At 51.8% G+C, this 141242-nt stretch overlaps 4 protein-coding genes and 2 long non-coding RNA genes across 25 annotated transcripts in view; 2 read left to right on the forward strand and 4 right to left on the reverse strand.

The window, feature by feature from the left end:
- The first annotated feature begins 7169 nt into the window (after positions 1-7169).
- Mdfi (MyoD family inhibitor) lies at positions 7170-25328 on the forward strand. Of its 3 annotated transcripts, none has more exon segments than NM_001109301.2 (5): positions 7170-7385; positions 8695-8781; positions 16629-16811; positions 19893-20120; positions 24502-25328. In NM_001109301.2, coding segments are annotated over 4 exon segments (744 nt in total). In that variant the 5' UTR covers positions 7170-7385; positions 8695-8705; the 3' UTR covers positions 24759-25328.
- Positions 25329-27170: 1842 nt separating this feature from the next.
- On the reverse strand, positions 27171-28688 carry LOC148003618 (uncharacterized). The gene is made up of 2 exons (XR_015629936.1): positions 28398-28688; positions 27171-27817 (listed from the first exon to the last, which is right to left on the reverse strand). It is a non-coding gene; the product is annotated as an uncharacterized LOC148003618 (long non-coding RNA).
- Positions 28689-48994: 20306 nt separating this feature from the next.
- Tfeb (transcription factor EB) lies at positions 48995-103673 on the reverse strand. 8 transcript variants are annotated; one of them, XM_087565790.1, is made up of 10 exons: positions 103414-103673; positions 92041-92203; positions 55267-55501; positions 54931-55185; positions 54390-54470; positions 53040-53160; positions 52887-52943; positions 52226-52301; positions 51622-51769; positions 48998-50063 (listed from the first exon to the last, which is right to left on the reverse strand). In XM_087565790.1, the coding sequence occupies exons 3-10, from the start codon at positions 55477-55479 to the stop codon at positions 49584-49586; spliced, it is 1431 nt and encodes a 476-aa protein (XP_087421916.1). In that variant the 5' UTR covers positions 55480-55501; positions 92041-92203; positions 103414-103673; the 3' UTR covers positions 48998-49583. The 8 variants fall into 8 exon arrangements, with proteins under 8 accessions (NP_001419132.1, NP_001020878.2, XP_087421916.1 ...); XM_087565791.1 differs by lacking the exon at positions 103414-103673 and adding an exon at positions 100766-101071; NM_001432203.1 differs by lacking the exon at positions 92041-92203 and having other exon boundaries at positions 48995-50063.
- Positions 103674-106277: 2604 nt separating this feature from the next.
- On the reverse strand, positions 106278-114126 carry Pgc (progastricsin). Of its 11 annotated transcripts, none has more exons than XR_015628466.1 (9): positions 113859-114126; positions 111934-112093; positions 111470-111587; positions 110472-110590; positions 109862-110061; positions 108231-108350; positions 107558-107755; positions 106859-107031; positions 106278-106562 (listed from the first exon to the last, which is right to left on the reverse strand). XR_015628466.1 is itself a non-coding variant. In XM_087564752.1 (9 exons), exons 1-9 carry the CDS (start codon positions 113915-113917, stop codon positions 106520-106522), a joined length of 1155 nt encoding a protein of 384 aa, XP_087420878.1. In that variant the 5' UTR covers positions 113918-114126; the 3' UTR covers positions 106278-106519.
- Positions 108506-112096, forward strand: LOC102554309 (uncharacterized). Its single transcript, XR_015629396.1, has 2 exons — positions 108506-110341; positions 110914-112096. It is a non-coding gene; the product is annotated as an uncharacterized LOC102554309 (long non-coding RNA).
- A 22715-nt stretch (positions 114127-136841) lies between the features above and the next one.
- The window catches only part of Frs3 (fibroblast growth factor receptor substrate 3), an 8736-nt gene continuing 4335 nt past the window's right edge, over positions 136842-141242 (reverse strand). The window contains 3 exon segments of the mRNA NM_001017382.2: positions 136842-138188; positions 138408-138562; positions 139375-139536. Of these exon segments, the coding sequence (NP_001017382.2) occupies positions 137277-138188; positions 138408-138562; positions 139375-139536 (1229 nt within the window). The 3' untranslated portion in view covers positions 136842-137276.

Genomic DNA, 141242 nt, shown 5'->3' on the forward strand with positions numbered 1-141242 from the left:
GAGTTCATCTTGGTGGATTTTTCCTTTGATGAATATGAAGTGTCCTTACTTATCTTTTTTGATGACTTTTGGTTGAAAATCCATTTTATTCGAATTAGAATGGCTACTCCAGCTTGTTTCTTCAGACCATTTGCTTGGAAAATTGTTTTCCAGCCTTTTACTCTGAGGCAGTGTCTGTCTTTGTCTTTGAGGTATGTTTCCTGTAGGCAGCAGAATGCTGGATCCTCGTTGCGTATCCAGTTTGTTAATGTGTGTCTTTTTATTGGAAAATTGAGTCCATTGATGTTGAGAGATATTAAGGAATAGTGATTGTTGCCTCCTGTTTTCTTCGTATTTGGAGGTGAGATTATGTTTGTATGCTTGTCTTCTCTTTGTTTTGTTGCAAAATGATTAGTTTCTTGCTTTTTCTAGGGTGTACTTTGTCTCCTGGTGTTGGGCGTTACCATTTATTATCCTTTGTAGGGCTGGATTTGTAGAAAGATATTGTGTAAATTTGGTTTTGTCAATTTGGTTTTATCATGGAATATCTTGGTTTCTCCCTCTATGTTAATTGAGAATTTTGCTGGATGCAGTAACCTGGGCTGGCATTTGTGTTCTCTAAGGGTCTGAATGACATCTGTCCAGGATCTTCTGGCTTTCATAATCTCTGGTGAGAAGTCTGGTGTAATTCTGATAGGTCTGCCTTTATATGTTACTTGACCTTTTTCCCTTACTGCTTTTAATATTCTTTGTTTTGTGCCTTTGGTGTTTTGACTATTATGTGACGGGAGGAGTTTCTTTTCTGGTCCAATCTATTTGGAGTTCTGTAGGCTTCTTGTATGTTTATGGGCATCTCTTTCTTTAGGTTAGGCAAGTTTTCTTCTATTATTTTGTTGAAGATATTTACTGGTTCTTTGAGTTGGGAGTCTTCACTCTCTTCTACACCTATTATCCTTAGGTTTGATCTTCCATTGTGTCCTGGATTTCCTGTATGTTTTGGGCCAGTATTTTTTTCTGTTTTATATTATCTTTGACAGTTGTGTCAATGATTTCTATGGAATCTTCTGCTCCTGAGATTCTCTCTTCTATCTCTTGTATTCTGTTGATGATGTTTGTATCTACGGCTCCTTGTCTCTTCCTTTGGTTTTCCATATCCAGGGTTGTCTCCCTTTGTGCTTTCTTTATTGTTTCTATTTCCATTTTTAATTCCTTCACCTGTTTGATTGTGTTTTCCTATAATTCTTTCAGGGATTTTTGTGTTTCTTCTCTAAGGGCTTCTACTTGTTTACTTGTTTTCCTGCATTTCTCTAAGGGAGTTCTTTATGTCTTTCTTAAAGGGCTCCATTATTATGATCAAATGTGATTTTAAATCTAGATTTTGCTTTTCTGGTGTGTTTGGATATTCAGTGTTTGCTTTGGTGGGAGAATTGGGCTCTAATGATGCCATGCAGTCTTGGTTTCTGTTGCTTGGGTTCCTGTGCTTGCCTCTCGCCATCAAGTTGTCTCTGGTGTTACCTTGTTCTGCTATTTCTGACAGTGGCTTGACCGTCCTATAGGCCTGTGTGTCAGGAGTGCTGTAGACCTACTTTTCTGTTCTCTTTCAGTCAGTTATGGGAACAGAGTGTTCTGCTTTCAGGTGTGTAGTTGTTCCTGTCCACTGGCTTTCAGCTGTTCCTGTGGGCATGTGTCCTGAGTCCACCAGGCAGGTCACTTGGAGCAGAAAAGTTGGTCTTACCTCTGGTCTCCGGCCTGAAGTCATTCCTTGGGGCTAGGTTTCAGCTCTCTGTGAGGGCAGCAACCAGAAGGGCCTGTCCCGCCTTCACTCGGGACCCTGTGTGCAGGGGACCCTGATGGTGGTAGGTATTTTCCTCTAGAGTCAGAAATGTGGGCAGAGAGTAGTCTCCTCTGGCTTCCCAGGCATGTCTGCCCCTCTGAAGGTCTAGCTCTCCCTCCAACAGGGTTTGGATACAGGGAGCTGTTTGACCAGGTCTATTCAGATCCAGGTCAGTCTGGACCACAGGGGTCCTGCATCTTGATTGCTGCAATCTTCCCATGCCCAGAGGCCCTATACAGTTTCCTCTTGGGCCAAGGATGTGGGCAAAGGTGGGCAGAAGTGGCGGTCTCTCCAGCCCTGCAGTCTCAGGATTGCCCACAGGTCTGGGTGATGAGCTCTCTCTCCCTTGGGGTTTGGGAGCAGGGAGCTGTGAGCTGGGATCAGCAAGGTTGGGGCCCAGACCAGTATTTTCACTCCCTTCTCCCCTCCCCCTCTCCCTTCCCCCTTCTTCCCTACCCCTCTTCATCCCCCTTCCCCTTCCCCCTCTCCCACCATATCCACATCTCCTTCTTTCTCTTCAGAATAGGTTAGGCCTTCCTCAGGTATCAACCAGGCATGGCATATCAAGTTGCAGCAAGACTAGGCACCTCTTCTCCTATTAATGCTAGGAGGAAAGGGTCCCAAAGGCAGGCAACAGAGTCAGAGACAGGCCCTGCTCCCGCTGTGAGGAGTCCCACAGAAGAGCAAGCTGCACAACTGTAACATTATGTGCAGAGGACCTAGGTCAGTCCCATGCAGGTTCCCTATAAAAAGGTTACTTGACATCAAGTGTTAGCAGAAAAATACAAACCAGGGCTGGAATTATAGCTGTGCACCCTCACAAACAGCTTATGTATGTGCCGGGGACTCCCAGTTCAGGGCTCTGTGCGTGCCAAATTAGCCCTTTACCAAATGGCTCACACATCTCATGCTGACTCCTTGTAAGACAGATGTAGATAGCATCAAGGGAGGGTTGGGAGGAAACTAGGTTGGAGGGGGTGTGTTCTCTTGGTGGCATTCATTTTATTTATTTATTTAATATGTGTATGCGCCTGTACACAAAAGTGTGAACGCACTGGGGAGGTACATATGCCACGGTGCACATGGGAGGTCAGAGGACCACTTGATGGAGCGGATTCCCTCCTTCCACCTTGACACTGATGAACTCAGACTGCCAGGCTGGCCTGAAAATTACTATGTAGCTTAGGCTGGCCTTGAACTCCTAACCCCAATGTACTTCTTCCTCCCAATGCAGAAATTACAGACACTCAAGACCATGCTCCGTTTGCTTTTTTTTTTTTTTTTTTTTTTAAACATATAGTCTCTCTATGTACTCCAGGCTGGTCCGGAAGTTGCTGTGTAGCCCAGGCTAACCTGGATCTCACCATCCTCCTGCCTTGGTATCTGAATGCTGGAATTACAAGCAGACACCTGTAGTGTGCCTAGTTAGAGCCAAAAAGTGATACTTGATTCCTCTAGAGCAGGCTCCCCTTACTACACACAATATCTCCTCTCCTGCCGGATGTTGTGGCACAGGCCTCTAGTCCCAGCTAAGCAGGGGCCGAGACAGGAGCGATCAGCTGAGGTGAGAATTTGGAGGTCAGTCTAGGCAACAGGCTGAGACCTCAACTCAAACAAAAGACACACTACCCTTTACACGACCCTCACCCGGGAGAGTGTTACCTCACAGAGACCAGAGACCACGTCCTATCTTTGGTTTCTAGTAGGGCCCCGAGACTACAGCTGTGGTCCAGCTGCAGCATCCAGCCCAGCTGACTGGCCTCTGTCCAAGACAGGAAGTGGGGAAGACTGGCACATGGGGCGGGACTCAGGGTTTGTGGGTGTGCACCACTGCAGCAGTCAGGCTTCGTGAGCACACTGAGAGAGATTTAGAGGGGGAAAGGCTTGCTCAACTCTGGAAGGTCTTGGGGCTACAGGGCCTGTGTGGTGGCTTATTGTCACCGTGGTTATTAGAGGGCTCCAGATAGCAAAACACTGGACTGAGAGGCTCTGCTCCGTACCCTTGTGACTTGTATGAAGCCCCTTCCCTTCTTGGTGTCTCGTCCCCACCTATATGATTGGTTTTTGCAGTGTTCCCAGTACAGACACTCTGCCAGGGAACACACGAGTAGGCAGGCAAAGTCCTCTGAAACTGTAAGCCAGCCTCAACTAAATGTTTTCCTTTATAAGAGTTGCCTTGGTCATGGTGTCTCTTCACAGCAATGGGATTCAAACTAAGATACTCTCCAAGAACATGCACTTGTGTGTGTGTGTGTGTGTGTGTGTGTGTGTATACATGTGTGAGCAGACAAATACACATACATGTAACTAAAAATAACAAAAAGGGGCTGAAGAGATGGCTCAGTGGTTAAGAGCACTGACTGCTCTTCCGGAGGTCCTGAGTTCAATTCCCAGCAACCACATGGTGGCTGACAACCATCTGTAATGGGATCTGATGCCCTCTTCTGGTGTGTCTGAAGACAGCAACATATACTCATATACAAAATAAATAAATAAATCTTTAAAAAATAACAAAAAAGATATCTTTTTTAAGAGGAAATATAGAAAGAATTATAGGCTGGGGAGATGGGAGGAGTTAATGCGTGAGGACTGGAGTTTGGCTCCCCAGAGTCCACGTAAATGCTGGTTGGGGCCCAGAAGCCTACCTTGGGCTTCGGCCACTGAAGGCAGAGTCCAGGGATCCCTGACACCAGCTGGCTAGCAAGACTCGCCACATCTGCGGGCTCTGGGTGTGATGGAGAAGAGACCTTTCCTCAGTGAACAAAATGGAAAAGGAAAGCCCAGGTCAAACTTGGGTCTCAGCACACATGGGATGCACAACAATGCATGCTTGTGCACCCCAACACACGTATGCATACTGTATACAAGCATGAAAAGCGGGGAAAAATAATAAATAAAAAGAGAAACCAGGCAGGTGCCACAAGCCTTTAATCCCAGCACTTGCGAGGCAGAGGCAGATGGATATCAGTGAGTTGAGGGTCAGCCTGGTCTACATAGGAAGAGGAAGTTGCCCAGCTGTTGGGGAACGTGTGCAGGCAGACAGTGTTGCCAGTTCCTGAAGCTGAACTTTCCTCTGTTCGTAACAGTTGGTTTCGAGAAAGCTGGGTGGTGGTGACACACACCTTTAATCCCAGCACTGGGATGGCAGAGGCAGGTGGATATCAATGAGTTCTAGGCTAGCCTGGTCTACATAGTGAATTCCAGGACAACCAGAAAACAAAACAAAACAAAATTAAAAGAAGGAAGGAAGGAAGGAAGGAAGGAAGGAAGGAAGGAAGGAGTTGGAGAGGTGGCTCAGTGGTTAAGAGCACTGACTGCTTTCCCTGAGGTCCCAAGTTCAATTCCCAAAAACCGCATGGTGGCTCACAATCATCTGTAATGGGATCTGACGCCCTCTTCTGGTGTGTCTGAAGACAGTGACAGTGTACTCACATACATACAATAAATAAAATCTTTAAAAAAAAAGAAAGAAAGAAAGAAAGAAAGGAGAGAGAGAGAGAGAGAGAGAGAGAGAGAGAGCGCTGTACCTGGGTGCAAAGTCATTCGGAGTGCAACTTAGGCAGGCTAGCCAAGTCCCTCGGGAAGGGACAGTGCCAGGGAAAGACTAGGAGGAACGTTTGGCTCAGATGCAGACTTAGAAAGGGCATCCAGCCTTGTTCATCTCACTCCAGTAGGAAGAGCTGTCATCAAGGGGGGTGGGGGAAGCTACTAATGCAGGCTAGGTGCCTGTATCTGCTGTCAGTGGGAGTGCACACCTGTACCAGATGGAAATCCATACGGAGGTTCCTCGAAAACAAGCTTCTGCTAGCATATAACCCAGCTATACCGCTCCTGGTACACCCCCGAAGGACTTTAAGTCAGCATAGCACGGAGACATTTGCTCACCCATGTTACTGCTGTGCCGTTCATAGCAGGAAACAACCAGCACTGATGCTTGTCAACAGATAAATGGACTTCGAAAACGCGGTGGTTCACATACACGATGGAATTCTATGCAGCCCCAGAGAAACATGGAACCATGACATTTGCGGGGGGAAATGGCCGAAACTGGAAACTATGTTAAGCAAAACAAGTCAGGCTCCAATGAACAAAGACTGCATGACTTCTCTTAGCTGTGGAGCCTTGATTCAAGATTATGCATGTGGGTATGACCAGGTACGTGTATGTGTCCTTAGGTATGTGTGTGCATGGGATAAAACTGTAGGAACGGGGCTCAAGAGAGGATAGAGAGAGATCTGAAGGGAGTTAGAGAAAAGGGAGAGTCACAGAATAAATATAATAGAGAGACGACCAGCTAAAAGGGCAAAGGAGATGGCACTGGGCGAAGGGAACAAGTCGGAAGTATGACACACGATGAAACTCATTATTTCATATGATAATCTAAAAATTAACGGTACTAGTCATAGTGGGGCCTGGTGATACGCACCTTTAATTCCAGCCCTTGGGGGGCAAAGCAAGTGTTTGAGGGTAGCCTGATCTACATAGTCTGTGTTCAGAGCCAGCCATGGCAACATAGTGAGACCCTGTCTGTCGGAGCTCAGCTGTAATCCCAGCATTTCTGTGACGACCCTGTTGCCAGAGGATCGGGAGTTTCAGGCCAGCTTGTTGACACAATGCCATTCTGTCTCACCTAGATCCCTCCTCACCAAAATGCTTTTTATTCAAGTACTAGGTGGCATAGGGAAAAGCTCACCATGGGGGTGTAGCTGAGCTGGAAAAGTGCTTGCCCATCGTACAAGGAACTCATCTCTACAGCCCCTCGAACCGGATGTGGTGCCCAGCAGTCAGAGCGCTTGGGAAGCAGGAGCAGAAGGTCATCATCACACAGGAGTTTGTGGCCACACTGGACACACTGAACAAGAAGTTCCCGCACCCCAAGTACCCTCGTGGTGATACTTGGTATAGTATCACAATACTAATTAGTAGTGGCCCTCAAATCCCGTTGTCCCGAAGATCAGAGCAATCTAGCTCTTGATTGCTGAGTCCTCAAAGAGAGCACATCTGTAACCAGCGTACATAAGGTAAAGTTATTCCTGCAGCCACACAGACGTAAACATGGGCTTCTGGCGGGTGGGGGTGGGGCGCTTTGACATCTCTGGGGCGACCTGGAAACAGTGAGGCTCAAGGATTACGTTAGCTGCCCGGGCCCCTGATCTGAGACAGAAAAAACTTGAAAGGTGGGGCGCTGAAGCTAAGGAGAGACTGAGGAGCAGCTTTTGAAGGCAGGTGAGGCCCGGCCTACCGGCTCAGGTAAGCCAGGAAGAATGCAGCAGCAGCCAAACCCTCCCGCGGGCGCGTCGCAGTGACTCAGCCGCTACCAGGAAGGAGGAGTGCTCCCAAACTCTGCGACGCCCCCAGACAGCAGCCAGATCTCCGAGGCTCTGGGGCGCCAAGTCCCCCGCAGCAAGCATCCAGACATCCAGGGCGGGACCCCCTCCCGTCCCGCTTTCCTCCCAGCCCAGCCACCCCTGCCCATCCCGGGGACGTGGCTGAGGGCGGTGAGAGCGCTGCGGGCGCCGTGGGGGCCACGCGGGTCCTGGCCCCGACGGCGCCCAGAAGACCTACAAGAGCTGTAAGTAGTGACTTCGAGGACTGGGAGGCACTGTGGGGAAGCTCCATCCTTGGCGTCCCAGCTTTCCTCTCGGTTGTAACGCGGACTGAGAGGAGGTGACCTGGCGCCGCCGCCTCCCTAATTAGCCCTGGTGGTGTGGACTCAGACGCCGGGTTTAGTGGCGGCTCAGTCCAGTGTTGGTCCCAGAGGGGCTTGCTACCTGAGGATCACCTCCATGAGGCTGTCTAGCTTCAACTGGCTGCCTACAAGCTCTCAGAATCGGCTCCTGGGGTCACTCTGAGGGTCCCCGAACCCACCCACCCCTACTCTTGGTGACAGTTCTGTTCAAGCATAGCCAGAGCTTACAATTCCAGCAGGACCAACAGACTGCCTCTCCTCAATCCCTTCTACACTCGCCCTCGTGTGAGAAAGTTGGGGTGGCAGCCTAGTGCCCAAAGAGGGGATGGACAGTCCTTCTAAAACGAATTCCCAAGTCCAGCTGCCACTGGGCGGGAGTGGCAGGCCTTGGGGATGTTTTTGGCAGCTATGGAACCGGGGAGGCTGATGAGACACCAGCCCAGCTTCCCGGAGGGCCAGTTTCTGATGGGCTGAGCCCCAAACTCCAGGCAGCCAGCTCCGAAGTGGAAGTCAAAGGCGTGAGCAAAGGGCGCCAGAAGAACTAGATTGCTCTGATCTTTGGGGCAACGCGATTTGAGGGCTACTACCATTCAGACCATTGTCCCAGGGTGATTGTGTCTTCTTTCTTTTGATATTCTGGAAACTTTTACAAAGTTTAAGACCGAAGGAAAACACGCGGCCCCTTGTGCAACCCGCGAGGTTCTCCCGGCCCTGGGTAGGCGGAGATCTGGGGAGACTGGAGATCCTGGCTCTGAGCAAGGGGGAGGAAACCAGACGAGCTGGCTTCCTGTGGGGGCTCAGGCCTCGGACGCCCCGCGGACAGACGTGTCCTGCCCTGGCAGCAGCGAGTCCCGCACGGGGGAGGGGACGCCCGAGGGGGGCTGAGACAGCGAGGAGGGGGCGGAGACAGGGTGGGCCAGGGAAGAGGGGAGGAGCGAGGGGGCTGGAGCGAGAGAAGGAAGAAGGAAGGGGCGATCGGTGGGTTCGAGCTGGCGCTGGAATGGGAGCCAAGAGCGAGTGAGCGGGGAGGGGGCGCCGGCGACACCCAGGTGTCGCATGGCAGGGTCCACGAGGTGACCTGCCTGGGCCAGCAGCGCGCAGCTTGCACGAGTATGCGCTAGGGCACCCACTCCAGTTCCCCACGCACACCCGAGGGAGGCCTGCCCCGCCTGCTGAGCGCTGTTTTCTCCAGGTCCCAGGCCGATGTCCCAGGTGAGCGGTCAGTGCCCTTCTCGCTGCGACGCGCCTCATGGAGTCCCCAGCGCTGCCCTGGATCCAGGTAGGAGCAGGAATGAAAATCGAAGATAGACAGACCAGAGTGGTGTGGAAAGCTGAGAGAAGTTTGGGAGTGGGGTTGTTGGTTCTCTTGGAGACCTACAGGCAGATGGCCCCCAGGAGCTTGGGTGGGGGAGGGGCTGGAAAGTCTCAGTATTGGGGACCAGGTCTTAGGGGAGAAGAGGTAGTAGAGGGCTAGGGTGAGGAGACAGGGCTCGGAGCAGGCGGCCATGGCTGTGCGGAGTTGGCTCCAACTCCCCCTAGACACACACACACACACACACACACACACACACACTCCGTGATGCCTGCCCATAATATTGGGATTTGTGGCCGAACCATTTCTGCCCAGTGTGTAAATATTTATGAGGGCCTTCGGCGGGGAGTGGGGGGGGGGGCGGTGTCTGAGTCTCTCTTCTTCCCTTCCCCCAAACTAAGCAGAATGTAGCTGGAGCGCTCTTTGAAAACTTTTGTCTCAGCAGCTAGTGGTTAGGAACCTGGCCCCTTCCCTCCTTCTTGCTAGCTGAAGTTCCCTCGGGCCAGTCCCCACCCTGTGTGGCACACACACACACACACACACACACACACACACACACACACACAATCTACAACGAGGTAAAATGCCCCTTCCCCCTCCTCAGAGGATAAACTACCCTGATGGCCCCAGGAGCCTACAGACTAAGGAAAGGTATGTGGCTCCCTGCGGGGAACCTGACAATTTAGCTTTCCAGCCCCTGGCCCTAACGGTCTAGAGTTTTCTCTGAGGATCATAAGAACATCCAGAGTCAGGGTGGGCAGGGTGCAGAAGTGTAGGCCCAGATTTCCTGACTTAAACCCCTATTTTGGCTCAGTCTGAGGCCCTGCCTTCCTCCCACCCAAACCAACCTCTCCTTTCCCCAACACTGCATCAGTAATGAAAACCCAAGTCCATCCTGGACCTCAAACTCTCATCCTGGCCTTGGACAAGTCCTTTTCCCTTCTCTGGTCTGGGTTTCCACCTCCACCCCTCACCCCTACCCCCTATCTGGGCCACCCAAGCTTTTTTGTCTGTTTGCAGGATGGTCTCAGCGACTTGTCTACCTGGCCTGGCCTCTCCCAACTGTAGAGTGGAGGGTCTCCCAAAACTGAGTGATGTCTGGCCAGTAGAGGCTAATGTGCCTGCGGGCTGACTCCACCAGCCCTAAGTCCCTACTCTGGTGGAACCCTTAATTCAAGACTTAGAATTCTAGGGATACCCTCCTCCCAGGACCAGGGTCCTTGGAAGGTCTGTGGGGAGCAGGGAGTTGGGAGGCCTTTGTGTCTGGGACATTTCTCTCTCTCTCTCTCTCTCTCTCTCTCTCTCTCTCTCTCTCTCTCTTTCTCTCCCTCTCCCCCTCCCCCCCTCCCCAACGTTTTCATGCTTGCTTGCTTCCCATATTCCCCTTTTCTCTGCTCTCTCCTGTGATATCTCTTTCCAAGATCCCCTCCCATGTCTGACCGGCTCTCCACCCAGTGGCAAAGGAAGGGAGCAAAGTGTGCTCAAGACAGGCTGCAGAGTCCAGGGGGAGCTACTGGGAAGGCTAAGTCCTGGGCTGTAATTTGAGTCCCCCAGTGTTCCAGCAAGCCCCCTCCCCAGCCAGAACTGGGCCAGACAATGCAGCTTTTATAACACTTGTCCTGTTCTGTTCTGCCTGCTACCCAGGAAGCCCAAACCGCAGGAGACTCGGCCAAAACCCCACAGACTTTGAGACCAGAAACCCCCCATGCTCCCTGTGTGCCCACAGAACAGGGAGGCCATTACGCTGCCATCCCCTAAAGTAGAAGCTGCTGGCTGAAGAGCCAGAGAGTGACATGGCCTCCTTTCTCAGGCATCCAAGATGCAGGCAGGGCACCAGAGGACTTGGGGCAGTTCTGGTTAGGGCAGGTAGCCAAGCACTCAGATGCTGACTCCCCTACTGGCCTCCACCTCACCCATTCCCGAGAGCCCCAAAAGCCTGGCTCCCTAACCCACAAGATTTCTGCTCAGCACTGGAAAGACACATTTCTATCCTTGGGTCTAAATTCAATTTCCTGGGAATTAAAGCCTTTGGACCTAAAATAAAGCAACCGGATTGGGTCTAAATGGTAGCTCGGACCCTCTCCGGTCTTCCACTCAGTGGCCTGGGTCTGTGACTAGTGAATTCACACTTGTGATATGGACATCAGAAGAGTCCACCTTCTCTGGTCTCCTTAGGGTTCAAAGCCAGACGCCACCCCTAATACTCCATGTGACCCCTTTTTCTCCTTCCCCTGACCTGGGCGTTCTGAGTGCCAGCACTCAGCCAGAGAGGTGCAGGGGTAAATACTGACCACCAAAAGGGAAGGAGACGGACAAGGGCCTGGTCTGCAGAAGCGGGTGCTTCATTGCCAGGATGTTGGTATAGCATGGCTGTGTGGAGAAAGAACTGATGTCACGGGGGTCAGAGAAGGCTTTCTGGAGAAGGAGATGATATTGTAGCTAGACCAGGAAGGATGGTGGCCGTGTGGTCAGGAGAAACTACGGACAAACAGGTAGTTTGGCCAGAAGCTGCTGTGATAGCCCAAGGGTGTGGACAAGCTAGTCTGCCTGGAACACAAGACCTTTGTACATTCACTGAAGATGTGTGACCAGAGGCTTTGAATGTCTGGTCAGACTGAGAGTGAAATGTGGGGTCCCAGACATCACGCCCTGGCCTGAAGTCCTGGTCTTCTCTCTCTAGACACATTCACAGCCCAAAGGGCAGGGAGCTCATTCACTGTCTGCAAAGACGATGACGGGGCCTGAACTTGGAGTCCCAGAACAGGAATTGGCCGGGCTTAAAGTGAACCCATCCCACCTGGGAGAGGTTCTCCTCTTTCTTCCTGGCCAGGAACCACCCCAACCTGATGGATAACAAACAGTCCGGGGGAACCACTGGTCCCTGCTGCTGCCGCGAGTCTCCCTGACTTTCCTATGCAGCGTGTAGATCTGAGTATGTAACTTCCTGTCCTTTCTAGAGCTCTGACCTGCAGACCAGAACCTTAGGCCATGGTAGGACTGAGCATGCGTCAGAGTGAATCCTGCCTGGATTTCACCAGGGGTACAGGACACTAGCATGTTTGAGGTCACTGTGTACATTAAAGAATGATGTCGTTCTGGTCAGATGTGAGGGAGATGTACCACCAGACCAGATGGCGCCTGTTAGGACTCAAGCTGTAGACATCAGTCCCTCGCTATCCTGTGGGTCCTTTGCACATGCCCACAGCATTCCCACTTGGCCTTTCCCAACCATACCTTCCCTCCACCCTCTTTTACCCTCACACTCCAGGAGATTCCCTTAGACATGGTCAGACAGCAGAGTCTCTTGGTCACAGAAGGGAAACTGGGCTCTTGATCTGCAAGTCCCCCACCCACCTGTGGGCCTTCTGTCCCACCTATCTCAGAAGTTCTTTTCCCAGCCCAAGTCTTGGGGTCCAGATGCCATGGGGTAGCATCTGTGGAGCAGATGGGTCTTCCTGACTCTGCCCTTTCCTTCCAGCACTGCGGACCTGACTGGGCACAGGCTTCGTTCCCCCTCTTCTGCCTGCAACTCTGACCTTCCTGGCTTCAGGTCTGCCCCTCTGTGTCCAGACTGAACCGCTGGACTTGGTCCTAGAAAGTCAAATTTCATACATTGTCAGCTTCCTTGGGCAATGGTCTGGTCTCTCTAGAACTTTTCGGTTCCTTCCAGGTTCAAGGTCACCAGTCTTATAGGTGACTATTATTAGGAGAGACACGAGTGAATGGGACAGAGATGGGGACTCCCATCTCATTAAACCCTCCTCCTCCTCTCCCTCCCCCTTCTCCTCCCCCACAAGCTCTAGGACCCAAAAGAGCAGGAATCTTGACTCCATCAGGACTGTACACTCTGGTGACCTCAGATAAAAGCCTGGGAAGCCAAGGGCTTTTGCTGACCCGCTGCCGTTACAGACTCCCATCCTCGGGAGCACCAAGTGGCATGTGGTGGCCCATCAAACTGGTGGCTCTGGGGTCTTGGCTCCTCTTCTCAATCCCCAGACCCCAACAATTGTCTGAAACTCATTTGTAGCTAGCTGGTCTTTGCTACTCTGTGGGTTCTTCTTTTTCCCACCCTTTATTTCCACCCCTCCCCCTGCCCCGTTTTACCCTGACACAAGATAGGAGAGAAGGGAGAGGGGAGAGGGGAGAGGGGAGTTAGGAAAACCCCTGAGCCTGATTTCTTTGCTCTCGTTTCTACTTTGATCGTGGCTACAAACAAACCGCAGGCAACCTCCCTAAATGACCAACAACCACTGACAATTGCCTCTTGGGGTCCTTGCATATATGTACCCTCTGAAAAATCCCACAGTTCCACATGTCACATAATCACAGAAATTTTCTGCAGCTGGCAAAGCCATGCTTCTGCTAAAGCATGAGGTAAGTCATGGTCCTGCTGTGGGCAGTGCCTAGCAGCCCCACATCCCTACCTGGGATTAAAATACAGCACTTCCTGTAAGATTTCTGTGTTGTTCTAAAAACAAACAAACAAAAACGAGTTCCGGGGGTTGGGGATTTGGCTCAGTGGTAGAGTGCTTGCCTAGCATGCGCAAGGCCCTGGGTTCGGTCCCCAGCTCCGAAAAAAAGAAAAAAAAAAAAAAAAAAAAAAACGAGTTCCGGAGCTGGGGACCGAACCCAGGGCCTTGCGCTTGCTAGGCAAGCGCTCTACCACTGAGCTAAATCCCCAACCCTGAGTTCCAGAGTTCTTATGCTCAGTAGATTTTGTCTTCTCCAGGCATGTAAATGGGTACATACCCCTACACATGTATACATACCCCTACACACACACACACATACACCTACACACACACACATACACATGCCTACCCACAAATAAACATACACAGAAATCTACATGCACACGCACATCCCTACATACACATACACAAATGCCCGTATGCACACCTACATACACACACAACTGCCTATACACAAATTTATGTGTACACACACCTACACACTTGGGTGGGACTTTTTCAAAAAATTTTTTTAAAGACTTGATCTTATGAGGCCCAGACTGGCCTTGAACTTGCTTGTAGCCAAGGCTGGTATTTAACTCTTGTTCCTCCTGCCTCTACCTCCCAAGTGCTGGGTTTATAGGTAAGTGACCACACTCCACTGGGATCCTTAAAAGCTAACATTATCACAAATTCTCTGGTTGCTGAACTACACGCCCAGCCTTCTTCCTCGTCAACCCTTGTCAATATCCCTGCTGGGATTTTATTTTATTTTGAGGTGGCTCGTGCTACGTAGCTCAGTCTAGACCTCCAACTCTCATAGCCCCCTAGGTGCTAGGCCTCCAGATCTGCCCCATCGCATCCAGCAGCCTACAGAAACTCACTTGTCGTTTGTTTTGCTTTTGAGAGAGTCTCGTTCTGTAGCCCAGGCTGATCTGGAATTCATGGGCAAAGCTTCTTCCTGAGCCTCTCAAGAGCTGCGATTACAGATGCGGGCCGCCATGCCTGGCTAGCTCGCTGTAATTCTTTTTTTTTTTTTTAATTTATTTATTTAATGTATATGAGTACACTGTAGACACACCAGAAGAGGGCATCAGATCTCATTACAGATGGTTGTGAGCCACCATGTGGTTGCTGGGATTTGAACTCAGGACCTCTGGAAGAGCTGTCAGTGCTCTTAACCGCTGAGCCATCTCTCCAGCCCAGCTCGCTGTAATTCTTGCCTCTCAGTGACAGCCACTTGCACCGTGACAGACAGCTAGCTCCTTTAGTGTCAGGCCACCTTTCCTCATTCTGTTACACTGGTGCTTGGTTAGGTTAGGCATCTTGTAGATGCTAATAAGTGCTGGAGGGGAGAAGGGAAGAAGGAGAAGGCAAGGTTAGATGGGTAATGGGTGACGCTGGCGAATGACCCCTCTGCTGTGCGTCTTGCTCTGAGAGCTGGGTATCCATGCCTCCTTCCTACCCAAGGTAACTCAAAGTCTGTAACAAGCCAGGAGCGGTGGTGGTTCTGCTTGTAATCCCAGCACTCAGGAGGCCGGGGATTGCCCATTATGTTCCAAGACCAGCCTGGGCTACAGAGTGAGACCTTAGCTACCAAAGGCATTCTGGGAGGTAGGGTGTGGAGATGAGAGATGGAACTAACTCAGCAGTTAGGATGCTTTTTCAGTTCCCAGCATCCACATCAGGTAGCCTACACCCTGCTGGTACACCAACTCCAGGGGAGCCGATGCCCTCGTCTGGTCTCCGTGGATACTGTTCATATGCATAAACCCACATGCATGTGAGCGCGCACACACATACATACAGAGAGTTAAAAATAAGGTCAAGCTTTTTTTCCCTAAGTTTTATTTATTTATTTTATGTCTATGAGAGCCCTGTCTTTGGACACACCAGAAGAGGGCATCCGATCCCATTACAGAGGGTTGTGAGCCACCATGTGGGTGCTGGGAATTGAACCCAGGGCCTGGGACCATGGAGAGGTGTTTCTGGGCATTGGGGCTGGTGTCTGGAACTAGCAGGCCTTTCTTCCTAGAATTTGAACCCAAGTGCCTACTCGCATTCCTTCGTGCCAACTCAGTGCCCGCCTTCCAATCACGTCAGGGATTCCACCTAGCAGTCGTTGGGACATCTCTTTGGCCGTCATCTCTGCCTTGTCCGTTGTCCCTTATTTCAGCCTTGTGACTTGCCAAGAGACATTTGATTTTTGCATCCTGAATCCAGGTTGTGGGGGCCTCTTACCTTTGAGTCTCACTGTTGGTTTTTTTCCACCTTCCCACCCACATCTCTGTAACCTGCCTTCCCACAGCCCTGCCCTCTGGTGTCCACTTCTGTTTCTTCTTTCTTCCAGCATAGAAGTATGAGGAGAGGCACAGGTACAGGGGCCATGCCCTCAAACCACCGCCATCCACTGCACAGCACAGCCTGGGGTCTGCTAAGAAAGCAACTGCACCCCTGAATTATCATAGCTTGGGCCTTATGACCCCTGGCTTTACCCTCAGATCTCCCCAAGCCCAGACACCAAGGCTGTAGGCTCTCAGACACCTTCCATCCCCTGTGCTTTCCTGGGAGCCCAAGGGGCCCAATCCTGCTGCTGCCTGGGGAGCTGTGGTTTGTAGGTGGCTTCGTTCCCTCATCCCGCCCACTCTGCCCAGAGCCACTCTAATTACATGGGCCTGTGGTTCACCTCTTCCCAGCCCTTCTGGCTGTCTCCCGGCCTCTCTTCCTGCCCGGGGCCCCTCCCTGCTCCTCACCCCCAGGTTGCTCTCTTGTTTCTCTCCGATGCCAGCACCCCTTCTCTGACCCAGTTTCTCCACATCTGCCTTCTTCCTGTCTCATAGCAGCTCCCTGCTTGGGTCAGCCCAGGCTCTTGTCTAGTCTTTGTCTTTCTTCTCCGTGGCTGACTTTCTTGTTCATCCCAGACTGCCTGTCACCAGATCTCAGCGGCTCAGCCCTCCCCACCCAGTTTCCCAAATTCTCTCCTCCCAGAATCTACCGTCCAGTGCCTGTCAGTCCCCATAGCTAATTCTTTGGCTGCAGCGTTGAGCCTCTTGTCGGTTTTTCTCCTACACTGTATGCCTCTCCTCTCCCGACATCTCTTTATACCACAGGCCCGTTCTCCTGATGTCACATGTATGTATTCATCCATGGACAAATGCATGCCCCCATGCCCTTGCACACGTATGAGTTATGACTCGGGAACTATCAGTTTGGAAGTCAGATACCACAGCCAGATAGGTGATAGCTGGGTTAATCATGAAAGGACCAGAAGTGAGGGCTCATTGGGTGCTCTGGGCTGTAGGTCAGACCTGGGCACACAGGAGGACACCAGGAAACAATCTTTGATCATCTGTTTTTTCCTAGCCCAGACCATGTCCCTCCTCCCTGGGCTGGAGGTAGTAGCAAGATCCACTCACCCTGCAGAGGCATCGTCAGAAGAGGGCTCCCAGGAGGAGGCAGTACCCTCCATGCCCCAAGACGGTGGTCTTGGGGTTCACCAGGCTCTAAACAGCACTGACCTCGATGTCCCCACAGAAGCTGTGACGCGTGAGTCCCAGGGGCCTGGGGTTTGGGGTGGCAACATGCAGGGAAATTTTATATGCTATCAGCAGCACAGGTATGCTGTCTTTGCCCTGGGTGCTGATGTAGACAGGGGAGTGTTGGGGAGGCCGTCCTGTGGGTTCTGTGAGGTCAGCAGCTCTCTACCTCTCTGCCCTGTAAGAAGCCAGGCTCAGGGGATCCAGTTAAGGTTGTTGGGCAAGAGGCACCTTTGCCTCTCAGAGAGAGAATTGGTTTGCTGGGCAGGGCCAGAGGCTGGAACACAGTTCAGTGCACTCTTCAGGGCAGGACCAGGGTGCAAAAGAAAGAGGGAAACTCCCAGTTGCTCTGGAGAGAAAGGAGCAAAAATTCACCTTCTTTACCAAGCCTGGTTGGAGGTCTCCTGGCCCTGGATCCAGGCAAGGAGCTGCCAGGATCATTTTGTAATAAGCAAGTGCCACCTTCTGTGAGAGTACCTCAGGGCAAATTTTCTGTCCGTGAATAAGCTTGAGTGCTTTCCTGGAGAGGCACTGCCATAGCCATTATCAAGTCCATTCTACAGATGAGGAAACTGAGGCACAGACCTAGGACAGAGCCAGACACAAGTCTGGCACTCAAGTCTGCTGGTCTCACTCCACCATGCCCACCTGCCTTGTTGGCATAAACATTGTGCCTCCTAGACTTCTAGCCAGGGAATTGGGGTCAAGTATGGAAGTAGGGTTCCTGACCCCTGGGAGAGCAGTGTCCTCAGCCTTACACACACACACACACACACACACACACACACACACAAGGCCATAGCCACAGGGAGGGTGAGTGGGACAGACACCCCTGTGTCTATGGCCTTAAGTGTTTGCACTGTGACTCAACACCACCCCCACCCCTTGGCTACCCCATAGCCAAGGCCACAGGCAAGCTTTGTGTCTGCAGCACCTCCCAGGGCCCTGGGCTCACCACACATTCCCTCCCTCTGGCCACTGTACCCATGTTTAGGCAGCAGGGCAAGGGACAGTGAAGCTGGCCAAAGGCTAAACCCAGTCATCTGTGTGGAGCCAGGATGATTCAGGCCTGGCCACTCTCGAGGCTCCTGTTTACCAGGTGCAGGCCCCAGCCATGCCTGCCCGATGCTCCCAGTGTGCACCTCTGCTCCCCACCTTGTCAGTCGCTGGTGTTACCTTACCAGACTCCAGGCCTCTCCCTCCCTCCACTTCCTAGCTGTGGAATCTTTCAGATTATACCGGCTGGTCCTCAAGGTTCTTCATCAGAGAAGTGGGCCAATAATAGGTCACTTGTGATCTTTAAAGACGATACTGTGTGTAAGTATCTTAGTTCACCACCTTGCCCCTAATATCTACTCAAAACATGTTAACTAGCTACCGCTTTTAAGAAGGGATTATGTAGGGGCTGGGGAGATGGCTCAGCGTTAAGAGCACTGACTGCTCTTCCAGGGATCTGGGTTTAAATCCCAGAACTCACAGTGAAGCTCACACTTGTCTATAACTCCAAAACCTGACACCCTCACACAGGCATAATACATGCAGACAAAACACTCATGTATATAAAATAAAAATAAATAAAAATGTTTTACAGTGATTATGTGGATGTAAAAGACTATTTCTCAGCCCCTCGGTATCCAGCTTTTGCCTCCTCTCTGTCCTGCTCAAAATCTCAAACAGGTTCCACTTCTGAGATTCGCTAGTTGTTGTGGCCTTGGGAAAGTTACTGTCCCTCTCTGGAACTTTTTTCCTTATTAGTGATAACAAAGGATAGTGACTCAGGCATGGTGGTCTACACTGGTGATCCCAGGACCTGGGAAGTGGAGGCAGGAGGATGACAGACTTGAATAGCATCATTGTCAGCTGCAGAGCCTGCCTGAGTCTAGCTTCCCCTACAAAAGATCCAATGGGGGAGAAAGAAAGTTTTATGAAGAGAATTCCGTGAGAAGACAGTTGGCAAGTGCTGGGGACAGTGACCAGCCACACACAGCCAGTGGCCAGCCCCCTTTGTCTCTCCTGAGCACCCGAGGGCTCCTGGAAAATTTAAATCCACAAGTAGCCTAGAGAAGTCAAGGCACAAAGGCTCAGCTGAGGGCTGGAAATACCCTGTTTGCTGGAGAGACTCAGCAGCGGTGGGTTCCGGACTTCCTGTGACTGCTTCCCCCACTTCCCCGGAGCTGGGTACTGAACCCAGGGCCTTGCGCTTGCTAGGCAAGCGCTCTACCACTGAGCTAAATCCCCAACCCCCTGTGACCGCTTCTTATCCCCATGCCAGCATAACACACATATACCCTCACCTCCCAAGACAAGTGCCAAACGGCTCCATTGAGCATCCTTTGAATAAGATCTACCAAGGAGCCAAGGATTTGAGGGACCCGGCAGGCCCAGCTTCCTAAAACTGGTTGCTTAGGCTGGGAAGGTAACTGCCTTGCCGGAGGTCTCTCACCTACCAGCCCCCATCCCTCTGCCATCACCTAGACCCAGGAGCCCCTCCCTCCGCACTCTCTCAGCCCCACAGCAGCAGGGCTGGGTGGGACACTCTGCAGGGCTGAAGGCAAGAAGCAGAAAAAAAGGGGCTGCTGTGAGGGGCCCTTGAGTCCAGGGCCAAGAATACATCCCAAACAGATGTTCCCAATAAGTCACCCGCAGCACCAAGGGCGAAAACAGCTGGGGGTTTGGCAGAAGCCAAGGTGAAGGTTAACCAATTCGCTGCCGTCTTAAGCAACCCCCGCCAACCGTGTCTCCCCTACCCCACCACTCTAGACCAAATCCCAGAGCCTAAAATAAAAGAACAGACTTCATATCGGTAAGAAAGTGGGGTTCCCCGCCCCCGGCTTTGTACCTCCAGTTTTGGGTTTGGTTTTTCTGGAATGAGCACTGCCATAGGAGTTGGGAGCTGAGCCCCAGTCTGCCACTGTTCCACACTTTGCCACTGTGAGCTAGTCATTTTTGCTTTCTGGGCCTCAGTTTCTCCGTGTAATGAAGACAAATCTGCCTGCGCTGCGCTGGGGTGCAACTAGGAATGAAGTAGGCAGGATTCCAACTGATCACTAGAGGATGGCCCTCTTTCCTCATCGTCTCTTCATCTCTCCAGGTCAGCCTCAAGGGAACCCCCAAGGCTGCACCCCACTACTGCCAAATGGCTCCGGCCACGACCACCTCTCAGAACCAGGCGGTGCCGGGCATGCGGGGAACGGTGCTCTGGGCGGGACCAAGGCCCACCGGAAGTTGCAGACGCATCCATCTCTCGGCAGCCAGGCCGGAAGGAAGAGCAAAGGCAGCACCCGGTCAGCCTCACAGGTTCCCCTCCAGGCTCAGGAAGGTAAGGCCCCTGCCGTCCGCTTCCACAGAAAGGCAGCATCACCAACTTGCTGCTTAAGAAATGCACAACTCAGTGGGACAGCAATTAGGAGCCTGAGGCTGGAGGATCAAGGCCATCTTGAGCTACAGAACAAGACCCTGTCTCAAGCAATAATAAACTGGGTGTGATGGCACACGCCACTATGATTCCAGCACTCGGAAGGCCCAAGTGGGATTACTGTGACCCGAGTCTGCTCCCTGGGACCTACGGGGTGGGAAAAGAGTACTAACTCCAGCAAGTGTTATCTGATCTCCACATATGTGTGCGGCTGCAACAAAAACACCGTGACTAAAAAGCAAGTTGGGGAGGGAAGGGGTTTTTTTGGCTTTACACTTCCAAATCACAATCCATTATCAAAGGAAGTCTGGACAGGAACCCAAGCAGGGCAGGAACCTGGAGGCAGGAGCTGATGCAGAGGTCACAGAGGGGTGCTGCCTACTGGCATGGTCTCCATGGCTTGCTCAGTCTGCTTTCTTATACCATCCAGGACCACCAGCCCAGGGATGGCACCTCCCACAATGGGCGGGACCCTTCCCCGTTGATCACTAATTAAGAAAATGCCTTACAGCTGGATCTCATGAAGGCCTTTCCCCAACTGAGGCTCCTTCCTCTCCTATGACTCTGGCTTGTATCAAATTGACACACTGGTTAGCCAGTACATATGTATAGAAAGGTAGGCCTCCAGCCTTCAGCCTCCAGTGACTCATCCATGGGACCACGGGAAGAAAACCGCTAGAGGCTAAGCAGAAGCTAAGGTGAAAGGTAACAGAGGGGATTCGGCGCGCGCCTGGACCCTTCAGACTTTGCTGTCCTGTTAACTTAGTAAAACCTTGCAAAGTACATCTGGGCTGATCCAGCGTTAGCTACCTTATTCCAGAAAATTCCACAAGGCGGTGGTGGGGCGTGTGCTTAGCATGTGAAGGTTTTCTATCTCCAGCACCAAAGAAAATGAAAAAAAAAATCGTTTTGGAGTGAACCGCCTGTTCAGTCAAACTGATAGGAAAGAATAGAACGGTGCGGGGGTGGGGGGGGTGGGGGGGTGGGGGTGGGTGGCAGGAGTGTGTGGTGGGTGGCAGCAGGGGTGTGTGGTGGGGGGGAGTGGGGACAAAGTCCAGCAGGGGAGGCTCAAAGTTCTCAGATCTGACACCCAACTGATGTTTGAACAACACAGAGCCTCCTCCGGCTGCTCAGGTCAGCCATCAGCTGATTTTGCCCAGGTATTGGCACAGCCAGGAGCCATCAGATCTTAGCCCTGTTCGTGTTGGGGAACCCTGGCCTAGCCACCTGAAGGCAGGGTACAGTGTGACACTTGTTAAGATTTATTTATTAGGGGGGTTGGGGATTTAGCTCAGTGGTAGAGCACTTGCCTAGGAAGCGCAAGGCCCTGGGTTCAGTCCCCAGCTCCAAAAAAAAAAAAAAAAAAGATTTATTTATTTCGTTTATGTGTGAGAGTTTTGCCTGCACATACGTATGTGCACCATATGTGTGCCTGACGCCCTCAGAGGCCAGAAGACTGTATGTATCAGATCCCCTGGAACTGGAGTCACAAATGGTTGCAAACCACCATGTGGGAGCTGGGAATTGAACTGAATAGAATCAAACCCTGGTTCTCTGCAAGGAAAAGGAATTCTAACCACCCAGCCATCTCCATAGCGCCCCTGCCCTGACCCCTTTCCCCCACACACACATGCAGGTGGATGTGTGTGTTATTCTGAAACCTTCTCACCCCTGGAGGCAGATTCTACCAGAAGTATTTTATGACAGACAGTCATTCACTTAACTTGCCCTAGGGGTGAGGAAGTGGCTAGGTTAGGTGGTAGACCCATGTCTAGCATATTCAAGGCCCTGGGTTCAAGTCCCAGTGGTGCAGGAAAATAAATAATAACTCGCGTGCGTTCTGGGCATCTGCTGTATGCTAGGGACCTAGCTAGCCCTTGCCCTCCTTCAGCTCTCGTGAAGAAGGCACACATGACCACCGTCCACATAACAAGGGCAGGCACAGAGGTTGCATCAGCACAGAATGCATTAGCTGCACTACACCAGCCCAGAAGGCCCAAGAGGGGATATAGAGTCTAGGGCAAGGTAGTGGGCATGAAAATGGATGTATCAGGTAATGGGTATAATGGCATTTCGTAGGTAGACTGAGGCTCTAGGCACATAGGGAATCTAAAAAAGCCTAATTAACTATGCCAACTATGTTGTAGGGTACAAAGATGCCCCCCAACCCGCATCCCCCTCCCCGCACACATGAATGGTTGCAATGGACTGAGGATTTTAAATATAGCAGTGATTTTCCATATCTGCATTTGAAAAGAACTACTGTGTCCATGCTGGGCATAGATCAAAGCCCAGACATCCACAGAGGATACTGGATAGCATTAATCGGCAAAGGGTAGTTCTGGTGGAGAGGGACGGGTGCTCTGTCCCCTGGCCTGGCCCTCAGGTGGGGCTGACTGCCCAGGATGAATAGTGCGTGAGAAGCTATAGCTCACACATTGAACTGAGCACCCACTGTGTTCACTTGGTGTAGCCCGAGCTGGCCTCAGATTCCCTGTGTAGCCAGCGATGGCTTTGAACTCCTGACCATCTTGCCTCCGCCTACCGTGAGCTGGGATTACAGACATGCAGAACCACAGCATATACGGTGCTGGGGTAGGACTCGGGACTTTGTGCATGCACTGACTGAGCCACATCCTGTTCTGGGGACTTGTGACACATCTGTGAACATAACAGGTCAAGGGTCTGGTGAAGTATGGAATGGCCATGAGCTAAAAGCCCGTGGTGTGGCGGGAGGTGACAGAGCCAGGAAGACAGAAGCATGCCAGGAGAGCAGGGGGTGCCAGGGCGAAGAGAGGTTCTGCTTTCTCCTGGGCAGGAGTAGTGGAGCCTGCTCTCATCCGGGAGAGACGACACTTGGAGAAATAAGGAGTAAAGGGAGTGAGAACATTCCAGGCAGGGAGGGGCTCCTGTTTGGCCTAGGTTCAGCCAGAAGACCAGTGTGGACAGGGCAAAGAACAGGCTGCCCAGGACTTACTTGTCAGGAACAAGTCTTACTTGTCTGGGCCTGGGGACCACCAGGAACCTGAGCTTTTACCCCTTGGGGTTTGGGTCAGTGACAGCTCTGAGCAAAGCAGGACCTGATGTATAGCCTTTCTTTTTACTTTTAATCTTTCAGCCTCTGTTTTTTTTCCTTTTTTTTTTTTTCTTTTTTTCGGAGCTGGGGACCGAACCCAGGGCCTTGTGCTTGCTAGGCAGGTGCTCTACCACTGAGCTAAATCCCCAACCCCTCAGCCTCTGTTTTTAAAGGCTCCTTCCGGCCTATAGGATAGACAACAGATTGGCGAGCTGTAGCCAGAGACCAAGTGTAGGGGGTTCAATGAGGGATGAGCAGAATTCTGGGAGATATATATATATATATACATATATGTATATATATACACACACACATATATACACATATACATATATACACACATATATACACACACATATATACATGTACACACATATATATACATATATACACATATGAGATTTATTTGTTTATTTTATGTATATGAGTAAACTGTCACTGTCTTCAGACACACCAGAAAGAAGGAGCATCAGATCCCATTACAGATGGTTGTGAGCCACCATGTGGGTGCTGGGAATTGAACTCAGGGCCTCTGGAAGAGCAGTCAGTGCTCTTAACCACTGAGCCATCTCTCCAGCCCCCAGATTATATATTTTTGTTTGTCTTGTTTTTTTGAGACAGGCTTCATATACCCCAGTTTGACCTCAAACTAAGTAGCTGAGGATGGCCCTGAACTGCTGATCCTCTTGCTTCTGCCTCCCAAATGCTGGGATTACAGGTGGTGCCACCTTACCCAGTTTATACGGCACTGAAGATCCAACGCAGGGCTTCCTGCGAGTGAGGCAGTCACTATATTAACTGAGCCACAAACCAGCCCTTTGGATATGTCTTTAAGTAGCTAATCTCTGTGCCTCAGTTTCCTCCCCTGTAGAATGGGACTGATTTAACAGCCCACGTCATAGAGCTGTTACCAGAGTCTCAGATGAGTTTACTTACAGCAGTGCTTGGACCATCTCTACCCCCACATGCCTGTTAAATATGTAAGCAGAGGGCAGCTAAGGGGGCTCCCGGTGTAGACTTCTTGGGCTTCCTCCAGGCCCACTTGGCTGCTGTGCCTATAAAGAAATCGGGCATCCCCAGGAGATTCATCTGCTTCTCAGGTCAGTGAGAACTAAGGGCGCCAAGAGAAATGGCAGGGCTCAGCAGGGCTATTCCTGTTACCAGGGCTCCCTTGCTCCAGCCTCTCCCTCTCCTGTCCCCCGCCCACAGATTGCTGTGTCCACTGCATACTGTCCTGTCTCTTCTGTGAGTTCCTGACCCTCTGCAACATCGTCCTGGACTGCGCCACCTGCGGCTCCTGCAGCTCCGAGGACTCCTGTCTCTGCTGCTGCTGCTGTGGGTCCGGCGAGTGTGCGGACTGCGACCTGCCCTGCGACCTGGACTGCGGCATCCTGGATGCCTGCTGCGAGTCGGCAGACTGCTTGGAGATATGCATGGAGTGTTGCGGACTCTGCTTCTCCTCCTGATGCCACAGGGTGGTCCCAGAGCTGCCGCACGGAGCCTGATGGCTCCCCTGACCCCGGGCGGGCCCCCTTAGAATCCCAAGCCAGATGTGAGAAGGCGGGACGCTGAGAGGAGCCCGCCTCAGCCGCGAACAGGTCTGCCTTCAGACGCATAACCTGGCCCCCTCGGTGCGTGACCAGGAACACGGCGTATAGAGCCTGGTGGGGCAGAGCCAGTTAGAGCTGCCAAGACTCCAGAACACTGTGAACGGTAGGGGAGGGTGGGGCAGGAATGGGAGGCCCATGTCCTTCTCTACCTCTGCTCCAGGTGCCTGCCTCCCTCAGCCTCCCCCAGCTTTGAGGACAGAAAATGTGAAAAGGCACCTGTCCCACCCATTGTCGGCCCCCGCTCTTCCCCCCCTCCCCCAGCTCATTCACTGGGTCTTGTCCGGGCCTAACCCATATGGTGACCAAGAGGACGGGGGTTTGGGACGGGTGTGGGTGGGTGGGGACAATATGGAAAAGACTGGAAGGAGGTAGAGGGAGGGTCTGTTCTTTTCATTGCTGTAAATAAAGATATCCGTTCAATCTCCACTCCCTTCGGGACTCTTTACAAAGCCTTTAGACATAAGCGCTGGAAAGCAAGCCCTTCCCCCTGCACCTCCCAGCACCTGTATGGGGCTGAGGTGGGCTAGAAGGTAAAACACTTGCCCCCCAAGTATGAGGCCTGGCTTTGATGGGATCCATTCATCTTTTAGCTGAATATGGGAGCCTGTGTCTTTCATTCCAGTGCTGTACAGCAAGATGGGGCAAATAGGACACTCTCTGGAAGCTTGAAGGCCAGCGGTCACACAATAAACTGTTTTATCCAACATGAGAGGGCTGGCCCTGAGGTTGTTCTGTGACCTGGGCATGCACCCTACACACACACACACACACACACACACACACACACACACACACACACACACACACAGACGTGTGCCCACTCATGTGTGCACACTCTGTGGGTCTCTTCATCTGTTTTCTTCATCTTAAGAAGACCCACTGCCGGGCTGGAGAGATGGCTCAGTGGTTAAGAGCACTGACTGTTCTGCCAGAGGGTCTGAGTTCAAATCCCAGCAACCACATGGTGGCTCACAACCATCTGTAATGGGATCCGATGCCCTCTTCTGATATTTCTGAAGACAGCTACAGTATACTAATAAATAAATAAATCTTAAAAAAAAAAAAAAAAAAGAAGACCCACTGCTCTTCTCTTCCTGCAGTGATGGGAAAAGGAAAGACCCACTCCACCATTCTTCCTGCTGCCTACCAGCTGACAGCCGAGCCCAGCAAGGGAAGAGTTAACCTTGGCACAGTGTAATTAACCACAGCTGTGTTCAGGCTTTGATTAATTAATCTCCTGCCGACTACAGCTTCTTTGAGATTCCCTATGGAGTTGCTCCAAAGCACCAGCTGACCCCGTGTCCACTGCAGAGGGATGCTTGCGAAGGGGTTGCTCCAGGCCTGCACACCCTGACTTGTACCTGAGATTCTGGAGATTGGGGGCCGATGTGGCCTGAACAAGGGTCATATTCCATGGCTCAAATCCTTTTCCCCGTTTGTCAGAGGCTGGGAAAGAAGGAAGCCTTGCCAGGACCACGGGAACCTCAGAGGTCATGTCTAGTGATCCATTCAGGCAAAACGTAGGACGTGGCCAGCACTGGGTAGCACTGAACAGCACTGGGGTGCACAGGCCCACAGGGACCTGGGTCAGCATGGGGCGGGGAAGGGTCCAAGGGAGAGAATTGACTGAGGAGGGCACCCAAAGATATGTGTGGATGCTGCTTCCAGACTCGGTGGCTGGAGTAGCTCCCAGAGATTCTGAAGGGAAGGGCATTCAGTAAAAATGGCCACTGGTAATCCAAGCTTTCTTTAGGAGTGTTACAGAACAGAGGGCTTCCTTACAGTAGCTGAAGGTTGTGATGGCACTTCTGCCTCACGTGGTCCATGCCACGAGCCTTACTCTGCCCACTTCTTGAATCTCTAAGGTCACCCTGGCAGGATCTATCTGGAGTCACACGATCACACCTAGGAAGCGCAAGGCCCTGGGTTCGGTCCCCAGCTCCGAAAAAAAGAGCAAAGCACAGGACCCTCGTGTCCATTAATTTGCCTGTATTAGTTTACACTTTTTTAGTTATTTTGATGTCTAAGGTTCAAGAGTCCAACTACATTTTGTCTGGTCTTGTTTGTTTGTTTGGAGACAGGTTTTCTCTAGGTAGCCCTGGCTGTCCTAGAACTCACTCTGTAGACCAGGCTGGCCTTGAACTCACAGAGATCTACCTGCATCTGCCTCCCCAGTGCTAGGATTAAAGTCGTGAGCCACTACATGCAGCTTCTTTTTGTCGTCTGTTTCTTGTTGTTTTTGTTTTTTTTTAACAAAAAAATGTGAGGTAATTGGCAGACTGTTGTATTTTGGTCTCAGTGATGGCAGGACTGAGGCAGCGCCACCGGTTCCATGGCTGGCTGGCTCCCAGATAGGTGACTTGACAGAACATATCCATTACGTGAATGCGCTATCTCTGAAGAATGTTCCAGAAGTCCAAAGGCTGTAATGGCGCATGCTGTAATCCCAGGTTCTGGAGGCTCAGCCACAGAGTAAGAACACGTCTCAGGTAAACACTGAAAGTGGCTTCCGGGTGTCTGTGAGTGTTCACGACACTGGCAGGACCCCCAGTGGGCTTCTGGGATGTCCACCAGCCTCCATGCACATGGCCTCAGGCTGTCCCTCTCTCCCACTGCCCTCAGCTCCTCTCATCCGAAACGTGTGCTGGGCTTTCCGCTCAGCTCCTGGCAGCCCCAGATCTCCCTCAGTCTGGGGACGAGGGCTGAGAGGAGTGCGCAGCCAGGGTAAGGGAAGGGGTGCAGGGCTCTGACCAATTCGGCATCTGGCCCAGGTGGGCAGGAAGCCCCTCCTGGCCCCGCTCTCTGCTCACACATTGCTGGCAGAGGCAGGAAGAGGCTGCTCAGCAGTCCAAACACTGATTTCCTGTCAGAGGCTCCAGGCTGTTTTCTTTAGGATAGTGGCTGAATCCCCAGAGCTGAGCAGGATGGGGGCAGGACACAGGAAGGATTTAGTCAGATCCTCAGCACACACACACACACACCCCTTCATATGCAAACTCATTCTTCACACACACACCCTCCTCTGTGTGTACACCCCTTGCTTCACACACATGTACATGCACACGCAGGAACACACACACCTCTATAGGAATTCCCATTCATATTCACGCTCATTCTCACACACCCCTCCACCCCTTCCTCCCTCTCTCTCTCTCTCTTTCTCTCTCTCTCTCTCTCTCTCTCTCTCTCTCTCTCTCTCTCTCTCTCTCACACACACACACACACACATCTCACACATACACGCGTTCTACGTCGTCACGTGGCATCCCCCGTTCTACATTCCAGAGCCCAGGCTCTGCTACAGAGGTCAGGGTTCAGCCTGCATTCCCATGCCTGCTCTGTCTCCCACCCTTCATCTTCCCCAGGTGCCTCATCCCCTCCAAAAAGCTGGTGGTACAGCCTAGAGCCACCTTCTCCTCAATTGTACTAGAAACCACCCAGAAAAGCCCTGGCTGGGCACCCTTCTCTCTGCCACAATCCTCTGGTGGCACCTACCTTTGCTTAGAGCTGGACAGAGCTGGGTGACACCCTCAGCTGACTCTGCTGTGGGTCACAGAACAAGGCCCTTCCCCTCTCTAGGCCTTGGGCATCCTTTGAGCAAGCGGAAGCTTGGAGGGGGAGGGTACTCTGGAGGTCCAATGGCTGAAGTCAGGGAGCTCCTGCCTCTGCTTTTCTGCGATCTTTGGAGCAGTCCCATGGCCACCCTTGTGAGGTCCCCTCACTCCTGAGCTGTCCATAGCAAGGACACTCGCACTGGCCGGAACCAATGGACCTCGTGTCTAAGAGTTGCTGCGCTGGAGGCAGAGGCTGCTTGTGAGGGTGGATGCTCACACGCCCCTCAGCCCGCCTCTTATTAACCGGCACTTCCGGTTCTTGACCAAAAGTCGAGCACGTGGAGCTTCAGAAGGCCACCACTGGCTCCAGAGCTACTGAAGGGGACAGCTTGAACACCCATACCTATTTGTTGCCATGTCCTGGGCCAATGGACTTGGGGTGGTCTCTGAGGCCATCGGAGCTGCTGCAAACCTATATTGCTGTGCATGGGAGGGGGCGGGAGACGGAGTAGGGCTCCATTGTAACTAGGGAAACTGCATGGCCACAGCAGGAGCTTTGGGGGCAGAGATAGGAGGACTGAGCGATTTTCTGAACACTGGCTTTCCTGGGAAGAGGAGGGTCACAGTCTGGAATGACACCCACGCTACAATACATCAGTGGCTTTACCACCCTGTCCCAACCACCTCTTCCCACAATCCCTACCACCTCTAAACCTGCGTTGGGGGGATAACATCGTCCTTACTGCAGAGGGGTAGGAACTAGGTGTGTGCTGGGGGGGGGGGGGGGTAATTTTCACACATCAGCGGCCCAGTCTCTGTAACCTGAGGACTCCTATAACAAAGAACAGAGCAATTCACTCAGCTGAAGCTCCAGGCCTAGCGCTTGTGCTGATCGTGAAAGACTGTGATTGGCTAGGTCGAAGCCACGTGACATTTGTGGGCGGGTAGGCTTCAAAGGAAGAAAATAATGGGCGCCACAGTCAGGTTGGACCACCATGGCTGGTGCAGGGGATGCGAGCACCAACCCAGTTAGGTGGAGTTGCTGGATTTGAAAGCTCCAACGTAAAACACAGCTCAGAAAGGATGTATATACCTCCAATAATTCAGGGCTCGCGGAGGTGGAAGCTCTCTTCTTTCTCAGGCTCCATAGGATGGAGGTTAGAATAAGGGGCAGACCGATAGGAGAGGCCCCCAGCTCTAGGAGAGAGAGAATGAACAGCATCCACCGAACTAAGACCCCAAAGGTGGCTTCTCCATTCCCAGAGTCCTCTGGGGCATGGTTTGCCGTGGGTCCTTGCTCTGGTGTTGACCAGATGACGGGGGAGACAGATAGTGGAGGGTTATCCCTAGCGGCACCCATAATACCTTCTGAGACCCTCCGTGGCTCAACCACAGGAACAACAACCATCTGACAAGAAAGAAATGCATAGAGCAGGCGCAAGCGCGGGGCGAGATAAAGGGAAGAGACGTTCACACGCAAAGATACAGACACAAGACAAACAGAAAAGAGACAGGGCAGTGGTTGAGAAGGTAAAGTAAGAGTCTGGACACCAGGAGAGGAGTGTGCTGGGGAGACCTGGCCCTCAGCTCCTCCCAAGGTCACTCATCATGAGCTGTGGGGGCAGAGATGCCCCTCAGCCTGGGACCCTCCCAGACTTGGAGCTTCACAGGAACTGGGCAGCTTAGCGTTAATTAGAGGCCCTGGCTAATGGCTCGGAAGATTGGCCAGTTCCAGAGACGCTGATGAATAGAGACCTCGGCGAGATTTATTTCTAATTATCTCATTTGTCTCCCCCCATTACTCTTTATGGCCTGGATTTATGGGACCATTAGGGCCTCCCCTCCCCCGGCCAGGCCAGGCTGAGCATCAGCCTCGGGACACTTCATAATAACAATAAAAATGTGTTCTGTGGTCAGATTGATGGGGGACTCGCATTCTTGTCCTCTTCATCCTTGTCCTTGGGACCCCAGACACCAGCTGCTCTCTTGTCCCTTTCCCTCCGAGGACCAGCGGTACACAGCTCCAGGTCCTCAGCCAACCTGTGGAGTTCAAGCCTGTGGCCTCCTCTGCCTCCCCCTCACTCCAAGCCTCCCTCAGCCCCTCTATAAGACCACATCCCGGAAGCTAAGGACAGTGGTGGGAAAATTGGAGTCCGAAGGCAAAGGGCTCAAAGTTTTCACCAGGAAGTGATATTTAGCAAACAGAAACCCTAACGTGTGTGGGGTTTGTCGTCATCGTTTTGGATTTTGGTTCTTCTTTTCTTTTTATTTACTTATTTTATTTATGAGTACTGTAGCTCAGACACACCAGAAGAGGGTACCAGATTCCTTTACACATGGTTGTGAGCCACCCTGTGGTTGCTGGGAATTGAACTCAGGACCTCTGGAAGAGCAGTCTGTGCTCTTAACTGCTGAGCCATCTCTCCAGCCCTGGTTTTTGGTTTTTCAAGACAGGATTTCTCCACATAGCTCTGGCTGTCCTGGAACTCACTCTGTAGACCAGGCTAGCTTCGAACTCACAGAGATCCCTCTTCCTCTGCCTCTCGAGTGCTGAGATTAAAGGTGTGGGCAGTGTGGTCTAATCTGTATTGTGACCTTGACTAGAAGGAGAGAGGTGATGCCAGTGGTGGTCCTGATTCTCTAGTGTGGCTGCTCTCAGGGTGGGGAAGTCCAGCTTCCTCCACTCAGAGGCAGCTGTCAGCTTCCCATCTCTTAAGGGTGGGAAACACCTGAGTCCTCCTACCCCTCACGTGTTGCCCCTGCAGCTACAAACTGGAGCATCTTTGGGCAAAGCTACCAAGTAGACACACACACTATATTACCTGATTGTGATGAACAAGACAACTTGGAGTCACCCAAACAAAACATGGCACTGCTCACCACTGTCTCCAGGTGGAAAATCTGATGGTCTCATGGTGGCAGAACAGACATACGGGCCAATGTATTGAATTCCACCCAGCAGTGAGGAGGCAGGATGAGGTAAGGCTGCCGTGTGTCTCTGCACACATACAGCATGAGGTCAGGGGGCGCCCATCCCCAGTGTTAAAGTCAGACTCATGGCCACTCATTGCTGCCCTGGTGGGTAGGGCTGGAAGGGACAGGCAGGACTTCTGGAAGGGAGCAGATGTTTGATTTTTTTCCTCTTAGCTACGTTTCTGTTGCTATGCTAAAACCCCCTGATCACGACAAATTGTAGAAGAAAAACTGTTTCCCTCATGGTTGCAGAGGACTAAGAAGTCAGTCATGCCAAGGAAGCATGGCAGCACGCGGCAGGCATGGCGGCTGCGGCAGGGGGTTGAGAGGTCACATCTTGAGCCGCAAGGAAAGCAGAAAGCAAACTGGAAGTGGCACACGTCTTAAACTCTCAAAGCTCACCTCTAAGGACGTGTTTTCCCAACAATGGCAAACCTGTGGACCTCCAAACAGCTACAGATAAAATGTTCAAATGTCTGACACTGAACTCGGGTCCTCCTTTCCTTCCTTCCTCTTCCCTTCCCTCCCCTTCCTCTTCCCTTCCCTCCCCTTCCTCTTCCCTTCTCCCTTTCCTCTTCCTGCCCCTTCCCTCCCCCTTCCCTTCTCCCTTTCCTCTTCCTGCCCCTTCCCTCCCCTTCCCTCACCTCTCCCCCCAACCCTTTCCTTCTCCCTCCTTTGCCACTTCCCAGCCCCTATCTTGTCTTCCTTCACAAGAGATCTCTGAGAGCTGAGACAGGATGCCTCTGAGGATAAGCCTTACTTCCGGGTTCTCTCTGTCTCTGCAGGCAGCCCAGAGCCTTCTAAGCAGTGTGAGAAGGCAGCGTCCTGCTACATCTTACCGCTTGCTGTATTTCTGGGACTTGGGTGAGATCACATGGGGAGTTGGGGGGAGCAGGGCACTGCAGAGAAGAAAAATCTTTCCAGAAAGAAGAGGGAATTCAACAGGCAGTGGTGGTGCAGGCCTTTCATCCTGGTGCTCAGGAAGCAGAGGCAGGCAGATCTCTGTGAGTTCACAGCCAGCCTGGTCTACAGAGCTAGTTCTAGGAAATCCAGAGCTACACAGAGGAATCAAAAACCTGGAGAGTCGGGTTCAATGGTTAAGAGCACTGACTGCTCTTCCAGAGGTCTGAGTTCAATTCCCAGCACCCACATGGTGGCTCACAGCCATCTGTAAAGGGATCTGATGCCCTCTGCTGGTGTGTCTGAAGACAGCTACAGGGTATTCATATACATTAAATAAATTAAAAAAAAAAAAAACTAGGAGGGGCAAGCAGGGAGGACCCATCACTGTCTTTGCTAATTTATTGCTCATTAACCTTGCTTTAAACCATGGCTTCACTCAGGAATTTACACACAGTAGAGTGCTCTGGGCGTGGCTCAGGGTCACACAGGTAGATTCAGTCAGGATGGTAGCCCAGGGCTCTGGGATGTAGCTTGGCTGATGGAACCCTTGCCTAACATGCATGAAGTTATCGGTTTCTTCCACAGTGTTACATGAACTGGGAATGGCATCGCACGCCTCCCTCAGCACCACTTGGGAGATAGAGGCAGGAGAATCAGAAGTTCAAGGCCATCCTTTGCTACAAGGCAAACTTTAGACTAGCCTGTGTGATCTGAGAACCTGTCTTAGAGGACAATGCCTAGTGACTTATCTATTGCTATGATAAGACGCCGTGACCAAGCCCATGGTTCCAGAGGGTTAGAGCGCATCACTGTCATGGTGGTGGAGAGCAGGGCCGGAGACAGGCAGGCATGGTGTTGGAGCAGCAGTGGAGAGCTTACATCTTGACCCACAACCACAAAGCAGAGACATCTAACTGGGGGTGGTTTGGACACACACGCTTCCTAGTCCTTCTCAAATAGTTTTACCACTGGGGAACCAAGTATTCAAGTATATGAGTTCATGGGGGCCATTTTTATTCAGTTACCCCTTGGTAATAGATGATGATGATATGATGACAATGATGACAGTGGTGGTGGCAATGGTGGTATGATCTCTTGTCATCTTGATGGGACTAGAGGACCTACTTCCAAGGTGACTGGGTGATTTGAATAAGGATGCCCCCCCATAGACTCAAGTTTGAATGCTTGGCTCAGGGAGTGGCACTATTAGAAGGTGTGGCCTTGTTGGAGTACGCCACTGTGGGGTAGGCTTTGAGGTCTCATATACTGTTGCTGTGGTCATGGTGTCTCTTCACAGCAATAAAACCCTAAGACAGTGGACCACTCCTGTGGCTAGAAGTCAGTACGGACTATAACAAGAGTCCTCAGACCCTTGTACCACCCTGCTGCAGGATATTTTGTTGGTGGTAGTGGTTGTTTTGTTTGTTTGTTTGTTTGTTTGCTCTTTTGGTTTTTTTCTCCCCTAGTTGTGCTAGAACTTGCTTTTACAAAACTTACAGCCAGACTGGCCTCCAACTCAGGAATCCTCCTGCCTCTGTCTCCTCAAGTGCTGGGATTAAAGGCATGCACACCACTCTGGGCATGCTGCAGGGGTGTTTGAGCGGTCTCACTCACTGAACCCAGCTTCCTCAGAGCTAATGATCCATTTCAGCCAAACAGGGGTCTCAATAGCCTGGAAGTCTGAGTCACCCTACTCACCTCCGAAGACATGGAAAGGGTGCAACTCAGTGAACCAGGAAAACTAGACTCAGTGGGGTTCACCTGGAACACCAGCTGCCCTGATTCACGAGGGATCAGGCTACAAAGCCCCCACTTCTTCTCACACATTTGCTGGTGTAGGGAGCTCCTAGGCTATGCTGCGTGCTTCAGTGCTCCACATCTCGGGAATTGTCCCCTTTTTACTGATGAGGAAACCAACCTGCAAAGTCAGCTAACCTCTTCCTCCTCTTCCTCCTCTTCCTCCTCCTCCTCCCCCCCCCTCCTCCTCCTCCTCCTCCTCTTCCTCCCCCTCTTTCTTCTTCTTCACCCAAGACCTTGGGAATGCTAGGCAAATGCTCTACCACTGAGCTGTGCCCACACCCCTTTTTTTACACCATTTATTTTGAGACAACGTCTCTCCAAATTATCTATGCTAGCCTTAAGCTTGCTTGGCAGGCTCTGAAGTTTCAATTCCCTTGTAGCAGCCTAAGTGGCTTCTATCACTAACCTGTAACATCTTGGCCCAGCAACCTTTTCTAAGTAACATCTCCAGTAGGATATCCCACAAAGCCTGCTCCCTAGGTCTCCTGAGCATAGCTCACTCTGTAACATTGTTTCCTAGTGAGCCCTGTCTTGGGAGTCCAAGCTCGGAGTGCTGACTTGGCCTTTCTGTTCACTTGGACACTTGCTACCTGTAACTGATGATGCCCCGTCCATCGAAGCAGTGTGTGCTCCTGTTCCTTTCTCCCCATGTAAATTCAGGGAGGAGACTGGACTCCGCTCCTGCAGTCTCACAGCCCCAGGCTCCTTATAACTCATTCTCTGCCACGATTCTTGTTCTCGTGGTCCAGTACAGTGACACCCACATTCCAGGCAGCAAATGGAGAGAAGACAGAAATGAGAGCCAAGGCTTATGCCAAGATTCCCTTTAAAAAAAAGATTCCTGAGAGCTACTGAAACATCTGCAGCTTCCCATTGGCTGGGATGCTGCCACCAGTCACAGTTAGCTGCACAAGAGGCTGGGAGTGTAATCTTCCTTCTGGGTGGCCATGCGCTTGGCCAAAATGTCTAATAATGGAAAAAATGAGCTGGAGTGTGGCTTAGTGGAGAGTGCCTGCTTACTGTGCATGAGGTCTCAGGTTCAATCCCTAGATCAGAGAAAGTGGGAAAAGGGGGAGGAAAAAGAGGAGGGGGGATATGATAGGGAAGAGTGAAGGGGAAAGGAAAGAGAGAAAGAGATGAGGAGGGAGCAGAGAAAGGTTAGAAAGAAAAAGAAATGTAAAATGACTGTTCCAGGTCCTTCCATTCTTTCTGTATGCATGTGCCTGCGTGCAAACCCACAAATGTGTATGTGCATGCATGTATGTGTTTAATGCGTCTGAGTGTTTTTCCTGAATGTACGTGTACCACATGCATTCCCAGTGCCCTCAGACCAGACGAGGATGTCATATCCCATGGAACTGGCGCTAGGAACTGAACTCAGGTTCTCTGTGAGAGCAGGAAGTGCTCTTACCCGCTAAGCCATTTTTCCAGCTCCACCTATGCTGTTAATGAATAGACTTCTCTAGCAGACAACCCTGAGAGCAGGCCCGCACTGCAGGGCAGGAAGCATGGCTGATCTAAGCCAGCCACTCCCCTCCCCTGACCCTTGCCAGCGATTGGTTTAGAAATGGGCCAATGAAGCATGAGGATCATCAGCCGAAGCCCCAAGGACGTGGGCAGGGGCATTCTCGTTTCTGAGGGGCACTCAGTACTTGTCTGCTCTCTGCCTATAACCCTGAACGCTAACCTTTGCTTTGCTTATCAAGCCCAGAGCCTTGTACATACTAGGCAACCGTGCTGACACTGAAGAGCTCACCTGCGCCATGAAGGAGCCCTGTCTGGGAAGTTGAGACAGCTCCCTGAGGAGGAGGCCAGAGTGAAAAAAGAGGCATGTCCCTCTGCTCCTGCAGCTGGATATGGCAGAGCATGCCGACAACTCCAGCCCTTGGGAGACGAGACAGAGGCAACAGATCAGTGAGAGTTTAAAGGTCAGCCTGTCATACACATTGACTTTGAGCCAAGGCTATATAATTGGACCCTCACTCAAAGACAGCAGTCAAAGTCTCCTAATGTCATGTCTGCCCTGAAATGGAACGCCCTCTGAACTTTCTGGTGTGTGAGTGTGTGTGTGTGTGTGTGTGTGTGTGTGTGTGTGTGTGTGTGCGTGTGTGGATGTGAGTCTGTGCAGAGGTGGAGGTTAAAGGACAATCTCGGGTACTACACACCTTGTTAATGTTTCTTTTTTCCCCCTCAGAGCTAAGAATTGAACCTGGGACTTTGTGCTTTCTGTGCAAGAACTCTCCCCTTGAGCTAAATACCCAGCACCACTAGCCACGTGTTTGTTGTTGTTGTTTTGTCTTGTTTTATTTTATTTTGCTTCAGTTTTGATTTTTCAGACAGGGTTTCTCTGGGTAGCTCTGGCTGTCCTGAAACTCAATAGACCAGCCTGGCCTCAAAGACATCTGCCTCCTGGGGCTAAGGGCATGTTCCCACCACCTCAGCCACCATGTTGTTTGTGAAACAGTGTTTCTAGTTGGCTTGGAGCTCACCAGGTAGGTTATAGCGGCTAGTCAGCAAACCCCAGCTTTGTCCTTCTCCAAAACTCCCAAAGACTGAGGTGGTGCAGTGATTGGCTTAATCCTGGAGGGGGGAGGGGCACAAGCTAATATAAAATACCTACAAACAACATGCATAATAAAATATCTGTTCACCAAACATATAAATGTATTAACCACTTTTTCTTGTAGCTGGAAGCACATAGCTGACAAGACGAACTTCAGGGAAAGAGGGTTTGCTTTGGCTCACAGACTGAGGGATCAAGTCTGTCCCAGCTGGAGGACATGGCAGCCAGGTGCTCCTCAGGATGGGAGCTTATACTGGCCACTTACCTCTCCACAGAACAGGAAACTGGAAACACTCGCACAAAATAAAAACAAATAGATCTTTTTAAAAAAAAATCTTGAAGCACATTTAAAAGCATTTTTTTCCTGTGTGTGTTTTGCCTGTGCTTATACAGGTGCATCACAGGCTGCAGTACCCAAAGAAGGCAGAAGAGGGCAGAAGACCTGGAACTTGAGGTACAGATGGTTGTAGGTGCTGGGAACTGAACCCTGGTCCTTTTGCAGTGAGAGCTCTGAACCTCAGAGCCATCTCTCCAGTACCTTCGATCACAATATTGATCATTGTAGGGCGAATTCTCTTATTTACATAACTCGGTATCTCAGTTTTCTTGCTTATAAAGTAGGGACAGTGATGCCTTTACCATTAAATCTCTGTCACTATGTCCGCGTGCGTGCGTGCGTGCGTGCGTGCGTGCGTGCGTGTGTGTGTGTGTGACTGAAACTGACTGTCTTACTGAAAGCTGAATGGACACATGGGTGTTAAAGAGGCACAGCTGCATGTCCCTACACCCTCATGGTGTTGGTTGATGGCTATAAAGAAACGATCAGCTCCCAGCTCAGAACTCAGGGACAGGGAGAAAGCAGAACAGCCTGGGTATTACTAGTCTGCTCCCTGGACAAAGCTACAACCACCACCACCACCATCACCACCACCACGGGCAGAGCAAACCAAAATGTTGAGGCATCATACCCTCCCCTGCCTTCCTGCTGCCAGGATTACTGGTCACTAATTACTTTGCAAACTAGAAAATCTACCAGGACCCCAGTTAGGTACCCAAAGATATAATTGCTCCCTAATTAGAAAAAGTTGTCAAACGGGAACAATTATATCTGTTCTTCATTCTGTCTCCCCCTCAAGCCAAATCTCTCTGCTTCTCCTCCCTCAGTGGAGCCGTCTCCTGTGGGTTGGGGGAGGGAGGATGGTGGAGGCCCATGGCAATCACGATCAGTAGTCTGAGCCTCTGAAGTGGGCTTCCACGCCCAGGGACCCCTGCACTTAGTGGTTTACTCTGGGGCCATTTCAGAAACAGAACACGGGGCGTAGGCTTGTCAGTCATTCCTGTAGCTCTAAGTGGAGGCCCCAGCCTGCATCCAGAAAGTGCTCAGAAGTGATTTTCTGGGCTACAAAGATCACTGGACCTGAGACAGCTGACATTTGGCTCAAGAAATTTGGAGTTAAGAGGAAACTCCACAGGCCGGGAGATGGAGCTCTGCTGATTCGGTGTTCGGCCAGCATTTAGGAAGCTGCGGGTTCAATCCCCAACACTCCAGAAACTGGGGTGGGGGTGCTGTGTGGTGGGGCGCTGTGTTACACTTCTGCACTGAGCACAGGGACGTGGAAACAGGGGGATCAGGAGTTCAGAGATCCTCTGCTCCATACTGAGTTTAAGGCCAGACTGGGCTACGTGAGACCATCTCAAAACAAACAAACACAATCAGAAACAAAACAAAGGCTGCTGTGAGAGTCTAGTCGGGCTGAAGTATTGGGAGGCTACAGGGATGCAGTCAAAGCTGAGGCTGCTGGCTTTGAAGGACCGAAAAGGCCTCTCTCTGACCTGGAGGAATGTGGGCTTCCCCCAGTGAGCACAGGGCAGTCAGCTAGCTGAGAAGTCACTCCCAGCCACACTGAGAACTGAGGGGCTGCAGGCCAGGCTGCCGGGGCCTGGATGAGCCTGAAAGCCTCGCAGCAGACAGAGAAGGCCAAGGGGTGTGTGAGCAGGTGAAGCTCAATGGCTAGTGCTAGCCTTTGTCACGTCCAGCAGACGCCATCCTCAACGGACCTTCACACTTTGGTTGGATTTCTAGCACCCATATGGCTGCTCACAACCAGCTGTCACTCCAGTTTTGCAGGTCAGAAAACTTCTGGCCTCTTCAGGTACCAGGCATGAACAATGTGTTACATAGTGCAAGTGAAAATTAATTAATTGATTCATATCATACAGATTCACACATGTAGATATACATGTGTATATATGTATAAATGCATACATATAGCCATGCACATATACACACATATATACACGTATATACACATATATTTAAAAATTGGACACCTGGAATGCTAAGTGCAAAAATAACAGATAAAATTCACTTCTGTGGCTGGAGAGATGGCTCAAAGGCTAAGAGCAATGACTGAACTTCCTGAGTTTAATTCCCAGCAACCACATGGTGGCTCACGACCATCTGTAATGGAATCTGATGCCCTCTTCTGGTGTGTCTGAAGACAGCGACAGTGTGCTCACATACCCAAAATAAAATAAATAATTCTTTATTTATTAAAGAATTTCTGGCTGTTTTGAGAGAGGATCTCATACAGTCTAGGCTAACCCCTTAACTGACTAGGAGGGCAAGGATGACCTCAAGTCACTTTTGTGTGCATGGGCCCACACATGAGAATGTGTGTGTGTGTGTGTGCACATATGTGCATATATGTGTGTGTGCATATGTGCGTGTGTGATATGTGTGTGGTGTGTGTGCATGTCTGTGCGTGTGCATGTGTGTGATGTGTGTGTGTATTTCCATCTGGGGGTGTGTGTGTGCATGTGTGTGCATTGTGTGTGTGTGAGATGCGCGTGTGCATGTGTGTGTGTGTGATGTGCGTGTGTATTTCCATCTGGGGTGTGTGGGCATGCATGCATGCCACTGTGTGGATTGCCTGTGTGCACTTGTGGAGACCTGAAGCTGATGGCTTGTGTCTTTTATTGCTCTTCTCTTTGCTGACGTCATCTCTCGCTTGAAGCCACAGCAAGGCACCTGCTAGATGGTCTAGCCTGCTTGACCTAGGCACCCCCTCTCTGCCGCACCTGCCCAGCTTTTGTGTACACTCATGGCTTCCAAACCCTGGTCCTGAGGCAGGTTTGACAAGCCTTTACCCAGAGAGCCATTTCAGTCTCACCTTTGAGTGCTGGGGTCACAGGCATGTACCACACCTGCTGTGTGTGCTGCTGGGATGGGAGAGCCTTGTATACACTGGGCAAACTTTTCCCTAACTGCTATATCCCCAGCCCTCTTTGTGGCTCTTCCCTCTGCCTCCGGATTTAACCATCCTTCTGTTGTGGCTTCTTATCAGGGACACCCACCACACCTTCCTCTGTTACTCAGCCCAGACCTGATGGTTAGGTTCAGAGCAGTCCTGATGGCTGTGTCTCCTGCTGTAAAGAGGCAGTAGGCAGGGCAGCCTGAGGCATACTGGATGAAAAGGAAACACGTGGAGGCACTTGTCACACACTGGCTTTTCCTCTTCTTGCTCTGTCCCCAGGCAGGAGTAGAACATTTTATCACACCAACACAAAACCCGATATCCATCGGCAGTCACTGCCTTCAACTCCCCTCCCTGACACCCTGGACATCGATCTGCTTCCAGTGTCGCAGGAGTGTCATGTGATCTGTGTAATTCACAGGACCCTAGTCTTCCCTGCACCCTGAGGTCCTCCCTCCCTTTCCTCAATATCCCTACTCCCTGGCAGATGTATCCGATCAGAGTTTGAAGTTCATGGAGGCTGGTGTCAATGTATCCGATCAGAGAGTGAAGGCTTCTCTGACTGAGGAGATGTTTATCTGAGAGGCCTGAATAAGAAGGGCCGCCATCATCAGAGAGAAAGAGCAAGAGCTGAGGATGCATCTGGCTCCTTGGGTGAGAACCAAGCTCTGCTTCCACAGTCATGGCAGGTCTTGGGGTCTGACAGGCTAGGTCCCCCCACTTAACTGGATTGTGGCCTCGAGTGGATTACTTAAGCTTTCTGAGTACCTATTTCCCTGCAGTCCACGGAAAAGTACCCAGTGGTTATCACAAAGCAACTTTAAAGAATGGGGTGTGAACTATGTGTTTCAGGGTGAATCTGGAATGGGGTATAGTAACTTAAGGGCACTTAGCAGAGTTGTCCTCACAGACGCTGGAGCGTGGGGAGAGCCTCAGATGGCCCCAGGGTCTCTATGGCCAAGGTCACTGAGCGGAGGTATACAAGAGGCCTAAGTCACAGATCCCAGGACTGGAAGGGTCACCAGAGGAAGTGGGGTTCTCCCCATCCCATACCTGATGCCCTTCCTTGCATCTACCACACCATACCCACATTTTTATTCCAGAAGCTTCTTGCATGAGGGTCTTCCTGGCTTCTCGAAGAGGGGACTAATTAAACCTGAATTGACACAGCACTAATTAGCTTCTTAATTACACGGAACCACATGATTAGAAGCACAGCAGACACTAATTGTTCATTAGAAAGCAGCCCTTCCCTCTCCCCTTTCCCAGGCCCTCTGCCCACTGACAACAGTAGCCCACCCCAGCCTAGCCCCACCCCAGAGGATACCTGGGGATAACTCACTGTCCCAGTCTGGATCCAGGTGCCCTCTACCACAGCAAATACATGTGCCCCCCTCAGTTGATGGTGGGGGTGGACATTCAGGGGGGTGTTTTTATTAATAGGGTTATTTTTCCTTCTGAGACAGAGTCTCATGTAGCCCAGGCGGACCTCAAGGCCTCATGTAGCCAAGGATAACCTTGAACTCCTGATACTCCTACCTCTACCTCCCAAATACTAGCTCCACAGGTATGGCCCACCATTCCCCGTTTATTTGGTGCTGGGGATAGAACCTAGGACTTCAGGACCTCATGCATGCAACAGAACCACATCCACAGCCATCTTTTGTTTTTTGTTTTGTTTTGTTTTTTAAATTTTTGTTTTGTTTTTGAAGTGGAGTTTCTCTGTGAAACCCTGGCTGTCCTAGAACTCCATCTCAGTAGACCATGATGGTCTTGAACTCCGAGAGATCCATCTGGCCCTGTCACAGGGTGCTGGGGTGAAAGGCGTGTGCCACCATGCCAGACATTTTTTTAAGAGACAAAATTTCATGTCTGTCAGGCTGATAGCCCAGAATGAACTTGAATTTCTGCTCTTTCTGCCTTTTCCTCAAGAGTTGGATTTACAGATGAGTTCCACCATCCCTGCTTCCATTCATAAATTTTTGTTGTTGTTGTTGTTGTTGTTGTTGTTGTGTGTGTGTGTGTTTAACTTCAAGGTGACGCAAAAGAAATCATATGCAGTAAAAAAAACAGACTTATAGCATTGACATCTGACCTGTCCCTGAACTAGTAACTCAAAGATCGGTACTCAAAGTTTGGTGTGGTAGTCTAGCCTTTAATCCCAGCACTCAGGAGGTCGAGGCAGGGGAATGTATGAGTTTGAGGGTAGCCTGGTCTACATACTGAGTTCTGGAACAGCCAAGGCTACATAGAGAGAGACCCTGTCTCAAAAAACTGTAAGAAGAAGAACAACAGGAAGGAAAAGAAAAATGAAACAAAAAAGAGGAAGAAAACAATCGGTGCCCACCTATGCCGGCTAGTTTTTATGTCAACTGGACACAGGTGAGGATCATCTGGGACGAGGGAGCCTCACCTGAGAGAATCCAGCTGCCATTTGGCCTATGGGCAAATGTGTGGGGCATTTTCCTGACTAATAAGTGATGTGGGAGGGCCCAGCCCACATTGCACGGTGCCGCCCCTGGACAGGCAGTTCTGGATAGTACAAAAATTCAGCTGGGGGCTGGAGAGATGGCTCAGTGGTTAAGAGCACCGACTGCTCTTCCAGAGGTCCTGAGTTCAAATCCCAGCAACCACATGGTGGCTCACAACCATCTGTAATGAGATCCGATGCCCTCTTCTGGTATGTCTGAAGACAGCTACAGTGTACTCATATATAATAAATGAATAAATAAAATTTAAAAAAAAATTCAGCTGGGCATGCTGGTGTACTTGGGAGGCAAAGGCGGGTGGCTCTCTGTGAGTTCAAGGCCAGCCTGGTCTATGTAATGAGTTCTAAGGCAGCCAACCAGGACAACACAGACAGACCTTGCTGAAAGCAAGCAAGCAAGCAAGCAAGCAAGAAAGAAAGAAAGAAAGAAAGGAAGAAAGAAAGAGAGAGAGAGAGAGAAAGGAAGGGAGAAAGAAAGGAAGGAAGGAAGAGAGAGAGAAAGAGAGAGAGAGAGAAAGAAAGGAAGGAAGGAAGAAAGGAAGGAATGAAAAGAAAGAAAACAGGCAGGCAGGGAGGGAGGGAGGAAGGGAGGGAGGAAAAAGGAAGAAAGAAAAGTTAGCTGAGCTGTATGTGAGGAACAAGCCTCCATGGCCTCTGCATCAGCTCCTGCCTCCAGGTTCCTGCCCTGCTTGCATTTCTGTCCTGATTCCTTCCATGATGAACTCTGAGCATTCTCTGGGATATTTCTCCAAGATATCACCTCCTCCTTCTGAGACTCGGCCCCCAGATTTGTGGCCTCTTTGGGCCTGCTTAGATTCTTGGATGTGCCCACAGGACCCTAAATTGCCCTGCTCATGGCATGATAGCAGGAATACTATTGGCCCTACATATATAATGGGTGGCCCTCCATCTTGCCTCCCCCAAACACTCTCAGCTGCCCCCCCCATTGCTCTGGTGTGACCACCCACCTGGGTCCAGGTCACAGCTGAGTAGCACAGGAGGGTGCTGGTTCACAGACAAGCTGGTTATAGATGATCCCAAACCTCCTTCTTCCTTGAGGACCTCCCTGACCACCCAGCCTTAGGAGGGTGCCCCATCTCTGCCTTCACATCCTGGAGAGCACCCTTTGCCAGGACACAAACCTCTCCACACACTTACCGGGGTTGTGCCAGGCACCATGTGCGTTGTACCTATAAACTCATGAACCCTGTCTACACCCAGATGCCCTTATCACCCATTTTACAGACAAGAAAAACTGAGGCATGAATAGCTGAATGACTGCACATTTTGATAGTGCTAGACAGAGATCCCAGGCAGTCGGAATGAGTCCATGCTTTCAACCATCATATTAGACCCTGTGAGGGGCAGGATACCCGCAGGACAAGAGCCTGTGAACTTTGTGAAGTCTCCCATTTTATTGGCAGATCCTCTTTTCTTGTTTGCTTTTTAAAAATGATTTATGTAGGGTTGAGGATTTAGCTCAGTGGTAGAGCACTTGCCTAGCAGCTCCGAAAAAAAGAAAAAATGATTTATGTAATTTATGTGCATGGGTGTTTCGCCTACATATGCATTACCTGTGTGCCTGGTGCCCACCAAGGTCAGAAGACGATATCTGATCCCCTGGAAATGGAGTTATGGATGGGTGCAGCCACCCCATGGGTGCTAGGAGCTGAGCCTGGGTTAAGAGTATGGACTATATTCTTGTAGAGAACCAGAGTTCAGTTTCCGGCACCACATCTGGTCATTCATAACTTCCTGTAACTCCAGCTCCAGGAGATCCAGCGCCCCCTTCTGGACCTGCACTCACGTGTGGACACATACACGCATGCAGAATCACATTTTTCAAGTGTAGCATCGAGGGTCTGGAAAAATGAGTCGGTGAAAGGCTTGGGTGCTCTTCCGTAGAACGCAAGTTCAATTCCCAGCACCTAAGTGGCCACTCACAACCATCTGTGACTCCAGTTCCAGGAGATCCGATGCCTTCTGCTGACCTCCCTGGGCACAGGACATGTATAATGCAGGTGGATGTTCAGGCAAAGCATGCAGACATAGAAAATAAAATAAATAAACCCATAAAGAAATATACTGTGTCTGAAAGAGACGGGGGAGGGAGAGAGAGGAAAGAGATATGAGGAGAGGGGGAGAGTTACTTGGGAAGATGAACGCTCCTAGATGCAAAACACAGTAGGTGCTCAGTGCGCACACTATCTGAGAAGGCAATTTTGTGTGGGTTTGCAATTGCCTATGCACGGACATTCATGTGCTCAGAGGCAGTGTAACGGGCAAAGCTATGTGCATGGCTCCTTGTGCAGGGCACACTGGGAATGTGCCCAGGCTCTGGGGACCAACACTCAAGGCTAAGCAGTGTCCAATGGCATGACTGTGGGCTTCTGACACAGCATGTGTCAGACAGAGGCTGTCCCCAAGACCCTCATTCTAGGTGGTGCTGGAGTCGAGGCGGCCTGGCTGGGCACAGGGGGTATCCCTGGCTGTCAGTCCATGGTGGGTAGGGGGCGTCCCAGCCCAGTAGTGATTGAGCCTCTGCTCTCCCACCAGGCCTGCCAAAATAGAGCAAGACAGGGTGTAATTACCAGCACTTACCGTGGCCATTACCCCCCTCGCTGCTGCGTGTGACACACGACCCGTCAGCTCAGCATTTGCACCATTAAGGGGCCTCATTAGCATCCCCGCTCTGAAGCAAAATTACCCTCACTGCTCACTTCAAGATGTCATCAATTTTAATTTAGGGCCCAAAGATAGTACAATGGGAAGGCTCTCCCTGGCCTGCCGCACACCGCACACCAAGCGAGCCAGAGGGGGAGGGGTTCTGGGGGAGCCAGGCCATGGAGGGCATTGAGGGAGAGGGACAGAAGCAGGCAGAAGAAAAGACGGAGTCAAGGAAAAAGTCCGTCTCCCCCAACAAAGAACTCACCTCATCTAGAGCTTCCACTGGTGCCCCCTTAAAAGAGAATGGAGGTGAGGCAGTGACCCTCCCAGGATGTCAAGAAAGTTAAGAGCAAAGTTTAGCTCTCCCTTATTCCCATCTTAATTCCTACAGCAGCCTGAATAGTTATATATTGCAATCTCCATCACGAAGCAAGCTGTGGCAGAGCCCACCATTAAGTGCGGGTCTCATTGGCTTTGCTGTTTCTGGCCTTCCACCTAGATGCTGTGGCCCAGTGGAACAAAAAGTCTTAGTCAACACATCTGGGACATGGGTTGGCAGAGGCAGCCATACCCGGCCTCGTGCCAAGCCCCATTGGCAGGGGCCCTCACTTGGTCTGCACATTCAGACCTCTCTGCACAACTGGTGTCCATACTTGGTGTTCCCTTCCTCCTCCTGCAGGGGGAGCACTCCTGTCAGCCTGGTCCCTGGAGACTCAGCTCACTGTCACCACTCACCTGTCTCTCCCTCACCCCTCCCAACACCCCCCCCCCCCGTTGTATGTAGTTCACAGAGTCAGTCTAGCCCTCTATCCAAGGATATCCAGCTAGGGTCAGCACCCAGTGACCGCTCAGCAGTTCCCTGGTGATGCCCCTCTAGCCGCAGACTCCCATTCTCCACTGCTCTGGGAAGACTAACTGGGGCTCCAGAATGACTGTCAGCCTTTCTCCCAAGGAACAAAATGATGTTCTATGAAGGTTTGTTCAAAGACTGTATGACAAATGTGGCCATGCTCCGGTCTCCCCAGGACAGAAAATTTAGCTTCTTTTCACCAGCCCTGCAGCCACATGGGCACGCTCCACACCCCATAATAGTTTCCTGACAGGAAGATCAAATGCCACACTGGCACTTCCCCAATGGAGGGTTGGTTGTCCAGACTGCTCGGCTTAAAGGATGGATGGGGGGAATGGTGTTTCCAACCAGCTCTGCCCAGCTGTCCTCAGCCAGCATGCTCACTTAAGATCTCATAGTCCATGGGCCTCAGTTTCCCTAAGTGTAAGGGAGAGTCCTCTAAGTCACTGTGGTATGGGGCTTGGTACCAAGAGCAGGGAGCAGGCTGGGAGCGTAGGCTGAGGAGCAGGACAGAGCCAATCACCACACCTGCAGGAGCCCCTGTGAGCATTCTGCCTCCTCCCAGCCCCCACCTGGCTGGCTGAGAGGAGAGTGGAGGGCCCCAGTCGCCAAGCCTGTGACAGGGTCCTCACAGCAGCCAGCTCACACAAGACAGATCGTTGCCTTAATCACTCTGGAAAAGAACCCCAAGCCGATATAATATTATAATTAATTAATTCACTAAAAAGGTATTAAATTTCTCTCCCCCCTGTGGATATCATCTGAATTCATTGACCTTTAGAAAAATCACCCTCTAATTGTAACCAGGTCCAAAAGCATTTGCGGCCCATCCCTTTTACATTAATAATATCTTCCAGGACCTGGCTCTGGCTGCTTAAATATTGTATAAATTCCACTGCCCCTTTCAGAAAAGGCAGCAAAGAAGCGATGAGTCCAGAGGAGAGCAGAAGGGAACAGGACCATGGGTCTGACACCCTGGAAGCCAGAAGGGCATTAAGGGGGCTCTTTCCAGCTCAGAGGGCTCAAAGGGCAGGGGAGAGACAGGCCTTGAGTGGGGGAGGGGACAGGTGTTCCTGAAGTTAGGGATACAAGTGTGTCTATGTGCACACCACAGTGTCGCACACCCTCAGCTTGTTAAAAGCTACAAAGTAGCAAGTGAAGAATTCAACTGACAAAGAGGACAAGGGGTGGGGATGCCAAGCAGGACATCCTGAGGTCGCAGTGTCCCTGTAGATCACAGGTAGCCACTCTTGGAAATCCAGAATTGGCAACTGGGGAAGCTGGTGTGGACAGAGAGACAGACAGTCACAGGAACTTGGGGTCAAGGGCGTGGGGTGTTATGCGTAAGCCCAATTCTGCCCACTCAGCTCCTTCCTGGGGTCCTCCCACATGGGACCCAAGGAAGCTATGACTGCTAGGACCTCATCCCCTGCACCCTAATAGTTTGTCCCCAAGGTCTAAAGGGGACTCCCTCACTGGAAGGGTCAGAGGGGCCATCTCTGATTCACAGCACACTTTGCAGTCGGTCTTGTTGAGATTTTCCCCTGCAGAAGTCCTGTCTGGAAAGGATACCCACCATTTAAGGGGGAAGAACACAGTCCCCTTATTTAAGTGACTGTCATAACCCCCAGCCTGACTCCCTTGTAACCACAGGCCAGGGTCTAGCCAACCAGTCTCAGATACACTTTTCCCGATGGCTTGAACTGCTGGAGGCAGCACCTGGCTTGGGTTTAGTCACAGAGGTGGACATCAGGCAGGATGGAAGTCACCCAGGCTGTGTGAACTAACCAGTCTTAAGACTGGCTCCCCGGACTGCTGTTGCCTAGGTGAGTGCGCCCTCGTGTGGACAGAACCCTACTCACACCCTGGTCTTGACCCAGTGCCCAGGCAGCAAGCAGGCTGCAAACTAAAGGAATTCCAGACCTTGGTGACAGGTAGCTCTGGGTGGTCTTGAGGGTTTATATGAGGAAGTAGAAGGCAGTTTTCCACCTCAGTCCCAAGGACGATAGAAATGTCAGATCCATCAACACCTGAAGTGCTGGCCCCAGACCCCACGAACCCCAAATTCTGGTCTCCAGTTGACCTCAGCCAGAGTTCGGGGTTTAGCCCATGGGTCTCATGAGGGTAAGTCCCAGGCAATGGAGTAGGACCCCAAACTGGAAGGAGATATACCCAGGCTAACTCAGGCTCTCCAAGGTCATCCACAGCGGCATCCGACCTTGAGACTAACCCTTCAGCTCAGCTAGCCTCCTGCCGTCTCCACCACACCATTTGACTGCCTTTCTTTGAACATTAATTGTTCCAATGTTGATTTGATCTCTTGTTCTTCGAAGAGGAGAGAAATTTTTAAATTCTTTTTAATTGGCTCCTTTGGCCTTTTAGGGCCCTTAGAGGGAGAAGTCATTTTGGTCCCTGGCAAAAAAAGCCTTGAAAATTGGGGAACTAAGCAAAACCTACAGAGACCCTGCCCTGGTTACCTCCCCATCCAGGGAAAGAGTCTAGCACCCCAGAACCTAGAGCAAAGTGCTCCCTGAACCCCACTAGCGAATGGTGCCAGATGGGAAAGGAGGTGAACCCTAAGCTTTGACTTCCAGTCAGGGTCCTGTGCTCTCATCTGTTCCAAAACTGGTTCAAACGGGTCCATTTCCCAGAGCCATTAAGGGATACAGCCTGGTCTCCAGCTGGACTGTAGCTACCCACACAGGGAAGAATGTCGAGGGCCTCACTAGAACACCGGCCAGCCAGAGCAACATACCCTAGGGAAGACACCCGCTGAGGGCGGATCTGCCCACACCCACCACCATAGCTGTTCAGACCACAGCTGGAGGCCTGCGACCAGACCAGCATGGCTGCAGCGCCACCATGTGGCCACAGTGAGGCAATGCCCCCAGCCCCACGCTGTCAAAGTTGTTTCTTTGGCCTGGGAATCCAGAATCTCCTCCAGATCCTTCATGGAGCACTTGATCCAGGAAGGGATCCACTGGGCTGATTCCCCTCCTGTTGTGGGCTGAGGACGCACCGCAGAACCAGGACAACATACTACAAAGCACAGTGTTTACTAAAGGCACAAAGTGGGAGGTCTGGGGGTGGGAGTGCTCACCACCCTGAACCCAGACTCCTCTTCTGGCCACCCCACCCTCATACCACCAGGGGAGAGCTGTTAGCACCAAATGGGGGTGGGTGCCCACTTGTGGGGAAATTCAGGCTGGGGGGACAGGCTGGGTGCCATCTAGTCCCAGGAAGGCAGGCCTGGGCACCCCCAGACCAGCTGCTGCCTCAGAGGTACTTGTACCCCCTTCTCCAAAATGCCCTTCATGGGAAAGCCCAGGCTCAGAAGAGAGGGGCTCCCCTAGCAGGGTTTCTTCTTATTTCTCTTCTGCCTCACCCCTGTCCTTCCCCATCATAGGACTGCCGCCAGAGGAGGGGGCCCGAAGCCGAGGGGAGAGCTTTCCAGCCCCGTCGACTGCCAGGCAGGCACTAAGTCCAAACAGGGGTGGGGGGGAGCAACCAAGGGGAAGGAGAGAGGCAGCTACTTCACACCAAGTGCAGCCTGAAGGATGGGAGGGCTCTGCCCAGTCCTCCCAGCTCCCAGGCAGCCCTGCTCCTTGGCACGGGGGCAGCCAGGGTCACAGAACGTCGCCCTCCTCCATGCTGAAGCTGCTTCGCCGGCTGCTAGCCTTGGAGGCCTCAGGAGACATGGTAGAAAAGAGGGGATCAGAGGCCAGGGGGAGCAAGGAGTCATCTAGGAGCATTAAGTCCAGATCCTTCTTGGACAGGTTGGGGAAAGGGGAGCCATGCTCTGTCCCCAGGGGATCAGGGTAGCCTGCGGGCCCCTCATCGCCCCCACCCCCAAAGCTCAGGCCATGGCTGAAGTCCAGGTGATGGAACGGAGACTGTGGCTGGGCGGCTGAGGGCAGCGGGGCCTGGGGTGGGAGAGCCGGCATGGGCTCAGGGTCAGGGACCTCGGACCCCAGCATCAGGGTCTCCCCTGGGTTATCTTCACTGGGCAGCTCTTGCTTCACCACCTGTTGGGCCAGCTCGGCCATATTCACACCGGACGGTGAGGTGGTGGGAAGACCGTGCACGCGTGCCTGCATCTCCAGCTCCTGTTTGGGTTGGATGCAATGATGAGATATACACATGATACCAGCCCCAGGCTAGCCCTCCATACACATAATGGCAGCACAGGCTAGCCCTCCCGGTAACCCACCGCACCACTCGCCCTCCCTATCTCCTGTGACAATATCTCAGCTGGAGGAACAGAAAGCAGCGTGAGTCTAGAGCAAGAGCTCTCCAGGCTGCAAGTTAGAGCTGGTCAGCGGCTTGTGGAGTTGCCACAGCACACCTTGGCCAGCGCTTGCTTTCTCACTCTCGCTCTCGCTCTCTCTCTCTCTCTCTCTCAAATTTTTAGAGGCGGCAGGAATGGAAATGGTCAAGATGCATTGCGTGAATTAAGGGTGAGCTCTCATCCGCCAAAGTTCAGTTTTCCTAGGTGGAGAAGTGACTTCTATCACCCACCATGAGCAATTCAGGTTTAAAACCTGTGGTCCTAGCATACTTTGTTTACGGTAGTGGTCTCTACCCCTTTAACAACATCCACCTCCCAAAATGTTTACATTACAATTCATAAGTATAGTAAAACTAATTATGAAGTAGCAATGAAAATAATTTTATGGCTGGGGGTCACCACAACACGAGGGACTGTATTAAAGGGTTACAGCATTAGGACGTTTCAGAACCACCCGTGAAGAGGAACGGCCTTGGGTGGTTCTCATACAGCCAGGAACTGAATTGCAGTTCTGGAAGGTTCCTGACCTGCTCAGGTCTTAGTTCTTAAGCCTGCCCAGCGATTCCCAGTGCTGCCTCCCAGACTCCCAGGGCGGGGGAGTTAGTCCTGAGTCCCTCAGGTTAGGCACAGTGTGCATGCAGCATTGCCCAAGGATATGTGAACAGAGCCAGGCACGGTGGCACTGGCCTGTAATCCCAGCACTTGGGAGGCGGAGGCAGGAGACCTGGCGTTTCCAGCACTGTCTGCTCTACAAAGAAAAATCCTGCCTCTCAATAACAATTTTTTTAAATGTGGGCCAACACATGGCTATATGATTTTAAGAGTTAGACCTCCTGGGTATGGGAGGCAGAGGCAGGAGAATCTCTGTGAGTCTGAGGCCAGTCTGGTCTACAGAGCTAATTCTAGGACAGCCAGGGCTACACAGGGAAACCCTGTCTTTGAATAAGAGAGTGAGACAGAGACAGAAGACAGAGACAGTGTGTGTGTGTGTGTGTGTGTGTGTGTGTGTGTGTGTGTGTGTGTGTGTGCTTGCTCAATTGCTCAAGCAGAGACAAAACAGAGACAGAGACTGTGTGTGTGTACACGCATGTGCGCGTGCGCGCGTGCGCGTGCGCATGCACACACGTGATGGACCTGTCTGACCCCCAGTGTGGAAGGCAAAATGAGGGTTTCACAGAAGGGAACCTGCTGCTATTTGCTGCTTGAAGGAACTGGGGCTCATTTTTCATTCCATGCTGACTGATAAAGCTTCCCTCCCTATGGGCAGCATTTCCAGATCTGCTGCTGTTTGCACCCTGCCCCGGGCTTGGGAGCCGCTCAGCCAGTGAGGGCTGCCCTTGGAGTGCTGCCCTTGGAGTGCAAAGTCCCTGTCAGACCTGGATGCGAAGCCAGAGCTGCTTGTTGGTCATCTCCAGGCGCCGAGAGTGGTTCTCCAGCTCCCGGGACTTCTGCAGGTCTTTCTGCATCCTCCGGATGTAATCCACAGAGGCCTTGAGGATGGTGCCCTTGTTCCAGCGCACGTCCCTGCAGCCACAACCAGATGGGGTGAGAGGGCGAACCCAGAGGCCTGGCCAGGGCCTCTGACCCTAGGCTTGGTTCAGAGTCCCAGCTGCCCCCACCCTCACTCATACCCAGCCTCATACAAACGTCCACAGAAACGTCCAGGTCCTCACTAATCCTTGGGCTCAAGCAATCTGTCCACCCCGTGCCCATCTTCCTGTCTTCAGCTCTCCTGGCCAGCATCTCCTCCCCTTCAGTTCACAGCTCTCCAGACACTTTCCAGTAAGGCCCCTCCTCCAGGAAGTCCCCTCCTTACCCTGAAGCCTCCCTTCCTAACAGAAGCTGTCTCGACCCAGCAGGAGCAGAGACCTTTTCTTCTCAAACACGCTACCTCCACCACTGCCCTTAGCAACCGAGAGCTGGCAGTACCTACAGCTGCTGCCTAGCCCGACCCTTCCCTCCCTCCAGAAACCCGCTCACAGGTCATTGGCCTTGGGGATCAGCATTCCCAGCTCCTTGATTCTGTCATTGATGTTGAACCTGCGTCTTCTCTCAACTACAGATTAAGATTCCAGAGGTTATGGTTAGAAAGGCGGAGCCCCCAACCTAAACTGGACACCCCATAGAAAACCTGTTTAGAAGACAAGGCACCCAAAGCCCGGTGTGGTGGCAATTCCATTGCCTGGGAGGCAGAGGCAGGTGGATCTCTGTGAGTTCTAGGCCAGTCTGGGCCATAAGTAAGTTCCAAGGCAACCAGGGCTAGAGACCCTTTCTCAAAACAAAATAAAACAAAAGAGAGACCCTGAAAGCTGAGGAGGATCTGGGTGCAGTCTAGATAATTAGGGGGCGGGGTCAGGAAACCAGTTCAGCTTCCAGCCAGAGAACTGCCTGGAGCAGCCTCCTTCACTCCTAGTGCCCCAGGCTCTGAAGACTGAAATCCGATTGACTGGAAAATTCAAGAGTAACTGCTTCTATCGGCCCCTCCCACTTTCCTAAAAAGCCTGGAAGGGGGAGGGGGGGTCACAGCCTTGGAGCATGCCGGTGCCCCAAGTTAGGGACACTGGTAGAGGGGCTAGGGCGGGGATGGGGCAGGGGCTGGCTCCCCAGCCTAGGTGAGCTGAAGGGGGCCAGCAGGACTCACTTAAGTTGTGATTGTCTTTCTTCTGCCGTTCCTTGGCCAGGGCCCGGCTCTCAGCATCTGGAGGCCAAAGAAGCAAAGAGGTGGTGGGAAAGAAGGCAGAGAGAAAAAAGGAAGACGGGGAGCCCCAAAGGTACAGGCAAGAGGACATGGTACCTGTTAGCTCTCGCTTCTGAGTCAGGTCGGCAGGGCAGGAACTGCTGGTGACACCTACCAGGGAAGCCGTGACCTGGGGGTCACCACTGTACACGTTCAGGTGGCTGCTGGACAGGGGTAGCTGTGAGGGAAGGGGTGGAGGAGGGCTTGGTGAGTCCTCACCTGGACCCATGGTCCCAGCAGCTGCTGCTCTGAGCAATGCTAAAATTACCCCTGAGCCCCTTCTCCAGGAGGCAGTGTGCGAGGCTTGGCTGAAGTACGGCTCCTCACAGCCCTGCCCTCAGTAGCCCCCGGCCAGGGTGAGGACGAACCCAGGCAAGGACGGGATTAGGCTCTTTCTGTAGAAGTCCTAGGGAGGGGCTCAATCTGTTTGAGAGTTTTTGCAAGGTTTCCTCAGAGTATGGAATTTAACAGGGCAGGAGTAAGCTCGGCTGGGTCCTACCCCAGAGCCAGGCAAGAGCCAACCACTGGTTTAGAGACCCAGCGCACAGACAGGAGCCGCAGAGGGAGACTGGATAATTAACTGCAGAACCCTGCGTCCAAGGCAGACACCCGGCAGTGTCACCAGGGCAGAAGGAACTGAAGGCTGACTGCTGCCTCCTGGTTCTCTCGGTGACATGGCAGGGCCAAAGGAACTGGGCGAGCCCAAAGAAAGGCAACTGGGCTGTGGCCTCTAGCAGGCCTGCCTCTCAGAAGTAACTCCTGTCACCCTTCGTTTTTTTGTATTTCCATTTTGTGTTTAGCGTTAAATTCTGTGTGTGTATATATGTGTCTGCATGGAGGTCTGTACGGTGGCCACAGAGTCCATCAGAAGGCAGTGGGTCCCTGGAGCTTGAGTTGCAGGTCACTGTAAACCTCGAACATGGGTTTGAGGAACCAAACTGAGGTCGTCTGAAGGCAGTCTGACCTGTGAACCACTGAGCCATCTCTCCAACCCCTCCCTCTTTTTGTCCCTTCTAATCTCCCCATAGCCCTGTAGGTAGATGGCATCACCCCAGTTTTGCAAATGAGTAGACAGAGTCAGAACTGTGGTGGGGCTTCCCAAGGTCGTGACAGAAACCCAGGGCTTCCTGACTCAAACTTGGCTCCTCATCTGCCATCTAAGCCACGCCCTCCCTGCCAAAGCCAAGGAGACGCACAGACAAGGCTGTCAGAGAGATGGGTCCTGTGGTTGCGGAAACTCACCTACCTCTGCCTAGTTCTGCCTCCCAAGAGACCCTGGGTCCCTGTCACAGTAATGACGGAGGGGACGCCTGCCTCCACAGAGACACCAGTTCCCTGCTCTGACAACTCTCTCCAGCCAGGGATCCACTGTGTGTGCCATCCCCCTCCCATCTAGCCCCAAAATACCGTGTTAGGCATCTGCATTTCGGGGTTGATGTAGCCCAGCACGCTGTCCAGGCGCATAATGTTGTCGATGACATCATCAAACTAGAAAAGAGAAACGTCCGTGTGGGGCTGGCCCGCCTGAAGAGGGCAGCTGCTTACCTCCTGCAGCCCAACCTGCTCACCAGGAACCGGCCCTGAGAGGGTCCCTCAGCTGAGCCCAAGGACTCCCTTGACAGGGAGTTCCTGACACCCCTTCCCAGGGCTGGGAGAGCATTCTCTCCTCTGTGAGTCTGCCCTGTCCCCAGCAGAGTTGCAAGACGACTGTAACTCTCCTCAGACCTGCACTTTGCCTCCCTGAGGCTAGAATTCCGTTAGATACACCCTCACTTCTGCCACTAAGACCAGTCTCTCTCTCTCTCTCTCTCTCTCTCTCTCTCTCTCTCTCTCTCTCTCTCTCTCACACACACACACATACACACACACACACACACACACACACACACACACACACACACACACACACACACACACACCTGACACCAAGCCAGGAACCCTCGCTCACCTCTTTCTCAGGATTGGAGCTGATGTGTAGCATGGCCATGGGACTGTTGGGGGCACTGTTGCCGGCCGAGGTGGACAGTACATGTCCAGCCCGCACCCCAGGGGATGCTGCTGGTGGAGGCTTCGGGGAGCCTTGGGCTGGGCTGACGTGGGCAGCAAACTTGTTGCCGTAGGTCTCGGACAGGTACTCTCGGACTTTCTGATGCTGAGACTGCTGCAGGTGGTAGGAGGTGGGGTTCTCCAGGTAGGACTGCACCTGGGGACGAGGGTGACACAGCTGTGGAGGGCGCCAGGACTCCTCTCCAGGGAGCAGGGACAGAAGAGGCAGAGGCCTTACCTTCAGCACCTCCCCAGGCACTGGTGGTGGCGACTGGAAGTGAACTGGGGTGTTGATGGCTGGGGTGGGAGGGCCTCCCAGCTGCTGCTGCTGCTGCTGTTGCTGCTGCTGCATGTAATGCATGACGGCCTGCTGCTGCATGCGCTCTCGCTGCTCCTCCTGCTGCGCCTGCTCCCGCATGAGCTGCATGCGCAGCCCGATGCGCGACGCCATGGCAGCGGTTGATTCCGGCTCCCTGCAGTCGAGGGAAGACAGGTCCATGAAGTACTCATCATCCTCGGAGTCTTTAAGCGTGGGCTGGCCTAAGTACGGTTGCTCCCATTGTGCATAAGGAGAAACTGAGTCCGGACAGAAGGGATTTGCCCAAGACCGCTGAGCAAGCTGAGCCATGGCCCCTAGTTCCCCGACTTCGAGATTAGAGGTGAAGACTCTGTCCTTCAGTGACCGCAGGAGTCCTCCTGTCCCCTCGCTGTCACATCCACATCCTGGGTATTTCATACCTGGCCTCAGCTCCATCCTCCTCTCCTGCCCCTCCCCAGGCCAGCCTGCACCACGCCTCCAGAGGGCCTGAGGAGCCTCCAGATGCTCCTCCGCGCTCCGCCCCCACCATCTGCTTGTAGCGGCTCCATCATCCTGTTCCTGCCCTGCTCTCTGCTCCAAACTCTCCATAGCTCCCAGTTCATCGGAACAAAAGACTAAACCCTTAAACACAGCCTAATGGCCCTCTGTAACCTGCTGCGCCCCCATGGTTCCCCTTAGACATCCTGCCCCCAACACAGGCTTCTCTCCCCTGTTCTCCCTACTCCAGCCACACCTCCAGCCTTAACTACCCTTCAAACACTCCAGGCATGCTTCCACCCTAGGCCTCTGCACTTGCTGCGGCCTCCACCTGGAATGCTCTTCCCACAGATACCCTCGAGGCTCTCACTTCTTCACCTCAGAGTGTCGTTTCGGGGCCACTGTGTTAAGACGGCATACCCCCACCACCTTGCTTCTCTATATCAGATGCCACCATCTAGGACAGAGCACTTTTTGCTTCTTATTGCGTTTGTTATTGTTATTTGCTGTCTGTCCCTAACGAGGAATGCAAGTCCCCTGAGGGGATAAATTTCATCTGTTTGTTTACGGCTAGACCTTCAGCCTCTAGCCGCCGGGGCATGGGAGACAGAAAGAAAGAAGCCAATGTGTGAAGGGAGTGAGAGCGGTTATTATCCACAAACCAGGCACTGGAGATGTACCCTGCTCCTGCCCCTGGATCCCACAATCTGGGTGAGAAAGGGAGGCCCACAGGCAGGCGAGCCCTGTGCAGAAGGAACACTGCAGGGCTCCTCACTGCTTGGAGCTCCAAGTAGAACCCACCATAGGAGGGTGTGGCTGAGGCCCCACAGCAAGGCTGAAGGGTGGCAGGGCGGGCTAGAATGAGCCCAGCATCTTGGCCTGCTCTGTCTCTAGCTCACTGAGTGACGATAGCCAAATCCCTTCCCCCACTAGGCCACTGAGCAGAACCTAGTGACTTCTCAGGGACAGGTACAGGGCCTGGTGGCATCTGAGTCCATGACGGTACAGTTAGGGACTAGAGGGATTTGGCAAGACAGGACTTCATGGTTGAGCAGTGGCTTCCCCACAGGACTGGTGGAGCGGAGTGCTGGTTCTCTGTCGTGTGACCTTGGGCAAGCTATAATCTCCTGGAGCCTCAGTTCCTTCCTCTGTAAACGTCATCTTCCTGGGCATTCAGTAAAAACTGCAGGGTTTGTGCAGTGCCTGGCAGTCTGAGTACGTGGGACTAGTACAATCTAGCTAGAGTCTTCAAACTGTGAGCCAAGGCCTCCTGTGGGGAGGCCCTTGCTCAACTACAAATCATCTTTTATAAAGAAGGGAAAACAAAGGCACCCAGTAGGAAAAAGCTAGGGCCCCGCCCCAGGGATCTGGTCTACCCCATGCCAGGGAGGAGAGGGTGGGGGAGGGGCAGCGTTGTCCCCAGTTGTATAACTGGTTGATCTGGAGGGAGACTACCCACCATGCTGTGTGGCCTGCAGCATGCAGCAGCCGTGCTCTACAGGGCAGCCCCCAACAGCCCAGGCAATGACACCCTGCCCTTGCCCCCCACCCCGTTCGGTAGCAGCCACCAGCTGCAGCCTCCAATCCCTCCCGGGACCTTTTCTCTAGCTCTCACAGAGAGATGTCCCTGTCTCCACACCACACCCTACCCATCACACTGGCAAGCAGACCCTAGCTCTGACCAGATGCGGGCCCCACACAGCCACTCAGACAGCCAGCAGCCCCTCCTTCACGGACAATCCAACTTCACATGGCCAGTGGGGGCCAAGGCGCCTGGCCGTGCCAGCCAGCTCAGGGAGGGCTAGGGAGAAGGAGTCCCTTGTTCCCCTGACAAAGAGTTGGCCTGGCTACCTCAAGGGCCTGCTAGGCCCGGCTCTGGCTGCATTAGCCTCAGCTCTCGGTCTGTGAAGTGGGCGTGGGAACTCATCCCCTCCCCTGGGATGGGCACCCTGGCAGCTAGTATAAACAGTCAAAGTCTAGCTGACTGGTGGGTGTCAGTGACCACTGCACTTAAACGTGTATGCCTCATGGCAAATCTCTAGCCTCCCCTACTGGGCTTGGAAGAATGGGAGAGGGTGAAGGACTTGTGAGGACTTGGGGTCTGCTGGTCGGCCTCAGTGCCTTCTGTCAGGAGTCGCCAAAAGACAGGGAATGCCCAAAATCTATGTCCCTCCCTTTCTGCCCCTCAAAGCCTGGAAGGCACACTTCGAAAGCCTAGCAACATGGGACCCATGGGGCCTCTGTACAGGCACCAGGACAGAATCCCCACACACACACACCCCTAACCCAGATACTACCAACTCCTAAGAGCAAGGCTCAATGGCTCTGGCTCTCCTAGTGGCACAGTCAACCCCATCTGCATACCAGGACCATCGGGCACTTCCAGCTGCTGTTCGTCCAGGTCCAGCTTGGGCACAACCCAGTGACTCCCCAGGCCGGCGACTACCTTTGCAGGCTGAGTGACATAGGAATTTATTAGTGTGCCTAGCTTTCTTGATCCCTGTAATGCAAACCAATGAGAGTGCTTTCCAGGGCTGGGTGTGGTGCTACACAATTTTAATCCCAGCACTGGGGAGGCAGATGAAGGAAGATCTCTGTAAATCGAAGGCCAGCCTGGTCTACGTATTGAGTTCCAGGACAATTAAGGCTACAGAATTAACTCCATCTCTACGTCTTCCTGCTGAGGCTGTGAAAGTCCCAGGAGAGAGAGAATTCGGGGAACTCTGCACCCTGTAGGCATTCAGCAGCTGGAAGAGAGGGTCCTGACTCCTGGGTTTCACCAGCCCACCAGCAGCCAGACTTCCCCAACAAGTCATTTACGTCTGAGTATGAACACACTGGGTTCTAAGGAGAGGAGTGGAAGTCGGGATAGGAGCACAGAGAAATGTCAGTAGGAAGTCTTGGATCCAGGAAAGGAGATATCAAAGATGGACCATAAGAAAAAAAGGGAGGGGGGAGAGGAAGGGAAGGAGGAGCAAGAGGAAGAGGAGGAAGAAGATGAAGAGGAGGAAGAAGAGGAAGAGGAAGAGGAGGAGGAGCCCTAGTTAGGCAGAGAATGAACAGATGGGCAGAAAGATGAGACAGAATCTGGAAGGGGAGGACTACCACTGTAGAGATTTCCAGGGAAGAAATGGAGGCACAGAGAAGAGAAGTGACTGGTCCAAAGTTGCACAGTTACTAAGCAACAGGGAGGAGAACAATGCATGAAACAGCCCAGCCCCCATCTCTACTTTTAACACACCGTTCTGGGCTCCCGGGCACATGAACCTGCTCCAAATGGTCCCCTTTGGGGAAGAGTGGTAAGGAGGGACATGGTTTTCTCATATAAACCCTCCACTTCTGAAGCACATAACTCGCCGGCATGATTCTGTGTGGCTCGTGGGAGGCAGGCTAGAGCGTCTAGAGGCCTGTGGGGCCCCACCTGATCCTGATCGTGTCTGATCATGCATCTCTGAAAAGAAGTGCGCAGCCCCAAAGGCTGTCTTGCCAGGCCCAAGTCCTGCCCCACTCAGAGCAGTGACTGTTAAGCCAGGTGGAGACCATGAGTGACAAGGGCACAAAGAGTGACAGGCTGCTCTTGAACTCAATATGAACTGAGGATGACCTCAAACCTCGATGGTCCTGCTTCCTCTCCCCAAGTGCTAGGATTCCAGCTGTGCACCACATCTGGTTTCATGTGCTACTAGGCATCCAACTCAGGGCTTTCTGCACACTGGGCAGGCACTCTACCAAAGAGCTGCTTCCCTGGCGCTGTTTTGAAAGACAGGGTCTCACTATGCTGTGTAGGCTGTCTACAAACTCTTGATCCTTCTGTCCCTTTCTCCCACATGCTGGGAGGCATCTGTCACCCATACCCAGCTTCCTAGGAAATTTTCTGCCTTGTAGGTAGCATCTTTAAAACCTGGAACATAGGCACTGGTGATGTAGCCCAGCAGGCAGATCCCTGGACTCGGTCCCCCCAGCACTGTGTAAACTGGGCATTGTGGTACTTGCCTGTGATCAGGGAACACAGAGGCAAGAGAAGCTTAAGGCCAGCTTTGGCTACACAGGGAATTTGAGGCTAACCACATGAATCCTCGTCTAAGATTAAAATAAAAAAAGTAAACATTGGATTACAGAGTTGAAGCCCTTGTGGTCACTCAAGGACACTGATGAGGATGTCCCCTGGCAGCACCGTGACCAGAGCCCAACTAGACACTACCTAATATCCACTGACAGAAGAGATAGAGAGACTATGCACCGTGCCAGCATGGTGGCCATGGCTTGAACCCTAGCACTCTGAAGGCTGAGGCAGGCAGATCTCTATGAATTCCAGGCCAACCTGGTCTACGATGCAAGCTCCAGGCTGGTTCCCCCTCTCTCTCGCCCTCCCCCGGGAAAAAGCTGCACCTTTGGTCACCACTCAGCCACTGACCTCACACACCACTGCCAGAGGCTCTGGCAGACAATAGAGGCCAGACTTAAATCCCCCGAGCCAGGCTGGGTGTGGTGGCACATGCCTTTGATTCTCAGAGGAAGAGGAGGCAGACATCTCTCTGTGAGTTCAAGGACAGCCTGGTCTACATATCAAACTCCAGGATAGCCAGGGCTACACAGAGAGACCCTGTCTCGAAAATCCACGCCAGCAAAATCAACAACAACAACAAAAGCAGAACAGCACAAAAGTCCCACCTGAGAATGTAAAGCTCAAACCCAGGTATGACGCCACTGTGTGAGAAGTCGCCAGGACCCGGTTAGCCTTGGGGAACTGCCGAGAGGGAGAAAGGACGCTGCAGGAGGGGACCAGGAGTGGTCTGACTCCTGCAGGTGTGGGTTGGAAGGGCTGACTTGTTTATGAGCACTAGCCCAGCTGCTCTGTCCAAATCGTTCTCATTTTTTTTTTTTAAGCTCACTGAAGGAGGGAGGCTGACCTCACACAGTTTAAAAGAAATTAGTAAGCAATTTGCCTTCACCAAGGTCCCCAACCCAAGCATGTCCACGATAGGCTCCCTTGGCACAACTGCCAATTCAATCTTTGGGGAGCTGGTGAGATGGCTCAGTGGATAAAGGCACCTGTCACCAAACCTGGAGACCTGAGTTTGATCCCCAGAACCCACAAGGAAGAAGAGAACTGGCTTTCACGAGTTGTCCTCTGAACCTCCATTTATACACCAGTGTGCGCGCGCGCACGTGCACACACACACACACACACACACACACACACACACACACACACGCACACACTGCAAAGCACGCTGCAAAGATGGTTTTTATTACACATGTTCACTAGCCCAAAGGAAGTAATTATATAGAAAAAAATTAAAAGTCTCAAGAGCCAGGTGGTGGTGGCACACGCCTTTAATCCCAGCACTCGGGACGCAGAGGCAGGCAGATCTCAGTTTCAGGCCAACCTGGTCTACAGAATTTCAGTTCAGCCAGGGCAACACAGAGAAACCCTGTCTTGAAAAAAAAAAAAAAAGTAAAAACAAGGACTGGAGAGATGGCTCAGAGGTTAAGAGCACTGACTACTTTCCCAGAGGACCTGAGTTCAATTCCCAGCAACCACATGGTGGCTCACAACCATCTGTAACGGGCTCTGATGCCCTCTTCTGGTGTGTCTGAAGAGAGCTACAAAAAAGGTCTCAGGATAGGTCCTTCCTGAGCTCCCAGCACGGCAGAAATCAAACAGGAAGAGGAGTGAAAGTTTGAGGCCAGCCTGGCCTGTGTGGCTGAGTTTCTGGCCAGCCGAGGCTACATAGCAAGAGCCTGAGTAGCTGGAGGGATGAGTCAGCACAAGCTGGATTCCCAGCGCCCGCACAAACTCACAGCTGTCTGTACTCCTGCTCCAGGGGATCCGATACTTTCTCCTGCTCTGTCTCTGTGGGCAGCAGGCAAACACACAAGCAAAATAGCCATACACACAAAACAGGAATAAGTAAACTCTTAATGTCCAGCAACAGGGTTGCCCAATAAATTAGGGTTTATGGCAAAATCTAAGACGCACAATTTTATATAGAATCTGCTATCACCTAATTAATGAATCTGCTATCACCTAATGGTGTGACACATGCACCTCTTGGGAGGAAGTACACAAAATATGACTGGCTTTTGTGGACAACAAGAGCAAGGGTGTTAAGTGAATGTGTGTTTTTAAAAGACTCTGTGTGTCCAGAGCTTCCAGGGACTAAGCCACTACCTAAAGACTATACATGGACTGACCCTGGACTCTGACCTCATAGGTAGCATTGAATATCCTAGTAAGATCATCAGTGTAAGGGGAAGCCCTGGGTCCTGCTAAGACCGAACGTGATTGTTGGGGGGAGGGCGACAATGGGGGGAGGATGGGGAGGGGAACACCCATATAGAAGGGGAGGGGGAGGGATTAGGGGGATGTTGGCCCGGAAACCGGGAAAGGGAATAACACTCGAAATGTATATAAGAAATACTCAAGTTAAAAAAAAAAAAAAAGACTCTGTGTGCGTGTGTGCATGCACTCATGTGTGTGCACGTGCCCAAGGAAAGCAGAGGGATGTTGGATCTGGAGTTATAGGTAGTTGAATTGGCTAAAGTGGATGCTGAGGAACCAAACTTGGGTCCTATGGAAAGGGCAGTAAGTGCTCTTAACTGTTGAGCTAGCTCTCTAGCTCCCCCACCCCCATTTAGCCCAGGCTAGCCTCAAACTTGCTATGTAGCTAAGGATAACCCAAACTCCTGATCTTCCTGCTTCAACGTCCCAAATTCTGGCATCACAAGTAAGCATCATCACCCTGGAGCTTCAGCCTGATTTAATTTTTGTAGTTCATTCATAACCACAGAGCCGGAGACAGACAGAGAGGCTCCTGCCACAGGGCTGATATCAGGGCTGGGCTAAGGCAGTCTGGCTTTTCCGGGGCTGGGAACCACCTCTGCCCTGTGTGGGCCGAGTGAGGGTGGCTTCCTTTGATTTTAGGGGTTCCCTTGAAGAAGTACTGTACCCATCAAAGGGTTCAGCAGCTGATCTCATTCATACAGCCGAGAGCCAGGATGGTGTCTAGCAACAGTCTGGAACCGCCAAACACAGGAGACACAACTAGCCTTCTTCAAAGGGCAGAGACAGTTTTCCGCATTCCCAGTAAAGCACATGTCTGGTAGCGGAAACCACAAAGTGTGAGACCAGAGCAGGGGCGCCTGCTTAAGTCATTTGTTACAGGCCTGCCTCCACAGTGGGGAGAGAGACTTTCTCCTCCGGTCATCCTGTGGGATCCGGGGCTCAATCCTAAGGAAACCATGACCCTAGACAAAGGCCTGGGCAGAGGAATGGATGCCGGAGGAAAGGAAGGAGTCTGGGAAGAGGATTCACAGTTGGGGAATGGTCTCTCCTCTGTGTGGCCTCTGCTGCAGGAAGGCGGTGGCAGTGGAGAGATTCCCCACTCAGCACCGAATAAACCAGACATGCTAGTGCACACCAGAAATCACAGCATCCCCCTGGGTTGGGGTTAGGAGGATCAGAGGTTCAAGACCAATCTAGGCTACATGAGACCCTGTCTCAAAGAGCAAGGGAAGTATCAAACTAGCACGGATATCCACACGATGGCCATACCCCAGGACATGACTGCCTCTACTAAAGAAGCAGCCATGGGACTCAGGTAGGGTCGGTAGTTTTCTCATAGGACTTGGGATCAGAATTCAGTGGGTTCAAGTCAGTCTTGGCCATGACTCAATGTTTGCCTCAGTTTCCCCACCAGTCAGCCAGGTTTTGCTAGTTGGAGCCAGCTCCCAACAGAGTATGCCCAGGTTAGGGGAAAGTGTGCACAGTGTGTCTGCACTCCTGTCAGCCATCCATCTGAGCTCAGGAAGCTTCAGGTAATGTCCCTGAATAAACTGTGTTGTGTGTGTGTGTGTGTGTGTGTGTGTGTGTGTGTGTGTATGAGACAGAGAGACACAGAGAGAGATGAGAGAGAGAGAGAGAGAGAGAGAGAGAGAGAGAGAGAGAGAGAGAGAGAACATGTATGTAGAGGCCAGAGATTGTCTTCCTAGATCATCCTCCATTTTGGTTTTTGAGACAGGGTCTTCACTGACCCAGAGCTCGCCAATTGACTAGTAAGGCTAATCAAAGTGCTTCAGAATCTTCCTGTCTTGCCTCCCACTTCCCCAGCACTGGGGTGAGAGATGCTGCTTTTCACTGGGTCCTGAGGATGAAGACTCAGGTCCTCATGCACAGCAGGCACTTTATCCACCGAGCGTCTCCACAGCCCGAGTCTCTTTGTTCCTTCTGGTCACCTATCCATTCGCCACTCCCAGCCAGGGCTCCAGGCAGGCACAGGGCAGCCTCTGAGAGACTGTTTGACTCCCAAAGCTTATGTTCGGGAAGCTTATGAAGCCCACTGCAGGGGACTTGCAGAAGTAGAAGAGCAGTTCCCAGTTCCCTGGGCTCTCAGGGGAGGCATCTTCAATACAGGCTGTCACCCCAGCATCCTGCCAGCCACTCTTTGCTAGGAAGGCTAGCACAAGACTCAACTACTTCCTGCCCCGAGAACATCAAACTGGAGTCATGCATGCTGCTTGGTCGGAAGGTTCCTGGTACCAAGGTAGAATGAGATTGGTGGCACACGCTTTTACATTTATCAAATAAATGTTTGCCTGCATGTTCGTATACGCACCAAACCAGCACGTGGTGCCTACAGAGGTCAGAGGAGTGAGTCGTGCATGGCTGTGAGCCCTGATGAGGGTGCTGGGAACCACACCTGGGTCCTCTGCAAGAACAACGCGTGCTCGTAACCTCTGCGCCATCTCTCCAGCCCCACCATTTTTATGTCTTTTTTAAATGTTTGGTTTTTATTTGTGTGTGTGTGTGTGTGTGTGTGTGTGTGTGTGTGTGTGTGTGTGTGTGCGCGCGCGCCTGCTGGCCCATATGTGCACCAGTATACACAGACGCCTATGCGAGCCCAAACAAGGCCACAGATCCTCTGGAACCGTTGTCACAGGCACTTGTTAGGTGCCTTTAGGTCTCTCTCCTTTTTATTGGTTGCTAGTTGACTCCAGCAAAGCAGTCACATTCGAGGTCACTGAGACGGCTCGGTCAGTAAGGATACTCGCCAAGCAGCCTGATGACTTGAGCTCAACCCCAGGATACACATGGTTGAAAGAGACACCCAACCCATGCAACTTGTTTTCTGACCTCCCGTATGTACACTGTGACGCTCACGCCCCTAACAAATAAATAAATGTAAAATTTAAATGCACACATCTGAATCATGTAACTCATGAACTTTGCCATTCCCTTCCCCCATGGAGTCAACACTGGAGGTTAGATGGGAAGCACCTGAGGATCCCCCAAGGCCTCACCCTGAAGGCTGAATCCTGAAGGCCTCACTGGTTTCCAAGACACTTGAGCTCTCATGCAGAATGTGGCCTGTCATTAATTGACTTGGTGGGGACAATTAACCCAGGCCTGCCTGACCCTTACAGGTAACAACTGCAGGTCCCAAACAGAGTGACACAGAGGCTCAAAAAGGGGGACTTAACAAGCATCAGTAGAGCACACACAGCCATCCCAAGAAGCGCTGAGTGCCGACAGGAAGCCGTGAATCCATGGCTAGAGCTAGAGGCTGGCTGCCGTCAGAGGCCTGTCTTTGAACATGTGTGTGTCTGTGTGTCGTGTATGTGATGTGCATGTGTGAGAGTCTGTAGTATGCATGTGAGGTTGGTGTGCATGTATATGGATGTATGATGTGTGGGGTGTTCACGTGTGTGTATGGTGTGTGTGTGGTGTGCATGTGTGTGTGTGTGTGTGTGTGTGTGTGTGTAGAGTATAATATGCATGTGTGTTGGTCTGCATATATGTGAGTGGTGTGTATGTGTGTGAGTGTGTGATGTGTATATGGTGTACACGTGTGTGAGTCTGTAGTGTGTATGGAATGTATGGTGTACATGAAGGCCAGAGGTTGACATCAGGTCTTCCTCAGTCTTTCTTCACCTTATTTATTGAGGCAAGGTCTCTCAGTTGAACTCAGAGCATACTGATAAGCGCTTGTCTAGCTAGCCGGCTTGCTCCAGAGCCCCTGTCTCTACCTATCCCAGGTGCTGGAATTAAAGGCAGGCTGCACACCGATCTTGCATTTGCAGGAGTACAGGGGATCCAAAATGGTCCTTGGGGTTTGACTGCAGGAAGGGACTTCATCCTGTAAGCCATCTCTTCAGCCCTGTTTCCTTTTATGTTTGAGGTAGAGGGACTTGAACTCAGGGTCTCCCAAACCCTCGGCAAGTGCTTTATCACTGAACTATAACCCCTGCCTTCTTTTTACTCTTTCTTTTGCATCATGATCTCTCTAAATTGAGCTGGGATTTACAGAGCAGTGTTCAGACCTGACCAGAGGCTTGTTTCCCACCCCTGAGCAGAGGCGCAAGTGAGTAGGAGAGGAAGGGCAGCAAGGAAGGATCTAGGAGCATAGCATGAGCTTCCCCCATCAGCCCCGTAGCAGCCTCCCCTTCCAGCTCCTCAGCCCCAGGCCTCACCTCTCATTCCACAGGAAAGGGCGGGAGCTGGCACCTCCTGCCTGGCCAGCCTGTGAGTCTAGGGCACAGGGAAGAGCTTCAAAGACAACCCCAGACCAGAAAGACGCCTGTCCTGTCACTCAGGACCAGCTGGACTCCTGTGTAGGGAAAGGGTCTGGGAGGCAGGAAGAGTGTGCACGCACAGGTGGGGAGCAGAGATCAGAAAGGTCCTTGGAACATGCTGGCTTCTAACCCAGCCTCCATATAGACTGCCTCTTACCCATATCTGTACCTATATACAGGTATATATACCTGCTCTCCTCTCCTCCCGTCCCCAGCCCTTCTTCCCTCTCCTACCCTTTGTAGTTTTAGCTTTTCCTTAGCTAGCAAGCCACCAGTCCCCTTGGTTGGAGGGGGCCAGGGACTGAGCCACCTCTCCTTCACGGCTCTGCATCCCGACTCTAGTGTAGCCTGTGCTCACTCTGCTTTGATACTCTGTTTCCTGCTCGCCCATCTGGCTCTCAGCTACCACCTTTCCAGTTCTTCAGAACCTCTCTACCCGCCCATTCAGCAACCTTCCCGGAGGCCTCTGCTGTGTTTGTCAGTGTCAACCTCGAATGCTCACAGATCTCCTCTCCTCCCCTGCATCTGCAAGCACTGCTGAGTCCCTACTGAATGCCAGGAGTCACAGTTGACACATGGCCCACGTCAGACCCTGCGCACGCCCCACAAACAAACACCTCATGAGAAAACAGCAATGTTAGCAAAAGAGGCAAGTGAGACTCAAAGGGGAAAGCATGCTGTCTGACCTCACGCTGCAGGCTAGCCCACAGCTCAGGCCGTCCCAGAGAACCACCACCAGCTTCAGCAGAAGAACAGGGACACGGGAAAGCTCCTCTGCTGCCCCTTACCCATCCTCAGCAAACCCTACAGAAAGCCCCTGTAAAGGTCTGAACACAACCCCTCTGACTCTCTTGGAGGCTATCAGACCCAAGCCCACCCAACCTTCCAGCTAAGAAGATGCATAGCCAGGAGCCTTAGGACCATCTATTTGATCTCACTGAGGCCATTAATGTCTGGGGAAACACTTCAAATTGTCAGAGAGAATGTGATTGCATGAATTAGATTTGGCACCCAACATGGGACAGGAGCCTGGTGGAAGGGGCGGGGAAGTTTAGCTCTCAGATGGCTTTCCAAACAGGAATGGGGCCTGAGGACAGAAGAAGGGGACTCTAAGACCAGGACCACAAGTATCAATGCCCTATCTGTGCCACCCAGTCACCTGTGCAGTTTGCCGGCAGCTGTGTTCACAATGGCAATGTGTTCACAAAGCTCAGCAATGCTTGCCCACGGCCAGAGTAGGGATGAAAGAAATGCAATGGGCAAGACCTCTAGCAATGTGATTCTGGACAAATCCTGACCTCTCTGGGCCTCAAGTCCCTAAATGAGGCTAAATGGTTTCTTCATGGACTCCTCCCTCGTCTAGCTATGGCGTGTATACATGGTAGATAGGACTGCAAGCCTTAGATGGGAAGAGCCATGGCTGCCTTGCACTCTCATGCCCCAGTATCCTAGAAACCTCCCCAGAGCTGTAAGTGCCTCGGGAACCAAGCCTGCCTGTTACCCCCCACCCACAACCCCACTCTTCCTCCTCCAGTCTCTGGGACACTTTCTTGGGATTAGAAAAACTCCTTGTCAGATTCATAGCAACCTCTGGCTCTGGGACCAAGGCTCTACACCAGCTCCAGACCCAGGCCCACCTCTGTCTTCCTGAGCTGTTAACGGCCCTCGGGGTCACTGTCACCCCATCATATTCCTGGAGTTTGGTGTGGACTCACAAAGCATCCCTGGCTATACCAGTAGCCAGTGTCTCCTGGGGTCCCTGGAGGCCTGTGGTCCTGACCCTCACCCCAGCCTCTCCTGGATCCCTGCCCCTTCTGTAAGGAACCTACTTCTTCTTATCCATCTAAGTGTTTCAGAAACAGTCAACAGCCAGGTTCTGCCAGGTAATGAACAAGCGTGTTGCAGAGAAGAGAAAGGAAGGAGAAACCAGCCCTGACCAGACACAGCTAGGCAGCCCCACGGCATAAACTGCCCACATTCATCATTTCCTTGAGAGCTGAGGGTACACAGCTCATCCTGAGTGGCTGTATATTGCCGACTTAATCCTCCAAGCAACCCTACCAACCTGTGACAGGTAAAATGTCCCCATCTTACAGAAGAGGCAGAGAGGGACTGATAACATGCCTTAGGTCACATGTCGTCATGTGCATCACACAAGGAGGTAATAGAACACTCTACCCCTGAAGCCACATACCCACCCGCCTCCCAAGCACGTATGTGCTGCCTACATGTCCGCTTGGAGTGTGTGTAAGGAAGGAGGTGGCAGCAGGACGCAGCCCTCTCCCAGAACCGCTCTCCGCTCAGCCTCCTCATCAGACTGTCGTCCCACCAAGGAACACCAAGGGCCACCCCTTGCACTGTACTTCTGACAGTGAGACCCAGGTGAAGTGTGATTTCACCTGAGCACTGAAGTTCAGAGGGGTGGACATGTGCTCTGGATCCTTCAAAGCTGACCTCAGATCTGGCTTTGCCTCTTATCAGCTGTGTAGTCACAGGCTGGTACATAAGCTCTCAGAGCCTCAGTTTCCCCATCTGTAAACAGATGGCAGCTCAGAGTAGACATGTAGCTGGTACACAGTCAGCTCCCTACCTGGTATCCCTGTCCATCGGTTTCAGTTTAGACCCAGGTAAGCGTCTTTTTATGCCCTTACTCTTCAACCTGTGATCAGGTGGGGGTGATGCTGCAAGCCTATAATCCCAGCCCTCAGCAAGTAGATGGGGAGCATCAGGAATCAAGGTGATCACCAAGTATAGGATGAGTGTGAAGGTGGCCTGGGATGCGCACACACAGGCATAGGTACACGCACACCACAATCCACAAGCGTCACACCCCTGAGTGCTAGTTAGAAGGGCAGAGGCTCAGGGCTTGGCCCCAGAGACAGAAGCTACATTCCAACAATTCCCAGATCTGTACAACATTGAACAAAGAGACTTTACATGCTGACCTCCGAGGGTCTGGTCACCTGATCCCAAGAGTGAAAACTGGGGACAAGGAGGAGGAGAGATCAGGGTGAAAAGAACAGCAGAAGAAAAGTACAGCACAGGTATAATCACGGTGAACTGGAGCTGACAGCCCAGGCTGGAGTGCAGGGCGCCCACTGTCTATAGCCTAGCAGAAGGGAAGCTGAGATTTTTCTGAGGCTCCGTCAGGACAAATTGCAGGAAGAACACACACTCATACCTACACCACTGCACCCGTAGATACTCCCTGACACGAGCACAGCACCCTGGGACTTCCCCCCCCCACCCCAATCAGGATGATTCTGAAACAGAAGGCTCCCACATACACAGAGCCTCGGGATACTCCAAGCCCCCTCCCGCTGACTTTATTCTCAATCACCTGCCTAAACCCCAACTCCAACTTGCCTAAGATGGGCAAGGACCCATTTTTACTGGTCCGCTGCTTGGCCCTCTTTCTCAGTAGATCAGGAGGCACCAGGTCCGGCTGCTGAGAGACAGCAGCGGAATGGTACTCTCACCTCACAGACAGCCACGCCGTGTACTTACTCCCAAGCACGTACTCACTCACATACACATGCACACACAGACACACAGGACAAGGGCAATTGTACCGTCTCCAGCCACGGGGCCTCAGGAGCGGCCCTTGTCCACTCTATCCGTGGACAGGTGACAGTCTTACCTCCAACCCCCCATCGTCAGCACCCCACCCCACCTCCCACTGACCTCATTTACCACTGCAGGCTGGACTTCTGGGAAACCCAAGCTTTTGTGGGCACCACAGAAACCCCAGAGTATGGGGCCAGAACCCCAAACAGGCCTAGCATTACCAAGACAGAGCCTCTGGTTCTGGGGGTCAGTTGGGACTGTTGCAGGAGTTGATTTCACAGGTTCAGAAAGGCCTTTGGCCCCAAATTATCTTGAGTCAGGAAGTCCCCTCCCCCGTCCCTCTGAGACTGGCTGCTGGGACAGGCTCCCACCTGAAGTTCTGCTCAGCTCCCTCCCGGGGAGCCACAGCTGACAGCTGGCCTGGGACTGGTGAAAGATGCAGAACAGGGTAGGGCAGGGCGATCTGGGGTCATTAGCCTCTGCCAAGCTCCCACCTGATGGGGGCGCTCTGCCCCAACACCCACCCAAGGACTAGAACCCTAGAAGCCAGCACCTCTTAGGCAGCAAGCCAGACAGGAGAGTATTTAACACCACCTCATACAGACCAGGGAAACCAAGTACCATCCAGACTGTCCCCTTGAGGAAGGCACAGCACTTCAGACAAGGAGAGAGCAGGAGCCCTGAGAACGAGGAGGTGGAGGAGCTCGAGGGGGAATTAACTAGGTTCCAAAATAGCACAGTTGGTTTTGCCTTGCTTCACCCGGCACAGCGTCTGGCTGCTTCTGCTTTCAGTCTGACTCAGACATGGTGGGGGCAGGAGAGGGTGGCCGGTATGGACTGAGGCCACTGGACGACCACAAGCAGTGATCCAGAACCCTCAGCTGAGGGGCTCTTCTTCCCCAACTCCACGCCCTCTCCTGCCCTACCCCAAGATACAGTTGGCTCCAGGGAAGAGAACCTGAAGGCTCCCTGGCTGAGGGGGCTATCCCAGCCTAGCCCACCTGGGTGTCTCCAGGGACGTCAGCTGCCTGACGCAGAGCTCAGCCGTGTACCTAGGGCCTCTCTACCCACCAGCCAAGGGAGCCAGAGGACACTAGCCTGAGGTGACAGCACTTTTCAAGTCAGCATCCCAGTGCTGACCAGCCACCTGCAGCCACCTCCCCGGGGCCACGCGCAGGTATGAGAAAAACGTGGAAGCCTTTTTGCTCCCATTTCTACCTCTGGTAAGCATCAGCCTTTTGCCCTTCCCAAGAGACAGAGAGGAATCCCAACCATGTTGGGGTGGGGTGGGGTGGGGTGGGGACGGCAGCATCTCCTCCCACCCCAAGTAAATATTTTTATCTCCACATCCTTCCTCCAGGACTCTGAGCTGCTCCATTTCCCTCCCAGGGGTTGTCACTCCGGCAGCAGGTTCCCCACATATGCAAGAAGCTTGAACCCAAACGTGAGGGTGAACCAGAAAACCACCCCCAGCACAAGCCCACCTTATAGCTCCTGAGCAAACGCTCTCTGCCCCTGGCCAGCTCACCTGGGCCTGGAGCCAGCACGGCCACCTTTCTATACAGTGGGTAAGGTGGACCTGGGGAGGAGACACTCCTAGTAAGCAGGGAGACTCAGAGGTGAGGTGGGTGGCCAACAGGGGCAGACGTGTGCCTGACACAACCACCAAGACACCCAACTGTGACCGAACGTCAAAAGAGAAGAACTACAAGTGACAGCTAGGAAGAAAAGTAAAGCCCTAAGAATCCATATGCTGCACCTGTCCAGTGGAGATGTGTGACCCCTGCCCCAGCCCTGCCCCAGCCCTGCCCCAGCCCTGCCCCAGCCCTGCCCCAGCCCTGCCCCAGGTAAATTCTGCCCTTGCCAGCTTCAGACTGGGGGCTTTCTTACCCAGCATCTCATGCAGCCACACTGGCCTCAAACTCACTACAGAGGTGAAGATGACCTTATCTTCTGACCTTCTGCCTCCGCATCCCAAGTACTTGGATTACAGACTTGAGCCACTAAGCTTGGTTTCGCATGGGTCTGAAAATCAAACCCTGAGTTCCATGTGCACTGGACAAGCACTCCACCGACTGAGTCATAACCTACCTACCACTCCCTCTTTTTGACTCTCTCTCCCTACCTAGGTAGGCTCCCCACTAGGTAGAGCCCCACAGCATGAGGTCAGCAGGGCTGGGGTAGGAGTGGAATCAGAGGTTGGCCCCTCTCAGAGCAGACTCCACAGATCCTTCACCAGGAAGAAACAGGGGCGACTTTGCAAAACTAACTCCCACACACACCACGTGCCACAAATTGCGTCTTATTTAGAAGGGCACACAAAGAGAAGGACACCAGAAGACTTGACTCCCTGCTATAGTGACTAACTGACTGTCACGGGGTAGCCATGGGCCTGGAGAAAAGGCAGGGGCAGCAAAAGAAAAGGAAGGAATAATGACAGCTGTGACAGCCTTGGGAAGTTGAAGGGGACTCTTAGCAGGGTGTGGTGGCACAGGCCTAAAATCCCAGAACACCGAAGGTGAGCTCCAGGGCAGCTAGAGCTACATCGAGAGACCCAGTCTCAACAAACAAAATAATAATCATGTTTTCCACTTCTGAGGGGGACTGTTGGTTCAGGCTATGTGCCACCCAGCAGGTCACAAACCTTTGTAGATGAAAACGTAGCACTCTGGGGGCTCAGTGTTGGGAATGCAGTAAACACATATTCGTACACCAAGGAAGAGATCCTGCCAGCTTCCTCTTTCAGTTAATGGGACCTTGTAGATTCTCTACGTCTGTTGAACGTAGACTGTGCCATGGAGCCTAGGGGAAGGGGCTGCCTTGGACACAGACCAAAGGGAGTTGTAGAAAGAGGGCTAGGCTGACCACCGGGCTGGGTTTGGTGAACCCAGAAGAAGCTGCTAAGGGTCCAGCCACATCCTCTGGCCCACATCTCTGCCACAAGCAGTCCACCTAAGCACTACCATATGCAGCCAGAGGTGATGGCGATTAGCTTCCTGCCCCAGTGACCCACTATGGACCCCAGCCAAAACCCTCCCTGGATAACCTCAAAGCATGATCTAAGACCCTCCCCCATGAGAGAGAGAGAGAGAGACAATAGCACACCTTTACAATTTACATTTTATCTGATTCCTGCCCTTCCAGAGCCCTGGACCCTACTTTCCCAGGTAGTCCTCGGGAAACCTTCCAAATAAACGGTTTAGAGCCACACTCTTTTGTCAGACAGTAGGAATCTGGACTGACACTGGGCTGCCAGCTCTCAAGTTTAGAAGGGCCAGTTGAGGGGGCTGGAGAGATGGCTCAGTGGTTAAGAGCACCGACTGCTCTTCCCGAGGTCCTGAGTTCAAATCCCAGCAACCACATGGTGGCTCACAACCATCTGTAATGAGATCTGATGCCCTCTTCTGGTGTCTGAAGACAGCTACAGTGTACATATATAAATAAAATAAATACTCAGCTCCAAAATAAATAAATAAAATATTAGAAGGGCCAGTTGCAGGTGAGACGGTGACAGGTGACTTCCTTCCCTGTGGGGACCTGAGTCAGTCACTGGAGAAGACTGCCTGAGCCAGATGCAGTGGCTAAATGTGTACGTAGACCTTTCTGACAGGGGCAGATAAGACTGCCCCTAGATGCAAGCGTTGCAGAGGTAGAGAAAAGAAACTGGGCTTACTAGAATAACTGCAGAACACTACATGTTGGGGTGGTTCCTGGTTCCGACCAGCAGATGCCAATGGGATGGGAAGCCTGGCATTGCTCTCCACCTGCAGGGAGCTTCCGGGCAGAACTGCAGAGCTCGAACACCATAGAAAGGTAGCACACCACTCATTTGATAACACTGTTGTTGTGTTCAGAGATCAGGGAGGGATCAGGTGTTCTTGGGACACCAAGGGATACCATTTGATTCAACATTACAAGCACGGTATTTTGCGGCCGGAGAGACAGTTCAGCAGTTAAGAGCATTGGCTGCTCCTGCAAAGGACCCGGGTCTTGATCCCTGCACTCACAGGGCAGCTCACAACCATTTGTAACTCTAGTTCCAGGGGATCCAAAGCCCTCTTCTGGCCCGAGGGCACCAGGCATACACAGGGTGCACAGACATACATACATGCAGGCAAACACTCACATACATAAAATACAAATTCAAGAATTTTTTAGAAAGTGTTTGTGTTCGGAGGCCGACTGGGCAGAATCTCAGACCCATCACTCATTGGCTGTGAGAGCTTCATCAATGCATCTAGTTTAATAGAGCTCCTGGTGTACAAATGAAATAACCTCCGTCCTGGAGAGTTTCCGTATGGACCAAGTGTGAAGTTTGTACTCCAGCATCTGGCAGATTGAGTGCTCCATAAACCTTGAGAGGTGAACAGCATTCATTCATGGATGGATGCATGCATAGGTGCAGGGATGCAGGGATAAATAGGTGGGTGGATGGATGGATGATGGATGGATGATGGATGGATAGAAGGATGCATGGGTGCATGGATGAATAGATAAATGGATGGATGCATGGATGCATGGATGGATACATGAATGGACACATGCATTCATGTTGGTGGATGCATGGATAGGTGGATAGATATAGGATGGATGGATGGATGGATGATGGATGGATGATGGATGGATGAACAAGGGGGTAGATAGGTGAACATATGTGTAGATGAGGAATGGATAAGTGGGCTGATAAATAAATGGATAAATAGATGAGTGGATAGAGTGACATAATGTATATATAGAGAGACAATTATAAATGATAGGTGGATACACCAGATGGACAGATGAACGTATATAACATTTTTTTAGTCTGTTGTGTGGGTGTGTGCATCACATTTCACAGCATGGGAAAGGAGGCCAGAGGACAACTTCCAAGAGTCACTTCTCTCATTGTGGGTTCTGGGGATTAGACTCAGGCCGTCAGGTTTGTGCACTGCACATTGTACACGTAGTCCCCAGCCTTGACCTGGCTGGTAGCTGTGACTGCATAGTCCTTGCACCCTCTCTAACCCCTGCGTGCATCCCTTCACCACTCCTGGGGATGCTTTTAAGGGCTTTCTCATGTGCTCCTTCATGGGACCTTCTCAAGAAGACCAGGATGAGGCAGGAGAGATGGCTCAGCGGTTAAGAGCACTTGACTGCTCTTCCAGAGGTCCTGAGTTCAGTTCCCAGCAACCACATGGTGGCTCACAACCATCTGTAATGGGATCTGATGCCCTCTTCTGGGGTGTCTGAAGTGCACTCATACACTGCACGAGGAGGAGGAGGAAGAGGAGGAGGAGGAGGAAGAAGAGGAAGAGGAAGAGGAGGAGGAAACGATGACCAGGAAGTTCCTGTCCAATTTTTTAATTTTTCTTTCATTTCATGTGTGTGTGTTTGCCTGCATGCATGTATGGATGGATGGATGTATATCACATGCATGCCCAGAGCCTACAGGGATCAGAAGAGAGTGCTGGGTCCCCAGAACTGGAAAGACAGATGGCTGTAAGCCACCATGTGTATGTTGGGAATCAAACCTGGGTCCTATGCACGAGCAGTAAGTGCTCAGAACAGTTGACCCAAATCTCTACTCCCCTGCCCAGTTTTCTAGTCAGTGTGTAAGTTTCCAGGTCTGTCCTGGTGTTTCTCTTCCTTGGCACCTCCCATAATCCTTCAAGTAGCCGGTACCCAATGCTACCCTCTGAGCTATGCCTGCCATGTTCATGCACTGGGAGCTTGTTCTACTCACTGCTGTGTTCTGACAGGAAGGCATGATGGCAGGGCGTTGGGAAAGGTATAAACAGAACAGTAAGTCTGAGCAGCATGAAGGATGGGAGCCACCCTGGACGTCCCCTTCTACTTCCTATGATCTCCATGTCCCCATGCACCAGCCCTGGCATTTCACAGTCTCACAGGCACAAAAGGATGCCCTGTCACTTTGGTAAGGTACTGAAGGAAGGTGCCAGGCCTCATGTCCAGGATGGACAAGATAGCTAGGAAGGAGGGCTGTGGGAATCGGGGTACAACTAGGGAGGTGAGAAACAAGGACCCCACACAGGACATGTATGGGGACTCTCCCCTTGGCCTTCGGTTTGGGTATAAGACAGAAGTGGGACCCTTCTTAGCCAGAGCTAAGCTGTTCATGGCCGTTCCCTTTGCCACAGAGGCCCCTTCAGGCTGGAAACCTGAGGAGGTACAGAGAGTCAGGCCAAACTCTCAGAATAGAAGCATCGAGAGGCAGAATGTCTTGCTTGCCAGTGGAACCTCGGCCTGGGATGGGGCTCAGAGCCAGTCTGTGAAGCTCAAGAGAGGATTCTCAGCCCAGTCCTGCCTGGCCACGGCCCAGTTCTATACTCCTTTTCCCTATCGGCAGGGCACATACAATACAGCTGGGGTGGGGAAACTGAGGCAGGGCCTGCCTTCCAGCGTTGGAGGCTTGCTCTCCCCACCAACCACACCATCCCTGATCACTATTTTCCTCGCTTGACACAGCACATGGGGGCTCCAGATCCTCGTGTATCAGGTTCCCTCATAGCCCAGGAGAAGTTATTTACCAGGAAGAAGTTTGCCTTGCTTCCCTAGCTGTGAAGAGCTGGGGTCATGTGATTTCAGGAGTCCAGCCTGAAAGTGGGGACCTGCAATCAAGCAGGTCCCTACTCCTGGCCCCACCCCAGGACTCTCTCCTAATCACCAGCGCCCCTGCCCCCTCACCAGTTTGAGGGCTCAGGCCCCCCGTGGGAGCTGCTGAAGAGACCAGGGAGCCACTGCTGTTGATAGCGCGGGTGCCAGGCCCATGACGCAGGCCTGAGGCCCAGGCACACAATGGGGCTGTGTGTGCACCCAATATTACCCTGGAGCAAAGCTAGGCAGGCCAGCATCTGGGCTCAGGCCAAGAATTCATTTCCCTGAAGAGAGCCTCCCACCCCTCCTGGGTAGCAGGGCTGGAGCAAGGGTTGCAAGGATGGGCAAGCCATCGGTCCAGGCAGGAGAAGGCAAACAGGCCACTAGAAACAGGGACTCCTGAGTCTAATGGTTTGGGACCTCTTACAGGACAGGGACAGTGTATTCCTGGGATTGTAATTTCTCTAGCAGTGAGAGAGGGCAGAGGGACACGAGAGTGGCCTGGCCCCACATGTAAGACGTTTCTGCTCCCGCCACAGCCTGCCCAGGGGTGAACTCCATTTGCACGGTGTCTGAGGCACCCAGGACTTCTGGCCATACGGCCTATACTGATAGCCTTAGGGTGCCCCAGGAGAGATGGTGGCACTCTCCCTGGGGGAATGAGTCACCAGCCGGCTGTAGCCAGGATGTTGGGCAGGTCACCGGCAGGTTCAGCTGCCTGCTCCCCTCCCTGAGAGGTCTCAAGGTAGAAAACCACTCAGAAGGTATCAGGTGTTGACCACAACGTCCCAGACTGGACTTGGACCAGCTGCTTCCTCTGGGGCAGGAATTGCTGGTGCCTGTGCTCTGGGGTTTGACACCTCCTGTGGCTGCAGGCTGAAGCACCACAGATAGGGGTATTAAACAGGTAGAGGCAACCAGCGCCCCCCCCCCCAGGAGCAAGCAGAGTTAGAGCAAGGAGTGGAAATGGGCACAGGGGAAGGGAGGAAGTCAAGCCGGCACTTGCGGCTCTAACGGGGAGGGCCCTTTGCTGAAATCACTTTCCATTCTCCTGAGCCGGGGAAGCACCTGGGGACAGGAGCTTCCTGCCCTTGCTTCATCTGGGGCTCCACAACAGGTTTCAGCGGATCTCATACAAACGTGCGGCCCCACAGGCTTCTGCCCACACTCCCCAAAGGTCACACACAAAGGTCACAGTGACGGCCTTAGCCCATCAGACACAGAGAGATGACTGCTCATTTTCTGATGGTCAAAGGCCTCCACCTCCCTAGTCAAGCAACAAGCATAGTGACTGGCATTCCTGTCAGCCTCACACAGTATCATGTCTCAGAACACGCTTAATCCATGTGTGTGTATGGATGTGTACATGTTTATATGTGTGGATGTGTATATAGGTGTGTGTGTGTTTGTGTGTACAGGTGTATTTGTATTTGTATGTGTGTGTGAGTATGTACATAGGTGTATGTATATTAGTGTGTGAATGTCTATGTATATGTGTACACATGCATATGTGCGTGTCATGTATATGTGTGTTTGCATGTAGATGCATGTGTTTGTGTGTACGTGTGTGTATGTGTGGATAGGTATATGTGTGTTTGTGTGTATAGGGGTGTGTGTGTGTGTGTGTGTGTGCGCGCGCGCAAGAGCATGTGGATTTGCACAATGCCCATCTTCACCATGACAGTTTGCTCCTATGCCCCAAGAACAAGAGTGAGGCCCTTAATTTACTCTCACAGATGAATAAACTGAAGGCTGGGGAAGAGCCTACGTTCAGGGTTATGATGGAGTCTGGAAGCCATGGCTGCGGTGGCATGAGGCTAGCTCAACAGAACAGAAGACAGGAAATCAGAAGAAGGACAAAAGGAAAAGGGAGGTGGGAAGAAAGTCACGGTCCAGTCCCAGTTTTCTGGGTCGTCGTGCTGAGGCAGAGGCCTTTTCGCAGCCGATGTGGTGTGTGGGGCTCTGCCCTGCTGCAGAGGCCTCCGTGCTCAGGATCATTCCTCCTGGGAGCTCCAGCCCCGGGACGACTGCTGTCTATCTTCAAGGTTCCTCAGTGTGGAGAAGCAGCCATACAGGTTCAAAGCTCTACCCCAGATCAACTCAGTTGTGCCCTACACTCTGAGGGACACACAGTACCAAGGAGTCTGTGCTGTCTACACCCTCTGGGGTCATCAACCAGAGCAGGGCAGAAATCATCAGAGGATAAGGACCATGAGCAAACAACTACTAGAGAACCCCAGGCCAGCCGAAGCGGCAGGACCCCCAAACACATGGACCCCTTAGGCTAAGGCAAGGGAGGGGAGAAGGGAGGATCTACTCTACCCTAGACAACCCGGGGGGACCTCCCGCACTCTCAAGACCATAGCTTTGGGAAGTATGGAGGTGGGGTGTATAAAGATATCAAGATAACAGTGTACATGTATGAAAACTTCCACAGAACAGTAATATATACTCTAAGAAATAACTTGATATCGATGCGTTTATCTTAAAGACCTCGGCTTTCCCTGGCTCCTCATCTAATAGCTGGCCAGAGGAAATGGTAGCAGGTATTCCAGAGAGCACAGGGTGGCTGCAGCCCCTGGCTCCAAATGCCAGCCTGTTCTCCACAACTCCAAAGCACAAGGGAGGGGACACAGGCACCTCCCCGGCAGCCCCCATCACTTCAGCCCCATGCACCCCCATGCCCTGCGGCCAGGTATTACAATCTGATCCAGCATATATGGCAAGGGACAAGGCCAGCCTTGGGTAATAAGCCCGACTCCAACCCACCTTCATGTTCTCAACCCCACACGGCTGCTGTGTCAAAGTCACCGCTGCCACTGTGCCTGGTACACACTGATTCTTCTGAACCCCATCCCAAGAGTCATCCGACGACGGAGAGAAAAGCCGAGAAGCCCTCTGTCTCAGCCTCTTCCCGGAGCCCTGAATCACCCACCCACCCCCATTAGCTAACGCCTCCTCCTTCAGCTGCCTCATTTCATCCTGGCCTGCTCCCCTTTTCTGAGACCCTTGTCTGCAGGGGATCAAAGGCCAAATGAACCTCCTGATGGCTACCTTGGGAAGCCTATGCTGTGACCTGTGCTTTGTGACCAGTGGCAACGCCCACATCGCCGCACACTGTCCCCATGCACAGGACTGGAGCAGGATGAGAGGGCAAGAGAGGGCAACCCAGGAGCACTAACAAGGCACCTGCTACACAACCAGCTTCAAGTCACGACAGGTGCATGACTTAAGAGCTCGCCTCAGCTCTCCTCCAGGCCTCAGAAGCATCCACAGGGGTCGCCCTGCACCACACGTTGGCAACATTTGAAGCGAAAGCTAAAAATAGACCCCATGATGAGTCACAACTAAGAATAAATAGGCAGACAGCCCTCCAGGAGAGGACACTCTGCCGGGGGAGCACCACCTCCTGCCATCCTCCGGCCCTTCGCTGAGCCCCACATCGCACACAGACAGCCTTCACAGCGAGCCCTGCTTCAGCACCTGCACAGCCAGGCAAGGCACAGCACAGCTCATCCTCCAGCGACCCCACATGAAAGACAGGGAAAACGGCATGTGAGAGCTGCAGAGAGGCCCACTGCACGGGTAAACTAAGGCACCAAGACACATCTCTTCCCTGCCCTAACACTGGTTCTCATCAGGGCATGGAAAAGAAAGCCATTGCCCCCAGCTGGTACATCGGCTCACCTGTGAAATGGGTATCCGGAGCCAGCCAGACCAACTCTCTGCAGAGTCATCAGCAGGCAGAGAGACCAGAGAGGGGCAGGAGCATACTAGAGGACTGAGGTCACACAGCAGTCAATCCAGAAAAGTCTCAACCAACTGGACCCCATGCTTGGGGTCTCCTTCTACCTACTGACTGCCCCAGAGATCACAAGCTCGTTTCGTTTGCGCACATCTGTATGTGGGATTTGGGAAGCACACAGAACACCCACTCTCCAGAAGGAACTCCTCTCTCCAGCAGCACTGGGTGGGGACTTTATTAGAGGGGGAGCCCAGGCCCAGAGAACACAGTGCAAGACAAAGCTTTAGCCCGTGCCAGCCTTTGAAGTGTCTCCAGGAACCACGTGCCAGGCACACAAGACGTTCGCATGCTGGGAGCCAGGGGGTGGGGGCTGGAGAAAAGTCAGGCACAGCTCTCAGTGCAGAAGCTCCACTCGGGGGAGAAGGAAGACGAACAGGGTCCTAGGTCCATCTTGGTCACTGAGTCAGAGCCCCTGGTCCAGCCTCAGTGAGATCACAGGTAACCACACATAGTCTACTGCAGGTCCGTCTAGAAATGGGGCTTTAAATATCAGGACTCAAGTGCCGTGGGGACACATCAAAGGGATGTAAAGAGGACAGGAAGGCTGGCGGATGACTCAGCAGGCCAAAGTACAAGGTCCTGAGTTCAGATCCCCAGGAAAATGCAAACAGAAAGCCAGGAGTGGCTGTACATGCGTCTGTATGCCCAGCGCTGTCCATCCAGGGAGCAGTCACCCGGGCTTGCTGCCTCCCAGTCTAGCCCCAGGGTCAGAAAGAGACCCTATCCCAAGGGAATAAGGTAGAATTTGATAGGGCAAGACACTCAATGTCCTCCTCTGCACATGTGCACTCACAAGTACACACACACCACACATATGCGTATACCACATACTTGTTCATACATACACATACACAAAATTAATTTTTTAAACACTTTATTTATTCATCTTATATATGACGAGTACACTGTCACTGTCTTCAGACACACCAGAAGAAGGCATCGGATCCCATTACAGATGGTTGTGAGCCACCAGGTGGTTGCTGGGACTTGAACTCATGACCTCTGGAAGAGCAGTCAGAGCTCTTAACCGCTGAGCCATCTCTCCAGCACACAAAGTTAATTTTTAAATGAGTAGTAGCCCATTGAAGGCTCTAGCAAGTCCAGCAAAGAACTCAGCCCGCTTTGTACACTACATAAGCACTCTGCCGTCCAGCTACAACCCAGCCTTCATTTTCGCCTTTAATTTTATATTTGTTTGTGTGGACAGGATTTCTGTGGACAGCCCTGGCTGTTCTGAACTCAGACATTAAGCCTGTCACTGCGTCCCGAGTACTGAAATTAAAGGCATATGCCACGACCACCCAGCTCTCTCATTTTGCTCTGTAGGAGCTGGAGAGATGACTCAGTGGTTGAGAACACTTTTTGCTCTTGCAGAGGACCTGAGCTCGGTCCCCAGCACCTGCATGATGGCATGATGTTGACTCAGGCCATCTGATGTCCTCTTCTGACCTCTGTGGGCATCATAAATGCACATGGCACAGCCATGCTGCAGGCACTCACAGACACGAAGAAAATAAAAACAAATAAATAGCGTACATATTTATGGGTACAATTGGTGTTATAATTTATTCACACCACGTAGAATAATTAAACCAAGCTAATTAACATGTCTGACGCCTCAACTACTTATCATTGATAATTCTGAATGTATAAGACGCTGTAATTCACTGAATTTGCTGTGCTGTTTGACATGTCCCGAGGGGAGGGGTACAAATTTTCTTGTCATATTTCCAATATTGAGGCTCTTGTCATAGTAAGGCTCCTCCTCTGACATTTTCTATCGCCCATATTTCACTTTTCAGAAGGCCACCATCCATACCTGCTTGACCCCCAAAGCCATTTCAGAAACCGTCCTGGGGAAAGCCTGGGAGATGCACATTATCAATTCCAGCCGTTTGCATAGCAGTCGACAGGAGACTGGAGACTCTGAAGCAGACTCAAATCAAGGGCAGATATCAATACTGGAAAGTTCCGTGAGCCGGCTCTTCTGTCACACAGACCGCCTTAACACAACCTGGGAACTTTGAATCCCTAGGTAGTGGGGGCGAGGAGGGACACTGAATGGCTAGAGGGCCAGGCTCCCTCAGTAGATTACCGACAAGGCGGTTTCCATTCACAGGAACCACATAAATCAAGTACTTTGCTGCCCTTAGCTCACGTTAATTCTCACAATCAAACACCAGGTACTCAATACATGCGGCTTTGTATTAAACACAACAATGTACTACGGAGCTCATGCCTAAGCTTCTAGGCTCCCTGCTCAGCGGACCGGAAGCTGCCCACCGCTTCCTGGAAATTGACCGCTACCTTGGGCACTGCCCCTCCCCCTGGCAACATACAACTCAAGCTGGGGCTCCTAGGAGACTCAATGCAGGGGGGGGGGTGCTTCAGAGGCTGGGGGTTCCCAGACCTGGTCTCACCCCCTGGGGCCTCAGCCGACCATCTCTACTCAAAGCCAGGGATATCCCCAGCCTGCCTCGATCACAGGCTTCTCCCCACAGCTCCTCCCACTGCCCTCGGTCACAGGGTGGGAAGGAAGGGGGATTCTCCAGACAGGCACCTGATGTCCTCGTGACCTTCCTCAGTCCTCCCAGCCCGAGAGAGACAACATTAACCCACCCAGAGCTCCCACACTTCCTGCAGCCCGGTCATCCGTGCTGAGTCACGAGGCAGGCATGGGCATTGCCGCTAGCAGGCCGTCAGCTTATGTGTTAGGTACCCACTGTACAATTGAGACACTGAGGCCCAGAGTGGTCCAAGTACTTGCCAGGGCTAGGCCTTACGGCATAAAAGGGCTTTTGGCTCCTTGAGCAGGACTCAGAGCTGAGGGTCGGGTCGCAGACCAGGCCTACCAGAGCCAGCTGCAGCTGCAGAGGGCAGGAGAACATTCAGGAGGTTCCCGAGGCACAGCGAGAGAAGGAAAGATGAGCCCCTCATTTCAACCCAGATTCTACAGGCAGGGAGGGGAGCGTCCCAACCTGGAGTCCTCAATACCACCCCACTAAAACAACTTTACCCAGTGTCCCCAGATGACGCCCACCCAAACCTCTGCTCTGACACACATGACACCTTCTGCCAGGCACGGCCTTGCAGCCTCCACCAATAAGAAGCTGCCTCTCTTAAGAGGCTCTTTAGCCCCCAGATCAGCAGCCAACCAAGCATGCCAGGAACTGTCTCCTCCTCTCTCCTCTCTCCTCTCTCCTCTCTCCTCTCTCCTCTCTCCTCTCTCCTCTCTCCTCTCTCCTCTCTCCTCTCTCCTCTCCCCACCCCCAGCCAACACTCCGGATCACCTATCCTCTGCTTGAGCTTGTGCAGAACTGGGCCCTGAAGACCCCCTTCCCCCTCTGCCACGTCTCTGGGTTCTGGACACCTCAGCCCCACTAGGGCGCTGGGTCTTATATTTAGGAGGTGTTGCAAAAACTCTGCGCAGGAGAGAGAGTCTCTAGGATGGCCCCAAAGTTTTTTACCATGACTCACAGAAAGATGTATTTCATTTGACCTTGGAGACACACACACAAAACAAAGTGCTTTCCAAAACAGAAGTTCCTGGTGTACTGACACTGTGCAACACACTAAATTGTTCTGTTCTCTCCTCTCTCTCTCTCTCTCTCTCTCTCTCTCTCGCTCGCTCGCTCTCGCTCTCTCTCTTTCTCTCGCTCTGTGTGTGTGTGTGTGTGTGTGCGTGCGTGTGCGCACACGTGCACGCGCATGTGTACCTGAAGCTCACTGTTCCCCTTGGCTGGCTGATGAGAAGTTCTTGAAATCCTCTGTCTTTGACTCCCAACCCTGGAGTTACAGGTATCTGTGGCCATGCCTGGCTTTTATGTGGCCGCTGGGGATTCAAACTCTGGTCCTTATCCTTGCACAGGAAGTGCTTTCATCCGCTGAGCCTTTGCTATTACTCCTCTGGGTTTCAGAAGTGTCTGTAGTGGCTGGAGGATGGCCCTGTGGGAAGGGGGGCTTCCTGCTCTCCCAGAGGACTTAAGTCTGGGTCTCAGCACCCCTGCCCCATGGCTCAGGACAGGCTGAAGCCCTAGCTCCAGGGTGAGTCTACTCTCTCTATGAGAACACCCAATTACATGGCATATGCTCACATAAAACATATTTCCGTTTGCTTTTTGGTTTGTTTTTCGAGGCAGGGTTTCTCTGTGTAGCCCTGACTGTCCTGGAACTTGCTCTGTAGACCAGGTTAGCCTTGAACTCAGAGATCCACCAGATTCTGTCTCCCAAGTGCTGGAATTAAAGGCGTGCGCCGCCAACTCCCGGTTTACATATTTAAAACAAAACAAGGCTAGAGAGATGGCTCAGCAGTTAACAGCACTAGTTCTTCTCCCAGAGACCCAGGTTCAATTCCCGGCCCCTGCGTGACAGCTCACACCTGTTCGTAACTGTAGCTCCAGAGGACCCAACACCCTCACAGAAACATGCAGGAAAAAACAAAAAACAAAAAACCCACCAATTCACATAAAATAAAAATAAATAAAATAATCTTTAAAAAAAAAAATCCTGTTTGTGGAGACCACAGCACTGATTTCATGAGTTCAATTAGTGGCCTGGTCCACAGTTGAAAAAGCCCCTCCCTGAGCACCCTTTCATGTGGTGCAGCCACAAGGCCAGACCTAGCAATGCTGCTCTGTTCTACCCAATCCCAGCCTCCCCACCTGTCTAGAGCACAGGACCTGTGAGGATCTCCAATCCCAGTGTGAAGAAAGTGAGGCTCAGAGAGAATCCACTCAGGTCTTCTAGGCTGTACAGCCAGACGTACCCCACACCACTCTCCATCAGAAACAACCAAGGGCTGAGGGAACAGCACTGAAGGCCTGAACCCCAGAACAACAGTCACAAAATCACCTGCTTGGCAGTGTTCTGTCACAGGTGCAGAGACAGCCCATGGTGCTAGTGGGTGAGGGACACTTATTGGTTGCCAGGCTGTATGCCTTTGTGTCTTTTAATACCCACGATGAACACACAAGATGGGGGACTACACTTGTCAACCCCATTTTAGAGGAGTGGAAACTGAGGCACTCTGAGAGCAAATTACCTGCTAGGATCATACAGCTGAAAGGTTTCAGGACTGGGATTCAAACCCTGACCCAACAACCTACATAACCTTCTCACTGGGACCTAGAGACAAGTCTAGGGGTGAGGAGACCCAGGCCCAACTGGGGCTGGCTCCTAGTTTCCCATGATTCCCGCCATCCTCTGCTCCTAATTGGATCTGGGCACGCTCTACAGCTGGACCTTTCTCATCCTCCCTTCTGCCTCAGCCCAGCCCAGAAGATGAAGGGGCCGGCCTGAGATACAGGGTAAGACAAAGTCTCAATGAAAGGATCCTGAGGCCAGAGGGATTCTCCTGTCTGAAAATGCCACGCATGTGTGCACACCCTTGCATGGACCTGGGACAGGGTAACCCTTGGAAGGAGGCACTCTGGGTGCTCAACTCTACTCCCCCACCCAAGCCATTTCCTCATTTCCCCCTCCCCGCCCCGGTGCTGCTTCTCACCCAGCCCCCTGCACCTCAGTGAGAGGAAGTTGCACAATCCCCTGGGAGCTGCAAATGTGGCCAAGGATTACTCACAGCTCAGAGGGAAGCTCTGACCAGAAGCCTCTTCCCCTCCACCCAAAGCCTACCCTCCCCAGGCAGGCTGGCTCCAATCTCCCCAACCTCAGGTTCTAGTCCTAGACAGAGCCTTTCCTTCTTAGCTTCGGCCTCGAGGCACCCAGAGAGACACAGAGGGACAACAGTCAACACAAACCCATGCTTCTCCCAGAGAACGCCAAAGTTCTCCATCTTCCCAAGCAGGCACACAGCCTCCAGCTCAGTCTTACCACCAGTCTTACTAAATGTCACCCATCAGGATCTGGGCAGATTGGAGACAAAGCACTCTGTACTGTGGGAAACCATTCTTTTTGTCGAGACAGAATTTCTCTGTATAGCCCTGGCTGTTCTGGGACATGATCTGTGTATCAGGCTGGCTCCAATTCAAAGATTCCCCTGCCTCTGCCTCCTGGGACTCAGTGCTGGGACTAAAGGTGCCCACCCGGCCCAGAAAGAGAAACCATTCTATATTTCTTTCTCTTTCTTTTTAATTATTTGTTTTTATTTTATATGCACTGGTGTTTGGCCTGCATGCATGTCTGTGTGAAGTTGCCAGGCGTCCTTGAAGTGGAGACAATCATGAGCCACCATGTGGGTGCTGGGAATTGAACCTGGGTCCTCTGGAAGAGCGGCCAGTCTTATTATACTCAGTAGGTGTTGCATAAACCCTGCATAGAAGAGAGATCTCTAGGATGGCCCCAAAGTTTTTAACCATGACTCACAGAAAGATGTATTTCATTTGACCTTGGAGACACACACAAAACAAAGTGCTTTCCAGAACAGAAGTTCCTGGTGTACTGGCACTGTGCAATACACTAGACCATTCCAGTGAGCCATCTCGCTGGCCCGAGAAACCATTATGACACACAGGTGACTTCCATGGCTCTTAGGCTTCTTCTCTAGCACCCAGTGCCAACAGGTATGGTCTGGAGGGGCAGGCAGTTATCAGCCACCTCAGGATGAGGTGGGCCTCAGGAGGGAGGAGCTTCCTGGACCCTTTCTTCAGAAGTGTAGTGGTTCAGTCATGACTCCCGGAAACGGAAACGGCAGGAGGACAGTGAGATGAGAGAAGCAGGAGGGCAGTGAGATGAGAGAGGCCCTGAACAGAGAGGCCGGCTGGAGAGGACAACCATGACTCTGACTTGCCCTGGGCTAGTAAACAGGAAGGAATGTGAAAGGTGAGCAGAAGCCTATGGCCGAGCAGAGCCCCCCGATGATGATGACACTGCCCTGGCCCTGCAGCGGGGCCTCAGATAAGGAACACATAGGCTCCTCTTTATCTCCCCCACAACCTTGGACTCCAGCTAAGGACAAAGTTCTTCCCTGGGGCCCCAGGGCTCCCATAGAGTCCCTCATTTCTGCAGTCTTCACCAAAAGCCGGGGGCCCTCAGGGCTGCACTCCACACAGAGCAGTTCCACACAGGAGGACCCACAGCACCAGGTTCATCTGCTAATGCCTTCAGCTCAGCAGGGACAGCCAGGGAGGGAGGCTGCAAGAAGGCCTAGCTTGTCTGGGAAACACAGTCGCCCCAAGGTTCCTTCCCTGTGCCCCGATTCTGATGACTACCACTCCCATTTTTCAGATGGAGAAACGGAGTACAAAGCATGTAAATGCCCTCTCAGAGGTCGTACCACTGAGACTCGGGCCAGGCCATTTGCTGATGTGGGATAACCTGCCCTTTTTAGGACGCGTCTCAGCTTCACTAGTCAATGCCATCAGATATGCCAAACATTCCCCTGGCCAGTCAATTGCTCTCACCCGAGAACTTCAGCCTTAGAAACAGCTACAGGCAGGTCAAGGGCTTCCCGATTTCAATGGAAGGCACAGAATCCTCCTGTGCCAGGTGCGTTAGGCAAGAGGGCCAGAAGCATGGTTGGCTAACACTCTCTGGAGAGAGGGTGCCCCAATAGCAGGCACTGCCACTTGGGGTCTCTTTCCAAGACCTAATGTCCCCTTCCTGCTCAAGTATGATTACGGGCAGTTCTCCAACAGGCAGCGCTCTTCCCCCATTTGTATCAGACCCCTTCCATCACGAAAGGAAGAACGGGAGATCGACCCGGGTATGCATGCCCCTCTCCTCAGAGTCACCGACAAACATTCCCATTCCTCCGTGTTCTTGGGGGTTCATTCCAGGATCCCTTTGGATGCTAAAATCCAGAAATGTCATGTCTCCTACATATAGAACCTCTAACCCTGACGCTCATTCCTCTGCAGCCCTCTGCTGCTGCATACCTCTGACGTTCTTTAAAGCAGTCCTAGGAGACTGCCGAGCCAGAAATGATCGTATTGCATAGAAAACAGTGGCAGGGAAAACGGAATTAATCCAACGTAGCACCTGTGAGTGGGCACAGGCACGAAAGCGCAGAGCCCGTGCAGCTGCAGGGAAGGCCGTTCATGAACAGCCGGTGTGGTTCTGGGAACCAAACCCAAGTCCCCACGGAGGAGGAGCCCTCTTAACCGCTAGGTCTCCTCCTCAAACATTTTAAACCTGAAGCTGGCCACATTCTTAGATGCAGGACTCACGGGGACCCCACTGTATACACCAACTATATACCACAGGCATACCACTGAGTATATGCATAATGGATTATTTCCAAAACGGAGGGGCCAGAGAGACAGCTCAGGAGTTACCGGCACTTGCTGCATCCACATGGTGACTCACAATCATCTGTGACCCCAGCTCCAGGGGACCCCACGCCTTCCCTGGCCTCTGCAGGTACTGCACACGCTGCAGTACGCATAATTTTTCAAAGTGAAGGATGAGCACGTTGGTCGCCCCTGTGACGTAACCACTCAGCAGTAGGCCAAGCTTCTAACACCACTACCAAGGGCTGGCAGGGTTCTAGAGCAACAGGAACTCCCAGGAGTCTTCAGGGAGATAAAGTTTGTACAACCATTTGGAATAACATGGGAGGCTGTACTATCTGGAGCCCAGGCAACCCCACTCAGGTTATAGGCACTGTACAGAAACCTGCATACCAACATCCCAAGAAACACACAAGGGAGAATGCTGTTACGGGTAGACGTAAAGAAAGCCACCCGAAGGTCTCTGTGCAGGGAGATGGATGCTATGTGGCACAGAAAGGACGCATGCCCCAGCCACAGGGAGCAGAATCACTCAGACCCACCACGAATAGGACACTAGCATTCATCTGCACTGAGTCAGACAAATCTAAATCCGAAGAGACCCCAGGAGCTGATCAGCACCAAGGTCAGGACAGTGTCACCTGGGCGAGACAACGAAGGGAAGTCAGAAGCCACTCATCATAAAACCAAAGTCGGAGCAGGAGACTCGGCTCAAGGGCCAAGGGCCCACACTGCTCTTCGAGGACCTGAGTTCAGTTCCCAGCACCCACAGCGGATGGCTCTCGATCTCCAGCTCTTGGGAACTCCAGCTCCGAGCGATCTAAGATCTGATGATCTTTTCTGGCCGACTGTGGCAACTGCACTCACATGCACACACCCTCAAGCACACACACGCACGCACAATTAAAGCATTAACAAAGACTGCTAGAGGGATGGCACTGGCTGCTGTCCCAGAGTACCTGGGCCCAAATTCCCAGCACCCACGTGGCCGCTCACACCTGTCTGCACCTGCAGTTCCAGAGGATTAGGAACTGTAGCACAAACACAGGCAGAGCATCAAGAAAATGAGAGGAGGGAGAGGAGGGAGAGGAAGGAGAGAGGGAGGGAGGGAGGGAGGAATTAATTAATTCTGAGCACTGGAGGCGCACATCTTTAGTCCCAGCATTCAGGAGGCAGAAGCAGGCAGATCTCTGAGTTCAATGCCAGCCTGGTCTACAAAGTGAGTTCCAAGACAGCCAGGGCTACACAGAGAAACCCTGCCTCAGAAAAATAAACAAAATGAAAAATAAGTAAAAATAAAGCCAAAGAATTGCTAGTCTTAGAAGTAATGAAAAGGGGCTGGAGAGATGGCTCAGTGGTTAAGAGCACTAACTGCTCTCCCAGAGGTCCTGAGTTCAAATCCCACAAACCAATGGTGGCTCCCAACCATCTGTCATGGGATCCGATGTCCTCTTCTGGTGCGTCTGAAGACAGCTATAGTGTGCTCACTCACATACATTAAATGAATAAATCTTTTAAAAAAAATCCTTTAAAAATAAAGAGAAGTGATGAAAAGGTGTTTGTTGTTGCTGCTCACTTCCCTTAAGTTTCCCCTGTGTAAAACAGTTCGCAGCTGGCCTTGAACTTACAGAGATCTATCCCCTCAGTCTCCTAAGTGCTAGGATCGAAGGTGTGAGCCAACATACCCAGCTCCCAGGAGCTGTCTTTAGAGTTCGGGTTACAGTCTGTTTGGCCATCCAGGTGCTTGTTCTCTGGGGAGTACATTTTATTTAAAGGATTTAATTTACTTATGTGTACGTGTGCATGTTTGTGTGTGCACATGTGTTACAGGTAACCATGGAGGCCAGAAGAGGGTGTCAGCTCCCCAGGAGCTGGAGTTACAGGTGGTTTTGAGCTGCCTAAAGCAGGTTCTGGGAGCCCAACCAGTTCTCTGCAGGAGCAGCATGTATTCCTAACCACTGAGCCATCTCTCCAGCCCTCTCCCCTGTATTTATTTATTATTTGTGTATGAATGATCATTCTCAGGTACTCCTGAGGAGGTCAGAGGACAACTCCAAGAGTCTGTTCTGTCCCAGAGTCTGTGTGGGTTTGGGGATCAAACTGAGGTCACTGAACTTAACTAACAGCAAGTTCCTTCCTTACCTGAGCCGCCCTGCTGACCCAATCACTTCTATACTCAGATACTTATGCTGTCTTTGGCAACTGTGCTACATTTCACAATAAAACAGGGCAGGAGAGGACAAGATATAGGTAAATAGTAATAGAAATTCTAATATTTTCTTCCCACACCTGGCTTTGAAAAACACTATAATTAGGCTAAAAAATGTGGATAATAACCTATAATTATTCACAGTTCTGGAGTGTGTGATAATGCTAAGGGCCCTCTCTCTTCTATGGAGACACCCCTCGATGTGCCCAACAAGGTTGCAGGCTGCCCCTCAGCCAAGCAGAGTTGGCTACCACAGCCTCTTTCTCACCCTGGCCAGGATGCCCCTTCCTGGATCAGGGCAGAGTGACTGTCAGGCAGGTGCCTAGTTCTACCACGGGCCATTCCTCAGAGTGTCCAATGGCTGGACCTGGAGACTCACTCTGGGTCATCCTCTGAGCATGAGGAAGACAGAAAAAGAAATAAAGGGGGAGGACAGGCGGGAGAGGAATATGCACTAGAGGTAGACATTGGTACTGTTCTGGGTTCAGTGGACATAGAGGAAGGAGATGGGTAGGAGGTGAGTGGAGGGGGAAGAGAGAAGATGGTGGTGGAGAGAGGAGTCCTCCAGCCTCCAAGTGCACATATTTCACAGCCCCAAGGCTTCTACACAGCAGGTGAACAGCCCAGGGGCCTCCCCTCTCCTCCAGAATGCCTAGAAAGAAGAATTCTGTCCAGGAAGAAAGCCTCCTGGGCTTGTAGCAGTGATGCCTAGGACAAGAACCCTGGGTGAGGCAAGCCCTTTCTGGGGTCCAGAAGGCAAGAGGGGCTGAGGACTCACCCAAGAGCCAAGAGGCCTCATTTGCCTCTCATTCTCTCTGCTGGCTGTCTGCCTTTCTCCGACCTCTACTAACTTTCCAGAAGTTTCCATTCCTAACCACCTACTTGAACAGTCTAGACGTGGGTGCCAAGTGAACATCTGGTACCCCTCATTGTCCTGAAGGCTATGGGCACCAAGGCTGCGGCTGGATCTCCAAGTCCCAGACCCTGTCCTCTTCTCAATAACACAGAGGCGTGCCAGCCAGCTGCTAAGGCTCATCAGCCCAGGGCAGAGCCAACCAGCACTGCCCTGCCGGCCGGCTGAGCACACCTGGCGAGCGCTGGGGCTGGATGAATGACAGCAGGGTGGACAGTATAGGATGTCACCTCTTGGCCACGACACATCCCTCAGGGACTGCAGGGGGCAGAACAGGTGCTGTCCCCACACTGATTATAAACAGACCAGAGGACAGGCTGTGACTCCCCTTGCCAAGCATGCAGAAACCCCGCCCCTCCCCACATACCTACTGGTGGAAGGGAAGGGGTGGGAGCGATGGCAACATTTCTATGCGGAGAGCAGGCAGAGCACCCCAAGCCAGAAGAGCTAGGGCAAGGACGGAGCAGAGGCCGAGGCCCAGGGTCTTTGCTGAGCTGTGTATGAGGTCCTGGGCATCAGGTGATGAGTCCCTACAGAATAGGGGTCATGGAGAAGCCATCTGTTAGACATCACTTCTAGGCATATGATTATTCAACTGTGTTTACTCATTCACCCTAAACAACTTTACTGGGCACCCACTGCATCAAAGGCTTTCCTCTGGGCAGGAGGAATGGACCCAAACAGACCAAACCCTTGTCTTGAGAAGGCATCTGAGGTCCAGAACCTTCCATCATCTGTGACCTGGGATTGTAAATTCCTCCCTGCCAGCTCACCTCTCCTACCCTCCCACCATCTTCTTTCCAACCTCTTTCAATTTCTAAAGACCCCTCCATCTCTGAGCCTCCCCGGCTCTCCTGACAACACCCTCAAGGCCCAGGTGGTATGTACCTGTAATCCCAGCACTGAGGGAGATGAGACTAAGATAGGAAGACTCTGAGTTTAAGAGCAGCCTGAGTGACACAGGGGGATCAGCAGTGAGACCCTGCCTCCAAGCAACAAAGCTGGACAGGGCGATGCACGCCTGTCATCCCACTGCTTAGAAGGGAAGCAGGGGGAGCAGACGGTTTAAGTCATCCCCGCCTACATGGCAACTCTAAGGACAGCCTGGACTACATAAGACAGGTTTCAAAATCAAACAACAACAGAAAACCACGCATAGGCAGACAAGACAGCCCAGTGAGTCAAGGTGTTTGCTGCCAAACCTGATAACCTGAGTTTGATCTTGGGTCCCACAGGGTGGTAGGAGAGAAGCAATTCCTCTGAGAATCAAAGCTGTCCTCTGACCCCCACAGAAGCGAAGCACTATGGCTTCACAAACACACACACACACACACACAAACACATTCACACATATATAAGTGAATATAATTTTTACTAAGTAAATATAATATTCTTAATTTTTTAAAGATTTATTTATTTAACGTATATGAGTACACTGTAGCTGTCTTCAGACACACCAGAAGAGGGCACCAGATCTCTTTACAGATGGTTGTGAGCCACCATGTAGTTGCTGGGACTTGAACTCAGGACCTCTGGAAGAGCAGTCAGTGCTCTTAACCACTGAGCCATCTCTCCAGCCTGAGAACTATTTCTCCTATGTGTGTTTTATGCTTACTGCTAGTATGCCATGTGATTTAGGGGGAAGTGAGATGACTCCCAGATGCCAGTGCCTGCCATGCTGGCCCGAGGGAGGAGTTTGAGTCCTAGAACCCACACAAAGGTGTAAGGAGAGAATGCCACAAAGTTGTCCTCTACTGGGCATGGTGGCACAGCCTTTAATCCCAGTGCTCAGACAGCAGAGGCAGGTGGATCTCTGTGAGTTCAAAGTCAGACTGGTCTACAGAGTGAGTTCTGGGCCAACCAGGGCTATGTAGAGAGACCATGTCTAAAACAAAACAAAACAAATGTTGTCTTCTGACCTCCACACGCATGCTCTGGCGTGCATCTGCTGCCCCCATCAAACACAATAACCATTCAGAAGAGGAGTACGATACAATGATCAATACTTGCCCTGCAGTCCTGTGTGGATAGAACCTTAGGTGACAGAATTTTAACAGCCTCACCCCAGTGTTATCTGGGACACCGATAACACTGTCAGCAGCTTCAGCCTGGGCCACAAGTTCTGGGGACACTGCTCGGAGGTGCCACTCCCTCACCTCACTCTGTACTAAGCAGCAGCATGGATTTCTCAGCCCTTGTCCCAGCGTGGGACTAAGAATCAGATGGCTAAACAGTGGAGCTCCCTGGGATGCTCACATCTGGGTGTGGTTGAAGTGTCCCTAAGGCTTGAAATTGAATCTCCATTACTCAGAGTGGGGATTAGGACGCTGGCAATACAATCGAAGCTCAGAAGTAGGGCTGGGGAAATGAGCAGAACTGGGGAAAATTATCACGGTGGAGTCCCTATAACTGAGTCTTTTTTAAGGCCAGAGCCTAAAGACCACGGTATGTATACCCAGAACCGTCACAAACAGCCACGCACGGCAGCACGTGCCTGTAATCTCAACACTAAGTGAGCAGACACAGGCAGGTCCCTCAAGCAGCCTAGTGGAATTAATAAGTGTCAGGTTCGAGGAGAGATTCTGTCTCAGAATTACATAAATAAGCTGTGTGGTGGTGGTGCACACATGGTTAATCCCAGCACTTGGGAGGCAGCGGCAGGTGGACCTTTGAGGCCATCCTGGTCTACAGAGCGATTTCTAAGATAGCCAGGGCTGTTACACACAGAGAAACCCTGTCTCAAAGAACAAAAAAATTAAATAAATAAAGCAATAAATAAATAAATAAATGTGTCGATCGATGAAGGACACACAATGCTGATGTCTGGCCTACACACACAAACACACTACACATACATGTACACACTCATATATATACACACATGCATACATACATACATACACTTGCATACACTCATACACATATGTACATATATACACATACATATACACAGATACATGTATACACACCCATACATACATACATGCACACATACACACATATATATACACACAAATACACACCCATCACACACACATATATGCACACACATACATACATAAACACACACACAACCATATGCATGCATACCACATCCATACTAAAAAGCACATGCACCACACACATCATACTCTCCCTTTACCCTCCTCTAAACACAAGGTCAGAAGGGTCACATCAGATGTGGTCCCTTGCCTTCAACACAAACTGAGTTAAAACCAAACCCTATTTCTTCATAGGGTTATTGATTCTCTGGTGTTCTGTTACAGAAACTTGAAACAGAACAACACATGGGAGTCTGGGGCAGAAATGGTGGCACACAACTCAGAAGAGGCCCTGCCTTGGAGATCTGCCTTGAAAGATGACATCAGCCAAAGAAGTCCAAATCAGTCTAAGACACCACCACTAGGGACATTGGGTTCGTGTGATCCCAGAGCTCAGGAGGCAGAGGTAGGAGGATCACAACATTGAGACCAGCCTGAGATTTACACAGTGAGACCTTGCCTCAAAAACAAGTAAAGTAGGGGCTGGAGAGATGGCTCAGTGGTTAAGAGCACTGACTGCTCTTTCAGAGGTCCTGAGTTCAATTCCCAGCAACCACATGGTAGCTCACAACCATCTGTAATGAGATCTGATGCCCTCTTCTGGTGTGTCTGAAGACAGCTACAGCCTGAAGATGAACTACAGAGTCCTCAGATACATAAAAATAAATAAATAAATAAATAAATAAATAAATAAATAAATAAATAAATCTTTTTTTTTAATTTTATTAAAAATATAAGTAAAATGGGGCTGAAGAGATGGTTCAGTGGCTGAGTACTAGCTGCTCTTGCAGAGGTCCTGAGTTCAATCCCCAGCACCCACATGGCAGATCACAACCATCTGTAACTGCACTTCCAAGGGATCTAACACCCTCTTCTGACCTCCACAGGTATTGTATGCATGTGATATGTCAGCATGTCAGGCCAAACACTTTATACACGTTAAAATGTAAAAAAACAAAAAACAAAAAAAAAGATTTTTAAAGAAAAATAAATAAGCAAATAAGATAGGGCTGGAGAGGGCTGGAGAGATGGCTCAGTAGTTAAGAACACCAACTGTTCTTCCAGAGGTCCTGAGTTCAATTCCCAGCAACTACATGGTGGCCCACAACTATCTGTAATGGGATCTGATGCCCTCTTCTGGTGAGTCTGAGGACAGCAGCAGTGTACTTGACTACATTAAATAAATAAATCTTTAAAAAAAAAAAAAAAAGATAGGGCTGGAGAAATGACTGTGATTAAGAGTGCTTGTTGCTTTTCCAGAGAATCTGAGTTTGGTTTCCAGTGCTCAGCACAAAGAGCTCCCAACTACCTGTAATTCCAACTCCAGGGGCTCTGATGCCCTCTCCTGGCCCCAATGGATAACTGCACTCATCAGCATATACAACCAAATAGACACACATAAACACACATAACAAAATAAAAACGAATGAAATCCTGGCTGTGAGGCTGGTTCAGTGAACATTCAACCACAAGGGCACATGCTCAGTCCCTACAGCCCTTGTAAAACTGTGGGATGTGAGGGTACATCTTTACAATCCAAGAGCTAGAGACAAGAGACAGATCACCAAGGTGCACTGGCCAGCCAATCTCCCTAAGAGGCGAGCTCCAGACCAAAGAAAAGTCCCATCTGAAAGAAGTGGACAGTGTTCCCGAGTATGACAGCTAAAATTTCTCTCTGGTCTCTGCACACATGCACATTAAAAAAAAAATCCTTACTTTTAAAAAGTAAAATTCTGGGGCTGGAGAGATAGCTCAGAGGTTAAGAGCACTTGACTGCTCTTCCAGAGGTCCTGAGTTCAAATCCCAGCAACCACATGGTGGCTCACAACCATCTGTAATGAGATCTGATCCCCTGTGGTGTATCTGAAGACAGCTACAGTGTACTCATATATAACAAATAAATAAATCTTTTTTAAAAAATGTAAAATTCTGGGCTGGAGAGATGGCTCAGCAGTCAAGAGCACTGACTACTCTTCTAGAGGTCCTGAGTTCAATTCCCAGCAACCACAATGGGGGCTCACAACCATCCGTAATGTGATACAATGCCCTCTTCTTGTGTGTCTGAAAACAAATATAGTGTACTCATGTAAAATAAAAATAAGTAGGGGGGTGGGGAGAGGAGGTAAAAAAATAAATAAATAAAAATTAAAAAAAAGTAAAATTCTGGGGCTGGAGAGATGGCTCAGCAGTCAAGAGCACTGACTATTCTTCCAGAGGCCCTGAGTTCAATTCCCAGCAACCACATGGTGGCTCACAACCATCTGTAATGGGATCTGATGCCCTCTTCTGGTGTGTCTGAAGAAAGTAACAGTGTACTCATATAAATAAAATAAATAAATATTTTTTTTAAAAAAAGGTAAAATTCCAACCCCCAGAAACTTGTGGAACCTACTTAAGCATGAGATGTGAAGCAGGACAGCGACAGCTGATATGGTGCAGTGCCACTGGGGACTTTGCAGGTCGGCTTGGTGCAGGAGCTGTGGTGTTAGACTCCAGGGCCTAGAGAAAGGGCGTGGGAACCATCCCGACACTGCCTTCATACTGAGGCCCAAGCCCCACCCCAGAGACCAGGATGCGGGGAGTTTCTGCCAGAGCTCCCAGGTGATTAGAACCGCCAGCCAGGCCTGTCAGGAGATTCCAATGGCCTCCTTGAAAGCTATGACCACATTGAGAGAAAACTTTGGAGGGAGAAAGCCAGGAAACCGGGAAGGCAGGGGCATTTGAAAGAAGAAGGACTAAAACAAGAGCCTCCGGACCACCGCTTTTTACGCACGCACGCACACGCACACGCGCACACGCACGCACGCACGGGGTACGCTGGCGTTCTGGATTCTTCTCCATAGCATCAAATCCTTCCTACTTTGGGACTCCCACTGTATCATAACTCTCAACACGGTGAATGTCCTCCAGCAAAACTGGGCAAGGCACTGGCCAGATTCATTTCTCTCCTCCTCATTTGGTGGGGGTGGGGCTCAGGGGTCTGGCACTCACTTGTCTAGCACGCACGAAGCTCTAGGTTTGATACCCAGCACCAGAAGGGAATATATAACGAGACAACAATGGTCCTGTCTGATCTTCTGCCTCTCTGCTCTGTCCTCTGATCTCACTCACTGCCAACCCACTTCACAGCAAAGCACTTCCTGTGGGTGAGATAAGTCTCGGCCCTTCCTTATCGCTGGGACTTTATCTCTGCCCTCGGCAACACCACAGCAGCATCTCTGGTGCAGAGTGGAAGAGGGGGGCAGGCAGGAGAGGGAAGGGAAGGCGGGAAGAGCCATGCCTAGGAGAGGGGAGGCAGAACTATGTTCCACAGGGAACTTGAAGGTGTAGACACTCGCTACGGGCATTGCCAAATCCCCTGCACTGCCTAGTTAATGGAGGAGGAGAAGCCAGGAGTGGGAGATGGGGTTGCAGAGTGTGGCGGGGACTGTGGCTATAGTCTGAAAAAACCTTGGACCTCTGGAAGAGCAGTCAGTGCTTTTAGCCAACCTTTAGCTTTTTAAAAATGTATGTGCATGTGTGTTCAACTTTGGCCAGGGGTGGGGCAGAGTCTGTACGCCCATGGACGCTAAAGGATGTCAGACCCCTGGAGCTGGAAATACAGGTGGTTGTGAGCTGCCCAACACAGGTGCTCAGAACCCAGTCCTCTGGAAGAGTAGCGAGGTCTCTAACCACTGAGCCATGTCTCTACACCCACTTACTGATGTTCTTTTTAAAGACAAGCTCCTGGGCTGGAGAGATGGCTCAGTGGTTAAGAGCACCCAACTGCTCTTCCAGAGGTCATGAGTTCAATTCCCAGCAACCACATGGTGGCTCACAACCATCTGTAAAGAGACCCGATGCCCTCTTCTGGTGTATCTGAAGACAGCTACAGTGTACTTATATATAATAAATAAATAAATCTTTAAAAAATAAAATAAAATAAAGACAAGCTCCTAAGTTTCTCATGCTGACCTCAAACTCACTGTGATAGCAGAGGGTGACCTCGAACCTCTGCTCCTGACTCTACTTCTCCAGTGCTGCCATTACAAGTATGTGCCTCCATGCCCAGTGTATTTGGAACTGGGGACTAAACCCAGGCCTTCCTGCACGCTAGGCAAGTACTGTATGTATCAACCCTGCTACATGTGTATCCCTGGCGTTCAACAGTTCTCTCTTCCTCCTGGAGCAATCCAGGCTTCTGCTTCCCACTTCAAGGTGCAAAATGACAACAGCCACGGGGACTCAGTGTGTCTGTCATTTTAAGCGCTCTGTATTCTGGCTAGCAGGGCATTTGGCCCTTGCTTTAGGTGGAGCTTATAGAGTGCACACGTCTTAGTCATGGAAGCAGAGGCAGTGGTTGCTAAACAGCCTAGGATCCCATAGTGGTGAGTAGCACAGTTAGGACTCCCAAGACAGAGCCCCAAGTCCCAACATTCACCCAGACGAAGTTACACTCAGTACAGTGCTGCGTGGTGGCTGGGGTTAAACCCTGACAAAGCAGGACACTTGATTCCAGAATGCCATCAGTCCCCGGGTCCTCTGTTCATCAGTCACCCTCACCCTCCTGTTCTGCGGGCCGCTGTTCTGGGACCTCAGGCAGAGACCTGTTGCAGGTCATTCCTGGAGGGGACCCCACCGAGGATTAGTCTTTCAGCAAAGGGAAACTGAACAGAGTCAACACAGATAATTGGAGATGCTATGGGGTCTCTGGGTCCTGGTCCTGTGACCTTGTGACTTTCTCAACCAAAGCTCCCACTGCCTTTCCTCCACATCTGATGAAACAAGTGCTTGTGAGGGTGTCCCATGGCTTAACAGCATGTTGTCCATGGCCACATACCCAGAAGAATGTCAAAACCTATCTCCTTACAGGACCGGATCTCCCAGTGGTCCGCTGGGCACATGGTTCAGTCACTCAGAAAAGAGGCCAGGAGACAAGTGTAGCCCCAGGGCAGAAGACCCTGGGCAGCAAAAATAAGGTCCCCAAACTACCTACCATACTCCCAGTTTAAAAAGAAATTCTGGGCTGGAGAGATGGCTCAGCGGTTAAGAGCACTGACTGCTCTTCCAGAGGTTCTGAGTTCAAATCCCAGCAGCCACATGGTGGCTCCCAACCATCTGTAATGGGATCTGATGCCCTCTTCTGGTGTGGCTGAAGACAGCTACAGTGTGCTCATATATAATAAATAAATCTTTTAAAAAATCTTTTTTATATAAATGGTTTTTGCTTTTTTAATTTTTATTTTATGCGTGTTGGTGTTTGCCTGGATGTATGTCTGTGTACCATATGTGTACAGTTCCCAGGGAGGGCAGAAGAAGAATCCAATCCCACAGGACTGGAGTTGTGAGCTGCTGTGTGGATGCTGAGAACTGAACTTCAGTCCCTCTGGAAGAGCATCCAGTGCTCTTAACTGCTGCGAGCTGAGTCCTCCCACCAGCTCCCCAACCACCACCACCACCACACACACCATCTAAAGGTGAACCCCTGGGAGAGGGCTCAGCGAATAAGAGCTCTTGCTGTTCTGCCCCAAGACGGGCTCAGTGGCCAGCACCCAGTGTGGCAGCTTACAGCTGCCTGTAACTCCAGCTGCAGGAGAGCTGATGCCCTCTTCTGGACTCCAGAGGCACTGCACTCCATGCACACAGTCTCATACAAACATACTTAAATAAAAATAATTTTAAAAACAAAAATAAAAAACACTCTGGCCACCACTGATGTGGTCTTCTTCAGGAATTAGGCATGTGGATCTTGGAATCTGTTGGGGCTGGCTTAGAACCCCAGCCCTCTGCTTCCAGGCTGCATGGTTTCCAACTTAACTCCTCTGAAGCAGTATAAGGAAACGTTTCCTACCTTAATGCAAAGAGACAACATTCTATGCTGGCAGCTGGTGTTTGCAGCTCGGTTTTATTACAGTCCTGCTCTGGTAGAATTAATATCCTAATGAATACAGCGTTGTGCTCGCGTGACTCTATCAGAGACATCCATCTCCACAGTTCATCCACAAAGAAGCCACAAAGAAGACTTGATTCCACAGTTCCACATCCACTACACAAACCCCACCACTTACTCACCAGACACCTGGCTCTCTCTGCCCTTAATCCTCACAGCAGCCTAACGGGCGGCTTCACCACACATGCATGCGGGCTGGCTGTATCCTGAGACAGGGATACTTGTGGAAGCTCTGAGAATCTGAGCTCCCTACCCCCACCCGCCTACTAGAGGAGGCCAACTCGGTTCCCACTGCCATTGCTATGACAGCCCCATGCTGGGCCCCAAGTGTCCCCTGCCCTCCATCCCTAGGACAAAGGCTCAACCTGGCTCTCATGCCAGCTGTGGTTGGGGAAACCCCCGCTGCCTGCAAAAACCAACTTGACTTTGAAAAGGAAGAGACAGAAGCCAGGGGGAAGGGTGGCTGGGCCACTCCCTGTGGGGGCAGGTGCTAAGTAACTCTATAAACCCTGGCTAACGATGCAATTACAACTATAAACAGAGCCCAGGAGGGATCAGGGCCAGAAGCCAGACCCTCAAAGGGCAGCCAGGCAAGGGGTGGGTCCCCCTCCCACCTACTTCCCAGCATTCAGGAAATGGGGTGGGGGCAGGGGGCGGCTCACTGCTGATGGGATGGGCGGGCACTGGACACCCCAGCAGTACTTAAATGAACTCTTGCCGTCTCTGGCCCACTCCCTGCCCACCTCTGACTGAGTCACCAGGCCATCAGCCCTAAAATGCACAGTTGGCTCTCAGTGGATTCAATGTTCACCTTAGTTGTCCCTTGCTTCATTCCACGGAGCCAAGAGATTTGGGTCTCCATTCAGCTCCACCTCCTAGGTGGTCTGAGAATTAGCACTCAGTTTACCAGGCCCGCTAAAGTGTAAGGACATCGGCTCCTCTCACAGAGGAGAACCCTCGAACAGACCTTTCCCTTCATCACACGCTCTGCTTCGCGGCTCTCCTGTAACTAGGAGGCGAGCTGAAAGAAGGGAACCAAATGAACCTAGAGAAACTGAGGCACAGTAAAAGTTCCAGAAGCAGGGGAAAGCCCGTTTACTGCCTCTCCTGGCTGGCGGGTCACTATGGCTGCCTTACTTTCTCCAGACTGGGGCTGCCACCTGAGGGATGGCAACTGGCTCCCTGGCGGAGCACCGGGCAGCTCGAGAGGGAGCGGGCCACCGAGCCAGGCCTCCGCGTTCGGATCTGCCAGCATCTGCACCTGGCCGCCGGAGAGGAAACTGGAGATCCGTCCCCACCTCAACACAACACAACCCCCCCTCCCCCCAAACAGCCCGAGTGCCTAGTCTAGGCCAGTGGAATCCGGGCCAGGGTGGGTGTAAGGGGCCTCAGGCCACGTCCTAGAGGCTCCACTTCCCTTCTTCATCAAGCAGCCCCTCACTCCGGGTCCGGGAAAGTGGAACCCACACTTCCCCAGCGAACTGAGCGCTCAAGTTTAGTCCTGCAACTGTCACCCTGAATGGTCTGCTGCAAGGCAGGCGAGAGCTGACGCAGGTTGGGGAAGGGCGTCGCGGTGAGGGGCAGGCGCAGAATGCAGGGCGGGGGCCGGGGTAGCGCTGGCGCAGACCAACCCCACCCGGGCGGGCGCCCTCCCTTCCTCCCCAGGGCGCGGGGCTGGGGCGCGCCGGGCGGCTGCGGCGCGAACCTGCTCGCGCAGCCCGAAGCAGCTCCGGGCAGCGGTGCGTGAAGCCAAAACCCAGAGCACAGCGGGGGCCGAGGGCGGGGACCCAGGTGGCATCCGCCAGCTCCCTTCCAGGAGGCGCTGAGCGGAAGAGGCGACGGGGTCCGGAGTTGGGGGTGGGGAGACGAAGGCATTGACCTGGCGGGGCGGGCTAGCCTAGGGTTGGACTAGCTAGCGAGTGTGGGGGTAGACAGAGAAAAGGGGGCGTATTTTCCGGAATTGAGGACCAAGAGTGTGGCTGAGGGAGGAGGGCAGACGACTGGGAGCTCAAGGAAGCAGAAAGCAAGGTGCACAGAGGGTGAGACCCCGAGTTGGGGTTCCCTAGGGTGCTGGGATAGTGCAAGAGGAGAAGTCTGCCTGAGACATCAGGGTCTGAAGCCAGAGGTGTCTTCTGCAAGAGGTCCAGAGGGGAGAAAGGCAAACAGGAGAAGGAGGGAGGGATGGGACGTTCACACTACCCCCGGACACTGGCAGCCCAGCCCACGGGGCGTGGCGCCTCTCCGGCCCTCCCACTCCGCGCGACCATCCAGGCTGGGCCAGGCCCCGCCGGCCTTGGTGCCCACACCTCCCCGGGCCTCGGACTTCCCTCCCCCGAGCCCCCCTCCCCGTCCCCGTTGTATCGGGGGAGGGGGAGCGAGCTCAGAGCCCGGGAGTCCCTCAAAACTTCTTGCAAGTTCACTCCTGCACCTCCCGCCCCAGCTCCGCTCAGCTTCCCCGGGCCAGGAAGGCCCGTGCCCGCCCCGGCCACTCCCGCCCCGGTTACATAAGGTCGCGGGGAGGCGGCCCCCGGCCCGGCCCGAAGGGAGGGGCCCAAGGGGCTCCCCGGCTGGCGAGCTGCATCGCTCGGGCCACGCGCCGGGTACCCAGGGCTGCACCGGCTGCGGGTGGGTGGCGGCGCAGTGCACCCTGTCCTGCTCCAGTCTGTACCCCCACCTACCCCCCCACCTGTCTCAGGCACCCACAGGATGGGAAGTGCGGCGCTGGCGTTCCCCAGTCCCCCTGCACCCCTTGCCCCCTAGTCCCACTCACCTCGCTCTGAAGGTCAATCTGTCCGCCGCCGGCGCCCTGAGGTTCCGGCAACTTGTCCCAAGTTCGGGTGCCCGGCCCCCGAGCTTCGCCCGCCGCCCGCTGTCGGGCTCCTCGGGCTACGCGCCACCAGCCAGGCCCGCCCCGTCCGCCCTTCCCGCCGCCGTCGGCGCCGTCGCCGTTCTCTGCGTCCCGCCCGCAGCTGCCGCCTCCGCTGTCACCTAGCCCCGCGCCCGGCGCTTGGGCTCCGGCTGTCACTCCGCGCCCACTTCCCGCTGCGCCCGGCAGAGGGCAGCACCCGCCCCTCCTGCGGACCGCCCCCCGTAGGCCAACCGCGGCGCCCGCTGGGAAATGTAGTCCCCGTCGCAGCCACGCAGGGTTCGCCGGGATTTGAAGTTTCATTCTGCTGGCCGAGATTTCCCAAGGAGTCAACTTTTGACTTTCTGTCTTTTTTCCCTTTTCAGATTTTCTCTCTCTTTTCTATCCATGATGTCCCGTTATAGGACTTACTACATTATTACGTCTTATGAAAAGATCAAGTGCAAGCTGCTTTTTCAGGAATGTGAGAAAAGTATAGGATCCCAGGTGGTCCCTCCTAGTTTTTGTTAAAGGTGGTACAACAGAAGACATGCCCAGGGGTTGGGGATTTAGCTCAGTGGTAGAGCGCTTGCCTAGGAAGCGCAAGGCCCTGGGTTCGGTCCCCAGCTCCGGGAAAAAAAAAAAAGAACCAAAAAAAAAAAAAAGAAGAAGAAGAAGAAGACATGCCCATAATTGCCAGAAGCATTAGGAACTTCCATTTGGGGAGAATCTTGATTTCTTTGTTAAATAATAATTTCATATATTATATATATATATATATATATATATATATATATATCTTTAAGACAGGGTTTCTTTGTGTAGCCTTGGCTGTCCTACAACTAGTTCTGTAGACAGGCTGGCCTCGAACTCACAGAGATGCACCTGCCTCTTAGGTGCTGGTATTAAAAGTGTGTGTGTGTCACTCTGCCACACACACACATATATATATATGTATGTATATGTGTGTGTGTGTGTGTGTGTGTGTGTGTGTGTGTGTGTGTGTGAAGTGATTAAGAGAAAGTTGAGATCAGGGAGAGAGTAGGCTCACCAGAGAAACTAGGCAAGGGCTCCTCATTGTCTTTTACCATTGCTGTCTTTCTTTTGGTGAGTTCTGAAGTTATCTTCAAAGGGCTGCTGAGACACTTAAATAGATCACAGGATGTTTCCTGGGCTGTACCTGATACTGTTGTAATTGATTAGGTAAGAGGTTATAAAGGAAGTTAGGGTATCTTAACTGTAATCAAAACAGTCCTTTTAGTGGGATTTCCAGACAAAGTCTGGGAGAGTGCTGAGGCCCCACTCACGTGCTTGGGATTTAAACCTGGTTTATTGTTATTTTTACCACTGTTTTGCTTTGTTGAGAACAGACTCAACCAATAACCCTAGCTGGCCCAGCATTCATTGAATGATTATGCTGCCCTCAATCTAACCGAGATCTGCCTGCCTCTGCTTTCCGAGAATGCTGGAGTTCAAGGCGTGTGTCACCGCTCCTTGCTTGTTCAGACACGCCTAATGGAATTCCCTCCATGTTTGCATGCTTCGTGGAAAAAACGGTCGCTGTGCCACCCACAAAAGACCATCCAATAGGTATGGGGTATAAAACTCTTTCTACTCTCAAGTGCCCACAGTGTCTACTATCTATCCTGTCTCGATTTGGAATGTGACACACGACCTGGATCTTGCCCTTTTGTCCCTGCCCCCGAGTGTAAGAGAAGTTGGACCTGCGTCAGAACCTACATTTTACGGCTCAGAGTTCTCCAGTCGCCCGCCATGTCTGTCCCTCCTGCTGGAAGCTACGGGCACTAGAATATTGCTCAGCTTGTGGTCCCTTTTTTTTTTTTTTTTCCTTGGTTCTTTTTTTTCCGGAGCTGGGGACCAAACCCAGGGCCTTGTGCTTCCTAGGCAAGCGCTCTACTACTGAGCTAAATCCCCAACTCCGGTTCCTTTTTTTCCTTCCTTCTCCCACCACCTCTTTTTCTCTCGGCTTCCTATCCTTTGCTTCCTCTCGTTCCTTCTCTCCCTCCCCACTCTTTCTTTTCTTCCTCTTCTCCTTCTCTTGCTCCTCTTCCCCCTATCACATGACCCCAAGTTTCTGGGCTCCCTAAGATAGTCCTAAGGATGAAGTCTACAGTGACAGACCTGTCACTGAGCTGGTTAGAGAAAGCCTGGGGAAAAGCTAGCCCTGCAGTCCACAGCCAAGGGACAGTCCTCCTTCCAACACATGTCCTGGGACTTAGCACACTGGGTAAAAATAACATCAGTCTACCTCAGTGTCACCGATGAGCAGCTTTTCTAGAAATAGGATCTTGCTTCCTCAAGGATCCATGACAGTTATAAATGAGCACGCATACAGCATCCTTCAGAAAAGTCTAGTCAAAATCGGTTCAAAGTTGAAGAGGCAGACTCTTTGCCCTGTGGCATGTCGCCCCCAGATACACTGCTGGTGGACATTCCTGGGTCTTGAGGCCAGAGGGAAAGTTTGGGGAAGTGGCTCAACAGAGTATTTTCCCTTCACCCATCATGCACACGCCCCTCGAACCGTTGCCTGTTTGATCTCTTCAGAGGGAATCTGTGAACAAGTTCCAGGCCAATCGCCAAGCCTGGCTTGAAACTCTGCTTCACTGGCATCTGAGTGACCCACCGGGAAAGCTTGTGGCCACTAAGGTCAGTCAAAGTGGAACTTGCCCTGTCTCCCACTCTGACAGTTCCCCGAGACCCAGGAATGTGACAACTTCACCCAGCTCCCACACCCGCATACCCTACACACAAATGACACAACCAGCTGGTCAATATGGAAGACTATTTATTATTAGGGCAAGTCTAGGGTCCGGAAAAGACAAGCTGGATGCAGAGAGGAGGAACAGAGGGGGCAGGCAGGCTGAGGGGAAGAAGGGCACAGGCGTGTCTAGAGGGCAAGTCTAGACAGAAGTGGCAAGGCCCACCTTGTTGTTGCCCATGTCGAAGATGGCATAGTAAGACCTGAGGAAGACATCCCCAAGGATCCAGAGGGGCTGGCCACTCTCAGAGGTCAGAGAGATGCTCTCAAGACCCACCATGCAGAAGTTGTCCTCCTGTTCAACAGAAAGACAATGTTCACCCATTTGTTTACCTGGGGACTGAACTTCAGCCCTTGAATAACACAAAGACTATCCGAAGGGCTCACTGGACAGCTGACCCTCCTTAACGAGGACCGATTAGCAATGGTTCTCCATAGCTTCCTCCATAGCTACCCTCCCCCTGCTCCGAGCCTGCAGCAGGTCAGCCTGGTAAGCTTTGAAGACAGACCAACTTGGGTTCAAACCTTAGCATAACTTTCCCCGACCCACTCTAAATTCTGTAAGCTCTGCCCAGAGGAACAAGAACATACCTGGATGATGTAGGAAGAGGGTGACAGGGGGAACTGGACACCATTGAGGACGAAACTGAGGGTAGGCAGGCTACTGACACTGTCGCAGCTCACAAAATACTGCAGAAAGGAACACAGTCCAGGCTGATACAGCTCCCTCAGGAGAGTGTGTCACATCCTGGGCATTCTACACCCTAGGCCCTCACCCACAGTCTGCTTTGGAGGGCACAGCATCAAGGGAAACCTGACTTACAGACTCTCAGTATTCAGGTTGAATTGCTGCCCTCCCTCAGCTAACGCCCTTTAACCTACAGATCTGTAGAGCACGTGACCCGCCAGTGCCCGCCCAGAATCCGAGAGAATGGGCTCAGTAGTAGACAAACTCTCCACTGGCTTTAGGACTGAGAGGAGCAGGAGAGCATGTGGACGTGAGGAAAGTGTAGATGATAGAGCTGTCCCTTGTCACTCATCTGTGTGGCTCCCATCTTCTAATTATTTTCCTCCAATCTCAAAGCCCGGACGGTGTTCAATCCATATTTCAAGGTGGCTTTGGCTCAGAAGAAAGTCTTGCTTTGCTACACTACCAAGGCCACTAATCCACCAGTGCCTTCAGTGGCTAAAAGCCTGGAAGCCAAGGATTCAGATCCCTTTGTGTTTCCAAAGAGAAACACACACACACACACACACACACACACACACACACACACACACATACCACACACGAGGATCGCCTCCCCAGAGGAAGAGAGCCCCTTTCCCAGACTCACCTCTCCGTACTCTCCTTCCTGGGCTCCTATGGTCTGCAGAAGTTCACTGAGGTACTGGGCAGGCATGACGAGCAGAGAGGTACCTGTGTCTACAATGCCTTGGCAGCCCTGGGAGGAGCACCATCCAGAGGCCTGGTCGCCAATGAGGAAGCTGAATGGTAAGAAGATGGCAGCCTCAGTCCCCACCCGCTCAAGGCAGTAAGAGGGGCTTTCCCACCACAGCACCTCAGGCGGGTGCATACAGAGGCCAAGCCGTTCTTAAGGAAGGTAAGGGCACCTCACCTCACATCAGTCACCCTAGAGTCTATCAAGGTCACCTGGATGACCGCTGGATCTACTTCCAAATTCTCAAGGAAGGCTCTCGACACACTGAGAGCCAGAGAGCCACTGGCTGTCCCGAGGACATTGAAACACTCAGTTTCTAAACTGTAGCCTTGGACTACAGGGCCCTCCCTCACGTCTGAGACTGTCCCTGTGTGGCCTCGCCCCCTCTTCTCCAGATTGAGCTGGGCTTCCATGCTGCTGCACAGGTGGCTGTGACTTTGGTGAAGGTCCTCTCCCACCCCCCACCCGGATGCAGTGCCTGAGGTACCAGGTGACGCTCCCTGAGACCCGACCACACTCACTCGTCAATGGTAATCTGCCAGTAGAGCTCCTGAGTGACAGGAACCCAGGTGATCTCCCCAGTGTAGAGGTTCTTGTCCACGCCTCCAAACACAATCTGCCCACCGTTAGACCCCTGCTGGCTACAGAGAACAAAAGGAAGAAGGGTAGGGGTGAACAGCAAAAGAATTCCGGTGGTGGTCCGCTAACCATTTTCAGAGGAAAACATCTCCTTCCCTCATTTCCCATGGAGGCTTCCTGGGGACAGGCTTTCTCCCTCAGACTGGGGCTCCCTGAGGACAGTCTGTGTTTCCTTCAGTCTAGGGCTTCCTGAAGATGGGATGTGTTTCTCTCAGATGGGCCCCTGTCTGGGCCTCTCAGAATCCTCAGTGCTTCAGACTCTGGAGTGAAGCTGTCCTTCAGAGTCCCGGCCTCCTTGGAAGGGAAGCTACTTTTCGAACCCCACCAGCTACTTTGCTGTCTTCTACCTTTTCCTCCATCCATCTACCCCCAGGAGCCCGCCACACCCTGGCTGTTCACTTCTCTTTTGGGACAGACAAGTGGGGCTTGTCTGGAGGGGGAGGAAAGACTGTTCTAGTAGCCTCCCGGCCAAGGGTAAAGAGCAGGGATGGATGGCGCTTCCAAAGGTGATGTGTAGTGACTATAAACAGGTGAAAAGTATGTCCACAGAGTTGGTGACAAAGTCAGATTTAGGGCCTTAAACCACGGTGAGCAAGCATATGGACACTCTAGAAGGTAGCTAACTTGGAAGAAGGAAGGAAGGAAGGAAGGAAGAAAGAAAGAAAGAAAGAAAGAAAGAAAGAAAGAAAGAAAGAAAGAAAGAAGGAAGGAGAGGAAGGAAGGAAGGAAGGAAGGAAGGAAGGAAGGAAGGAAGGAAGGAAAAAAGGAAGGAAGGAAAGAAAGGTGAAGCCTAGCCAGCACCTGCTCACCTCTGCTGGAAGGGTAACACCAGGTTAGAAGTCAATCCTGGGCCTCGCCCCAAAGACTCCAGGACCAGTCGGAACAACAGATCAAAGGAGTTGAAGCGAGATTACCACACAAAAGAGATAGGGAATGGAAAGTCTCCCCAGAGTGGGACCTCAGTGGGGCGGGCGCTGGAGGTGGACACAGGAAGTTCCAGCAGATTTGAGCAGGGGCGGGTGTGTGTGTGTGTGTGTGTGTGTGTGTGTGTGTGTGTGTGTCCATGTGTGTGCCTGTCCATGTGTGTGTGTGTGTGTGTGTGTGTGTGTGTGTGTGTGTGTGTGTAGGAGTTTGTCCCATCCACGAAAGACAAAGAACAATTGTACGGACTGGCAGGAAGGTTCAGCAAGTAAAGGTGCCTGCGGCCGGAGCAGCTGAGTTCCATCTCTGGGACCCACACGATAAAAGCAGAGAACCGACTCCTGCGAGTTGTCCTTTGACCTCCACAAGCTCACTGTGGAGTGTATCCCAACCCCTGCTCTAACACAAATAAATACATGTTTAAAAAAGAAAAAAAAATAAAAAGGAGTGGACAGGAAACAGATACAGGGTGGAGAGCGCAGCATTCAGGAACCGGAACAGGTATGGCTGAACCTGCCAACCCCTCAAACTATCGAACCTCAACCTCAGCCGAGTAGCGGAAGGACTGAGAGCCTGCTGAGCGGTTGCTTACCTGCCAAGGTAGACTCCGAAGAGGGGCTGGGAGAGAGCGCCCTCCCCCAACATGCCCTGCAAGGCGGTGGTGGCACCCCCTGAAGACAGGCCGGGGTAGGCCAGGCCCATGATGCCATCAAATTGGGCATAGACAAAATTGGTACCAGGCTCATTCTCACTCAGGCCAAACTCCTGGTTGGGAACCTGAATGCTTTGGACCTGGGGACGGAGGTTAAAATACAGGATAGTGACAACCCAGACTAGACTTCCCTCCTCCAGACCCTTTCCCCAGAGACGTCTTGTTCATCCCCACCCCCACCTTGGTAAGTCTGGCAGGAGCCATACTCTCTTTCCAGGGCCAGCTCTAACAGTATCAGAATCTCTGCCCCTGTCCCACCCCTCTCTCCTCAGCAGAGCTTATGTTCCTGAAGGAAAATGGCCACAACCAAAGGGTTCATCATGGCTTCCCTGGCTCCTGACATGAAATGAAGGTCAGCAGGTGAGTGGACGAGGTCTTGTTGTGCTGACGCCCGTCCTATGAACAGCGATTCCATCACATATCAGGGGCTTTGCCTAAGGTCCTCATCTTCCTACCATCCCCCCAGCCAGGAGTAGAGAACCTCACTCACGGTCAGAGTGTCATAGCCAAAGAAGCCAGTAAGGCTGCCAGTGCCGTACTGCAGGGAGAAGGTCTGCCCTTCGGTGTAGTAAGTGGAGGACTTGCTGGGGTTGAAGCGGGCGTGTGTGGCTACAAGGAGAGACAGGGCATAGAGCACAGGCTGGTGAGTGGAGGACTTTGTGCTCTCAAGCCCAGAACGTGCCATCCCTCCTCAGTCTGTGCTTAAAGTCCAAGAGGTTTTAGCATCCCCTACTTAGGACCCCAAGTCAAGGGGTGACCAGCTGAGGCTTCCAACATCGAATCACGTGACCTGAGAGCCTCCTGTGGCTTACAGGGAGAGCTCTGAGACTATGGCTTGTGTCTCTGGACAGGGTTGGTTAGACCTCCTTCTGCGTCTTAGGTCACAGAAGAGTCCTAGCACAGACCAATGGTGACCACTCACTCCCCCTTAGGGTGAATGGGCCTCTAAGCACGCCTTTATCCCACGGCCTCCGCCCCTTCAAGAAGCTGCCTACACCAAGATCCTGAGTGGCATGAGATAGGACCAAAGAGAGACTCCTTGGACCAGAGGCAATAGGATTCCAAGGCTCTTCCGTGGACCGAACTACTGCAGGACAAGACCACATCCAGTATTGCTCCAACCCATCCTTTAGACATGCATGATGCAAGCATGAGAGGTGAGGTCATGTGGGGTGAATAGATGGCGGGATTGACTGTTGTAAAACAGAATAGCCATTTCCCAGGAGAAAAAGGGATGCCATTGTCCGGGCGATCGAGATGGGTAAGGGGGGATAACAGAGTGGGTAAGGTGGGCCTGCACTGGGGAAGGTATATACTGCTTAGCAAGAAAGGCAATGGAGCCACCCAGCTGCAGGGCCAGCCTCTTGACGTGGCTCGGATATGTCTGTCATGTGACTGCCAAACACCGCCATCCTCTCCAGGAGTGGATTTCCTCCCAGCATTCTCAGGGAGGTATCTGTCCCCTTTGCCCCCCATTCCAGCACTCACTGCAGGCCTCGCTCTGGCAGTAGACAGAAGACACCCACAGGTTGGAGGAGCCGGTGTCGAAAAGGACCAGGAAGTTCTGGGGTGGAGTCCCAATGCTGATCTCACCGAAGTAGGAAGCCTGATGGGGTAGGGGTGTCACGGGGCAAACTGTTTAGTTCTGAGGGCTCCAAGGGCTCAACAACTCCAAAAGTAACAGAAAGGGACCCAGCAGCTGCCCTCCAGAACACACCAAAACCGCTGGCCCAATTCTCCCCTCAAAACCTGCCTCAAGCTACAAGGAATGCTCAGACAGACACAAGGCTTCTTTTGTGGGCTCAGCTGCAGAGGCAGAAAGGACTCCCCACCTTCGCCCCTCATCCCGAGGCTCTTCCATCAGCTTCCCATAGCAGACTAGAAGAAGAATGTGCACCCCAGGGTAGGAAGGCAGCATGGATAGAGACTCCCCGCGAGGTGTTGAGACTTACATCCATGTAGGCCATGGGCTCATAGAGTACACTGTAGTCACCGAAGTTGCCGAAGTGGTACTTCTGGCCAGGGTCATATTTGTGGGTCTTCAGAAAGTCTTTAAGGACGCCCTGTTCCTTCATGGTCTCACGGATACTCTTCATTTTCCTCAGGGGGACCCTGCCGAAGGCTGTATGTCAGGCCCAGGCCCTGCCTTCTTCTTCTTTCTTCCTTGTCTCCTTCTATTTCTCTCTTTGTCTCTCTCTGTCTCTGTGTGTCTGTCTCTCTCTGTCTGTCTGTCTCTGTCTCTGTCTGTCTGTCTCTGTCTGTCTGTCTGTCTCCTGGCTCTGTCTGTGTGCCTCAGTCTCTCTTCCAGTCTGCCCCCATGCATGTGGCATCTCTCTGTCTCCCCATCTCTCACTCTCGCTTCTTTCTAGCTTTTCCCCCTTCCGTCTTCTTTCCATTCTCTCTCTCTCTCTCTCTCTCTCTCTCTCTCTCTCTCTCTCCCTCCCTCCCTCCGTCCCTCCCTCTCTCTCCTCAGGGAGTAGGCTCCCTGCTCTACTACATCCTGTAATTCTCCCTCAGGAGCTGGAGGGTGACTTGGAGAATCATTCTTGTTACAATCAGCTCATGTCTCAGGCTGGCCTCAGACTTAATATGTATCAGAGAGTGACCTCTAACTCCTGATCCTCCTTCTTCTACCTCCTATGCATGTGCCACCACACTCAATCTATAGAGGGCCAGGGGTTGAAGCCAGAGCGGCAGAGGTGCTAGGCAAGCATCCTACCAATGGAGCCACATCCCAGCCCATGCTGCGACACTTTTTGAATAGTGCCAGAGAAACAGGCTCAGCCCAAAGAATCCTTTCCCTTGGTGGTCTTCCAGCACTGAGCACCAGACCACACCAACCTCCAGCCCACGTGACAGAGCATGGGGTAAAGGGAATAGTACTTACTGGTAGCTTTACAGCCTAGGGACATCCCTGTGCCTCTTGGGACAGTCCATAGCTTGGGAGTTCCAGAGTTAGAGCTTAGGAGTCATGGCTTCTGCCCATGTCACCATAAAGTGTGGTCTAAGAGCTCCTAGCTGCCAATGCCCAGGGTCTCTGTAGATCCACCCGCTTGCACCGCAACCTAGAATTCCTCTTACTTTTATACCTTTTCCATCTCAATTCCTCTTTCTCATAGGACTCTACACTTCAGGATTTCTCTGGTTAAACCTTCGCGGGAGCCACACCATTCACCTCTACTGTGGTTGCACAAACGCAAGCTTATGGGAGGATACGCTGGCCTTTCACCCCAGAAACTACCAGGTCGCAGGCCTGGTGAGAGGGCTCAGCAGGGAAAGGTGCTGCTGCCAAGCCTGAAGGCTTGTGTGTAGTTCCTAGCACCGTACGGTAGAAGGAGGCCCTGACTCCTGCCATCTGTCCTCTGACCTCCACATGTATTCAGTGGCACATGTACACTCACCTCCCCACCCCACATACACAAGATCAATTTTAAAACGAGAAACTTGAGTTGTAATTTAAAAAAAAAAAAAAGAAATCGCGAGCTATCAAATTTTACAGATGCTCAAATCCCTGGGTATTACTTACGACCTGCATGAATCCTCCCCACCACTTCAAAGTCTCTCTAGGTCACTATTAATACCTACAAAGGGACTAAAGGCATGGCTCAGTGGTTAAAAAGCACTGTTTGCCGGGTTGGGGATTTAGTTCAGTGGTAGAGCGCTTGCCTAACAAGCGCAAGGCCCTCGGTTTGGTCCCCAGCTCCGGAAAAAAAAAAAGCACTGTTTGCTTTCCCAGAAGAGCAGGCTTCAAGTCTCAACACCTACAACCTGTTGTAATGTCTATCCCAGGGGATCTGACACCTCCACGGGCACCGGGCACCGGGCTCCAGGTTCCCACGTAAGGCTCTCGGAGCCTAGAGCCGTTCTCTGGTCTCACCTGAGCAGGGATGCCTCCAAGAGCGGGAGGCAGAGCAAGGCTACTACCATCCACTTCATGATGCCGGTTCGCAGCTGGTCTCACAGGAAGAAATCCCTTCGAGCTCAACCGTTGCGGTGGAGTGAAGATCTGAGCAGGACGCCTTCCTTTTATATTAGCCAGGAGCTAGCCCAGCCCCCTGACTCCCCTGGGCAAGCATGACCCTCCTCTCCCGCCCCGCCCCAAACCAAGATGTCCCTTGGACTGCGTGTATCAATGGTTTCTGTGTGTTTTTCCTTCTGGAGCAGGACCAGATCACTTTTCATCTTATTGACTTTTTTAATTCAAGCAGGGAAGGCCAGGAGGTAAAAGCGATTGGAAGAACAAAGCAGCCGCACAGTGGAGTGGCAAAGATTCATTACTCACTGCCTTGGGAAACAGAGGTGCGATACAGGCCTTTGGGCTTGAAGAAGGGGCCATGATGGTTGGTTCCTCGAGCTAGGGCTAGTGTCATTTGGAAACAAATAAGTCTTTGTTTCTGGGCCTTGTCCTGTTCCCTGTAGGGTGCTAACAGGAACCTCATCTCCCCACTAAATGCCAAGAGCAGACCCCCACCTCCACCCCAGGCTGTAGCCACCAAAATGTCTTCAGACATTGCTTGTTTCCCCTCAGAGACAAGTCCTTGAGGACCCACCAGCAGGCGACATACTTGGAGGTCCGACTTAAGTCTTGTTTCCCAATCCCCCTTAAGCTTCTGGGAGCTAGAGTTCAGAGGGTCGGGGGCTAAAGGGCCGAGAACCAGTCTGATGGCTAGGTTCGCAGTAGTAGCAGTCTGTGGTGGCAGTACTGATGCGGAGACCGGAGCTGGCAGATGACGTCAGAGTAGAGTGGGAAGCTTTTGGCATTTCAGCCAGGAATCACTCCCAGAGGAGAACCACACCATACGGGCTATATGAACTGTATCCTCAGAGCAGGGCGTGGACAGAGGGGCCACACCGGCACCTTGCTGTTTCTCCTGTTGCCTCTTTTCCCTCTCTGTTGCTACCTGGAAGCTTTATTTGGTTGGGGGCTTGGGGGTTGAACCTAGGGTCTCATATGTGCCAGTCAACTCTGAACTACACCCCAGTCTGTTTCGTGGATGTGTTCGCGTGGTGCATGTGCGTGTTCACATACATGTGCACCTGCATTCATCTATGCAGGTACATGCAGAAGGCAGAGGCTGGTGTGAGAATGTCTTCTTCGGTTGTGTATCTACCTTATTTTTTACACTTGATCTTAGCCAAAAGGCTGAGAAGCGATACCTTATTTTTTTAATTTTCAAATAAATTTCAATGTTTTACTCTGGGCAAGGGTCAGGGGGAGCAGGGATGCAGGGAGGAGGGCTCCTGTGTCACCACTGCAGGAGTTATTTTTCTCTCCTTCTACCAAGTGGGTCCTGGGAATGGAACTCAGATTCTCAGGCTTGGTGGCAAGCTCCTTTACCCACTGAGCCATTTTGCTGGCCCTTCGTCTTGTTTTTTAAACATGGAATCTCTCACTGAGCCCTGAGCTTGCTGCTTCATCTAAACCGAAGGCTGGTGAGTCCCTGGGCTCTGTCTGCCTCTGTCCTCCAGTACCAGGGTTAGAGATGCGGACCATACATTCATGTGCTCTCTATATGGGTGATGGATTTAAGCTAAAGTCTCCAGGCTTGCACGACCTAGGCTAGTTTTACTTTTTTAGTTGGAGACAAAGTCTCCACGCTATAGACCAAGTTGACTTGGAACTCACTCTGCAGCCCAGGTTGGCCTGGAATTCTCAACCATCTGTCTGCCCAAGCTTCCCAGGTTCAGGGATTACAGGTGTGTATGACTATATCTGAGTATTTTTATTTTTGAGACAGACACTTGCTGATTTGCACAGGCTAGAATTGAACTCACTCTGTAGCCTAGGCAGGCCTTGAACTTATTGCCCCCCAGCCTCAGTGCTACCTACCTACTCTGTAGGTAGGATTACAGGTCTAACCAGTAGACCAGGCTCTCCTCTCTTTAACAGCCTCAATCTGTCTCCCCCAGTACCCTCTCCAAAGCCCTTATCCACATCCACCCGTTTCATCCCTCTAACCTGCCCTCTAAGCTAGGGCAGACACATGGTTGAGAACTTTGCTACACCATTCCCATTGAGTTAGCTAGGCCGCCAACCTGGTCACCAACAAGCTCTCTATTTGGAGTCAGTGGAAAAAGTCCCCTGCCAGCTCTGTCACCTTTAACCCCAGACTCAGGGCCCCGTATAGATTTAACACACTGTAGCATTCCAGGCAGAGGACTGGGATCAGATCCACTAGGCACGTATGTTATTTCTCCAGTAGGAATTTTCCATTCTGGCAACTGCTACCCACCACCCAGCCAAAACCCTGGAGCCTCCCCAAGCCTATGATGAGGGAGGGGAAGGGGAGGTGGCACTAGGTGCCTGCCTGGGCCTGGCACAGATAGGGAGGTCTCTGCATTTTTGTGTTCCAAGGCTAGCTCAGTTCTCCTTCCCTACAGTCTTCAGAGATGCACTGGAGTCTGGGTTGGTGGAATAAGATATGGGATCTCCAGATTTGGGGATCAGGGAAAGGATGGTGAGAGAATCTTTGGTAGCTCGCCAAGCCATGGAGTGTTCTAAGTCCCGTGAGGCCTGCCGGATTCCACAACCGCAGCCTTCAGGAACTTTTCCTTGGCCACTAGGATTCCAGGAGTCCTTGTCAGTCAAATCTCCAGGCCAAGTTCCACCACATCTAGAGTATTCCTGACCTGCAGCAGGCCAGGATATCCCTGCTCAGCTGACAGGCCCCAGGGATTCCACAGCCCCGTGTACCCAGCTTGGCTCTCTAACAACTCTGCCAGTCACTTCAGGGTTCCCAGATGTCCCAAGATCTCCTCTGCCCCTCGTCTGTCCCCCTGATCAATACCTAGAAAGCTCACTTTGTTTTTAATGTGTCATGGATCTGTAGGACCTGAGGACACTTCAGAAGTCAGCTGGGCCATCTTCCTCTGTACAGTGTAGTATTGGGTACCAAACCACTGGTTTCAGCCCAAGCTCTTCCCTCTGACCCCCTGCTGGATATCCAGCAGTCTTGGATAAGTCACGAGCTGTTCCACAGAGTGTTTTCAAAATTACATTTATTTATTTATTTATTTATTTATTTATTTATTTATTTATTTATTTATTGCATGTGCATTTACATATGTGGGCACCTGTGTGCCACAGCTCATGTGTATCAATCAGAGGACAACTTGCTAGGGACACTTCTCCCCTTCATCATGTGGGTCCAAGGGATTGAACATAGGCCTCCAGGCTTTGCAACAAGTACTTTTACCCCTGAGCCATCTCACCACTCCCTCTGCCCTGGTGCATTTCATTTCAGAAGCTCCCAGTTTACCCATGTTCCCCTACCTGCCTGGGGTTCCAGAAACCATGAACAGTTGGTAGTAGTTTTCAATGGGTCTTAGCTTCTCCTCATGCCCCATTTTCCTGGTGGTCCTGTTTCTATCCTGAGTTCACGTTCCCTTCCTAGTCCTTCCTAGTCTCTCAGCAGCCCAGCTGTTTTCTCACTTAGCAAGCCCACCTGTAAAAGCTCCCTCCCCTTTCAAGACCCAGACAAAGGCCACAGAGTCCTCCCTGGTGCCCGCCTACTCTAAAACCCAGTGTGGAAAACAGATTTTCTTTTCCTTATGGTATTTATTTCCTATCCCAGTAACTTTACCCAAATTCTACAACCTCTAACTTACAGAAAGAGTCTCTCCCTATACACAACCTCTTAAACAAAGTCACACTGGGAGCTGGCAGTATTCCTAGAGCATGACAACCAGAGTTGGATGGTCATCAAGCCAGGCAGAGAGACACACACCTTTAATTCCAGCTCTCGGGAGGCAGGGACAAGGTCAGTACAGTCTGCATAGTGAGTTCCAGGCAGGACAGTCACAGCTGCATAGTGAGACCTTGTATGGGGGTGTGGGGAGGATGGCAACCATTGCTTATCCTTTACCTATGGCAGACATCACTAATCAATCAAGTCAACCTTGGCAGACATCACTAATCAATTGTATTATTCTTTCACACTGTGCTCAGACAGGGCCTTAGACATTAGACTGCAGCCCTTCTGCAGCCTTCTTCATTGCAAGTCTGTGTGTGTGTGTGTGTGTGTGTGTGTGTGTGTGTGTGTGTGTGTGTAGGAGGTGTGCAATCATGTGTGGAAGCCAGAGGTTGAAATTAGGGTGCATTTCTTCAATAAGTTCTCCACCGTACTTCCCTAAGGTTTATTTTGTTATTTCTGTACATTTATATGCATATATAAGTGCATGGCTTATGTGGGAGACTCACTACTCTATGTCTTTGGGATGCATTCTAGTGTGGGAGCCCAAGCTATTGATATCAATGGGAAACTGGAAGGACCCCAAATGGATTGGGCCAAGTACTCCTATCTACCAAAAAGATACAGCAGCATGCAAGTTGGGAAGCCGATAAGGGCTCTTATGCCACTGGAGGCCAGAATTGGGTATTGGGTCCACTGGACATGGATTAACAGGTGGTTGTGAGGCTCCCAGAACATGATATACTAGGAACTGAATTTGGGTCCTCTGGAAAGAGCAGCAAGTACTCTGAACTGAGTACCACCTTGCCACCCCATTCACCTTATTCTTTTGAGACAGGTTTTCTCACTGAACATAAAGCTCATAACTTCATCTATCCTGGCTGGCCAGCAAAACCTTGGGTTCCTCCTCTCTCCACCCCACCGTCCCTGGCGTATGCACCACCATGCCTGGCTCTTGTATGAGTTCTGGGGATACGAGCTTAGATCCTTTATCCTGCGCTATCTACTGAGCCATCTCCCCAGCTCCCAAGTCCTTTAATAACATCTTGGATTTTTGTTTTGTTTTAGTTCTGAACACTGGGATAGAAGCATTTGCTGTCAACCCTAAGGACCCAAGTTTTACCCCCCCCGTGTCCTGCATGGTGGAAGAAGAGAACTGATTGTCCCACAGTTTGTTTTCTACTCTTTATGCATGCCAAATGTATAAACAAAAATATTTTTAAAAATTTAAAGTAAGAAATAGGAACTATAAGTTTCATTTAAAATTATACACACACACACACACACACACACACACACACATGCCCATATACATCTATAAGTTTTTATGAAAATTAAGCTGGGCCTGGAGTGTCACTCACTGATAGAGTGACTGCCTAGCATCCCTGAGGCCCTGGGTTCAAGGACCAACATCACGAAAAAGAGAGGGAAAAAAAGATTTTAAAAAATCAAGGTGGCTTTAAAGTAGTAGCGTTTATGCCTTTCACATTACCCAGCAGTCCTTACTGTTCACACTTATGTTTTAACACAGCCACACTCCCCATGCCAAGGCAATGTCTGTTGTGGCCTTATCATGTTGGATTGCCACAGGAACACGTTTCCATGCATTAAGATAGGCTGAGCCCTTATCGGCTTCCCAGCTTGCATGCTGCTGTATCTTTTTGGTAGCTAGGAGTACTTGGCCCAATCCGTTTGGGTTCCTTCCAGTTTCCCATTGTTATCAATAGCTTGGGCTCCCACACTAGAATGCATCCAAAGACATAGAGTAGTGAGTCTCCCACGGTCAGAGGCAGGCAAGCGGAGGCTGAAGGACCCTTCCTGAGACAGTCAAGGGTCTTTTGCTCTAGCTGTGACACTGAGCCAGGATCTGAATTTCTCTTGGGTGCAGGGGTGTCTAGGCTTACCCCCGGGGTTTTATAATTCTTGTCCCTGGCAGATCATAACACGGATTTTTAGTTACAGTGTCTGGTGTCTGCTTGGATTTTTACTTTTTCCTTAAATGTTGCAAGAGCTTCTTTACTATTTTTATTATTGCTTGAGGTGAGGGGGTGCAGGGGCTCACTATGTTGCCCCAAATAGCCTGGAACTCACAGATGGTCCTTCTGCTGCTCCCCAAGTGTTAGAATCACAAGCTTGAGCCATTAGGGCTGATGTCCCCTTTGATTTTTGGTTTGCTTTCGTTGTTGTTATTTGAAGACAGGGTCGCACTCTGTCACCCTAGCTAGCCTGGAACTCGCTGTGTAGATTAGGCTGGACTGGAATTCACAGAGACGCTCCTGACTTTAACGTCTGTGAATGGGTCCCAGATTCAACAAGTCATCACTGTGGTGTCTGTCTGGTGGTGACTTCCTGTCTGCCTCACTGCTTTCGAATTTATTAATTGGGTCTCTGCTGTATTCGAGAACTGGACCTGAGCTGGAAAGTGGTCTTTTCCTCCCTGGCTAAAACATCCCCGAAGGTGCAGACCACAGAGCACTTTGCCTCTGTTTTGTCACCTGCCTCTCGGTGATGCCTACAGAGGAATCAGCTTTATCTGTTCCTATCTTAAACATCTGCAAAGAGGGGGGCTGGGGATTTAGCTCAGTGGTAGAACGCTTGCCTAGGAAGCGCAAGGCCCTGGGTTCGGTCCCCAGCTCCGAAAAAAAAGAACCAAAAAAAAAAAAAAAAAAAATCTGCAAAGAGATCTCTGTACCAACAGATACGTAGGAAGACAGATTGTTTTTGTCCTCTGGTCTATTGATTAACTACGATTGCTCACGGATGATTGCCCTGCTGGAGAGAGGCACTCTGGGTAGATGGGGAAGCTCAGCCCCACACGGAGCTGACCAGCGGCAGAAGGAGAGGAGGGATGGGACCAGGGATCAAAGTAGAGCCGGGGATTAAACACCCTTCCCGTGGCTTTCTTTGTTTCTCATTCAGGTTTTGTAGCTCCTTCCTCTTCATGTGCTTCCTCCCCCAATCTCTATCTGTATCTCAGACAAGGTCTTGCTGTGTAGCCCAGGCTGGCCTTGAATTCATGCTCCTTCTGCCTTAGCCTCCTAGATGCTGAGATTATGGGCACGTGCCGCTCGGCCTGGCTTCAACTGCCATCTCTCTATCACGGACAAGCAGCAGCTAGGATTTTCGTTTCTAGAGAAAAAAATGAGATCACAATTCCTAGGAAGATTCTATTGGATCAGACACCTACTCCTGGACCCACCCACTGTGGCCAGCTGATAGGAACTTACTAGATCCTGGTTACACCTTCAAGAGAGTAGACAGGAACACTCAGTTCTAAGTCCTCAGGAAATAAGGCCCTGGGTGGGGCAGGGGTGTTTTGAGGCCAAGACTGTCGTAAATGTCCACATTTCTGGGGTGACCCCCCACAGGCCCTGCATCCACTCTCATTGGCTTCTCTTTGAGCATACGAAAGGACGTGCTGCGTGCCTTACCATTATGTTCTCCTCTGGAAACCACTATCTACCGTCTATCTGTTCTTCGGCCCCGACCAGCCACTTGCTGTCTGAGCCCCATATAAAATTAGATGAGAAAACTCTGCAGTGTAGCCACATAGTTCAGTGAAGCCACAATTACAGAGGTTGAGAAGGCAGAAAGATTTTAAGCAAGGCATTAGTGGTAAAGGTCTGGGGCAAAAGAATCACCAAGTCATGGCCTTGGTGGCCTGCACAGGGACTTCAAAGGCAGCTGGGCATGTGGCTCCGTTGGCAGAGGGCTGAGCATGAACAGAGCCCCAGATTGGATCCCCAGAACTAAGTACATACAGCACTTCGTGCCTGTCATCCCAGTACAGGGAAGTAGGTGGAGGTAGGAGAGTCAGAAATGCAAGGCTGGGCTGGAGAGATGGCTCAGTGGTTAAGAGCACTGTCTGCTCTTCCAAAAGTCCTGAGTTCAAATCCCAGCAACCACATGGTGGCTCACAACCATCTGTAATGAGATCTGATCCCCTCTTCTGGCTTATATATAATAAATAAATAAATCTTAAAAAAAAAAAAAGAAATGCAAGGCCATCCTCAGCTACATAGAGAGTTCGAGGCCAGCCTAGACCGCAGGAGACCCTGTCTCAGAAAACAAGAGTCCCAGAGTGAATTCAAGGCCAGCTTAAGTGACTTAGTTAGATCTTGTCTCAAGATAGTAGAAGGAGGAGGAGGAGGAGGAGGAGGAGGAGGAGGAGGAGGAAGAGAGAGAGAGAGGAAGAGGAGGAGGTGGAAGAGAAGGAGAGAGGAGGAAGAGGGGGAGGAGGAGGAATAAAAAGAAGGAGGAGGAAGAGGAGAGAGGAGAAGGAAGAGAAAGAGAGAGGAGGAAGAGGGGAGGAGGAGGAAGAGGGGAGGAGGAGGAAGAAAAAGAAGAAGAAGAAGAAGCAGAAGCAGAAGCAGAAGCAGAAGCAGAAGCAGAAGCAGAAGCAGAAGAAGAAGAAGAAGAAGAAGAAGAAGAAGAAGAAGAAGAAGAAGAAGAAAAAGAGGAGGAGGAGGAAGAAAGAAAGGAAGAAAGGAAGGAGTTAGGGGTGGGTAGCCAAGATGATTATGGTTTGGTGGCAGAGCAAGCATGAATGAGGCTGTAGGTTCAATTTCAAACACAAAAAATAAGTCCTGGAGTTAAGAGAATAAGGTTTCAAGTAGTAGAGACTTGCTCAGCAGTCTCTGGGTAATGAATACGGCAGAGAAGAGAGGAGGGGGAGGGGAAGGAAAGGGAGGGGACAGGAGGGGAGGGGAGGGGAGGGAAAGGGGGAAGCAGAAGGGATGTGTATCTTTACAGAACTCCAAGTAGTGGGGGGTCTCTGCTCTCAGGTCTGCTGCAGATGATGTCACTCATAAGGTAGAGGCAGAGGCTTCCGGTGATGTAATCTGGACTCTCTCCCCTTTGAACAGCCATGGTCTACTATCACACATTGTGGTACACGCACATAACAGATACGAGGACTTCAGGGAGGAACAAGGCCCCGAGCTCCTTACTCCTAAGGAGCTAGCTGATCATTAGGCCAGTCACCCAGGCCACCGAGAGTCAAAGTTGGGGACTCTGGAGCTTGCAAGTATTGGACTTCTGTGTCTGCTCCTAAGCCAGTCCTAGGAGGAGGAACAGTTCCAGAAACATCCATCCCGTCTGGCCCAGCCAAATACCTAGGGAGATGTGGCTGAGGGTCATGTTATATCCACATGGACTGCAGACCCATCAGCCCCTCAGCTTCTTCTCTAGCTCCTGATCCTCTAAAGATAGTGCCCTGTGGAGTCTAGAAGCTGGGAGGGAACCAGCATTCCCTCTCCCCCAACCCTGAGATCTGGGCAGTACAGACAGTAATCAGGAGGTAGTATTTGAAAATCAGAATTGTCAACTGAGTGGCCATGAGTGGCCTGCCCACCTGGCCTCCGCACTCAACCACTTGTTAATTCCAAATGCAGTTTTTGTAATATTTTATTATCTATCTATCTATCTATCTATCTATCTATCTATCTATCTAATTCATCCACCCATCTATATCAGTTATCTCTCATCTATCAGTTATCTATCTATCCATCTATATCAGTTATCTCTCATCTATCAGTTATCTATCCATCCATCTATATCAGTTATCTATCTATCCATCTATATCAGTTATCTATCATCTATCAGTTATCTATCTATCTACCTATCATCTATCTATCTATCTATCTATCTATCATCCATCTCTCTGTGTGCACATTATCTATCTATCTATCTATCATCCATCTCTCTGTGTGCACAGCACATAGGTCAAGATGAGAAAACAACTTGGGGAGTCAGTTCTCACCTTCCAATTTAATGTAGGCCCAGAACAGGTCCTCAGTTCAAGGTCAGCCTAGGCCAAATGAGACCCTACTGAGAGGGGGGCAGAGGGGGGAGTGCTGAGCATTTCCACACTTGAGAATATGAGACAGGAGAATAATCTTAAGTTCAAGGCAAGCCTGGACTGCCACACAATGAGTTACAGGCCAACCTGGACTACATAGAGACCTGTCTCAATTAATGATGGTGGTGGTGGTGGTGGTGGTGGTGATAAGGCTGGGGAGATGGCAGAGTGGTTAAAAGCACACACTGCAATTGCCTAGAAGGTACAGAACCGTGTGTAACTTCAGTTCCAGGAAATCATTGCCTGTGACCTCCTCAGGCACTGGCATTCACATGCACAGCATCCCCTACGCATACACAAACGTTTAATCCCAGTGATGGAGAGATGGAGGCAGGAGGATCTCTGTGAGTTCAGGCCAGCCTGGTCTACAGAGTGAGTCCAGGACAGCCAGGGCTGTTACAAGAGAAACCCTGTCTCAAAAAACAAACAAGGGCTGGAGAGATGGCTCAGAGGTTAAGAGCACTGACTGCTCTTCCAGAGGTCATGAGTTCAATTCCCAGCAACCACATGGTGGCTCACAACCATCTTGGGATCCGATGCCCTCTTCTGGTGTGTCTGAGGACAGTGACAGTGTACTGGTATACATAAAATAAATAAATCTTTATAAAAGAGAAGAAAAACAAATAACAATGAGAAGCAGAAAGAGAATAATAATAATAATAATAATAATAATAATAATAATAACAACAACAACAACAACAACAACAACAACAATTTTAGCTTTGGATCCTTGCCCAGCTGTGTGTGTGTGGGTGGCTGGCATGTAACATGAAGCAATTCTCTGACGCTCTCTGAGCTTCAGGGTTTCGTCAACGGTCAACAGTGCGACCCTCTGCTGAGTTCTGCTGGACAGCTGTGAGAGAGGTACGCACATCGTAGCACGGTGTGCTGACCCTCTGGCTCCTGCTAAGTTCACCCTGCATCCTGCACCCGGCACCCGGCACCCGGCACCCCGCACCCCGCTCCCCACACACCGCACCCCGCACCCCGCACCCCGCACCCCTCACCCCGCACACCGCTAATGCCGTCGGTGCAGGAGGATCACTAGTTCCAGGCCAGCGAAGCCACAAAGAGAAGTTTGGAAAGTCGGGGAAAGAAGAGAGGGGAGGAAAAGAGATGCCAGGTGGGGGGGGCGGGGTGAGGAGAGAGGAGAGGTACTGGGTTGGTAAGAGAGGAGGAGGGGAAAGAGGGGAGAGAGGGGAAGGAAGAGGAAAAGGTAGGAGGGAAGCAGTAGTGGCTTTTTCTGTTGGAAAAACAGATAAAATGACCCTTAATACCCTTCCCACGCCCCGCACCACAGGCTCTGGGTGGAGAGCGCTCATCCCCCACCACCGTTGGTTCGCCTGGCTTTCTCCATTCCAGGTAGGGAGTATGGGAGAGCAGGAGGAAGCCTTAGGGTCCAGCAGCGGGGGAAGTTGACGTCACTAGTGTTGACAGCAGAGGTGGGCAGGCTCTGGCCACAGACGCAGAGAGGGAAAACAGTGAACAGCAGGGAGGCAGGTGTGAGAATTCGCTCTCTCTGGCTGCAGGTAGAGGTGACCAGTCCTTGCAAGTGGGATATCATAAAATACGCTTATGATCTCTGCACTCGGGCCCATCCTCAGCTCCATGGCGAGTTCGAGGCCGCATTGAGACCCTGTCTCCCAAGCAGTCACCCCCAAATCTCCCCGGCTTCCCCTTTCTCTGCCATTGGAGCGATTGCTGTGATGAAAAGGGAGGGAAGGGTCTATTCGCCATACACTTCTGCATCACTGTTCATCATCAAAGGAAGTCAGGATGGGGATTCAACAAGCAAGGTAGGAACCTGGAGGCAGGAGCTGATGCAGATCATGGAGGGGTGCTGCTTACTCATGGCTTCCTCAGCCTGCTTCCTTATAGAACTCAGGACCACCAGCCCAGGGATGGCCCCACCCACCCATCGGTAATTAAGAAAATACCTTAGCCAGATCTTATTGAGGGGTTCTCTCAATTGAGGTTCCCTCCTCTCTGATGACTCTAAGATTGTGTCAAGTTGACGTAAAACTCGGCAACACCCAAATGTATCCTCATCCTAGATGAGCCAACCTATTGAAGATGCTCTAGTGGAGTCCAGCATAGGAGCCATCTTGGACAGGAAGTTCTAAAGAAGGCAGATGTTGGGGAGGCCTTTAAGGAGAGGGTGCAGGGCAGGGCAGGGCAGGGGATAGGATGTCAGTGTGTCTGTCATGTGTCATCTGGCAGGGAACCCATAAGCAAATCTTCCGAGGCCAGATTCAAAAGGACCCTGTAGGATCAGTGTTCCAAGTTTCTCTAGGGACAGCAGGTGGAAAACATTCCCAATTCTTCTTTGACACCCCTGCCCTCTGCCAACCTCTTTCTTCTACCCCTGAATGGCTCTTCAGAGAAACAGGGGCAACTGGGCCTTACAAGCAATTTCTGCTCGTCTCCGGGTCTGACCCAAACTAGAGAGAAAGGCTGTCCCGAGCTACGCCGTAAACCTCGGGAAGTTGAGGGTCAGAGGGTAGACAGTATTGAGGAAATGAAGAGAAAACAGGAACAGGCCTGCAGAGCTGGGGAAAGACCCGAGCAGGAAGGGGAGGTGTGGTTTAGGGGTGCGGTCTGGAAGTGTCCATTGTTGGGCAGGAGGCATGAGAGAGCCTCCTCAGGGAAAAGACTGGCTCTTACACTGACACCTGGGATCTGGCTGGAGTGCACATTGTAGTCATGGTGTTGTGTGGCCAAGCAGGGCAAGGCTGGGCGGGAGGTAAATCTAATCTCAGAGCCTCTCAGCTGGGCCCATCTTCCCCCTCCAGTTATAGAGGACACTGGGCCTTTCAAAGCTGTGGGCCTTCTCCTGTTCGTGGGTCATGAAGCAAAGCCTGCTGGTGAGGTGTCTGTCTGTCTGTCTGTCTCTCTGTCTCTGTCTCTCTCTCTCCCCCTCCCTCCCTCCCATCTCTCTTGTAGCTCAGGCTGGCCTTGTACTCTTCATGTAGCTAAGGATTACCTCGAGATCCTAGTGTTTCTGCTCCTCAAGAGTTGGCTTTATAGAAATATGCCACCGGCCTGTGGGGTTCTGGGGTTCTGGGTTTTGAACCCAGCGTTTCCTGCATGCTACGCAAACACTACCACCTGAGCCACATTCCCAGCCTGAGGGTCTCTGTTTTTTAAAAAACCTTTTTTTGTTGTTGTTTTTCTTTTTGAAGACAGGGTTTCTCTACGTAGCTCTGGCTATCCTGGAACTCACACTGTAGACCAGGCTGGCCTCAATCTCAGAGATCTGCCTGCCTTTGCCTCCCTGAACATGCTTACATACAGATATACTCATATATGAAAAAAATTTAATATATATATATATATATATAAAATTTAAAAACTCAGGTTCTGCGTTGATTGACTGCATCAAATTCTAAGCCAGAAACTTGAGTGCTGGGATTAAAGGCATGCACCACTACATCTGGGTTTATTTAGTTTTTATTTATTTATTTATTCAGATTAAAAACACATTTTTAAAGATTCATTCGATTTATTTATTTTATGGGTACATGTGTCATGTGTATGCAGGTGCCTGCAAAAGACAGAAGGTGTCTGCAAAAGACAGAAGGTGTCTGCGTCCCTGACACTGGTGTCTCAGGTGGCTGTGAGATGCCTAGCATGAACGCCAGGAACAAACACCCCCCCACACACACACACCTCCCCCACCCCAGCCTTTGCAAGATCAACCAGCACAGCCTTTAACCACTGAGCCAACTCTTCAGCCCAGAGGGTCTCTTTCTAATCCAGTGCACTAGAAAGAATGGGCTGTTGGTGTATTAGTATCAGTCGGGGGTTTCCGCCCTACCTTTGACCATTTACTTCCCAGATAAAAGACACAAAACCTTTACGTTTATGATAAACCTTTAAAGCGCTAGAGCTGGGCAGATATGCACCCTCTAAGCTATTAGTATCTACTTCTGCACCAATAACCCTGAGTTATAACTTGCCATCTGGGCTGCTCTTACCCCCAGTTGGCCAGTCCTCCTGGCCAGGCTTTCATGAGTTACCCACCCCACAGCATCTTCTCCGCTCTCCACCTCTTCCTTTGTGATTTCTGTCTGAGAACCCAAGCCCAGGAACAGAAGCTGCCTACCTCTCCTGTCCAGTTAGTTACAGGCTGTCAGCATCTTTATTCAAATAACTTTGGATTCAGGAACTCGGTTTGCACAACAAAAGCTGGTATCCTAAACCATCCAGCGGACAGAATTTAACATTACAATGCATAGCAACAGACCAAACTTCAACAATGGGTCAGACGGTGGCTTCCGTATGTCCTGTGCTGGCAGGAGCTATTCCAAGTCAGAGGTTTGCCCGAGTACAATGCAGAAGAGATACAGGCTCACATGCATCCACTCAAGCTGCCTCGCTCCTGCTCCTGCCGTTCTTCCTGAGAGGCTTCCTCTGCAACAGCCCTGTCTCTCATTCCTAGATGGCCTTGCTTCTTGGGCTCTTAGAGGGTGCCTTCCCTGGGGCACTAGTCTGGGTGAGGGTATTCCTGCACTGGGTCGGTGGGTGGGGCAGGCCAGGGACTGGAGATGTGTCTAGGAATGTCTCCTCTGCCTAGCCACACCTTCTTAGGAGAAAGGAGGCAGACTCCCTATGGTCTCTGTCTCTCTCTGTGTCTCTGTCTCTCTCTGTATCTCTATCTCTTTCTCTGTGTCTCTGTCTCTCTCTGTGTCTCTGTCTCTGTGTCTCTGTCTCTCTCTGTGTCTCTGTCTCTCTCTGTGTCTCTGTGTCTCTCTGTCTCTCTCTCTCTGTCTCTCTCTCTCTCTCTCTGTGTCTCCCCCCCCCCCTTTGTCCTTACTGGAGAGGACAAGTAGGCCGGCTAAGGCTTCTGCAGCCCCTGCTTCCCTTAGGCCCTTACTGAGTGGCCACTACCACAACTGAGTGAGATCAGGGAAAACAGTTATATAGTGACTAGGGCAGAGATGAGGACAGTTGGGCCCATAGTAGCACAGCATAGCTGGTCTACACTGCTCTCACCTCTCAGTCTCCACAGCCTTTTTCCTTTTCTGCACCTGAGAGCAAGGCCCAGTGGCCATGGGGGCCTGTGGTCTCATCCCCTCCATCTAGGTATCTCAAGGACCTCGGTTTACATCGACCCAAACTCCCTTGTTTGTGTTCCCCCAGGAAGCCCTACAGGGTGGGTGGTAGCAGCAGGAGGCAGTGAGGGGAGGAAGCATGAGGATGGGTTGTTTGGATTAAGCAAGCTTCCTCCCTCCCTCCCAACCCCCCCCCCCTCCGACATGTCCTCAGGTGAGGGAATGCTGAGTTTAGAGATTGGGTGGCAGGGAAGTGAGAGCCCTGTGTCAAGCACGGATACATCAAAGTCCAAAGAATTTAATCACAGCCCCAGATAAGGAGCAGGATCCGGACCTGACCCCAGAGCCCCAAGCTAAACACTGATAATGAGTCAGGGATGATCTGGCCCAGCTTCCCCCTTACCACTGCCCCCAACCCCCAAAAGCCTCCGCTGAGTGGCCTTACCAGGCTTGCTTGGCTCTGCCTGGATGTGCCTGGCTCTTTTTGAGCTCAGGCATGGCTGTGGTGGCCCTCTGGGACATGATGGGGCTCCTAGGAGAAGAGTGGAGAGCCTGACTGGGGAACTTGCCAAGAACAGGGAGTCACCTGACTTAGATATGGAGGCTCTAGCTCTGTACAAGGTGGGAAACTGAGGCCTGAAGCAGGCAAGGGATTGAAGGCCTCAGAGGGTCTTCATGTATCACAAGGAAGGGTCCAGAGGCCTCTGGTGATCCCCATAAACCCTGTCTGAAGCTCCCCTTGAGTAGATTTCTGAGGGTAGAAAGCTACCCTTTCTAGAGTAGCTGAGGTTGAGATCTGGATGACCTAGGAGGATCTCTCAGGGTCCTCTGTGGGAGTGTTCCCTCAGGCCTGCTGTAGACATCACTGTGGTCTCACCCACTGCAACCCCAGTTTCTAAAGTCTAAGACTTACTGATGCTTGCTCCCCAGGTCACCCTCAGAGAGCAGAGATCAGACTGAAGGTACAGGTTGCCAATGTGTTCCCACAGAACCACGTCTTGCCTCCAGGATGGGGGTGGGCACGGCGTGCTCAGCTCCAAAACGTCCAGTGGCCAGATGACCTGCTCTACCGTCCCTGGCTCCAGGGATGGGTCACAGTGTGAAGGGTTTGTCCTCTGGGCCCCTTGCTGGGGTCTGACCCTGTATTCCTTCCCCACTTCAGGAAGTGACCCCTTCTTCCCGAAGCCTCAAAGCCCTCTATGATTTCTCCTCCCCGTAGCCATGGGTAGGCATGTTGGTGTCCTGTTAGGTGCACCGCCAGAGCATACCTTAAATCTGGGGGCTTGCATAATAAACGACTCCAGAGGCTGGGGTCAGGGAGCCAGCAGCTCTGACACCTGTGGGGACTACTTGCAGGTCATAGACTGCCATCTTTTCCTGTCAACATGAGGTAAGTGGCACTGAGTCTTTTTTTTTTTTATCATGTCAAGCCAGGAGAGGAAGAGAGGAAGAGAGAGAGAGAGAGAGAGAGAGAGAGAGAGAGAGAGAGAGAGAGAGAGGAAATGGAGAGCGGAGGGAAGAGTGAGAGTGAGGAAGAAGAGTGAGAGTGAGAGGAATGGTGAGCGGCACTGAGTCTTTAAAGGGCACTAACTCATTCATTCAAGAGGGTTCCACCCTAGTGAGTGATCACCCCTGGTAGGCTTTTTCTCCTAATGCTGTCTCAATGGAGGACAGGGTGTTGTCAATATAGGGAGCCGAGGGACACAAACATTTCGTTTATAACAACTCCCAGCGTCTGTCTCCTTTCCACCCCGTCTGCATTGTTCATCTAGGAGCAGGATCTACTCTGTTACACTCTACATTTCAGAGCATCTGCTCAGGACCCTCCAAACGCATTCTACTGCTCTCAGGTCAAGTCCACCTACCCCTGGCCGGCGAGGCCCATGTGCCACGTTTCAACCATAGCCTTCCTCACCCTGCAAAAGCTTCTCTTGTCTTTTCTGACCCTTCTTTTGCTCTTTCATGGGCTCCTACCCCAGGGCCTTTGCACCTGAAATCCCCTCCACTTGGAACTTCCTTCCCAGAGATAACCCTCAGTCCTTGTCTTGTCACTCGTGTCTCTGCTCCGATCTAACCTCCCAGAGGCTATCGTTGACAGTGGAATGCAGGGCTGATAGGGAGGGATTTCAATGGTCCCATCATGGCTGGATCCCCGGCGTCGTGCCCGGCACACTAGCAGGTAGATATTCAATAAATACTTTGTTAAATACATGGATGGACGAGCACTTTGCGCTGAACCGAAAGCCTCCTCACCACCCACAGCCTGGCCCCCACAAGCCATTCACAGTCCTTAGATCTGTATCCTACAAGCCGCAGAGGGAAGCCATCTCCACTCTGCTCTTCCACCCCAAGCTCTCTTCTCAGCCCTGCCCCCACCGCTTCTTCACTTTCAACATTCCAGGCTCTCCCCTCCCAGTAGGCCAATTGTTAGGACTACACCCTTCTGTCCTTCCCCAAATCTACAAGATCAGGGTCCACCTCCTTCAGGAATGGCCCACCCTGTATCAGCTGTCTGTTGCCGTGAAAACCACAACAAGGCCAAGCGCATACTGTGTGTGTCAAGTAACCACTGAGGAGTTTATGTGCCCCCTCCCCGTGTGTGTGTGTGTGTGTGTGTGCGTGTGTGTGTACATGTGTGTAAGTACATGCACATGTGTGCTCTCATTGACCTTGGAGGTGGCGTCTGGTGTCTTCCTTCCTTATTGATTGATTGATTGATTGATTGTCCATGTTAATTTCTGAGACCGGGTCTCTCACCCAACTTGGCGCTCACTGACGTGACCAAAATGACTGGCCAGCCGCAAACTCCAGGGACCCTCCAGTCTCTGCCTCCCAGGCACTGGGGTTACAGTGTGCAGCTGCACGTGGACATTTATGTAATCGCTAGGGACTGAACTCAGGTCCTCAGTTTATACAGCCAGTATTTTTTACCCTACTCAGACGTCTCCCCAGCCCCTGTGTGCATCTTTTGCTTCACTCATATAACTCTCGGGGTACCAATCAATCGTTTCCCCATAGCATTTGAAGAAGTGGATTCAGAGTGGGGTATGCCTGAGGTCCCACAGCTATCAGAGACACGTCTGTACCACGTGTCCCATAATCCCGTCCTTTAGACAAAAGCTTTGAGGAGTTCCAGGCTTTGTTAGGGCTCAGTCCACACAATCCAGATTTTGTATCCTGGATGGCCAATGTTTACTCGGGAAATCAAGGCCACTGTGTAAACCAGGCCTCACCCCCATGTATCAATCTGTTGATATGTTCCTAGGCAAAGAGAGACAAGGAACCTCCAGGAACACCTGGTACCTCTTCCCCACCCCCATTCTTCAGGCCCATACCCTTCAGCCATCACCTCAGCTGCTCCTAGCACTGCCGGTCTGTCCTAGCCTGGTGCACACAGGCAGGAGGAGACCAGAGATTTCTTTGATTACATTCCTACCCCCAGGGAGCTAGGAGTCTTTAGCACTCATCTCTCACTGCCTTGCTCTTTCTGGGTCTCTCTTACCAGAAGGGACAATGGGACATGCTGAGGTGCAGAAGTGCAGGGTGTCAGGGAGAGTCTTCCTGTAGTCCCCCAAGGGGTCACAGCTCTCTATTAATGGGATCAGAGCTAAAGAAGGGGACAGAGGAAGACACAGCCACCTAGGTCACAGGTCCAGCGGGAGTGCCACACCCTGCACTGTTCAAAACCAATGATCATAGTGATAACAGCTCACCTCTGACACGTCTGATGTCCTTGATCCCCAGGGGCTTCCCAAGTCCTCTCCAGAGCCCGGCCAGTTCTGCCAGCAACATTCATCCTGGGAAAACGGGGTCTATTGAGGTGTCTACCCAAAGAGCAAGACAAGAGACAGAGAAGGTGCCATAGTGACCAGGGTGGGTTCCTGCCTATCTCTAACACTGAATAAAGCTTCAGGCAGCAATAAGTTATGGGAGTGGGGTATTGAGCCAAACTCTCATAGCCCAACCCCATGGAGACTCTTTTCCCAGCCCTTTCCCAAACCTGAGTCCCATCACTAGTGTTTGGTCACCTCCATGCCCACAGCAAGAGTTGGTGTCACTCAACAATCTCAGGGCACACTCAGAGAGCCGAGAGGGAATAACCCCTGGATGCCCAGACCATTCAAGAACACCCATGCCAAAGGGGGCTAAAGACCAGGAGCATGCCATGTGTTTCATGGAAAAAGACACTATGGCCTTGGGCCAGGCCTGAGCTCTGGGAACCAGCAGTGAAGTGAACACTGATGGTCTGTGTCAGTGGAATCGAAGTGTCTAGAAAAGGGCAACACCTGGTTGCATGTAGAAAGTCAGGCCTGGGTTGTGGCTTTCGGCCATGGCTCAAACAAGAGCTCGGAGGGCATGCTGGGAAGAACCAGATGCAGATGTTAGCAGTGCTAGTCATTAACCATTTTACTGAGCATTTAACTGTGAACCAGTTGCATGGCCTGTGTTGGGAGGGCATTTTCATATTTCGCTATTGCAATCCTTCCTGGCGGGAGGGACTGTCATTATTCCTGTGTGACAGATGAAGAAACCGATGGCAAGAGGTCACATGGTGGTGCCACCAAGTCTCAGGGCTCAGCTCTGTTGGCAGAGAGGCCTTGAACAGACTGAACAGCAGACTGGGGAAGGGACCATGGAGAACACACATGCTGGATTTCTGTCTAGTTGTGATGACTAATCCATTTTTTAAGATTTGCTTTAATTCCTGCACATGCATGTGTCGTCTATGTCACGTGTATGTGTGCTCACAGGGGTGGGGAAAGAGGGTTCCAGATCCCCTGGAGCTGTAGTTACAGTTCTGTGTGAGCTGACAGAGATGGATGCTGGGGACTAAACCTGGCTTCTCTGCGTGAGGCAGATGTGTAACCGCCAAGCCACCTCCTAGCCCTGGGTTGGTTAACCGTGATCGCCAACTGTGACAAACCTCAAATCCTCTAGGAGACTAAGCTTTGGGGATGCCTGTGTGTGAGCAGCTTTCTAGATTGGGTTTAATTGAAACAGGAAGACCCACCCTAAATGTGGGCAGCACTGAGGGTTAGGGTCCCAGACAGGACAAAAAGGAGGCTGCGAGCTGAGCCGGTTCCTCCCAATGGACGACATGGGCGGCACACTTGCCCTCTCAGGTCTTCCTTCCATGACTGGCTGTGCGCCCAGTCAACCCTTCCACAGCCTGCTGTCACAGCAATGAGACGAACAGCCAACACTCCTGGGCTGTGATGTTGCTGGACCTTGCTCACCCGGGCCCAGCTCTTCCCTAGTGCAGACTGTCTTGGCTTTTCTGGAAGACCAGCAGTATTCACAAGGACCCTGCCCTGCCTCTGGGTAGGATTTCACTTTAAAGCACTTGTTAGAACAGCCAGCACACAGGATCCTCTCTAACCTGCCCTACCCTGGGAGATCCTTCCACCCACAAGAAGGAGAAATCAGGGCAGGTGAGGTCGAGCCTCCCACACTCCCTCCTGAGCCCCTCCCATGGATAGAAGGAGCTGTCCCTGAGGAGGTACAAGAGTGTACAAGCAGGGCGGACCTGTAGGTGTTGGACGGCTTAGGAGGAGGAGCAGGCTCACTGGGTAGGTAACAAGGCAAGGTCCTGAAATTCCAAAGGATTTCCAAGTGGAATGTGGTTCTACTGAGAGTGGAGCCATTTGGCCAGGGGGAGTGGTCCCCAGTCAGGCCAGGCTTGGCCCAGAGCAGGGGTGGGATGGGGTGGGAAGGACACGAGACTGGCATGCAGCCCCAGTACAAGCTGCTAATTAACTTATAGCCTGAGGTGAGGCTCCTCACCTCCTGGCTGTTTCCTCTCCTAGGGTGATAACAAGCCTGCCCAGTGAGGCCTGACAGAGACGAATGGTCTCTGCCTCTGTGGAAGGCCGCTGTGTGAAGCCTTGTTATTACACATGGGTGGGTTTGGGGAGGGCCTCTCCGGTCTGACCTGAAATGTCACTCACAGACAGGATGCTGGATCCTGTCCTTTCCTGAGGGAAGCCCAGGAGGCCAGCAGCGCCTGCTTCTCAAGAAGAAAAGGGAGTACTTAGCCACTAATGTTGGCTAATGGTCTTTGGATAACTTGGCTGATTCCATCTAAGGTCCCGGCCCTGATATTTTGTGGGAGAGGTCCCGACACAAGGACAGCTGTTACCCTCCTGGGCACTGTGCCATTCTCCCATCCATCCCTTCCTGTAGGAAAGCGGTCTATTCATGCTCTACCCTACCATGGGAGGGGAAAATTCCTGAAGTGGATGTGGGTCAGAGGCAGAGGGGGAAGGGAAGAGACCCACTGGGCTGGGAGCCAATTCTGGGGGCCCATGTCTTGGGCTTTCTCACTGAAGCAATGGTGACTTGTTCTGGGGGACCCAGGGAATCAAAGTAGCCTTTGGGGGCAAGAGAATGAAGATAAGTGTCTATAAAGGAATGGAGCAAGGCTGAAGTTGGGGGGCCTCGAGAGTGGGGACAACTGTTCATTGTTGTTGTTAGAACAGCTGGGCCTTTTGGTATTGAGAAGGGATCTTAGCTACACTGGAATTTGCTCTGCAGACCAGGCTTGCCTTAAACTCAGAGAGAACCACTTGCAGCTACTTCCAAAGTGCTAGGAGAAAAGATACGTGCTGCCATATTTGAAATCTACTTTTGAAGAGGAATCCTCTTCATCATCTGGCTGGCTACTTGTCACATTAGCTCTATGTCTTCCAAGGGCAGAGTGAAGCCCTTGGAATGGAATGCAAGAGGGGTGGAGGCAGGGACGGAATCTGGTCTCTTGGCAATAGCCAACCTCTGGTCACCCCTTGGTTGTCTGTCCCTTAGCATGGAGGAATCTGAAGGACTGGGGAGTGTAATTCACTGTGGACTGTTTGCTTAGTATACATCCATGCCACCAAGGATAGAGGGCAAGAGACAAGAGGGAGGGATGGAGAGGTCAGTCAGCATGGACCCATAACTGCCAAAGTGTCGCTAACATCCGAGTCTCTGATCCAGGCAGAGGTATATCTGCCTCCACCCTGGCCCTTCAACCCTGTCTGATCTTCCTGAACAAATGTCAGCCCTCCTAACTGGAGGCCTCAAGAAGCAATCAGGATAGATACCGGAGGACATGGGGCAGCAGTAAAGCTGCCTCAGAAGATGGAGGGGCCGGTAGCACCCTGCCGCAGTGTGCAGTGCAGAAGGGAACCTGTTCTGCACCCCCCTAGTTCAGAGGTCAACAGTTGGAGAAGAGAGAAGGTTTTCCAGCCAGCAGCCAGCAGCCAGCAGCTCATGGGAAGGCAGCAGTCCCTTCGCACCCTGCTGGTCTCCTCCCTCAGTCCTGCTGTGATCAGTCAGTCCCCTTTGTCCATTTTAGAAAGTAGAAGTGACACCCACAGTCAGGAGGGTTCGCTTAGTCTAATCTGCACATGGAAGAAGCCAAAGAAGCAGTGAGTGGTAGAGGGAAACTGGAGAGCCCCATCCCGGACTGCAGCTTTGATGGAGAGTGATCTATGTGCTCACTGCACAGGGCTTGGAGCTAGAACCCAGAGTGCCGGGAGAAGAGGCCTGTCTATGTCTTGGGCAAGCTGGCTCTCATCCTCACTCAGGTCTCAGAGGTCATGGCAGGGTCCTTTAGGTCACCTAAGGGTAGAGGAAGTACAGAGGGAGGGCGTTGAGAGGAAGAAGAGGCCCCGCCACAAGAGGGCATCAGGTGGCCTGAGTGTGGACGGGAGCGGGGGTGTGTGTGCCTAGGCCTGGGAGAAGAGAGGCCTCTGGAAGCCCAGTTCTCTAGGGAAGGACGGCCATGCTAGGCAGTTCTCTAGGGATGACCCGGAAGGATGGGCAGGGTACCCAGTCAGGAGTCTGTGCTTTCCGTTGGCCGTTTCTGAGATTTTACCAGAATCCCCTGTGAAGGCTCTGACCTAGGTGCAGTTGTGCTGGGGTGGCCGAGGAGAGGCTGTGGTCTACCTTCCAGTCAACATATATTCCGGACAGCAGTGGAGCCCAGGGCTTGCCTGGAGGGTCTTCGGAGTCCTGTGCAATGCCTCTCTCCCACGTCCGGTCCATTAGCCTGTGAGGTGAGCATCATCTCGTAGGGCACATTTCTTCCCAGGACCCTTCTGCATCCCTGGAGACTTATGCTCTAGGCCAGTGCTTCTTAGAGAAAAAGAAGTGACCACAGACTTTCCAGCCTCCCCTCCTTGACTTGTCATGAATGAAGCCCCTATTGCTGTGAGGCCGCCTTCCTACCCAGACCCTGCCAGGAAACACTGCACAGACGAGAGCACTCACTGAGCCAGAATTTAAAAATAATTATATTAATAATAAATATGTTAAGTTACATTTAAAACAATAAATAGAAAAATAAACTGATAAATAAAACCAACAGGTACAAAATGTCTCAAAACTCCAACCAAAAAGAAAAAAAAAAAAAAAAAAGGAAAGGAAAAGGAAACAGAAAGCACAGACACACGGACAGCTGACAGACTAGACAGACAGACATTAGGGAAGGGTGCGAAATGCAACCTTGAGAACCCTTCACAGTTTACACCGTGGCTCCATCCTCTCCTGCTCCCCCTCTTCTCCCCCCTCTCCCCAGACACTCGGTGGCTGACATCTTTGGGGACCCCAGCAGTGCAGGGTAGTGTCTTCTGCAAAGCAGCTGTGTGTCCTGGGCTGGTGGGTGAGGTGGAGTCTGCCCGCTGCAGGCAGAGGCAGGTGGAGGACCAGGTCTACAGAGGCAGGTCGGTGCTGTTGTGCCGAGTCTTCCTGACAGTGCCGTCATCTCGGGGCAGAGCCCTCTGCAGGTTGGACATGGCCACCGTTTTCTTGAGGTCAATCACGGCATAGGAGTCTGAGCTTCGAGCAGGGTGTGGGGTGGGCCCAGGAGCTCCAGATACCGAGGGGTTCTGGGGCCCCTTGGGATGGGCTGTGCCCCAGCCCTTGAGCTCCACCTGGATGTAGTTGAGCTGCCTTGGGGGCTCAGGGCCCGGCCGGCGGAAATCAAAGTTGAAGACCCTTGGGGAGCCTCGGCGGCGGGTCAGAGGGACCGGGAAGCTGCTGTGACTACGGGCGGAGGCTCGGGTGCTGGTGGGCTTCTGTAGCGGGGTTTCATCTTCCTCACCATCAGGGAAGCCATTTGAGGACGGGGTAAGCCCATCCTTGGAGTCCCCATCATCCCCAGCCTCCCCTCCCAGCTGTTGGACTTGGCTCTCCCACACAGGAGGAAGAGGGGGCAGGTTTTCATAGTGCAGCAGGGCAGCCCGACGGTGGGCCAGGCCACTCCACCCTCGCTCCTCTGGGCTCAGTCTCCAGCCAGCCCCTTGCTGCAGACCTCCACTGACATTCTCATAGGTGCATTTGGGCTGGGCTGGGCACTCGGAAGGGCCCTCGTTGTTGTTGTTGTGGAGGGGAGGGTCCTGCATGCTGGGGCAGAGGCTCTGGCACTTCATCACCTGTCGTCGAGCAGGCGTGGGGCCCAACACGAACTTGACCTGCCCTGGCTGCAGGAACACCTGTGGGTCCCGCTGGTCGGAGACCTGTGTCTGTGGTGGGAAGGGCACTCTGCCCTCAGGCAGTGGCTGCAGGCAGTGGCGACTCCTGCGGTCCTCTTCCCCGGTTGGTGTGTTGACATAGGTGTGAGACTGCAGGGGTAAAGAGGTTAAGTGAATCAGGTGGTTTCAAGGCCTGGGAGAATGGGGAGGGCAGAGGGACAGGACCAGAGAGGACAGGAAAAGAGCTAGAGTTTTTCCTGTGGCCTCCAACAAGCTGCCACCCCTGCTTGGGTAGAGGCAGGCTGTACACTGCATCAAGTCTCTTCTGTTCTCACAACCGTCCCTAGGCCCACCCCACCACATGTGCACCTGCTCATCCGAGGCAATGAGGGTCTGGGTGGACTCTTCCCCAGGCGACGGGTGTCGCAGACTGCTTGTGGAGGGTCGGCGCGGAGCAGAGGAGAACCGTGGGCCTTCTCCAGGGCAGCCAGGGAAGCCATTGGAGAAGCTGGAGACTGTGTAGCCTAGAGGTGGGTTCAGGGGAAGCAGCCAAGGTAAGGGGTATGGGAGCCAACTGACAGTCATTTGCAAACAAACACATGCACACATACTGGGGTGCCCTGCAACTCTTCCAGTGGCAAGCAAGAAGCTCTCACGGCCCCTTGTATGACTTACTGCCCTCCACTCCCCTGTACCTGTGCAGTCAAACCCTGCCCTGACTTCTGAAGCCGTCCCGAGGCTGACCTCACCTCCTATTTGCTCACATACTTACTAAACACTGACGGCACACCTGTCACCCCTGGACCATCCTATGACCAGGCAGGCTTTGCCAGGGAGCCCCAGGGAAACCTCACAAACACAGGGGACGTTTTAGCCCTTTCTGTCTCTCACAGACAGGCCAGGGAGTACAATGCTCAGGGCTATGTGGTCTGAGTCAGTGGTCCGTCAAGCACAGATCACAGGAACCTCCACACAAACATGAGCAGAGATGGTTGCGCCCGCAAGCCACAAGTGTACTTCGTATGTGATCCGGGCCAGGAGATGAAAGGAAGCAGAAAGCTTCAGACTGCTGTTTCTATGGCAACCCAACATCTTCCTGTCTGCTCCCCAACCATTAGTTGACCCAAGGCCCAGGACTCTGCAGCTCCAGCTTGAGTCACCCAACTAGCCCTGCCCAGGACTGCTCCATCCTCAGGAATGGCTCTGATGATGGAAGAACGTCCAGGAAGGCTGGCTCACCCCCACAGTCAGTCCCCTACCTGCTAGTGTGACTTGGGCCTCCCAGACTAGAGCTCATGTGTGTGTATGACAGGGTGCTGGGATGGGGTCTCCTCACCCGTGGGCTGGGAGGAGCCTCGAGGGAGGTCAAGCTCTTGTGGGTGGCTGTTCCGTGTGATGATGACCGGCTCTTCTGTCACATTGATGCTGTTACACTGCATGAGGTCCTGCAGCAGGTTGAAGATTTCCTCTGCCCTTGAGCACTTGAACGCAAAGATCCCTGGAGGAGGTGAAGAAGCAGTGAGGGCTCCCCCAGCCCTCTCTGGTACAGAAAGGTCAGCCAGCCAAAGGAAGGCCATGACCCTGACCTCCACTCTCACAAGGTTCCCTGAGCATTCTTCGCAGAGAGAGGCAGAGGTGCCCCAGAATCCCAGTGATACTGGAGGGGTGGGGGATAAGCCCCAGGCACCCAGTTCCCTACACTACCTTCTATTTTCCCAAGCCCCAGGACATTTGTTTTCATAAGGATAGGTGTCTTCTGGGGTTGGGGATTTAGCTCAGTGGTAGAGCGCTTGCCTAGCAAGCGCAAGGCCCTGGGTTCGGTCCCCAGCTCCGAAAAAAAGAACCAAAAAAAAAAAAAAAAGGATAGGTGTCTTCTGGGGAGGAGAGCCCACCATGGATAGAGCCCCCATCTTCCTGTCTCCTCACTTATGTCCCTCACAGAGCTTGGGGAGAGACACAGCAAGGCAGTCCGGTGCTTCTTCATGCGGTAGGCCTCTAAGCACTTCCAAGACCAGTCTGTCCCTAAAGTGGCAGGACTTGACTGAGCACATGGAACTCAATGGCTCTAAAGATGCCAGCCTGGGGCTCTGTAACACAGGCCTATGGGATAGCTTGTGCACACATCCACAGCAAACATAGATGTTACCAGGTATGGCACCACACACACAGTTGAGCATTAAGTGCAAGGCTAACCTGAGCTACCCATGAAAACCCTCTCTCAAAAAACCACGGTGTGTAAGGGGTTCCTAGCACACACAGAGCCCTGATTTACTCTCCAGCGCCACACCCACAGAATGATAGATACAGTTACATTGGGACATGGACAGTGAATATCACATCGCTGTTTTATATTGCTACCCATTAGCTCCAGCATAGGGTAATGGAATTTTGTAGAAACAGAATGAGAAAGGTGACAAATATGTAAAAGCTGGGCAAGATCAGAAGGACAGAAATGGTGGCACTGGTTGTAATCTTGAACTTGGGAGGTGAGAGAAGGATTCCCATGAACTTGGAGACCAGTCAGGACCACATATAACAAGACCATCTCAAAGGGGCGGGGCAGGGAGAGAAGGAGGAGGAAGACAAAGAGGGAAGGGAGGGAGAGGGGGGAGAAAGAAAGGAATGTGAGGTGGGGTGGGGTACAGCAAAAGCCTGGTGTTAGGGGAGAGACAGCTCTGTCTGCCTGCAGCACAATCCCAAGAAGGACTCCTTGTGCTGAGCATGTGTGGACCTAAGAAGCAAGTCCTAGGCCTCAAGCCCTAACCTCAAGCTCATGAGTAGCCTGCCAGCCCTGAGCTCCACTGCTCAGGTGACGGCAGACAAAGGTCAGGCTGTAGAAGGTTACACTGTATGCGAGAGACCCAAGTTCCCGCTGCCCAAATCTCTGTGCCAGCTTCTCAGCCGAGCTGCCAGCCTCCTGCCTGACTTCTCCTCCACTGTGCATGGAGCCCAGGGTGTAAGATCTGGCAGCTCAGGTTTTCCCTACTGCAGAGGCAGTAAGGACCCTGAAACCGTGGCAACAGTGGAAAGAGTTGTCTTTGCCATGTGGACTCTGGTCGAGGAGCACTGGCTCCTTCCATGGACTGTGTACCAAGTGTTCGCACCAAGGCATCTAGGGAGAACAGCAATGACTGAGGTGTGGAAGAGGACTGCTCTAGGTCCACGTAATTCCATAATAACACGCTCTAGGCCTTTGGCTGAGAC

This window comes from Rattus norvegicus, chromosome 9 (assembly GCF_021556685.1).
Source record: "Rattus norvegicus strain SHRSP/BbbUtx chromosome 9, alternate assembly SHRSP_T2T, whole genome shotgun sequence".
In the NCBI taxonomy this organism is placed as follows: Eukaryota; Metazoa; Chordata; class Mammalia; order Rodentia; family Muridae; genus Rattus; species Rattus norvegicus.

Excerpts from the sequence above, each read along its gene's own strand:
- Pgc (XM_087564751.1), bottom strand. The coding sequence starts at position 113,917 with ATGAAGTGGATGGTAGTAGCCTTGCTCTGCCTCCCGCTCTTGGAGGCA. Across the intron at positions 108,351-109,861 it reads TTCGGAGTCTACCTTGGCAG|CCAGCAGGGGTCTAACGGTG; the intron begins GTAAGCAACCGC and ends TGTTCTCTGTAG. Across the intron at positions 107,756-108,230 it reads TGGCAGATTACCATTGACGA|CTTCCTCATTGGCGACCAGG; the intron begins GTGAGTGTGGTC and ends CTTACCATTCAG.
- Tfeb (XM_087565787.1), bottom strand. Across the intron at positions 55,186-55,266 it reads TGCCTGGGGAGGTGCTGAAG|GTGCAGTCCTACCTGGAGAA; the intron begins GTAAGGCCTCTG and ends CCTCGTCCCCAG. Across the intron at positions 50,064-51,621 it reads AGCTCTGGCTTCGCATCCAG|GAGCTGGAGATGCAGGCACG; the intron begins GTCTGACAGGGA and ends CAACCCAAACAG.